Genomic DNA, 121,896 nt, shown 5'->3' with positions numbered 1-121,896 from the left:
AGGCTCCAAGTCTGGAGTTCCCAAAATGTTGTTTTCAAAGGGCCACTTAACAAGGCAGGGCATAAGGCTCAAAACCAAAGCCCAGGATGTGCAGGGCTGCAGTTCAACACCCTGAAAAGCAGGTTTTCACTAACTCCCTCTGAAACATTATCCTTCTGAGAGGCCCTTGCTGCAATGCAGCATTGGAGGTAGATGGGTAGAATGGCTGGTGTCCAGAGTATGTAGAATCATAGAACCAACTAGGTTAGAAAAGACCTTTAAGATCAAGTCAAACGGTTACCCCAGGCCTGACAAGTCCACTACACATAGCTGGAGTGTGCTTGCCACCGTGTAGACTACAGCTATTTGGTGCTGACTCTGGACTGATTAGTGGAGAGCAGAGACCCCCTTAATGCACAGACACAGAAGACCTAGAATAGGTTTAGTTGTTTATAGCTGCAGCATTTCATATCCTGGGAAGTATGCCATAGCTATAAAGCCCCACTTGGGACTCCATGATGAGAAATATGAGCAGTGTCTGCCTGTGGTTTGGAAAAACCTTCTTCTAGAATCTGAAGTCCAGCCCAGTAGAGAGCAACATAGGTGTCAACATTATAATGTATCCCTGCCCCTGGCAGGGTGGTTGGAACTAGATGATCCTTAGGGTCCCTTCCAACCCAAACCAATCTGTGATTCATTATATGATAAAACAGGGCCATAGCTGAGACCTTGTCCTCCTCACCTAGAAATGGGAAGCCAGCAGTTTCTATGAGGGGCTACTCAATCATTTGTATGGCTTTACTGAAGGGCTCTTCGGAGAAGTCACACTGTGAGGGATTGCCCAGATGAAGCAGAGTCTCAGCTGGCGTGTTCTTAGGCCAGATTGGATGGGCCTTGAGCAATCTGGTCTAGTGGAAGGTGTCCCTGCCCGTGGCAGGACGGTTGGAACTGGATGATATTCTACTAGACCAGGTTGCTCAAGGTCCCATTCAAGCTGTCTTATTACTCTATGATTCTAAGACCTGTTTCTGAGCAAAGAATGAAGCATCTGAAATAACAAATCCCAGATCACTTTAAAAAAAGTAATTTTTTAAACTGCACATAGCTTTTGTTTAGATGTGCAATCACAATTAAAGTTAAAACCCTCAATTCAGTTAAGTTCTGTTTGTTTTTTTAAAATGACTGCAAGAATTCAAACCAAGTCTCAGCTGACATGAACCATCAAGGAGCAGCCAGGGACATTCAAAGACCAAAAGGCTTTGAAAAATAGTCTGGGAAAGCCAAGTCAGACATATTGTCTAGAAATCCATAGTAGGCTGAAACCTACACCTACACCCCACACACTACAAACACACTTACACATCCCCACATGAAGTCATGGCTGCGTTAGTCAGAATCTGAGGACAACGAGAAACCACTAGTGAAACCACAATAACACTTGAAATAAAAAAAAACCAAACAAGTAACAGGTGACAGATATGTCACAGCAGAAAAGCCTTTGCACTCCTCAAAAATCAGGATCAGGACAGCAGGTACAAGAGCAGGCAAGAGAAGCTGGGAGCAGCAATGGGTGTTGGTTACAGCAGTGAGGCTGGTCAGGAACTGGGTCAAGCAGAAAAGGAAGAAGAACTCAAGCTGCCATTACTGCTTTGACTGTAAGAAATGGAAAGCATCACTGCTCTTCCTGTAGATCTTTCTCTGTAGCTCTTTCCCTGTAGATCGTCTACAGGGATCTGCTGCCATTATCAGTGCTGCACATCATTTGTGGCAGTGAGGGACACTGACAATTAGTCACCAGTAAGAGTGTGACCCGTCAACACTAACCCTGACTCAAGAGCAAGATGGTTTCTACGACAGGGATGCTCTCCATGAGAAGCCAGAGAGACCATCTCATCACACCAGGATTTCTTGGCACCAGAATAACCCTGTATCTAGGAGCATCTCTGGGGGGTTTTGCAGTGAAAAGGAAAACAATGCAAAATAAAATGCTCTAGGATAGTCAGTACAGCTTTGCTGAGAGACTGAGGCATTAATATGACACATGACAGAGACTTGGCTTAAAGAAACCACCAAAAGAAGGAACAAAAAAGCTCAGAAAAAGACTGTGTTGTTACAAAGACGAGAGAAAAGCCTGACTGCAGCTAGACAGCAGCAAGCTGAATGGTGACCAACAACAGAGGAAGTCACCAAATGTGAAAGGCAAAGCCAGGTACTATGGTATTTTCAGCCACAATCAGCCTCTCAGCATGCCTTAAGCCTGGGTCTAAGAAATGGAGAGCCTGCAGAAGAATCTCTCACCAGGACAAGTTCACATACTGCCTTAGGCTCAGCACAGGCACACAAGGGCTTCAGAAAGGAGTTAATTGTCTCTGCAGCTGCAGCCAGGAAAGGACTGCAGCCTGGGTAACAGCCCTCACTGGGACAACCAGCAGAGTTGAGAATCAGTAGTGGAGCTTCCAGCCACATGAGCTGTTCCCAGACGCCTCAAATTAAGTTGAATTCTGCATGGTGCAGTTCTCTGCTCCTGTGTGTCTAGAAGAAAAGCTTTAGTACACAGAACTCCTCCAGTTTTTTCAGCTGAGTTGATCTAATAAAAATCTCTCCTCCATCTCTAAACTTCATGTTGCCTGTTTACTTCGGCCACCACTGCTCAAGCACTGCCTTTACACATTGTATACCTTCATTAAAAGGTATTCCTTATGCACTAAATGCGCATTGCCAACCACCTCCAACACCATCTGCACATTCACTGCCTCAGTTGCCTTCTGCAGTGTAGGGGACACCTGGTCCCTGCTCTACCTTGGTTTCAGACCTCATGTTCCATCTGCAAACCAAGCCTGCAAATGCAGAAAATCATTAACGCTCTGCACAGAGGTCACATAGCACCATCCCTTCTTCAGCAGCACACAAGCTCTCTGGCTGTGAAGCCCTGGCGCTGCCTAACCTCCATTTTCAGGGCAAACTTCAACACAATCTCTTCATCTGTCACTGACCTTTCAAAAAACAATTCATAAACAGCAGTAAAATACATGTTGGGTCTCAGCACTAATGGGCCCTCCTCAGAGCTACTGACCTAAAACTCATCTGGTGCAGAACTACACTTCCTCCTGTGCAGCCAGACTGAACCTGAAGTCTTCTAAGGCTATTACCAGTGGATTCAAAGCACATGGTCCTGCTACACAGCCTCACCACTTAAAAGTACATGCTCAGAAACACAGGCAGATGATTTGAATGCCAGAAGCTCAGTAGCCCTCAAGTCCCTGGGCCTGATACATACTGCAGAGGGACACATTAATCCACCTTACTTCGAGGTTACTCAAGCACAGATCCTTGCTTTGGTCTGAAATTAGAATAATTTTCTTAGCACTCCATAAAGAAATGTTGCTGCTTCCTTCTGAATGGCTCAGACCTTACAAAGTTGGTACTGATGTAAACCACAGCCTGATCTCAGCCATGTGCCATCTGCAAGGGTGAACACAGGTCAGCTTACTGTTCCCAAGACACTTCCAAATTTAAAAGTACTCATTTAGATCAGTGTTACCTGGGGAGAAGCAGCAAGTACTATTATTACTGTATTTTAGTGACAGAGCTGCCCTATACAGAGAAAAACGGGGGGCTGTGATTCAACACCAAAACTGACAGCCCAACTGGCAGCATCCATGGATGTTTCCTGGACGCCAACCACCTGCTTCTACCAACACAACAGTAGATAGCTTAACATTCAACAATCTTGTCCTTCTTATTGCTGTGAGAGCTTGATTTACCCATTTCTCAGGGCTGTAAGACGCTGCTACAATTCAGCCACTAACAGAGGCAATGTCAAGTCTTCTAATCTTTCCACTCACAAAGACAAGGATTTGAGAGCCTTGTGCTCTTAAGAGAGGCATGCACCACAAAGGACCAAGCTGCTCCACTTTTCATCATTAGTGCATGACAGGATGTACCTCACTAGATTTCCTGAAGGGCTGTATGATGTGTATGGCTGGGACTGAGTCTGTGGGCAATAAATACATCAATGACTTTGTGGAGGTGTAAGTGACCTTTTTAATAAACAGGATTCAAGCAAAATAAACAATTCCCTCTGATCTGCCACTGTGAGAAGAGTTCAGGTAACTAGCACACAAGATGATGCTGTATGGGCATAATGGAGGAAGAAGGGAAGACAAGAACAAGCTGTCAGCAACTTGATGAGCTTCCTCAGTAAATCAGCAGACACCAGCTCAGCAAAACTCTCCAGATACAATATTGGTGGATCCATGAGAAACAGCTCAAATCAAAAGAGAAATCCCTACATTGGAAGGTGCTACATTAGAAAAACCATCAAAATATTGAGTGCCGCTAGAGCCACAGCAATGGCACAGAGACAGGTAAGATCTCCCAGCTGTTCCTGGGGTTGGGAATAGCCACACAGTGAGGGACTCACTCAACCAGTTCACAGGCAGTGTGTGTGTGTGCTAGAGGGGTGTTGGTGGCAGGGAGGTCAGGCTATTGAACGAGGTGGTGGTGTAGAGTGGCAGCAACGGAAGGTGAAGGGCAGCACTCAATGATGTCAACTCCATCTTGCTCAGCTGGCTAGTGCAAATAGTCGTCTACTCTGGCAAAGGAGCAGGAGCCCAAGCCCACGCGAGCCATAAGCCGCAAACATTCCGAGGCCTGGCCCAGGGCAAGCATCAGTGGGGGCTGCTTTGGCACGTTCTGAGATTCTGTGGGGCAAAAAAAAGAAATCTGTTTAGAAGAGGTGTCCGGCTGCCTGTGCTAGGTCCCACTCAGTCCCACCCGGTCATCAGGCCCAGCACCCCTGGCAGAAAGTGCTGGCTCTGGAAGGAAGCTATTCCTGAGCACCACTGGCTCTGCACCACTGCTCCTCTGCATACCCCACCACCCATGACATGTCCCACATGGAGCCACAGCTCACCACAGCCTTTGAGAAAGTGCTACTGTGGTGGCCAGGGAAAGAAAAAGGCAACGGAGCTCCTGCTGCAAAACCCCCAAAACATGAGAAATCAAAGTGTGGAAGAATAAGGAAAAGCAGGAGAAACTGGAACCAAATGAGAGGCAACCTCTCCATCTCTCCCACTTATGCAAGTCTACACAGCAGTCCAAGCACCAGACAAACTCACTCACTGGTCACTGCTTCTTTCCAACATCATGTTTGCTATGTATGCAAGAAGGAATCCTCAGCTGACCTAGACAAGGTGTTTTCCGAGGGCTAGATCATTACCACAGCCTCAATTCTGACACTGGACTACAGGCAGTCAGGCCCTCTGGGCTATAAGAAGCATAGCACATGATGGAAACACACAGAGGCAATGCCTGAAGGGAATACAAACTCTGCCCACGTTTAACTCTGCACGTTCTGCATGAGCTCAAAGGTAAGTGGAATTACAGCTCCCCTCTGCTTTATATCCAGCACTATGGAAACCTGCTTCACTTACGATACTGCAACACAGCAACTGCATTCCCTGCCAGAAAGTAGAATGATAGTAGGACAAGCCTCTGCCAACCCAAACAGCACGGAAAAGAGCTCTGGTAATGCCAGCAAAATGATTCAGGTGAGTTCAGAGCAAGAAGGAGAGGCAGGAAATGTATCAAAAAGATCTTGGCTTGTTTAATAAGCAGGGGAGGAAAATCCTAAGGAACATCCTTGGAAGTAGCATTGAGGAAGACCCAAGGAAGGGAGTGAAAAGAAGATTACATCAGAAGGATTCATTCTCTGTAGGCTTTCCTTTCTGCATCACGGCCCTGTCAGTCCTGAGCAACAGGAAGAGAGGCAGAAGTACAAGTATTTCTGAGCTTTTCCTGCCACTCACAGGCTTGCCTGACACAGGACAGCTCTTGAGAGGTATGTCCAGTGGGTGACACTCACATAGGAACCAGGCCTTACCCAATATAGCACTATTAAGAGCAGCACACACAGGTTCCCTCTGGATCGGGTCCAGCTGTTGACCAACAGGGCAGTTCCAAGGATCTGAGTAAGCTAACAAGCTAAATGCATCCTGTATGAGAGAACAGAAAGGTACAGTAAGGTCATGCACAGCTGCAAAGACACAGGAAAACCAGGTCCATCAGCTGGGGCACCTCCTGCCATCACCAAGGTGATAGGTGCCTACCTCCTGAAAAGAAAGGGCCCTTTTCTTCTTGGCAGCAAGGGACCACACTGGGCTGTCAAGATAGTGGATTAAAAAGGGTGCCCTCTCCATGTGGCAGGGGAGCCAGCACAGGAAGGCAGGTAGTCACCTGGAGAGAAGAGCATGCATGTAGTTGCTCCAGGAAGGCAGGCAGGAACTGTGTTTCTTCTGTCCCATGCTGAGAATTTGGTCTAGATGATCTGTGCTCACCAAGCTTCCACCTCTGATCCCCATGCAGGCCCCCTCTTCCTCACCAATAGCAGAAGTGGGGCATACCCACAGCTCTGCAAAGGAGCCCACAACCACAGTCCTGGCCCACAGAACTGCTGCGAGGCAGCATGAGGCCCAGGCTTACCTGAAGCATCTTTTTGTGCACTGTGTTCTTTCCATATTCCCTGCAAAGCTGCTCACTCAGAATCTGCAGCTCACGTCCAAACTGGATCATTCGTTCTGTGGCAGCATGGTTCCCTCCACACAGCTGCCTCTGGGGGCAGCTGTCTTCTAGAGAAAAGGCAGAGGAGAAGTAACAATTGTCCTTCATTCCCCACCATTGCCCACTCTGTGACATGACACCCATAAACTCTTTCCCCTTCTGGAGAAGGTAGCTGCTCTCCACTCTGAGTTTATCCCACTCGAAGCCTTCTGTGATTCCTTAACTGCAATAGCCAGTGGTATTTTTCATAGCACTTTTTAGGTACAGGGAAAACTTAAGCTCAGTTTGTTTAATGCCTGAGGATTAGCTACATATCAAGCCTTTTGATAAAATCATGGGAGCTTGCACCTCCAGCCACGTTTCCTCTTCACGTGCCTAGTATAGCACACACAACTGGTAACTTCTTGGTCTAACCAATCCCAGACTCCAAAAACTTTGTCAAAGATGCTAACACCACCAACTTCCCAGAACGGGTTGCCCACAAGACCCATTCTAACTGGAGGAATTCCCAGTTTCATTCTCTCCCTCCCACCCCAAAGTTCAAAGTTGAACTTCGTGATAGGGCATCAGCCACCTTTCCACAGCTCAGTTCAGTTCCTCAGCTGGCATAAGTGCCAGGACTGCTCTAAGCTGGTTTAATGACCAGTACTGAACAACCCTTTGACTCCTACTGCTTTCCCTGCTCCACATCACCAGCACTGGTGAGAGACTATGAAAAACCAGACCTAGTTTAGTTCCAGGACAGATTCATCTTCCCCGTGAAACAGGCATCTTGAGAACTTCATTCACTGAGGTGGGTATGTGTTTTTTTTTCCCCCAGTCCAATTACAATCGATCTCTCAATACCAACTCTTTCTATTTCCCTTTACCCTTCCTGCCTCTGACGCCCTACCCATGCTGGATTCATCAGTTTGCAGGATCTCTTCATGTTTGTAGGTGCCATTCATTATCCTGGTAGATGAATTTTCCAGGACTCCATTAGGGTAATGCTCAGCCTCCATTTCCATCTCACTGTCACTGAGGTGAAAGAAACAAAGAAAAGTCAGAGGTAGGTCCATGCACACCTCACAAAGTTCAACAAGGGCAAAGGCAAGTTCCTGCATTTGGGTCATAGCAATCCCAAACACAAATACAAACTGGATGGAGCAGCTCTGAGGAGAAGGAGGTGTTGGGTGACGAGAAGCTCCCTATGATCCAGCTTCAGTGTGCACTTGAGCCCAGATCCCCCCAAATGTGCTGGGCTGCAACACTAGAGCATCAGCAGCAGGTCAAGGGAAGGGATTCTCTCCCTCTACTGTGCTCTGGGGAGAACCCCCCTGCAGTCCTGTGTCCAGCTCTGAGGCAAAAACACAAAAGGGATGTGAAGCTGTTGGAGTGAGTTCAGAGGAGGCCACGGAGATGCTGCGAGGGCTGGAGCAGCTCTGCTCTGGAGACAGGCTGAGAGAGCTGGGCTTTTTCAGCCTGGAAAAGAGAAGTCTCCAGGGAGACCTTCCAGCAGCTCCCAGTGCCTGAAGGGGCTGCCAAGATATCTGGAGAGGGGCTTTTGACAAGGACCTGTAGGGACAGGACAAAGGGGAATAGCTTTAAACTGACAGAGGGAGACTGAGATGAGATTTTAGGCAGAAGTTCTTCCCTGTGAGGGTGCTGAGCCCCTGGCACAGGTTGCCCAGAGAAGCTGTGGCTGCCCCATCTCTGGCAGTGTTCAAGGCCAGGCTGGACGGGGCTTGGAGCAACCTGGTCTAATGGAAGGTGCCCATGCCTCTGGAAGGAGTAGGAACTGGATGAGCTTCTGGATTCTATGAGCCTCCAAGCCTAAGCCAGAGCAGGGGAACTGGAACAGGCTTGTTTCTGCTGGGAATAATAGTGATCTTGTAGATAATTCTGATGCTCAGAAGAGCAGGGCAGATGCCTTTCTGGCTCCTCCTGAAGCCTACACCTACACCCCACACATCACAAACACACTTACACACCCCCACAGAGTAGATTCAGAAGGAGCCCTCTCCCACCATCTCACCCTTCTCAGGCACCTACAAAGAAAAAAAAAAATACCTGGTTTCTTGATTACTCGTGCTACTGTGCTGCTGAGATTTGGTAGAATCTGTAGAATTGGACTCAGAGTAGTTCACAGATGAGGGGGAGGAGGAAGAGGAAGATGAAGATGATGAACTCAGTGTTGGGTATTTACTGTGACTCTGTTTGCTTTTCATGGATACAACTCCATTGCTACAGGTTGGACTGTCCGCTCCTGTAAGTCAAGAGGAAGGAAAAATGAGACCAGAATGGCAATATCACTATACTGTGAAGCCAGCAATTTATCAAGAGAGCAGACCCCAAAGGAAGAAAGCAAAATAAGACTTCAGAGCTTCAATTATGGTTCATTGTCCTTAAATTCAGTGGGACTTAGAGAAAACACAGATGTATACAGAAGGAATCCCATTGCTCACCAGCAATATTTGAGCTGAAGGAAAAAACCTGTCTAAAACCAGGTTGCAAATAAAAGATGAGCAGAAACAGCTCACACAGGTATAGAAATTATTTTTGAAATATGAAGCATGGATGGTTTGTAAAGAAGTTTACAAACCCTCTTCTCACAAAATCAAGTATTTCTCATAAACCCCCTATCCAGAAAAACTAAGCAAACACAGGTGAAAACTGGGCAACAAGGAGAACTCTTGGCAGTAACAACTTGCCAGGCTTTCCACAACCTATCTTACATTAGGGGTATATTCGTTTCACACAACACTCAGCATGTAAGAACAACCCTCTTAAAAGTCACGAGCTTCAGAACAGACATCACTGAAAGGAGAGTCAGGCTTGAAATTTCAACTGGTCCCCCCCCCCACCAACAGGTGTCTAACAAGCTGTGGAACTCACTGACACAAGACAAAACCCCTTAGTCATTACTGCAAGTTTTATATGGATTCAGATAGGACTGGCTAACCTTACAGGGGCTATTTAATACCAAGACAACTGTGAATAATAATTTGGAAAAACCTCATTATGGTTTTTCTGCCTTCATATATTCTTCCCTAGGCAAACCACTACTGACCACAGGATCTTGGCTAGATGATGGAACCTGGCATGGCTGTTCTTCCAGAAATGGTGATACATTCAAATTCATCAGCTGATCACACAGTTATAGTTAGGGAATTTATTTCTGTTTTTATCATGACAACACAGAGATTCAAACAAGGAGCAATTTTGTGCATTTTAATGACAAAGACGCAGCAGACTGTGCACTACAGTTCTGCTTAACCTTTGAAAATGTGCACTGATTAAATGATCACTATTTTCAAAGCACAAGGTCTGACAGAGAGAACTGTGAAGGTGATGTCCCATGGATGGAGACACATACATGTGAGTGCTGCCTTGTGCTGCAGATGCAGGCATTTTCTGGCTGAAAACAGGTATTACCAAGAGCTTTTATGGACTGATGGGATGATTCTGACTACCTAGTCAGAGAAACATACCCAGGGTTTCTCACAACACAATACAGGAAAACAAAGATACTGGCTTAGGAAGGTGAGTGACAGCTTGGAGGCATTCAAGTACCTGTCTTCCTTTCCCTTCAGTGTTTGCCTGTGCACAGCAGTGGGAATACCGAAACAAAATACACTTACATGGCTGTGAGCAGCTCAAGGCTCAGTGAAGCAGCTCTGAGTGTTTTCAGGGGCTCTGCAGGTCATACTCCCTGGTCCACTCCATCTTCAAAGCCTTAGTCAATAATTACCTAAGGAACATATCTCGGGTGTCCTGGTTTATCTTGTTCTTTCCACTTCAAATCATGAAGTTTACTTTCCCTAACTGCAAAGAGTTGATGCTCCAGAGATGGGCTTTGAAGGAACATAACTGTTCCCTTCTCACATGCTTAGAGCTTGCAAACCAAAGTCCATGGGGCAGGGAGATCCTCTCATGCAAGTCAACCCCCCTAACCTTTCACTCAGTTGGCCAAAACTGAGCAGCATCTTCTGCTCAGCTCTTACTGAAAAGCAGTTCTTTTGCAAACTCCAAGGTCGAGGAGCAGGGCTTGTTTTCAGACCTCCTCGTACAGCTCTGTCAGTGGAACACTGAGTCACTAGTGGCTGCATGAGAAGGCCACCTTCAAAATCTTCTTTATTGTGAAAAAAAAAAACAACCTGCTGTGCAGACAGTTGTCAGTGGAAAATAACTAATGAAAAATTAATTCTTCAACTGTGTAGAGACACCTATGATCACATATGTCCTCTCAGCTGGTTATCACAAAGGAAAGGAGCATTCATTGAATAATACACAGAAAACAGCAGGTAAGGTGAACACATAACCACGTCCACCTTTTACATTTGCTTTTCTCACTACAAGACAGAGAACACACTTACCGGTACTATGAATGTGTGAGTTGTTTGATCCATGTCTAGGACTTAAACTGGGGGACCCGGGGTAACTGTCCTGGGATCTGGGGCTGCGGGCACTGAAACAACGGACCTCACTGTCAGTCCCATTCACCATCTCCACAAACTGTCGACACCTGGTTTCACAGGAGGGAAGAAGGAGAAGAAGCTGCATGACAGCCAGGATGCTCTGCACCGAGGCTTCCTCAGCTACCAAGCGGAGAACTTCTGGAAACTGCATACAAGTTAAACTTCTTGGCTTTCAAAAACACATTTCAGACTCCTGGTACCCACGTATTGCAAGTGCTCTGATAATGCTATAGGAGGAAAGAGTTCAGAAACTTTGTCGTGGTTTAAACCCAGTCAGGTAATTCGTTCGCTCACTTCCCCCCCTTTCTTGCCCTCCCCCTGCTCTCGGAGGGACGGAGAGGAGAATCGAAAAGAATGCAACTCCCACGGGTTGAGATAAGAACAGTTTAGTAACTAAGGTATAACACAAATCACTACTGCTACCACCAATGATAATAATGATAAAGGAAATAACAAGGGAACAGAATACAACACCTCACCACCCGCTGACCGATAACTCGCCCCCCAAGCCCGACCAAGCTCCGACCGATACCTCCTCCAACCCTGCAGTCTCCCAGCCCTTCCGGCTCACTCCCAGTTACATCCTGGGCATGACGTGCTGTGGTATGGAACACCTTTTTGGTCAGTTTGGGTCAGGTGTCCTGTCTCTGCTTCCTCCCAGCTTCCCCTCCTCCCTGGCAGAGCATGAGGCTCACAAAGTCCTTGGCCAAACCAAAACATCTCTATCAGCTCTGTTCCCGAGCCGAAAGTCAAAACACTGCACTGCACCAGCTACCAAGGAGGAGAAACATGACTGCTACTGCTGAACCCAGGACAAACTTCAACTTTGAAGTTAATGAATGTTGAGACATTCCCAAAAAAGCAAGCTTATTTCCATTGTAGTAAGAATAAACTGCTCCTTTACAGCATGCTTTCATCTCCACCACCTCTGCAGGTACTCCAAAATTCTATTGTGGGTTGTATTTTTTTCAGATAAAAGATACTAAATCTTCCAAACATCATAGTTCCCCCACTATCCCATCAGCCTGGAAATACTGGCAGCCAACAGAAAACAGAGAAGTAAGGGTAAAAAAAGGCAATACTCCCAGAGATAGTGAGAACACTCCCAGAGATAGTGAGGACACTCCCAGAGATAGTGAGGACAACTCCTCATTTAGCTTTACTGGGAATTGTCCTCATATGTCTCAGAAGGCTGGGAAGAGCCACTCTGTACAGCTGGAAGAACTGGGACACATAAGCTCTTTTTCCCTCTAAACTCTTCCCCAGACAGCCCTTTCTATACTTCTGCCTTTCTAGGAACCTCCACAGTGACTGCCACATGCTCCAATGTTGGAAGATCTCTACAAGACAGGTAAACACTACCTGTGAAGGAGCAGAAACTCCTTCACAGAGCAAAAATTTCACCTACCTCTGCCTCACGAGGTAAAGCCATACCAGGTCTGAGCAGCAACAACAGGGCTAGGTCTACATTGCTACAAGCAATGTGCAAAGGGCTGAACCTCCATCCTCTCCCACGTGCTCCCAAAGGGATCTCGAACAATTTGAATTCAGATCAAGGTGTACAGCCAGACTGGATGACTGGATAGCCTCTTTCTTCTCTCCTTCATCTACACATTTCAGCATTAGGGAATATAAAGCTATTCATACTTACTTTAACATGAAGAGCAGGTTGGGGTTATGTTCTAGGAGGCCAGGATAGAGCTGCTGGGTGGCTTCTATAGCCTCTCCCACTCTGCCTGCTAACACTAGCTTCTGTATTCCTGAAAGCAAAAGGAGACCAACTGACACACAGGACTCATCAACAAGAATGGCCAGAGGAATTGTCTCACATATGCCACATGGCTCCCCACTACCACTTTGCATAAAGTCTAGGGAAAACTGGGGACCACATCTTGTTTATTGTGGATCAGGGTGAGAAAAAGCCTGTGAAAATGAGGAAGGCTCTGTTAGTAGCTCAGAAACACCAAGAGTAGAAAGATCTGAAGGAGAAGTAGGCATGTGCTGGGGTGGGTGCTCTGGGACTTTTGTCCTTTAGCCCCAGAGCTATGTAGCCATGGAAAAGAAAGCAAGACATGACAATTTCAGAGGTCATCACCAAGCACATAGAAAAGAAGGTCATCAGGAGTAGTCAGCATGGATTCACCAAGTGTAAGTCTTGCTTGACCAATCTGATAGCCTTCTATGATGACATGGCAGGATGGGTTGATGAAGGGAGAGCAGTGGATGTTATCTACATTGACTTCAGCAAGGCTTTTAACACTGTCTCACATAACATCCTGGTAGGAAATACAGGTTAGATGAATTGACAGTGAGGTGTATCAAAAACTGGCTGAATGGCAGAGCTCAGAGGAGTAGAATCCAGTTGGAGGCCTGTAGTCAGTGGTGTTCCCCAGGGATCAATACTGGGTCCAGTCTAATTCAACTTGTTTATCAATGACCTGGTTCAAGGGCTAGAGTGTTGCCTCAGCAAGTTTGCCGATGATACGAAGCTAGGGGCAGTGGCTGACAAACCTGAAGTCTGCGCTGCCATTCAGTGGGACCTTGATAGGCTGGAGAGAAACCTAATGAGGTTCAACAAGGGCAAGTGGAAGGTCCTGCACCTGGGTAGGAAGAACTCCAAGTACCAGCATAGGCTGGGGCCTGACCTACTAGAGAGCAGTTCAGCTGACAAAGGACCTGGGAGTGTTGGTAGACGATAAGTTAACTATGAGCTGGCAGTGTGCCCGTGAGTCAGAAGGGACAGGAGTACACTGGGGTGCACTGGGAGGAGTGTGGCTAGAAGTCAAGGGAGGTGATCTTCCCCTTCGACTCTGCTCTGGAGAGGCCACATGTGGAGAACTGTGTCCAGTCCTGGGCTCCTCAGTATAAGACAAGGAGCTACTGGAGAGGGTCCAAGGGAGGTTCACAAGGATCACCAGGGGTCTGGAGCATCTCTCTCATGAGGAGAGACTGCAGGAGCTGGGCCTGTTTACTCTAGAGAAGAGGAGACTGAGAGGGGATCATTAATTACATCATCACCATCCATGTAAATCAATACCTCAAAGGTGGATGCCAGGAGGATGGTGCCAGACTCTTTTCAGTGGTGCCCACTGAGAGGACAAGTAGAATAAACTAATATAGAAGTTTCACCTCAACATGAGGAAGAATGACTTCCTTTGAGGGTGGCAGAGCCCTGGAACAGGCTGCCCAGGGGGGTTGTGGAGTCTCCCTCTCTGGAGACATTCAAAACCCTCCTGGTTCCTGTGTGACCTGCTCTAGGTGGCACTGCCTTGGCAAAGGGTTGGACTGGATGATCTCCAGAGGTCCCTTTCAACCGTAATGATTCTGTGATTCTGTGAAGACCCCAGGTCACACCCATGTTACATCCTCTGGCTGGTTCACACTTGGAAGTGTTAGTATGGCTGAGCACCAGACCAGCAGAGTATTTTTAGAGGGCCTGTGGGCTTAAGCCACAGCCCAGTGCTGTTTCCCCCATATCCCTACCTCTAAGTAGAAGTAGTTATACCACCAAAACTGGGTTCCTGCAAGTCCCACTCCAAAGCACTGAAGTTAACACCTGAGCTTGGCTTGCAATAAGGATGTGGCATCCATAAGCCAGCTCCAAGAATCAGCTGCTCACTAGGCTAGAAACAGCTCAACAAGTTGCATGCTTCTAGGAGGTGCAAAGATACAAGGCAGAAGCCATCTGTGATCCTGGGTGTTCATGGCTCATATATATTCCTTCAGTGGGTCAGAAGACACAAGTGCAAAACTTAACTTGAGATCCCACCTCTGAACACTCAGCAAAGCTGCCGATCTACAGAGGTTCTCATTTTGTTTTAAGTGTCCTTAAACAACAAATTCACTGCACTTCCTTCTTTGTTTTTCCAGGACTCCTTACAAACAACAGAGAGAAGGTTTTGGATCACCTGTGAGGTGCTCTTAATTACAGCAAGCCATGACTATTCCATGGCACAAGCAGCTGAAAGCCCAGCCTGGAAATCTGTATTAGCAATCCTCAAGTAATAATGTGCAACGACTGGTCTTGGATTCCACGTCACAGTGTTTATCTGCTTGCCATCGTAGCTGAAAGCTAAAACCAAAGAGGTGGCTCTCACGCCAACGTTTGTTGCACTCCTTCACTTCACTCTCTGTTGTATGTCTCACTGCTTTCAACAGCTCTCTTCTCTGCCTTGTTTGGCAACTCTCACAGATGTCATTGCTTTTTTGTCTTCCCATCTCTGTATTCCTTACAACTTTAATTTGAGCCTCAGCTTCAGAACCTCTCCATCTGCCTCATCACTTGTCTTCAGACAAACAAGACTATAGAGTCTCGCATGCCTCCAGAAGGCTTTACCACCAACCTACACCAGCAGAACACTGAACTCAGAGTCACACAGTACCTGACCTGGAAAGCATAAAGCCCGTGAGCACTACCAGCCAGCAGCTACAAGTTATTGTGGGTACTAAGCAGATGAACCTAAATGCTGGCTAAGCGCATGTAATGTATGGAGAGTGAGCTGCAAAGGGACATGATGCTCCCCATGCGTAAGAGTCACATGAGGAACGGTTCACAAAGGGAAGGGAAAGAGTGGGATGTAGCCTGTAGCCAACAGCCAGGAGAATGCAGAAAACACATCAATGTTCTGCAACTCTGCAAGCTGAGCCTGGGAATAGAAAAGCCAAAAAAATGGAAAAAAAAAAAAAAAGTAAAACCAAACAGACGGCAGGAGAAAGCAAAAAGCCTTACTCTGCAGGAACCAAAAGCCCTTACAGCCTCCCCAGCTGAGATATAAGCCACTCTGGAGGAAACAGCAGTAACCAAACTAGACAGTGAATGCAAATCCTTCACCTAGTGCAAGCTAAACACACTGGCTACAAGTCTGCAAAATTTTCAATATGCAAAGAATTTACATGAAAACAAAATGTGAGAAGGGACTGGAAAGCGCATTACCTTTGGAAGCTGCAGTCAAAATAGATCAATGTGTCTGGATGCCTATAAGCAGGCTAAAGAAACTAATAACCCAAAAAGCTAATAATCCAAACCCTAAAGGATCTTTGCTGCACAGTCACCTCAGTTCAGGTAAAGTCCAAGGTAACTGTTCTATTCTCCACTGATTCGACACTACCTCCAAGAAAGCACCTTAGATACTACCTTTAGCCCGATGTGTGAAACTGCTGGACTCAAAGCTGAGAGTCACCTCATAACTTTCAGGATTCAGCTATTCACTTTCAGCAACACTGAGGAAAGTTAACCAAGTTGATCAGAAATTTTGCACATTCGACACTGCCAGGCATGCAAGTCAGTCCTCACAGCAGACAGGCAAAGGAAAGAATAGGGCAGTTCTTCAGGCAAAGAGGGCAGAGGGTGGAAAGGGCACAGTGATGATGGGAAAAGTGCTCCCAGCAATGGTCCCCAAGCTGTGCTGACCCACAGGCAGCAATGCTGAATGAGCAGTGTGCTCTGGACAGCTCTGTATTGTCATCGAGTAACTTTTCTGCTTCCACATCACTCCACTCCTCTGCAGGGACCTCAAGGTAACACATGGCCAGCACGCCACACTTTGGGAACAACTACCCAAGAGACTTACTTTGTCTATTCTTTATTGAGGTCTGCTCTTCCTGGATTGTGGTGTCTGTGATTCTGGCAAAGGCAGTTGCTGTTGAACAGTACCCATGATGAACCAAATACGATGAAACCATACTAGAAAATAGAAAAATACAAACAGATGAGAGACATTGCTAAAACACTGGAGTGGTTTTCCAGGGTAATCCACTGGAGAAAAAAAAAAATCAACACAACAGAAATTGCAATTGCAGTGATCAAACTCAGCTTGCTTAGGATATAATTAGGGTTCAGACAAGTATAAATTTACAAGACAGGCACCTGTTCCTTAGCAAACAGGAGGGAGGCTCTATATATGCCTTACAGTGGGGGGGGGGGGGGGGGGGGGGGGGAAGAATAATAAAAAATTAAGACTTCCAGTTCATACACGCTATTTATTTATTTCATGCCTGCTGTCCAGGGTCACTTAATAAGGGCTTAGTACTGCATCCAGTGACATACTATAGAGACATCACATCTGAATCTCAGAGAGGCTCATGGCTTTCAAGTACATCTCAAAAATAAAGGATTCTGTTCCTGAATTTCTTCCACCACTTATTTTGACAGCAATCATATCTCTGGTAGTTAAATCTCCTTATGAATTCTACACATTCACAGATACTTTATCTGCTGACTTACAACAAGCAGACCATCAGCACTGATTTTACAAATATTTTCACATTTTCAAGTTGTATTTAAAAAATTTGGGGGAGGGGGAATGGGGGGGGGGGGGGGGGGAAGGAGGAGGCAGCATCACTGTAGAAAACAAACACAACAAACCATCTTTCTGAACAGACTGTTTCTAAAGCACTTCTGCTTCCCAAGATCTGGTGGCTAAATGTTAATGCTCACCAGATTTTAACAAAACCTAAAAAGCCAGCACAGCCTTTCAAAGCTTCTAGTGGTAAATATCAAAATAGGTTTCTCATGATGAAGCTGTTATTGATCTAAGTCACAGCTCAAAACTCATATCCAACTTGGCTACTCTCAGTACAAGAAAGAAGTATTTTATGAGTCAGCAATCATGACAGGCATAACATTGTAAGCATGTGTTCTATTTTTAAAATTGACTTTAAAAGCAAGTGCTTCTGACCAGGGTTGGTCCAAGACATGCCCTCTGCCCTTGGCATAGGACAGACAGGCAGACCTAACTGCATCCCTCTTGCTGTCAAGCACAGCACTCAGGTCATCCTGGCTCAGCCAGGCTGAAACACTGAACACCATGATCCAGGCTGGCAAGAGCGGAGGGAAAAAGGCAACTCTTACTCCCGTGTAATTCAGTAGCCAGAGTCAGGGGCTGCAAAGATTTAAATGCTCTACAAAGCTGCAAAAAACCAGTCGTTTTTACCAGGAAAAGGAAAAAACACTCAAGTGCTGCAGGAACCTGTGCTACCAAACATCCTAAAACATCTAAAACTAAGCTTGACAGACCAGTGCTCTCACCCACTGCAGATCCTTTTGTGTTCAGAGATGCAGGACACGCTTTTTTTCTGAAGAAGTCACCTTTTGAGCATTAGGAACTATGAATCATTTTAATTTAAATATCAGTTAAACTCTTCCTTCTCTTTGGCTGCTTTCCAAAGCAGAACTTGTCCTTCCAAAGCCTGACAAGATATGTTGCAAAGAACAAAATGACCCTACTGTGTCAACAGTTCAGTACATCAGAATGAAAATGAAAGTTAAAATCAATGCCAGTTGTTACATCTCATCCATGCTGGGTCAGACCAAACACCCTGTGGCCCAACACCTGGACTTCCTAACTGGCAAAAGCAAATGCCTAGGAAAAAATAAAGACATACACGAAATATACTTTTCCCTTCCAGCTCCCAATGATTAGTCAGATAGCTCCTATCCTAGTGGTGGAATCTCACCCCACTGTAGCTCTGATAGATTTTTCTTCAGTTTTCTTCCAGAAAAGTGACTTCTTCAGTCACTTTTTGGATCCACGCTGTTTTCATGGTATGTTATGGCAGAGAGTTTGAAAAAAACCCTCCTTTACTCTTTCTCAATGTGCTGTCTGGTTATCTTCACTTAAAATCATAGAATCAACTAGGCTGGAAAAGACCTTTAAGATCGAGTCCAACCTTTACCCCAGCACTGACAAGGCCATCACTAAACCATGCCACTAAGGGCCTCCTATGCATGGTTTGTGAACACTTCTGGGGACGGTGACTCTACCACTGCCCTGGGCTGCCTGTTTCAATGACTCACCACCCTTTGGAGAAGAAACTGTTCCTATTATCCAGTCTAAACCTACCTTGGTGCAGCTTGGGGCAATTTCCTCTTGCCCTATCCCTTGTTCCTTGGGAGAAGAGACCAGCCACATGCTGGCTATATCATCCTGCCAGGTAGCTGTAGAAAGTGATAAGGTCCTCCCTGAGCCTTCTCTTCTCCAGACTAAACCCCCCAGGTCCCTCAACCATCCCCCATCACACTTGTGCTCCAGACTCTTCCCCAGCTCCACTGCCATTCCCTGGACCCACTCCAGAACCTCAATGTCTCTCCTGTAGTGAAGGGCCCAGAACTAAACACAGGATTCAAGGTGTGGCCTCACCAGTGCCCAGTACAGGGGGATGATGACTGCCTTGGCCCTGCTGGCCACACTGGTGCTGATAGAGGCCAGGGTGTTTTTGGGGTTCTTGGCTGCCTGGGCTCAAGTTGGTTCATGTTCAGCTCTGTCACTCAGCACTCTCAAGCCCTTCTCCACCAAGCGGTTTTCAGCCACTCTTTCCCGAACCTGGAGTGTTGCATGGGGTTGTTGTGGCCCAAGTGAAGGAACTGTCACTTTGTCTTGTTGAACCTCATACCACTGGCCACAGCCCATTGACCCAGCCTGTCCAGATTTCTCTGCAGAGCCTTCCTACCCTGCAGCAGATCAACACTCCCACCCAACCTGGTGTCATTTGCAAACTTACTGAGGGGGCACTTGATCCCTTTGTGCTTCCTCAGTAAGTTTGAAAATGACACCAGGTTAAAAAGATAAAAGACATTAAACAGAACTGGCCACAGTACTAAGCCCTAGGGAACACCACTTGTGACTTGTCATCAACAAACTTTGGGCTCAGCTGTCCACCCAGGTTTTTATCCAGTGAAGAGTACACCATCCAAGCCATGAGTAGCCAGTTTCTCCAGGAGAATGCTGCTGGAAAGAGTGTCAAAGGTTTTACTGAAGTCTAGGTAGACAACATCTACAGCCTTTCCCCCATCCACTAAGCAGGTCACCTTGCCATAGAAGGTCACATGATGACCTTTAATTCTTGCAGTACAATTGTTTCTTCATCACCTCCTAAAGGGTACTCAACACATTTATTTCATACTTCTGTCTTACCACTCACAACCATATCCTTTGATGCTGTATATTTGCTCCCTGCCTTATACCCACCCCATACCCACCCACCCCATGTGCAAAGGCAGATCCTACTTTGGGTATTTTTTTCATGCTCTTCTCACTTCTATTACATATTTTTGGAGAGAAAGAACCAAAACATCACATTAATGGTACACTACATATTCACACAGTGACAGAATTATCTTTTGGCCTCTGTATTTCCCATGACAAATCCTTGCATTACTCATTTTCCCCTGCTTTTTACCAAAAAAAAAAAAAAAAAAAAGAAAAAGAAAAAGGAAGGGAGCTGACATTTCTGTGTAATGAGTCATCCTATCCCCAAGATCTCATTCTTTCCTGAAGAGTCTCTTCTTCCCATCCATCTCTTAACATCCTCAACACCACAGACACTACCGGCATGCATTCAAGTCTCTTTACAGTCTCATTAACCCAAAGTAACAACCCCTTGCCCAATCATTCTCTCTTTTGCCTCTTAAACAACTCATAATCAACTCTGGACATTAGCCTCTGGCTGCATAGTCCCCCCTTAGTTTACAGCAAGGGAACTTCTCAAAAGCCTTTTGGACTTTCAAGATGAAGACAGCAGCCCAACAACCATATCAATGTGTCTGCAGGCTCCTCTTTGCAAAACCCACATCCTATTTCTCCATGTGCCCAACACATCTACACTTCAGTAGTGCTTTTACATGTTTGTCCAACCCAGACATCAAGGTTCTCTCAGCCATGAGAGACCCAAGGTTCTCTCAGCCATGAGAGACCCAAGGTTCTCTCAGCCAAGAAACACGGCAGCTCTTCTGAACTCTGAAACCCTTCATGGAACATGGCATCATACACACCATCCTCCCCTTCTCTTAACCCTACACAGTTTGGAGAGAAACTCTGCTCCACCGCTACAAGTACACCAGTTTTCTCCTTGAGTCTCTTTAGGACTCTAGGCAAGTATCTGATCCCACGGACTTTCTTTACTCACCTATTTCTTCCAGTGCTTCTTTGACAGACACTTCAATCCCAGACACAGGCTCTGCCAAGTTCCTCACAAACAAGCATTCCAGTATGACAACCTACCTGATTTCTGGACACACAGGCAAAGAATTCAACTGCATATGGTCTTATCCTCCACAAGGTCTCTTTTTATACCGCAGTCTTCCTACAGGCCCTACAAAATCTCTGGCAGGCCTTCTGCTCCTTATTTTCATAAAGAAAGGTATTATTGTTACTATTCTTATTTTCAATAGCTTTGGCTAGTTGTTTTTCAAAGGTTTTGCTGGCTGCCCCGAATTATCTGCAAGTAACTAAATACAACACTAACAGAAAACAAGAACGATCACATGGATGCAATCATCACTGCATCTAAGCCTCCTGGATCACAGAGACCAGTATCAGCTGTTTAGGGAAAGAATATAATAAGAAGGTGAAATATAGAGCTCTCTGTAATCAGAGACAGAACCAACAGCAACAGACCTGGGGGTTTAAAATACCACCATGGAATTGGTCTCCATGAATTACTGTGAATACTTAGATACTGTGTATCTGAAAATCTACTTATACCTATACTCCCACTACTTCTTGCACCAGCAAGTCCCAGAGTTTCAGTGAATATGAAAAAATGTTTTTAAGTGAGGAGATGTTTTTTCTCTAATTCCTGTGGTTTGAGAAATAGCGAATAATCACTTTCTAGTCATGCCCTTCATGGTGTGAATGACTGACAACAGACAACTACAGTCCACCTTCCTCAATTACCTGTTTCCAAGCTGTGGAGCTTTAGTCAGCTGGGTCTTTCTTCAGATAGAAGATATTCTTGACTTCTGACAACTCTTGTTAATTGTTCTCACCAAGTTCCACTCACTCCTTTTTGCCATTCAATATTCATACATTTACAAAGTGCCGTAACTGTGTCTTCAGTTAAGTTGGGTTTGGAAGCCTCTGGTTTAGGCTATTCCTTGCTCTTTCATTTCTCAATTCAGCTGACTTACATACTGGCTTTTCTGCTATGTTAAAGAGTTTTTATGGTGTCCTTTCCACCCCTTTCCCCCTGTGATCGCTTCAAAGTGTATCTTCTCCCATTCCTACAAGCTTTCATGCAGTCTTTTGCTGAAAACTTCTCCCATATCTTTTACATTAGAAACAGCAGCAATCTACATAGGAAAGACTATCAAACAACAAAACAAGAGGGTAAAATAACTTGAGCAAAATGCACTGCCTGGCAATTTTTGCCATAAGAAATAAATTAGCATTATAAGGTATTTACAGCCTAACAGAACGGAGGAAGCTGAACACCAAACAGTGACTTACTTCTGCAGCATGGCTTGCCACTCGCCTAGTCTGTCTCCTATGGGAAACCGCTTAATGGTGCTCTGAATCTTCGCTTGCCACTCCCTCATGTAGTCCTCAATGTCGAACACAAATGGCTGCTGCCCAAAGTTGGCATCGACTATCTCTCCTGGAGTCTGGAGACCCACTGTAGGGTAGAGATTTGACTGGGAAGGAAGAAAAAAAAACCCTCTATCAAACCCAGCCTTCTGTTCCAGTTACACAGTTTGATAAGACAGAAATGCTGCTCTTTACATTGAACAATATACTGGAGTGCGGAGGGGCAACAGCCCTTCAGGAACCTCTCAAGGAACCCCACAACTTACTGTGCAGTTATTGAAAACCATTGCATAAAATTATAGAGCCATGGGTTCAATCTCCCAGCAGTCAGTGATTGACACAACGGCTGCTGCCCATGGCCTGTCCACTTCCTGGCTTAGTTTCCTATGCAATTTCTACCAAAATTCATGAGCCAGCAGCTAATAATAATAGTAAGAAGAAGAAGACTAACAACAAGAATAATAAAAATGGAGGGTGCATTATGTCAATCAACAGATCTATGTGTTCTTCATTTTTTCTTTAATAGATTTCTCTTATTTCTTGGCAGCCGTTCTTGGAATATTTTACATCTCTGATGACAAGGGAATGGCTGGTAATGGAGCTCTGAGGTTAAGTCTTTGATGGCCCCAAGACAGCAAGTCATTCACACAAGAAATTCCATTGCTGATAGATGAATTTCATTTTAAGAACAAGCCTACGGATCCAAATGTAAGCTTTCACTCACCACCAGAATATGGAGAAAAAATTACCGCCGTGAATAGACCTCTAAAATTCAGCCAGTAATTCTGCTTCCAAAGATGATCTAGTTGAGAATAGGTAGTCAAAGTCTATCCAGAAGTTCCCTGAATTCAAGCTCTTTTAAGTTTCTGGATACAAATTGAATCCCTGAGCCACTTAAACATGGGGAAAAGAGAAATGGCATCAGAAGAGGTGTAGGGAGGGGCGCCTGGTTCTCATACTCTGGACCACATTTTCTAAGAACATGTTCCATTCACTGTCATGTTACTTTTCTGCAGCACAAATTACTTTTTTGTATGCAACATAAACTTGACCAATCCTCTGCTTCAGAGCATCTGCTATAGCTTGCAGGGTTCAGGGAAAAATTTCTCCCATGCCGCCCACTCACTTGGGTTTTCTCACTTTGCTCTGACACGCTGGATATCAACCAAGCCAGAAAACACACTGGGTAAGGCACATGGATGTCTGCAGTGGAATTAGAGTCTGGAAGGTGCCTGGCTGTTGCTCATGGTGAAACCCGTGTCAGACATTAGATCAGCAGAAGGGCAGACCTCTCCCTCTAGGTCAAATCAGCAAGATCTACTACTGCGGGATAAGCGGTCATCCTAAAGAAAGGCCAAGTTCTCTCCTCCTCTATAGTAAGGGGCGTGGGTTTCCCTGCAGTTATCTGGAACATTTATTCAACTTTTCACTATTGCAGAGACCTGAGACACTGGCAATGTCACTGACTGCCCCTTGAAACCTTGCTGTGGATTTTACTTTATACTAATGTATTAACGTAGCAGAACTCAGCAGAATCCTAATCCCATTGGCAAAAATGAAGCCAGCATGTTTTGGGAAGCAATACTTCTCTTTGCTTTCGCTGGCATGGCTACATCTGCAGTATCATACCTGGTTCTCCACCTCCATATCGACATCCCCAGGACAAGAAAAATGCACAAATGGGGCCCAGCAGGGTTCTGCTATGAGGGTAAAAGGGTTGGAGTGCACAGCACATAAGAAGAGGCTGAGGGAATGACTCTGGAGAAGACAAAGGGGAAAATCTAACTGCAAGTCTTCCATTCCAAAAGGGAAAACATAACTGCAAGTCTTCCACTCCAAAAGGGATGTGATAAAAATGATGGAAACATATTCTTCTCAAGGGTGTTCAGTGAAAGGACAATGGGCACAAGCTGCAGCCAGGGAAATTTTGGCAGGACATAAGAAATAAATTTTTCCTTGTAAGGATGATTAAGGACCAGAACAGGTTTCCAAAGAGACTGAAGTACTTCTGTCCTCTGAGATTTTCAAAACTCAACTGGATAAGGTCCTGGCCAAGCTCCTCTACCTTTGAAATGATTGAATCTCAAAAAAAAACAAAGGAAAAAACATGAATATACAAATAGAGGCTGGAAATGAAAATGACCATATCATTGCTGACTCAGCACACCTCCTCCTTTCCTATTCTTACACCAAGGAAGTTGCTGGGTTAGAGGTGTGTGAAGAAAACAACAGCATGGCACAGAAGAGCTAACAGAGGAAAATGCTGTGTTTAAAGTCAGCCTCTCCTCTTTCAAATCTTGCTGACAAGGAAATATCTGTAACGAGGGATCAGATCTTTTCCACAGTCCATAATATCAGCTTGTTTATTAACTTAGCTTTTTAGTATTATGAAACCAAGGACATCCAAAGTCGGGAATCAAACGCCCATAATACCCGGAAGTTGGAAATAAAAATCCTCAAGTTACAACACATCACATATTTTTCAGCCACTTTGGGGTGTGTTCATCTTTGAGGGGAAGCTGCCCACCTGAAAGTGCTCTCAAATCACCTCCAAGTTAAAATTCCATTTTTCACATGTGAGAAATGTCCTCTATGGTTAGCAGAAGTTGGAAACTACACATATCTTCACCACCCTGCCAGATGCAGGGAGACATCACTCCAGAGCCCACTGACCAGGCAGATGCTTCTCCTGCCAAGATCTTCAGACCTTCCCTGTAACATCTGGAGCACCTCTTGCCTCTGACGTTGGTTAGCTGCTCACAGCTTCCTAGTTCATTTTGACTTGGGTTTTTAACCTCCTTGTGCCTTTGCACCCCTGCAATCCCCCTGGGCTCTTCCACATCCTGCTTTTCCACATTTCAGCAAACAGCCAGGCAGGATGAACCTTATATGGGCTTGTGTAAATAAGACAGTTGGGCCCCAGGACTGACTTAAACTGGTATAAAAGGGGAAAAATTCCTGTGTGGGATATTCCCTTCTATTTGCAAGCAGTTATTTTTCCATTAATTTCAGCCTATGCCAATGCCACACAGTACTTTCATAGAAACGCAAAGACTCTTTAGAGGGAATTGAAAAAAGCTGAAGCAAATACATTTCACCGTGTGTGGCTTATCACAACAAAATGTGGCTTTCAGCTGAAAGTATCCATCCCAACTTCCTAATATTGTGAATACTGCAAAATATTGCCTTCATCATTTGCCTCAAAAAGAGGAATTTTGCAACAAGCACTTCAAGGAAACAATTTCTACACTGGTATAGTGTTTTGAAGGGTCAAATTAATTCTTTGTGTAATCTCACAGACACGTCAACCCTAAAAGTTATTTAAGCTTAAAAGGTGTAAAATTGATGGGGTCTACTAGCTAAGCTTCTCACTGATGTGTACTACCAGTCAGCTTCATCACATTGGCTTGAATATAAGAAAAAACCTTCCGCCTGCAGCTCCTTCCTGGGGGATTTCAGTAATTAGCTATGGAACAGAACCAGAGCCAAAACTGTATGTCAAGCTGCTCAAAGCAGAGAACCTCAAGGTCACCCAGGTGGGGCTGCTGCTTCCATTCCTGCTTCCAGTTCAACTTTTAGACTGTGGCTTTAGCAGGTGAAGAACACAGATTACGTTGCATAACTTTCATAAAATGGATGTTCCCTCTTCTTTACCTTACACATGTACATTGTGTTCGAGTCTGGGTGAAAAATACCGCTTGCAAGTTAGACCAGCTTCCAATTCCCTACTACCTCAAGACTTCTACAGTCTCTACAATAGTGATTATATTTAAACCAAAAGACTGTCTTGGTTTTGGTGTTTCCTTCTTCAGGAAAGGGCAGCAACCAGAACTGACTGGAAGAACAACAAGGAAGCCATGCAGCACCAAGGGAGCAAAAAGGGCCAGAAGAGGACATGGAATAGAGAGGTGCCTTAAAGGGTGAGGCAAGAAGGCAGGAGTTCAAGGGAATGATATTGGAAAAAGGTAACGGGACTGAAAGAAGTCACATGCAGCCAACATAGCAGCTGGGTCATTTTGCACATGAAGAGGAATGTCCAAAACCCACACTGGGGCAGAAGTCTGCTGCTCTTGCTCACACCCATAGTCAGGAGGTGAAATGACCCACTCAAGTGTCTCTAACCTTCTTTTTAAAGAGAAATTATCTCAGAGAGGATAATTCTCAATAACAGGAGGCCAATAGGGCCACTATTCTCTTTCCTGGCCAAGAGTAACAGTTATGGATGAGCTGCTGCTGTAAAAGCCAGAAGGAGATTTCCATATCAAATAGCTCAGCAAACAGGCTGGTAAAAGGCAGAGAGATACTCTTCAACCATTAGAGACCCTGTCACAAGGCATTTGAATAGCTGATCTCCAAAACGATCTGATGAGGTCTTCTTCCAGTTTACCACTAAACCAGCATCTCCTCTGCACAGGACACACAGAGAAGCACAAGACCCTGTAAGGATGATCTGGTGAGATCAAGAAACAGCAGTATGGGGGATGCCCTGGGCTCAGTGAGCCTGGGCACCAAGCTGTATTGACAGCTGATGTGAAAAGGCAAATTAAATAACTGGAACATCTTTCAGCACAGACACAGACTGGGATATGGGAGAGATCGGTAAAGTGGGAAATCCCATTGCAAAGGTGAACAGGGAATGCTAGGCATTATTTCTCATGACACAAAACTTAGAGGAACAAAACTGTTTTGGCAGGAGGTGCCAAGCGGAGAAGAACAAGCTTTCCTCCACACAGTGCAGAAGTCAGCCAAGCAAATAAGCACTTTTGAGGCCTAAGTTACGGAAACTAAGGAATTCCTCAGAGGAAATTCACTTAGGGTTATGAATTACAAAGACAGGAGTGCAACCTCAGAGACAGAAAGTTCTTTGTGTGAGGGAAATGGGTGCAGTGGATGCATTGGTGTATGCCTGACCTCATTTTATCTTGTCTTCCTAAACATCTGCTCTTTGTTCAGGAACACTTGAGCCCAAAAAAGAGCAGCCACGGTTTTGCTCATGACCCACTGCGAAAATCGTGCTTTTCTGCATTCTGACTAGATGCTATTGCCTGGTGTAATTCAGCTGCTGTCACTGCACCCAAGAGTAGCTTGATACTAGCTGGTGAGTCAGAGGAGTAACCATCAGCCCCACATGGATGCCAAATACATTCCTCCAGTGATTCCATGAGGTGGTTACTCATTGTGAGAGAAGGCTTGTCAAAAACCTGTGTGACGAGCACGCATGCTACAACCAACCTGCTGATGGGCCGTATGAGAGGCTACTCAATGGCTTTGCACATACACTCCCCATAGTTGAATCTGCATTGGGAAGATGTTGACGTGTAATGAAGTTGAATCCTAGCTTTAATTCCAGAAGGATTCCTCACCCTCTGAAGGTCATGAGGGATGAGAGAAGGCATGTGAATAGTCCACAAACCCAGGCACAGGATTACAAGGTCACAGAAAAAGAAGCATCCACATCGTTCAGTAATGCTTTACCATTTCATTAACAAGGTATCAAACACAATCACACACACACACACACACACACACACACACACACACACACACTCTTCCCCCTCCCTTCTGTTTGCATCTGTAGTTAAAATACTGAAAAGAGGTGTACTTACAGGGAGGTCTGTAAAGGCTATACCTGTAGGGGGAAAAATATTAAAATTAAAAAGACAAAGGATTTTCTCCCTGCTAGGCTACATCCTTAACATGGTACAAAACGTTGCTGTGTTTCAGTAACTCTCAGCTCTGACCCTGCTCTGCAAGGTTTTGTATCTGGAGAAAGGTTTAGGGAAAAGCCTAAATGTTTCCGACATCTGCCCCAAAAATTTGATTTTCTAAAAGGCAGCTCCTCTTTTTTTTGCTTGTCCCTCTTCACTCCCTTGTTACTACGAAGGAACTGTTTTCAAGACTCACTTTGGCTTTACAGAGTTTTACTGTAACACTGATTCGATTTAGGCTATAACTAGCTCTTACTAGCCAGAGGACAGAAATGAACATTCAAAACTTTGCATTACTGCTGGGGAACAGCCTTGCAACAGGACCCAAGAGCACCTGAGAAATAGTGTGTCGAGAACAGTTCTATTCTAAACTACACTGCTACAGTTCCAAATAGAAGAAATGGAAATGAAGTGTATAGTTTCCCTTTTCATTTACATTTAGCATGCCAGAAAAGAGATGCTGAGACAAAGGCAGGCACTGCCTAGGATGGCTGAGAGAGTTGTGGCCAAAGACAACGCCTAGCTAGTATCAGGCTATCCCCATGCACAGCTCCACAATGCTCTGCATCTGCAAGGCCAGGAGGTCAAGGGACGAGATTCTGACCCTCTACTGTGCTCTGGGGAAAGCCCCCCTGCAGTACTGCATCCAGCTCTGGGGCAACAACACAAAAGGGATGTGGAGCTGCTGGAGCACATTCAGAGGAGGATACAGAGATGTTGCCAGGGCTGGAGCAGTTCTGCTCTGGAGACAGGCTGAGAGAGCTGGGCTGGTTCAGCCTGGAGAAGAGAAGGCTCCATGGAGACCTCAAAGCAGCTCCAGTGCCTAAAGGGGCTACAAGAAATCTGGGGAGGGGTTTTGAGCAAAGGCCTGTAGGGACAGGACAATGGGGAATGGCTTTAACCTGACAGAGGGAGATTGAGATGAGATTTTAGGCAGAAGTTCTTCCCTGTGAGGGTTGTGGGGCCCTGGCATTGGTTGCCCAGAGAAGCTGTGGCTGCCCCATCTCTGGCAGTGTTCAAGGCCAGGCTGGATGAGGCTTGGAGCAACCTGGTCTAGTGGAAGATGCCCCTGCCCATGGCAGGGGGCTGGAACTGGATAAGCTTTAAGGTCCCTTCCAACCCAAACTACTCTGTGATTCCATGAAATATTTACTATTTTATACAGCACAGATTGAAAATGAAATTATCAGAAAAAAAAAACATGAATATTTTACTAAATAAATAGCCAACATGGTTTCATTATCATGATGGCAGCCTGGACCTTGTCCCAGTGAAACCTACTCTGTGATTCTATAAATAAAGTTATTACATTGCCTTTAAATTAAGGCATTTGTATGTTTTGCACTCTGTTACATAACTAAGTCAAATGAAAGTTTAAAGCCATTCTCATTTATCCTAGCACTACCTGTCCTTGTAAAAAGTGCCTCTCCAGCCTTCTTGTCAGCCCTCTCTAGGTACTGGTCTCCCTCCTCTAATCTATTTCTCTCTCTTTCCCTCCCAGTTCACACTCATCCCACTTCTAGCCACATCAGATCATGTTTTTTACTGCTAGGACTCTGTTCAGAACTTGTCGAAGGCATTTTATCAGCAGCCAGAAAACTTTCAGGGCATATTCCAGAACAGGGAATTAATGTATGATGTCGAACAGTTTTTGTGGGATGTCTCCAGACTTCAATACTTAGCTTCAACAAGAACATCCAGAATTTGGTAGAAAACAGTTCTTATACCATGCTCCTGATAGATCTGATTAAACAGAAAAATACGGAGACAATGGAACACCATGGTTAAGCAATGGAAGAAAGTGTAAGGAAAACAAAAGGGGGGGATATCTAATTAACATATGAAAACGAGAGGGTTGAAAAGGCAAGAGAGAAATGGTGAAGAGAGAATAACATCTTTAGGGAAAGACAAAGTTACTGCAATTCTGCTAAAAGTGGCAAATTCAAATGCCCAGAGGCAGGGCACTGGAAACCTGCTGTCAAGCTAACTGGCACCACAAAGAGGCTGACTGTCTTGTGATTATTTCTGATATCTGCAGCAGTATTACACAATGATCTCATTCCTTAAGAGGAGACATATACAGCTTCAGGGGCTTTATGCCAGGGAACATCGAGAAAAAAGCACATTCATCCCTTTCCAGGTAAACCTTGGGTTTACACAACCCAGAAATGAGATTCTCAGGTTAGCATTAGGTATTATGAAACATTCAAAATCTTCAAGGATATGCTTCCACCAGTGCAGAAAGCATTCAGACTTTCAAATAAATCATTGTTCCTGCCTCCATCTGCTCTTGGTTCGTCTGCTGACATCTGCCTCACCTCCTCTCTTAAGTCTATCTGTTCTGTGCTGGTAAGAAGCTGTGTAAGAGATTGATTTGTGGCCCATGGGACTCTTCTCCTCAGCATTCACTGAGAAGCACTATCTTGAATGCTGTGTTTCTTTATCAGTGGCACCACTGGCACTTAACAACAGTCTTCCTGGCTGAAGTTTTCTTTTTTTGTAAAAAGACAGTAAAATGTTGCAGCAGCTTTTGTTGGGTCTGCCCAGCAATGAGTCTGCTACTCCCTTGTACTTCCTTGTAATTCCATCACTCTGTCTCCTCTAACCACATCATCTCTCCTCTCTGAGTACAACCATTATGCCACTACAGCTCAAAGAGAAGCTGGTACATGAATGAGCCAGTTGTGAACTCTCAAGAGAGTCTCCTACCTGTAATCTTCTCATACATCTCAGGTCTTGTACCATACATCTGAGAGCCGAAGAGAAGGAAGACTCCTTGCGCTGTTCTCTAAGCATACTGTAACTTAAGCTCTCTAAGCATAGTGTAACTTAATTCCCTTCCTTTCCTGTTTCTTCCCACTGACATTGCTCACTGCTGGGGTAGGCTGCTCACCGAGGGATCATTCAATGGCACATTAGAAAACACAGCTTTTCACCCCAAAAACCCATCTTTAAAGAAAAAGTAGCACTAAAAATGAAGAAAGACGAGGTAACTTCACTTCTATAAAGATCTCCAAATGTTCATTATTTTGTCTGGGACAAAAACAAAAAATAAAAAAACATCCAGGTCCAGGACATCAGGCAAAGAATTCGAGTATGGTAATGACACTGAACCATGCTCTGTGCTTGGCTTCCTATGCCCAGAGACCCAGGTACAGGACAGCCTTAGGAACAGAACAGAGGATGGAGCAAGGGACAATTTCTAGAACACCCTTTCTACTATTCTACACACCCCTGGTCACTAAAAAGAAATTAAATTTCAAACAAATCTGTATTCATTAAATAGAAGACCTGGCCTCTTCCTGACTGTTATGCTTTCACTGCAGTCAAAAGCAACAGCACTGTCAGGTTGAAAAATGGTGAAGCTGGAAAACCACACCCTCCAACAAAGGAAAACAGCAAGCATGAGCCACTGCACTACTTTTGTGTAAACACACACTAAACATTAAGGACAGCAACTAAAAGGAGAGATTTTGTGAAACCTTTTTAACTATTTCAGTGTCTTAGCCTCTGTTGTATGGAGGAACTTTTCTCATTCCGAAGCAAGAGTTCCCACTCAACACCATCAGCAGTTGCTTTCACACCTCTGCTTGTCCTCCCAGCTCTTGACTGACAAGGGCAACATCCATAGATCATAAATTAAATTTAGAACAATCCAGGTAATATAAATCCGGGCTATTAACTAATACTTACAGACTAGAAATGACTCCTAGTGTCTTCACTAGTGACTGATCGCACCAGGTAGTAAACTACAAGTCTTCACCAGGATGTCCCCAGCATCACACATGGTCTGACTGATAAACAGTTATAATTTCAAAAAAGAAGTCAGATCAAACACTTAACTCTCAGAAACTCCGCACTGGGATCCTGATTGAGGCTCCATTTATAGAACTAAAATGTTAAAAACAAGTCCCAAAGGATGCTCAAAGAATGGAAACCTCCTAACCTCTTACAAAGCATCAGGACTAGTTGCTGAATGCAGGGTCACAAACTTGAGAATGCTTCTCAGAAGGCATGCGCCTCATTTCCAGCCAATCATCAAACAAATATGGGGTACAAAACTAGAGGAAAACAGAAAACAACTCTCCACAAAAAGTTCTTTCTGCAGAAGCAACAGACCTCCCTGCATCTGCCTCAAAGGAAGGATTCATCTTGAGATTTGAGGGTGCAAAGCCCACATCTCAGATCCGTATCTCTGATACACCTCTAGTATAGTGTGCTGCCTTCAAAGAATCACACACTGGCTGAGGTTGGAAGCATCATGATCTAGTCCAACTCCTCTGCCCAAGCAAGGCCATCCACAGCTGGTTGCCCAGAACCATGTCAGATGGCTTCTGAAAACCTTCAAGGAGACTTCATGACTCCACTGGGCAACGTATGCAAATGCTCAGTCACCCTCACAGTTAAAGTGTCTCCTGATGTTCAGAGGAAGCCTCCTGTGTTTCAGTTTTTGCCCATGGCATCTCATCCTGGCACTGGGCACCACTGAGTAGAGCCTGGCTCTGTCTGCTTTGCACCCTTCCTTCAGGTATCTGCACATATTGATGAGACCCCCCCAGACCTTCTCAGCTGAACAGCCACAGCTCTTTCAGCCTTTCCCCTCCTTGGACAGTTCATAGAATAACAGTGGTTTGAGTTGGAAGGGACCTTAAGGCTCATCCAGTTCCAACTCACTTCCACAGGCAGGGACACCTGCCACTAGACCAGGTTGCTCCAAGCCCTGTCCAAACTGGCCTTGAACACTGCCAGGGATGGGGCAGCCACAGCTTCCCTGCGCAACCTGTGCCAGGGCCTCACTACCCTCACAGAGAAGAACTTCTGCCTAAGATCTCATCTCAGTCTCCCCTCTGTCAGATTAAAGCCATTCCCCATTGTCCTGTCTCTACAGACCCTTGTCAAAAGCCCCTCTCTAGCTTTCTTGTAGCCCCTTTAGGCACTGGGAGCTGCTGAAAGGTCTCCTGGGAGCCTTCTCCTCTCCAGGCTGAACCAGCCCAGCTCTCTCAGCCTGTCTCCAGAGCAGAGCTGCTCCAGCCCTTGCAGCATTTCTGTGTCCTCCTATGGACACGCTTCAACAGCTCCATATCCCTCTTGTGTTGTTGACCCAGAGCGGGACATAGGACTGCAGGGGAGAGTCTCCCCAGAGCACAATAGAGGGGCAGAATCCCCTCCCAGTCCCAGATGCTTCAGTCCTTTCAGCATCTTGGCAGGCCTTTGCTGGACTCTCTCCAGCATGTCCATCTCTCTCCAATACCAGGATGCCCAGTACTTTTCCCAAGAGCTCACCAGAAATTACACACTCTCCACCAAACTCCAATCCCACTCCTTCCTTCAGCCCAGCCAGTAACTCAAAACAACTTTTGTTCTGTTGAATGCTTTAAGTGTGGTATTTTTCTACCAGTTACTTCATCTTGAATTCAATGAAGTAGAACTGACACAGCAACGAGAAGCAAAGGAGTGCTTGTCCCTGCCCAACCAAATGAATTCCAGCACAAAAAGCAATACGAACTTATCAAAATATACTGCATGTCTTATGTGACAAAAAAAAAAAAAAGACAAGAATTTGTCTGGAGTGGAGAATATGTCATCCAAGTGAAAGATATTTTAAGTGAAAATGGTCACCAGTTTTTATTTCAGGCAAATCAGATATGACAGATGCCTGGAAAACATCTGTAAGAGATTCCTTTGGGCAAAGTTCTGAAGTCCTTAACTTTAGGGGAAATACTGAAACAGCTGTGGAATGAACCAAGTTGTAGGTCAGTGCTTAAAGTAAGACTTCTTAAGCTAAATTAATGTCCAGCTTTGGGAACGCTGGGACCGATGTGTTAAGGCTCATTTTAAAAATGAAAAGACAGTGGTACAGTGGCTTTGTAGGTAGTTGAATAATACACTAACTAAACTTACCACTTCTTTATTTCTCTGTTGCCCAGCCATTTGTCATCTGATCCAACCTCCCCTAGATGTGCAGTAGCAGAGGAAAGGAGCAGAAGCTGGGGATGCAATTCTAACCTACTTCAACAGATGGAGCAGCACAAAACCCTTTCACATGCTGAAATTTCTGTCTTGCAGCCAATTTACAACTCCTGACTGTGGCCCAGAGCTGTTTTTCTCTCCTATTCTATAAATGGGGAACAAGTGTTACAACACATGCCAAATATTAGAGTAACCAGCAACAAGAGCAGGACAGAAGCATCCCTCTCCTGAGAACACCTTTCTTTATTTACCTAAGCTATGGCCATTTTTTGTGTAGAAGCAGGTGTTGTTGATAAGGTTGACACAGCAGCCAATCACATCTCCAGTGGTGAACGTAGGGCCATAGGGCTGTCCTGTCCCCGAAGAGCAGAAGGAGTGCCCATCGTCCCCATGGTACCCATAGGAATGTTTATCCCATCCTGCACAAGACAAGACAAAAGAGCCAGTCAGCAGTGAAGCCATCTCAGCTGAACAACACAGCAGTGATAACCTCAGGACACAATTTTCTGGGAGGAAATTCAAAATTTTTAATCCTACTCCTGATTCTTCCCAATATTAACTTTCACATACCAGTACTTGAAAAGTCATAAATCATAATACATCAATTAGGTTTCAACCTCATTTGTCCCTTATGACAAATAATTAAAGGGACACTGCAAAAAGTAATTCTGACACAGATTTTTTTTTGTTTTAAAAAGCTATTTCTGTTTTATCTTGTCTGCAGTGAAACAAGCTTCTCATTGTAAAACACTTGTGTTTCCCACTAACACCATCTTCCAGCAGAAGCATTTAACAAAATAATTCTCAGCCAAGTGCAGCATTGTCTGCTCACAGGAATAGCCCAATGGCCAGAGGCACCTTTTGCATTCTCACATTTACATTTCCCTTCCAACAGCTGATAAGGATTTCTGTGTTCCCCTTGGGTGGTGACATTTCCCATTCTGTGGACATTGTACAGCACAACCCTCAGCTGGCAATTTTAAAAGTGGTCAATTCTAACATAAATATATTTTATTCTTTCTGCCAGTAACACTGTACCACGGTTACAGCTGGGGTCAGTGTCGTGGTTTAAACCCAGTCAGGTAATTCGTTCGCTCACTTCCCCCCCCTTTCTTGCCCTCCCCCTGCTCTCGGAGGGACGGAGAGGAGAATCGAAAATAATGCAACTCCCACGGGTTGAGATAAGAACAGTTTAGTAACTAAGGTATAACACAAATCACTACTGATACCACCAATGATAATAATGATAAAGGAAATAACAAGGGAATACAACACCTCACCACCAGCCGACCGATAACTTGCCCCCCCCAGCTCCGACCAAGCACCGACCGATACCTCCTCCAACCCTGCAGTCTCCCAGCCCTTCCAGCTAACTCCCAGTTACATCCTGGGCATGACGTGCTGTGGTATGGAATACCTCTTTGGTCAGTTTGGGTCAGGTGTCCTGTTTCTGCTTCCTCCTGGCTTCCCCTCCCCCCTGGCAGAGCATGAGGCTCACAAAGTCCTTGGCCAAACCAAAACATCGCTATCAGCTCTGTTCCCAAGCTGAAAGTCAAAACACTGCACTGCACCAGCTACCAAGAAGGGGAAAAATGACTGCTACTGCTGAACCCAGGACAGTCAGGCATACCATTCTGCCCACACGCCCTTTTCCACACTTCACAATAATTCCACCATGCCAAGCTCCTGGTTTTGTTCTGATCTACCCCAGTTCTCTTGTAGATTCTTTCGTGAATTTCCTACATGTAGAAATGCCAGATATAACTGGTAACTACTGCAAAGAAGAGAGATTAATCCATCTTTTAAAAGTGGAAGTGTTCTTCAGGCAACACACTGGTCTTCTCTTTTCAGGACTCCCATCTCCCTCTAGCAGAGGAGAGTGCTCCCACAGCTGTGGCCAGAGTGATTCAGTGAATGCCAACTGAATTTACTAACCATGCCTGTGCCAACTTCAGGTGCCACTATTGCTCAAGATGGCTTATCCCTGACTCTCTTAGGAGACCATATAGGTAGAGACTCCTATGTAGCAGGAGACTATGGCAGGTGAGGAGTCATAAAAGCGTAGAATGGTTTGGGTTGGAAGGGACCTTGAAGCTCATCTAGTTCCACCCCCCTTGCCATGAGCATTGACACCATAGAGTTCCGAGGAACTGTCTTATCAGAGAGTTTAAAGAAAGCACAACACACTGCCATTAAAAGATTTCTGAAAAGAATCAGGACCCTTCCAGCCCTTTATAGTGTTCCTATGGACTACACAATCAAAACCACATGGCACAGAGACACGAGCTTCTATCAGAAAGCCTAAGATAGACGCAACATTAATAACAACCACCTGTGTTTTAAACAGATAGGTCTGGGTCCTTAGGCAGACTGTGCCAACTGAAGTGGAAGCAAAAGAAGGTGCTTTGAGAGTGCACTGACCGTGTACAACCTGAGGGTAGTGCAGAATCTGTTAATCTGGAGCAATGGTCTTGGCAAAAGGACTAGATAAAAAATGCAAAGACCAGGCAACGAGAGGGGTTAAAAAGTAGAAGGCAAAAAAAGACTGAGCACTGCAAAGCCCAGAGAGCAGCCTGGTGAAGGTGGGCTGGAACACTCCTGCAAGCCAGGACTTTCCTACAAAGACAACAACCACCTGAGGGCACTAGAAATTTAATCCTGTAAAATGGTGCTCAGTTACATGCACTCAGATGTCTTCATCAGCTGACTTACAGCCTCAGGGTTTCTCAGAAAAGCATGAAACGTTGGGTGCATAGTCAAGGCCCTCCATTTATTGCACCACACCACAGGAATGCCAATGGGAGACTCAGGGAATGGAGCAAGACTGAAACATGCCATGGCCCAAGATTTTGTGCCTCCGGTCAGAGTTTGGCAGTGGAAAGTGTGAAGGACTCCTAGCAAATCCTAGACTAGAAATGGTGAATAATCCCCTCTGTTAAGTCCCACAGATCCACAGGAACAGACTGAGATGTCCAAGAGTCAGCTCCATCTTCCCTTGGACCAGCTCCAAACAAGCTGTCAACAGTAGCACCTGTCCTGCCTAACACCTCCAGAAGGACCGGGACAGCAGAACAGACAGCACCCTCAGCAAGCTCAAAACTGATGCCAAATCGGCTTGCCAAAAACAAAGAAGGGAGTGATAGGGGCTCTAGAGTCTACTGTCAAACTTCGACTGCCAAGACTCCATTCAGTAAAAGTATCACTGAAATACCAAGGATTTAACACTGTGGCCCTTCTCCATTATCCATTTTATTTTCCCTGCTGCTGGCTTGTGGAAGGCTGCCATCGCTGATCTATTAGTTTAGTCTCCCCAGAACCAGACCTGTGACATGTGCATCAGTTCAGAACTTCTCTCATGAAGCTGCTGGCAACTTCAGATGATAACTCTAATCAATTTATCTACTAAGCTACTTAGTATAATACAATCTAAATGCAAACTTCTAGTGATTCTAAAAAAAAAAAAAAAAATAAAAAAATAAGCATTCCTGGCCTTAAAAAGCATTTGAAAAGAGCTTGTCATCAGATACAACTACGTAGTCAGATGCTTACACACCTTACACCCCAGGTAAGGCTACCAGAAGAAATGCAACAGTGTGCCCAACTGTGAGGACAACTTGCACAGACGCTATAGGTTCTGCAGTATAAGGGAAAAAAAAAGGTTTCATCACCTACAGATCTTGACAGATCCTACTTAAAAAAAAACAACTCCTCCTGCTCCTGTTAAGATTTGTGCTTCACAGTACTACTACTTGCTGTACTCCCAAAGGTGGTGATGAACACACTGATGAGATGAACTCCAGTCAGAAGCAACTGAAGAAAGGCTTCACAGAATCAGAGAGTGGTTTGTGTTGTAAAGGACCTTAAAGGTCATCCAGCTCCAACCCACTGCCACAGGCAAGGACAACTTCCACTAGACCAGGTTGCTCCAAGCCCTGTCCAAACTGGCCTTGAACACTGCCAGGGATGGGGCAGCCACAGCTTCTCTGGGCAACCAATGCCAGGGCCTCAGCACCCTTACAGGGAAGAACTTCTGCCTAAGATCTCATCTCAACCTCCCTCTGTCAGGTTAAAGCCATTCCCCTTTGTCCTGTCCCTATAGGCCCTTGTCAAAAGCCCCTCTCTAGCTTTCTTGTAGCCCCTTTAGGCACTGGGAGCTGCTGAAAGGTCTCCCTGGAGCCTTCTCTTCTCCAGGCTGAAAAAGCCCAGCTCTCTCAGCCTGTCTCCAGAGCAGAGGATGCCTCAGAGCATCTCCGTGGCCTCCTCTGGACTCACTCAAGCAGGCACTCTGAGGATAGTGCCAGCTTTGGTATGCATTGCAACAGTGCCTGGACAAAGTCTTATTTGAATTTTACTCTCCACAGAGAATCACTAACACCACCAATTCAGGAGACTTCGCTCACCCAGAACTTTGCTAATGACATACAGACTTAACTTTTTCAACTCAGAAGTTGCATAATGCTGAATTTGGACCTGACATAATACTAAGTGCTTTAAATCTAGACTGTCAGCCTTATCAAATCACCATGGTCACCTTAAAACACCAAACCATTTGTTGGCGAGAAGTTACCATACTCACCATAAACATAAGTTGAGCAGTATTAATTATATACCTAACCTTCAGTTACTTATTAATCAACTAATGTATCAGGATTTCTAAAATTCTGCCCAGAATAAACATGAGGGCAATGGCATCCAGGGCATTCCAGCACTGGCCAACTTCAGCCAGTCTCCTGGAATTTCCTAATAATCTGAATTAAAAATAACAATCAGCACTTCTAATACTTCTAGGTCAAAGTCATGTGGGCCTATTGATTCAAATAGTGTACCCTATCAAAAGTGTTTGGCATTATCTTGAATTACCAGAGGAGTGGGGAGTAACTCATCACACATATTTTGCAAATATGTCCTCCAACTTCTCTCCAAATAAAAAAAAAAACACTTGCTGAAACCTTGGGACTTTTCTGCCTTATTAACAATTTACTATCGCCACCTAGTAATAGGTTTATGATATTACAACCTTTGACTCCTATGGCACTGCTCATGCCTCCAGTTACTCAAAAGCTTCTTTCTTTACAAAACCTAACACTGCTTTAATAAGGGCTGCCTCAGACTTTTTTATGCCTTCCCCACACTTACACTGACAAACTGCCTGGACATTTTAACTTCTGCACCACTTGTACTCAAGTACTTCCAGAAGACACTGTTGAGACCTGGAAGACAAGTTCTTATAAAGGTCAGTCACACAGAAGATGGGGTCAACCCAGATAAGGGTCCTAATTCAAGAGTGAGACAGCAAAAGCATAGAACACATGTGTAAGATGCTCTCACTAAACACTGTGACCACTTTCAGCAGAGACACACTGAGCCAGGTGGAGATTCTGCTCCCTTAGTACTCAGAGGATTTTCTTTCCATTAAATTGTACAATCCTCCTTTAAGTAGATGGAAACATTCATACCATCCACTGTATACTGCAATAATTTTTACAGCATAACTTCAAGGAGCATGAGAACATGCCTCCTACTAGTTGTACCTGATACCCTGTAGTTCTTACATTCGAGAAGATGGCAAACTACATGTTCAGTCTCTCCAGAACATACATCATTACATAGACCTCTGCAAAATCCCCTATAATCATCCCTTTTCCAGACTGATGATTCCTAGCCTATTTAGCTACTTCCTGTATTTCTGACCATCATCAGCTGAACCTTTTCTGGATCTACAGTGCTCTGTTGAGAATGGAGATGAAGGTGCACCATGGAGGACAGCAGGCTGTAGTTGTTCTCTATACTGTTCCTAGCTCTCTTTGAATTAATCCCAGCATTTTCCCTTTATTGTCCTTTTTACCACTGATGTTTCCATGAAGCTATTGTCATCACTCCAAAATGCATCGTCACTCCTGTGACAATGCTCTCTCCACGCAGATTCCCACCTGCCATCTCACTGCTGCAGCTCCTTTCCAGGTCCTCTCACCTTCCCACCCGCAGTGGGCTGGTGCAGTCTATCCTGGGCAGCTGCTTCTAGAAAAACCCTGGAACCACCCACGAATGAACCGTTTCTGACCAGTAACTAAGCTCAACAAGGCTATGTGGTGTAAGTAACACCCCATTTCAGTCTCTGGGTGATAGCTGATGTCTAGAGCCATGGCTATGTCACACCTATGTGCAGCTGACCAAGTCTAAAAGTTCTCAATTGCAAGTGCAGATTCCCTGCAAAATGTCAGACATCTGGACGGGATGGGAGAATGCGCTTTTCTTTTTCTTATAAAAAGTAGATCACAGACCCCCAAAGAACGATACTTGATAGACTGTAGTGAGCTAGAGCGACTGGAGGGTCTAGTTAGCACAGATAGTTCATTCCTTCCTTTTCCTTCCCCATCCCTCTTCGAAAGCACAAAATCATATAAAGGGGAGAAAGGCAGAGAACAGAACAGACTTGGGCACCTGGCTCATGGCAATAGTCAAAGCCGAACCTAAACTTCCCAACTCCTAAGGTTTCTGTTTTCACTACAGCTCATTTTGAAGATAAGTGCACATGCAAATACACAGGCAGAACCACTCTGCCAGCAGGACCTCAGAAGCTAGTGAACAGAAAGAGGTTCAAATGATGTCCTTTGAATTGAACCCTTAAACCCCCAAACCCAAGATACATGTATTTGCAACCAGCCAGACATATTCAGAATAGCTCAGCCTGTGCAGTCAAAAAGAGAATGTGATGAAAGAAAACCAGAAACCATGAGGGGGCCTTGGGAAGATATTTTTGTATGTTCAGCACCAAACCAAAGTTCTGTTTGGCCTGCTAACAAGAACAAGCAGAAACACCGATCTTCTTGGCAGGCTATCTTGATCCTAACACACAGTGAAAAAAAAATGAACAGCAAGTTCCATTGCTGCTGCTTGCTGAACAGGGTGGATTTAACACAATACCAGAGCGCATGGCATGAAAGACTTCAGTTACTTCAGGACATGGTTGCAGGATCAGCTCATGCATGCTCCCTGTTAAGCACTGGAGACTGATGAAGTGTGCACTAGTACCCCCAACTATCTTCCACCCACTCCTGCTAAACCCTGCCTTGCCCATTCAGTGGCAACCCTGCTCTACTCTTGACATTTTGGACAGATCCTGTGATGGACATAACTTTTGTATCCAAGATCAGGTTCTGCCTTGCAAGGCTGCAACAGGGAAGTGGCACTACCGGGCTAAGACACCATTTACTGCTGTGCACTGTAGAAATAACATGGCATTTTAGCTTTCCATCTCAAGAGTGCCAGCAATGTATACAGAACTTCTGTCAGGCAGTGAATAAAACTGGCATCACGGCTACCTCACACATCTAGGAACACCAGGACAAAAATAAGATGCTCAGCCTTGGAAGTGTGTAGCATCAGCCCATGTACAGCACAGAGACAATGCAAGGTGCCCTGATGGAAATTATGAAGAGCAGTATTTTCATTATGTCTTTGCTAGCCTGCTGCTCCTTTGACAGAGTGCAGAGAAGAAAGTGAACTGACAACTTGCTGGAGCAAGTCCAGAGGAGGCCATGGAGATGCTCTGAGCATCCATAGCACCTCTGCTCTGAAGACAGGCTGAGAGAGCTGGGCTTGTTCAGCCTGGAGAAGAGAAGGCTCTGAGAGACCTTAGAGCAGTTCCCACTGGCTAAAGAGGCTACAAGAAAGCTGGAGAGGGGCTGTGGACAAGGGCCTGCAGGGACAGGACAAGGGGGAATGGCTTTAACCTGACAGAGGGGAGACTGAGATGAGACCTTAGGCAGAAGTTCTTCCCTGTGAGGGCGGTGAGGCACTGGCACAGGTTGCTCAGAGAAGCTGTGGCTGTCCCATCCCTGGCAGTGTTCAAGGCCAGGCTGGATGGGGCTTGGAGCAATATGGTCTAGTGGCGGGTGTCCCTGCCTGTGGAAGTGAGTTGGAACTGGATGAGCCTTAAGGTCCCTTCCCACACAAGCCAGTCTGGTTCTGCGCTTCTGTTGTTCTGACATCTCCCTGCGCATCAAGGTTCAAACATGCCAGACTTGCCAGTGGGCACAGGAGACTGTGGAAGGCAACATACACCAGTATCCGTGCTGAGCTCTTGTCTGATTACATGCCAAGGACAGATGTGTAAGGCCCGGTGATCACAGAAAAGATGGTTGTTCAAGTAAGTTACAGCCTGACACCACAGACCCTTCCTGCTCTGGCACCTGCCAGGCTTGAAAGGATGGCAGACAAATGGACATTACCACTGACACATGGACCATTCCCTACCCATGTGCATTCTAGGGGAGAAACATGTCCCACTGCTGCTCAGTCCATTTGTTCAAGGTCACTGGTACCTGGTGCAGAAGCTGCTGCCAAAGGCAGAGCTCTGTTCCCAGCAAGCACCATGGTGACCTGACCTGCAACCTGGAAAACCTGAAACAGATGAAGCAGGAAGCAATGGTGTGGAAGTATGCATCTGGCCACAGGAAAAGCACAGGAAAAGCAGGTGGAAGTTCCTCAGAAAGAATCAGATTTGCAAATAGGGTTTGTGGCTGTTGTATCCTGAGTAATGGGAGAGTTTGAAGGCTCCCCAGTGTCAGCTCTACACTTTATGCAGGGTCTGCATCTTTCCAGATCTTAACTGCACCTACTTTCTCTCTTCTGTCTTTTGACACACTTTTCATCTTCCTCCCGCCCTGTTCTTGTCCCGTATTTTGCCCATGGCATTTCTCTTCCCACCCCTCTGACCAGCAATCCTAGCTTTCCAAGGCTGCCCATGTCTGGGCAAGTAGCATGCAAACACTAGCTGCAGAGGGACAGGAACTTGTGTCAACACACTGAAATAAACCAAACAAAGTAATTTTAATGACATTTATTGAATCCAAAGTCCAGCAGAAACAGATGTACAAACTTTGCTTGTGCAGTACTTGGTGAATGGGATGTGGAGGGTGGAGCCAGGCGCAGGGCCCAGGGACGCTGCTGAAGCATGCTCCAGCTGGAGGCAGGGCCATATCTATGCACCATGCTGTGCAGGCTGCTGCTCCCAGCCAGCCATGGCCTTTGGCAGCTGCAAAGCATGGTGGCAGTGGAGAGGAAGGTACATTAAACAGAAGCTGAAAAGATGAATATGGTGCAGAGAGAAATAGGATGTTGCTGTTGAGAGTTGCTTCTACAGTGCCCTGGGCACAGCAGTCAAAGGCAGGGACAGGACAGAAATAAATACGGGGAAGAAGCCATTACCACATTAGAAGCAGAACCACTCTCTGACTGCTCTACCATCTTCCAGTACTCTTGGCTCTGTCATGGAGCCAAGCTCACACCAGTCAAAGCATGCCTTTGCCCCTAGCGAAGGGAAGGCCAAACAAGCGCATGTGCTCCTACAGCTTTAGAAGCTAATTGCCTGGTCAGGAAAAGTCTGTTGCCCCAAGAAGCATCTGGGGTGCTGCAGCCTCTCAGCTGTACTGTGCTGTTCTATAGAATTTATGCCAAACCACATGAAGTTGCATAAATATCAGGTGCTTGAGTGAGGGCGAAGAGGTAGCTTTGTTTTTTTTCATGTTTCAACCATGCTTCAGAATCAGATCAACTCTTAATGTTGCAACACATCTTCCTGTTTAAAAAACCAGCCTACAGAAATAGCTGCTCAGTGGCCACAGTAACCTATGCTACAGATTTGGGGTGGTGGGAATAGAGGAGGCATGGTCCTGACATGGAACAATTTTCCAGGCACCCTCACATCACCAGCTGCAGGACAGGAATAGGATGAGGGAACAGCATGCTCAGCATATTATAGCATCTTCCTGGCAGAACTCCAAGGGTCTGTACATCTGTCCAGAACATGCCAAAGAAAAGGAAGTGTCCCTAAAACCCACTTACCTAGGGACACCAGGAAATGAAGAAGAAGCCCTGGCTGGTAATACCCCAACATTTCTTTTCTCGTAACAGCTTCTACTTCTTCTGCAAGATGGCAAAATGACTTTAAATGCAACAGAAGCCTAAACAGTGCCCTATGGGACCAATGCATATGGAGAAAATAAAACTTTACCCCACGGAGGACAAACTTCCTCAAGCAGGGCTGGACATGCTCAGGTCCCACGGCCTTTGTATTATCACAGTGAACATGTCCAGGGTAATGGTGCAGTGCACCACACCACAGCACACATCCCAACCATGGACTTCCCTTTCATCCTGGCTTCCAGCAGATCAAGCTGTCTCATCCAAGACCAAAAAATGTGTCAACCATCCAAAAGAGAGAGGGGGAAGAAAAAAAGAAAAAAGGGAATCCCAGCATCACTTTCATATTAAGAGAGCAAGACCAAAAGGACACAGCAACCCAAAGATCAAAAAGACTCCCAGGACAGCTAAAAAGACCTGCAAGCATTTGGGAGACCCAGCAGAATGTGGGTGCTAAGGAAGATTTCTTGATCCACCATAGACTCCAAGCAGAAAATAACACTAAAATTTCCTGTTTAAAAATATTGATGTGGCATGATGGTCTTCAGACCAGGTCAGCAGCTCCTATCATTTGACAGCTACTGCACCCTAACTAGCCTTCAAAACATCACCAAACAACAGTCTACACCTAATTATATAAAATGACACCACCCATTGACTCATAAAGAGAAAATAACAAAACAGAAGGCTCTGGATGGCTGCAACACGGGCTATTGTTGACCCCTGGACAGGAATGGTCTGTTCTACCCGCCCCAAGATTTGTCAATTAATTAATTCCACTATAAACTAGCACACACCTCACCACAGAATACAGTCATCAAGATAAAAATCCTACTTCCTTGAATGAATAAAGATGACAAACCCTCCTAAAGTACAAACTTGATGGGTTATCTTCTCCTGGCATCAGAATATGATCTGGTCTTCCCTATACCAGAAAGATCAAGATGCACAGCAAACCATTTATAGCCCGTAAAGAACACAACGCAGTTAAAGCACAACTACAAAATAGGTTGGCCTTATCTACAAGGCAAGACTCAAAAAGCTGTCTAGCATGATCAGGTCACCACTGCACTACTATAACTATTATATTACCTGACACCCCAACTGGAGGGGGTTAGGAGAAAAGCAGGGGTGCAAAATAGTATAAGACTGGGATGAAAAAGAAGTCAGATAAGGAGTTTTGCCATTTATCTATTCTGGGCTACACTTGCAGCCCAGAAAGCCCTTGTGTCCTACACTGGATCCCCAGAGTGTAAGCAACAGGTTGAGGGAGTGGATTCTGCCTCTCTACTGCTCTCTGGGGAGATCTCCCCTGCAGTCCTGTGTCCAGCTCTGGAGCAACAACACAAGAGGGACATGGAGCTGTTGGAGTGAGTCCAGAGGAGGCTACAGAGATGCTTCTGAGGGCTGGAGCAGCTCTACTCTGGAGACAAGCTGAAAGACCTGGGCTTGTTCAGGCTGGAGAAGAGAAGGCTCATTAAGGGGAGACCTTAGAGCAGCTCCAGTGCCTAAAGGGGCTGCAGGAAACCTGGAGAGGGGCTTTTGACAAGGGTCTGTAGAGACTGGACAACAGGGAATGGCTTTAACCTGACAGAGGGGAGACTGAGATGAGATCTTGGGCAGAAGTTCTTCCCTGTGAGGGTGGTGAGGCCCTGGCACAGGTTGCCCCTGAGAGCTTGCCCACAGCCTTACTTGCTGAGCACTTAATAGTGGAAACACTTTCTTTGACTAACCTTCCAAGGCTATGGTTACTGCCTTGAAATATTGGCTGATGGCTTTGTTCAGCTTATACAGTGTGGCTAAGCACATTCCCAAATATTCCAGGGTGAAGTGTGATTATTGAAAGCTCAGTGTTTGTCTGCCTCCTCCATTCAATCCTGCAGTCTGCATGTCCAAAACCAGGTCTAACTGAAATGACCAACAGAAACAGGGAAAAAAAAATAGAAAACAACACTTCCCTAAAAACCTGCCCAAATGGCTGGCAGCAGTTTTGCTGGCTGTAGACAAGGCAGTCAATATGAGCAATGCGAGCAAACACATGAACTGAAGTGGATCTGAAGGGGAACAAGGCAGTCACTTTTACTTTATACAGTCCCAATTTTCACATAAATAGCCATAAATAAAACATGAGATCAAATTTACACTTAACTCAGAAGGTTGTTCATCCCTATTCTGTGGTTCAGGAGCTGGTTTTGATACTCTCCACCTCTGAACACATCTGAGAATGAGTCAGGCCTGACCTTGTTTGAGAACTTGATCATCACTGCTCTAGTGTCACTATTCAGCAAATATTGAGCAGTGAACTAAGGTATATGTCCAACTCCTTCTGCCATGCCAACTCACCCGGTATCAACTCTCAGCAGAAGGCTCATGTTTTAAAACGTGCCCCACCTAAACAACTTGTATCCAGCTAGTGCAAGATAATCTGATGAGGAGGCACACCTAACAAGCAGAGTATATAGGAGTGCTGGGTGCTTTGGCAGCCATGAGGGTCAAGAAAGAAACTGTACAAGAACAACTGCCAGTTCAGCAGTTCTTGTTTTGGTATTCTCAACTGCTTATAAAAACTGTGTGAGTCCATCTACTGTAAACCGCAACTCCTACACAGTACACTTCAGCACCATGACTCCAAAACCCAAGACCTATTGGGAAGAAAGAGGGAACAGTACAATAAACTAACATACAAATGTGTGCATTTCTTGCAATTCCTGCACAGCATGTTCATAGTCAAAGTTGGTTTCTTTGCAAGAAACCACTGTCCTTTGATTTGCACAATCCCAGAGTGCAGCCCAGGCTGGGATCTCCCCAGCTGGGAGCAGCACTGGGTAAAGGGACCTGGGAGTCTGGGGGACACAAGCTCTTTAAGAGTGAACAGTGGGCAGCTGTGGTAGAGAAAGGGAACAGGGTGATGGGGAACATCAACAAGGGCATCACCACCAGAGATAAAGATGTCATTGTCCCACTCTGCTCACCATTTGTCAGGCCACACTTGGGAGTGCTGTGCTCAATTCTGGTCCCCACTGTACAAAAAAGGTGTGGACAGGCTAAAGAGCTTCCAGAGAAGAGCCACAAAGATGATCCAAGGACTGGGCAGAAATGTAGGAGCAATCCCAGGTTGGGCAGAGAAGAGATTCAGAGTAGCCCCGTGGAGAAGGACTTGGGAGTGTTGGTTGATGGGAAACTGAACATGAGCTGGCTTCAGTGTGTGCTCGCAGCCCCGAAAGCCAACCATATCCTGGGCTGCATCAAAAGGAGTGTGACCAGCAGGTCGAAGGTGGTGATCCTGCCCCTCTACTCTCGTCTCGTGAGACTTCACTTGGAGTATTGTGTGCAGTTCTGGTGTCCTCAACATAAAAAGGACATGGAACTGTTGGAACAAGTCCAGAGGAGGGCCACGAGGATGATCAGGGGACTGGAGCACCTCCCATATGAAGACAGGCTGAGAAAGTTGGGGGCTGTTCAGCCTGGAGAAGAGAAGGCTGCGTGGAGACTTCATAGCAGCCTTCCAGTATCTAAAGGGGGGCTATAGGGATGCTGGGGAGGCACTCTTCATTAGGGACTTCAGTGACAGGACAAGGGGTAATGGGCTAAAACTTAAACAGGGGAAGTTTAGATTGGATATAAGGAAGCAATTCTTTACTGTAAGGGTGGTGAGGCACTGGAATGGGCTGCCCAGGGAAGTTGTGAATGCTCCATCCCTGGTGGTGTTCAAGGCCAGGGTGGGCAGAGCCTTTTGTGTCACAGTTTAGTGTGAGGTGTCCCTGCCCATGGCAGGGGGGTTGGAACTAGATGATCTTAAGGTCCTTTCTAATCCTGACTATTCTATGATTCTGTGTTGGACCAGATGATCCTTGAGGTGCTTTCTAACCATGGAATTCCACGATTCTATGATTTCAGGTAACTTATTCCACTACCACCAAGACAATTTCTGTAGATGCTCTCATCCCATCATACCCTACAGCATTAATAACTGTGGCATGCACATCACAGCCTCTTTAATTTATCACCAGCAAGAAAACAGACACAACTAGAAGGTATTTAGCTCAGAAATTTCCCAAAATAAGATTCTTCTCCATCACCCACATTTGAGTTTTCCTTGTGAAGCCCTTCCATAGCACAGGCATTGCCACTACCAGCACTCAGCCCCTCTAAAAACAGCTAATAGCCCTTCTCAGCTCCGTAGCTTCACAAACCTTCAGTCCCTTGATCATTTGGCCTATAATGTATCACATAGGTAACAGCAGAACAAACATATGCTGCCATTAACATCTGTTTTCAATGCTTCATTATGTGAATGAATGAAACAAAGTTCAGGTCAAAAAAAAAAAATCCAATCAAGTTCAAGTGTCATCTGACTAATCACCAAAATAAAAGGTATCCCGCCAGACGCAGCCAGCCCAGTACGCCCCAGCAAGATGCTCCTTTACGAGACGTCTCCATGAACAGCTGGATAACTATTAATCGGAGGGAACACTCAGTCTTTAATTAAGGTTTTCAGCACATATCATAGGTGAGAGTAAAACCTGTTTCTATCAAAAATAACCTCAGACCACTGCTACCCGTGCATTTCTGTAGAATAAAGTTTCACAGAGGAGTTGCTTCAACCTGCCCTACCTGTGTGATGAACTGGGCAACAAACAGATCCAAGTTAATAACAACCCTAAGACCAACCAGCGTCCCCCGCCCACCATTATTAACCCAATTACATGACCCACTTCACATGCAGCCACACACACTAGTTTGTTGGGATAAATTAGAGGGTACCAGAAGCGTAAGCAAGTTTGTGCATAGGAACTGGCACAGCCAGCTAAAGTACCGCACGTGTATCTACATCCTGGGGGCAATTCCAAAGCAGCTTTGGGGAAGTGCCCTTTTATTTATTATTTATTTTAAAAATCAGTATCAGCCCTATTTTAACTGAAATACAGAAACTAATGGCCATACTCTACAATTTACGCAGGTACTAAGTAAGTAATGTGTGTCTTTATGAAATTCCTTATGTGTACTAGTTATCTATATGCAAATCAGACACCAAACCAAAGATTTGGGGACTATTCAATTTGGGTTATACTTACTGCACAAATTAAATAATTTCCTGACAAGTTGTATCTCCTCCTGGCTAGTAAGGGGAAAGATTTAAATGTGGAGTTTGGTTATATACTACTTCTTCATTGAATAACTCCAGCAGGACAGTGCAGAGACAGTCTTGCCATTACCAGTCTAGCAGAAGTGATATTAACAGATCCAAACTGCCATAAAAAGTATTAAATCTTGAACCAAGTATACATTTTGGTATCACCTTAAGTTACTCAAGAACCACTTCTATCCCAAAACTCTATCATACAGTACTCAAAGGTCTCTGTGGTGCTTAGTCCTGCAGAGGACACAACAAAGTGCAAGTAGAAAACACAAAGAAAAGAAGCAAGCAAAGAGGACTAAGCAATGATCATGCAAAAGCAAGTACTCAAACCCCTCCTAAGAAATCACAAGACTTCCTTCAGCCATTCTTGAACAATTTAAGTGGTTTAACTAGAAACCTCAATGGCCTCAAGTTCACCAAGAAGAGCTACAAGCAACACTAAGAACAAAGCAGGGGCTTGAGGGGTAGGCAAATTGAATGCCTCCATGCTTCTTTTAGCATTAAACCCTCCTTATGGATAATAACGGAGGAGAGGAACAGAACTTGGGTTTCTCTGTGGTGCTCCAAGGTTCTCTACATACTCCACAGGCACCACATATGAATAACTTTACTTCAGTCTGATGTGCACAGAGCACAACAGGCAGCGTGCCCATAGCCTGAGGTCTACTTGCCCAGCCTTCACACATGAAGTCTACACTGTCAGCAGCTTGGACTGCCACTGTTTTCTGATCCTTTTTTTTTCATAAAATCATAGAATAGTTTGGGTTAGAAGGAACCCCCAAAGGTCATCTAGTTCAACGCCCCCTGCAATGAGCAGGGACATCTTCATCCAGATCAGGCTACTCAGAACCTCATCCAGCCTGGACTTGAATGTCTCCAGAGATGGGACATCCACCATCTCTCTGGGCATCCTAGGCCATAATTTTACCACCCTCATTATAAAGAATTTCTTCCTCACGTCCAGCCTGAATCTCCCCTCTTTTAGCTTAAAACCTTCTCCCTTCTTCCTGTTGCAACAGGATCTGCAAAAAAGTATTTCCCCATGTTTCTTACAGGCCTCTTTTAAGAACTGAAAGGACACAATAAAGTCTCCCCAGCTTCTTCTCTTGTTGTGGCTTAAGCCCAGCCAGTAACTCAGAACTCACGCCCCTCCTTCTCTCTCCTACTCCCAGCAGGATGGGAAGGAGAACTGGAAGAATGTAAATCCCACTGGCTGAGATAAGAACAGTCCAATAAGTAAAGTACAACATAACACTGCTACTACTACTACTAATAATAATAACGATAAGGGAAGCAACAAGGGGAGAGAATATAAAAACAAAAAGAGAAAAAAGACCACCAATAAACAATAAAAACAAATGATGCCCAATACAATTGCTCAGCACCTGCTGACAGACACCCAGCCCAATGCAAGCAGCAATCTGGGCCTTCCAGGTGACTCCCCTTAGTTTATCTCCCAAGCATGATGCTCTGTGGTATGGATTATCACTTTGGGGTCAGGTGTCCTGTCTCTGTTCCCTCCAGGCTTCCTGTGCCCCTCCCCACTGGCAGAGCATGAGAGACTGAAAAGTCCTTGATCAGGGTAAGAGCTGCTGAGCAACAATTAAAACATGGGTGTGTTATCAGCATTGTTCACAGACTAAAGCCAAAACACAGCATTGCACCAGCTACTAGAAAGGAGAAAAATTAACTGTTACAGCTGAACCCGGGACTTCTGCAGGCTGAACAACCCCAACTCTCTCAGCCTTTCCTCATAGCGGAGGTGCTCCATCCCTCTGATCACTTTTGTGTCTATCCTCTGGACCCTCTCCAACAGGTCCATGTCTTTCCTGTACTGAGGTATCCAGAGCTGGATGCAATACTCCGGGGGTGGGGGAGGGACGGGGAGAGTGTCTCAGGAAAGCAGAGTAGAGGGGCAGAATCACCCATCTGCTTTCCTAATTTGTTGACAAGTTGCAAGAAGGATAGACTACATCATTAAAATTACATCTAAACTAAAAGCAACACTTTGATTTGCTCTGTTTCCTGGATTTGCCTGAACTATAATGTTTTCTTTTACCACAGGGAGTAAGACATTGGTGCTTGTGATGGTTAGATTTCAAAAGAGGTCAACCCACATTGCCACAAATCAAGAAAACATTGCCAATAGGGATAGGGTGCATTAAGAGCCACGGCTATTTCATCAGAGAGAAGAGCAAAAAGAAGTGATAGAGGTCTCCATGTATATAAAGATGAAAGAAATTAATTATTCTTCACCTCCACATGATCCAAGAGTAAGACTACATAGGAGATTCAGTTTAGCCATCAGGAAAATTTTCCAGCACAACAGTGTTGAAAGAAGCTGCCAGAAAGATAATGGAAGACTGGTTTAGATGCACACCTCTCAGGCAGGACTGATGCATAACTGAATCAGCTTCAGATCAGAGTATTTGATGAGGTCTCATCTTCTATAATTATTATATTTACCATTGGGACTAAGTCCTTTAGCACAAGTCATTCATTTATCACTGGAGTAACAGAAAGTGACAACAGAAAGCATAAACTGATACAAAACTAGAAGGAAGGCTAGAAGGAACATCTGGAGGTCTCCTGCCAAATTTCCCACTCATCACAGTGTTAACTTAAGAATTAGATGAGGTTGCCTAGAGCCTTGTCCAATTGAGATTTTAAAATCTCTGACGATACACCCCCAGCCCTGATGAGGAATAGCATCTTATTTCCAATCAGAATTTTATTTGTTGCAACTGGTGTCCATTGCCTCTCTTCCCTGTACTGTGCACGTCTGAGAAGAGTCAGGGTCCATGCTCTCTACAAGCTCTTTTAGATAATAGAAGGCTGTTACTAGATCCCTTTTCCGTCTCTTCTCCTCCAGGGTGAACAAGTCCAGTTCCTTTAGTTTCTCACTGGTTCCTACAATATAACATCTATCCAGCCTCCCTTCTCTGGTCATCACTGGAAAGGAGCACACCTGCCTGAAAAGCCCTCATGAATACTCCTACTGGAGAAACCAGTGGCTTTTTCCTCTGAAAGGAAGGAACAGGAAGACAGAGTCCTCAACAGGCTTGCTTCCCTCCTGCACCTCCTCTGATAACATACAAGATAAGCTGAGAAGAAATAAAGTCCTATTTACAAATGTCAAAAGAAATCTATCAGCAAGAGGAGAATGCAAAGGAAGGGATCTGCAAGCAAAGCTAAAAGGGAAAGCCCATTCATCATGCTGGTGACTTCCAGAAAAGGATGGATGGCTTTCAGAGTAGAGGGGAGTATGGGGAAATCTTAATTCCCAGTGCTCATTTTTATTTTATCTACATGTCTACAGGAACAGATCACTCACAAGGACCCTTTGCTGAACAGAGACACAGGACAACTGGACAAACTGTTTCAAGGCATCACAGTCCCTGAAGCCAAACCCCAACACAGAACAGGTCTCTGTACAACGATTTTTGCTGGTTATTTTGCACTCAAATTCAAGTCCATAAAGATTCATTGATTTTGAAAGCTTGCTCTTTTGATACAGAGTTTGAAGCAGGCAGAGAGTAACTAAGCCAAGCAGTACCCTTTCACTTGAAAAGTAAGGTGAAAAAGTAATCAAAGTTTTATAAAACAAAAGGATGGAGAGTGGAAGCTGACACTCCCCTTAACATGTATAATGTTGCACAGTAGGGTAAGTCATTTATTAACCAGTGGGTGTTTAAAGTCTGTAAAAGAGATTGGTCAGATCCTATCTATGCTATTTCTTAAACCGAAGCAGGGTATGCCTAAGGATATGGTTTCACAACATTACAGGCTGAACTAAGACCTTGATGCTAGGGGAGCATCATGCCTCTCCTCTCTGCTTGGCTGTATGTTCCTCTCAGTTAAACTCAAAGACCTGTAACAAAAGAAATGCTCTCACCCAACATCAGGAAGAACTTGAACCGATGAAAGGGAGAACTGCCTCCAGTGTGTGCTTCTCATCCATAGTAAAGACAGGAACACATCTGTTCCATTTTATGAAAGTTTAGTGAAACCTGTGGCAAACCACCATGCTCAGCTGAGCTCAGAAAAACTTAGTGGATTGAGGGCTAAATAATCATCACCATCATCATCATCACCATCATCGTCATAAAAGGATGTTTCAGACATTATATTCAGGATGCAAAGGTAACAATGTCACTCCGTAAGTTCTGAAGAAACCAGCCTGCCAAAACCCCAACACAGCAGAACAGCAGAAAAACAGCAAAGGCCTGGCAAAGGAGCTGACAAGTGCCAGAGCCTGGAGCTTGCACAAGGGAAGAAGAGGGACTTTGCAGCTATAGGTGGCAGGGAGGAATGGTCAGGTTTTGATGACAGTAAGTGATATATCAGGTTCAGCTGTAACATGTAATTTCATCCTCCGATACAAAAAAAACCCAACCTGCTGGGCACACATGAAAAATCAGTTGTATCTGTAGCAAGAAGTCAGCAGACATTTTAGTAAAAGCCATAAGCTTGAGGCAAACTGTTTATTGGTAAATGGCATAGATGTCTTTTAAAAATGTGAACGGATGTCAAGACATGTAAGGGTCACAAAAGTTGGCACTTCAATAAAACCCCACAATAATTTCAGACCAATTGACTTTCAAAGCACAGCCCACCAAAACCTTGACTGGAAGAGGGACAGGGCATTCTAGTTTCAAAAGCACTCCCGCTCACAGCACAGTTGCTCCAGTCACACTTCCACTCCTCAGAGAAACCTCAGCACTATCCCCACTGGCACTGAGCTGGGCTGAAGCCAAAATAAACTTGGCATAAAGTACAAATGCCCTGACCTGGAACTGGATATGGACAAAGCATTTGTTCTCAGGGACAGGGGTAGAGGAGCTAGAGATAGAACCCAGCAGAAAGATCATTCTTTGAATTAGGGCTGATAGGGTGCAGAGGATCCCCGCTGAAAGTGAGAACAAGAAAGGGACCAGCTTTGGCTCCCATACCAGGCTTTGGGCTCCTAAACCACTGCTTGTGGTGGGTTACATACTGCTCTGTCAGAACACCGAGCCAAAGTTGGTCTGTTAGAGCAGAAATTACTTAGAAAGGATATAAGGAGACAACCCTGGCAGGGTTTCAGCTCACAAAAAGTTAAAATTACACTTTGACACGAAGCCAAGTCAAGACTCCAAAGTCTGTCGCTTCTTTATGAGCTCTTCCTCTGTACTGTGAAGGACTCGGTAACAGTTAAGGCTAACTCTTACTTTAGTTACTTGAGCAATATAACAAAATAAATCAAACTAATTCTCCAAAAGCCAGGAATATAATTACTGAGCTGTAATACAGAGTTATACAGTTCATTTTACACAGATGATGAGAGATCGCCCTAACTATGCCCACTAAATCACTCTTGGCAGTGTAATCCACATGCAATCAAGCAAACAGCAGGTTCATAGGATCAAATTTGTACAGTTCATTGCTAAACAAGCACTAAGTCTCAAGTTCACTTTATGTTTTACTTAACACAGAGTTCCACATTTGCCACCTACACTCTAGAAATTATACATGCACTTTGATTCAAACTGGCCACAAAATACTGCTCATGTAGCTCTAGAGTTTTAAAGCCATTTATCAGAAGTGGTTTGGCTCATTTTTAGTCGATAGATAAGGAAAAAAAAAATGTTGGCTGTTCAATTTCAGGACAGCACACTGATGAGATTCAGTACATACACCATCTCAGGTTAATATCCAGTGGTGTTTTATATATATACATATGTGTATGTTATAATCCCAGGAGAATCCTAGGTTAACCATAATCCAACCAGCAGTCTACTGGCCAAGTTTACAAGACAAACCCACCCATCTTTCCACTGCACAAGCCAGAAAGACATTTCTTGAACAGATCATGCTATGTTAATGGCCAAGTAACTCCTCTACCATACAGCCAAGCACTACAACCCTGGGAAGAGACTCGTCCTTCATCTCCTAAATGCACAACCTGTTTGGGTCAGGAGGTCTGGCAGGAGAGGAGTGCAGAGAAAAAAAGTCTGAAAACTGAGACTTCTATACCTTCTGTACACCAGATTATCCTGATCTAGACATTCCCTACCTTTCTGCAACCAAGTAGTACTTGAGAAAACTGGCAGTGTCCTGCCTTCCTCCTTTCTTCTTTCTAGTTCCAAGCGCATACAGACCCCTGACCTGAATTCTCCCTCCAATGTGCATATGCTGCAGTTTTCATAACAATTATTAACAAATATAGTCTACAGTAAGATGGACATTCTTTAAAACATGGGTGTCACTGAAAGCATTCTCCCCAAAATCTGAGCTATCACATAAGTGTAGAATAATTAAAGAGGGAAGGGACATCCGTAAGTCACTTAGTCCAACCCCTACTAAAAGGTCTAATCGGATCAGGTTAGTCAAGGCCACATGCATCTGAGTCCTAAATACCTCCAAAGAGAGGTTCCACAAGCTCCGAAATTGCTGGAGAAAAACAGATGCAAGGAAGATGCAACAGGACTGAGGACTTGCCTCTGACAGAGGCCAGAAGACAACTCTCGAGGTCAATCAAATGTAACCAAAGCAGTACCAGGGAAAGAAAAGTCTGCCTGCAACTGGTAACTATGGCTGCAATTTATCAATGGCCCCCATACTGCACTGACACTTAACAATGCTTCTTGCTTCACTGGTGAAATCCTAGTTGAATTAACTAATCCAGTTGAGCTACAATTCCAAATTTCTTCTCTATCAATACAAAAGGTCCCAAATGCTCCCTTATTAATTCCAAGATCCCCATGCTTCTCTTCAGTGATGAGACAAGGCAGCTGCTCCAACGCAAAGTTCAGCAGTAGATTTACAATTAAAAGAATGGGCACCAGCAATTTGGCTATTTTCTGAAATCCCCAAGGACCCTGGCTAGCTTAGTCTCCTTTTCATCTTCTTGCTGACACTCCACCTGCAGTCTTAGCAGAACTTCAGGGACATAGCTATAGAAATACACGTTCAGAAATTTATCATAGAGCTACAGAATCATGTATTTTGCCAAGAGAATAGTCAGTGATTTTGCTCCAATGCTGCAACACTTTCAATTATAAGGAAAAAAAAAAAAAAGCACATTCCACTCCCTCAATATGCAAGTTATAAGCAAAGATGAAAGCAAAATCCTCACTGAGACGTAAATTCACAAGCGTCTTAGTGCAAACCCTATGGAAGCTCTTCCTTTTGCTAGGACTTTCACAAAACATTCTCCTTTGGAGATACCAAGATGCGTAACAAGGCATTTCAGCTGTAAAACAACTCCATCAGCAGTAAATCACACCAAAAATAAAAAAAAATGACCACTGGGACCAGCTGTCATTCATCCTGGTACTAGAAGAACATTTACCTTCTACCAAACACAGACCACTTCTGGTTTCCAGCCCAGCTGAAAGAATTCCTGCGGCAGAAGTCACTATCTTGATCCCAATCTAAAAATTGTAAGTTTACTTAATAAATTGGATACTGTTAGAGAAAGACTACCAATTCTTTCTTTTCAAAAAGAAGCTACTTAACCAACTTAGTGGATAACCTATAAACATTTCAAACAAGGGAAGCAACAATATTAACTGGAAATAGGCCTCTGTCACATTCTTCTGTTTTTTTTCAGTGGGAAGAGGGAAAGGGAAGAGGAAAGGCAATGACAGGCCAATTTTCCTGTCATTTTCAGGTTCCTTCATGTAAATTTGTCAAGTAGGATGCACTCATGAAACATCAAATTATTTTGATAGGACACAAAGAAAAGCTTGCTTGTCTGCAAGCTCATTACCTTACCCATTACTCATTAGTTTAATATTAATTTCCATTATCTGCTAAAATCATCATGGCTACATTAACGATACTAGTAACTCAGTTTAGGGTAGCACTCCAGACCCAAGACACTCATAGTGATGATATTTTTATTAACAGAAACACATGTGCTAATACACATATATATAAATTAAAACCTTTATTTTCAAATGAACACTGAGCACAGACTGTAAACCAAAACAAACCTTAACAGTGACTTACCAGGAAGCCTGTTCAAGTTGACCCCTTGAGCAGACAGTCCTATTCCCATGTACCTTCAAAAAAACAAAGTATCAGTCAAGCACAGAATTGCCCAGCCACCTGATCTCCCGCAGCAGAAACAAGAGTAGTAAGAAAATCCCAACACACAATCATTTAAGGTAAGAATCACTTTTCCATTACTTTTTTACTCTTTTATTGAATCCAAGATAAAATGTCAGTCTGCTTCAGAGACTGACAGCTTTCCAGTATATAATTACAGCTATTCTTTAGCTCTTCATGTGCAGGAAGAAGACTGGAAAGCAATCGGCAACTAAACTTCTGGAGGTTTTGGGGTTTGTTGTTGAGGTGGGTTTTTTTCATATATCATTAAAAAAAAATTATAGAGGTGGTTAACAGTAAAAAATACATAAGGTCAGCTAGAGTATATGGGGACAAATGTCTATCAAGCCTAAGGTATGGCCTAAGGAACGGCTGGCAAGGGATGCACAGGACAGAGCAAACAGTTGTACTTTCCAAGAACATTCTTTCATTGTGCAACACGTATTTTATGCATTTCTAAGGTGTCCTTTCTGTATTTCACGCCCCAATAGATTTCCTCCATTAATGTGATCGCTTTCTAAACCTTTGCAAGCTTTTTCAGAGGACAACATCCTGCAGCTCCACCACTTAATTACGGTCCGAGCTGATTCTGCTTCACACTTGTATTTTAAGAATTAGAAGAGAGGGGAAGAACGTTTCTCTGTTAACTTTACTCAAGGATTTGACAGTCCTCATTCATAACCCACTCCCCAGCGCTCTCAAGTTCAACTACTCACAGTCTACTCCGTTGTTCCTCTTACGGAAGCTCCTCTATACATCTTAATACTCTTGCTACACTTCCAGTTTTGTATTCTCTTTGAGAAGCCAGGGGAAACCAGAACAGCGAGCCACCAGAACAGCAAGCCACAAAGGCTCATCTTCCTCACTGCAATATTTATGCACATACACATTTTGTTTGTTCTATTTCTGTTAATTCTTATGGTCTGTAAATCTTTTAACCCCTGGAACCACAGAAAGAGCTTCCCTGCTCACTCGTTTTTTTTTAACAAGCTTCCGTATTTTTAGGTTGCTGTTGGGCTCTTGCTCATGTAAATGTATAAATTCAACAGGTGCAGCCAGCATCCCCCTGTTTTTTCACAGTAATTTTCTTCTTGTGGCTTCCTCAACCACCTGCTCCACAAAACATTATTCATGACAAAAAACTTACTTCAGTAGTTGACCCAAAGTTAAATTTCTTCAAGCTATGTGGGTTAAGTCTTCTGCAGCAACTACTCCCTGCCCTTCAATTCTCCAACTCAATGTCAACACCCCAATCAAATAGCATGGAAATGGTAATAACTGATTTTTTTTGTTTTTTACACAGAAATGTTAATTGTTAGAGATCTAAAAGCTTATCAGATCTTTATTTACAATCTCTTTAATAAATGGAACTACATCGTCACAAACACGGCCAATTTAGTCTTTCTTGTGTACTTCAGGTCCTGGTAGAATGAAGTTCCATATTTTAATCATGCAAACCCCAGCTTTTCAGGGCTTTAAATTAAGTCAGTCCCTTATTTAGAAAACATGCCCTATTTCAGAAGAGGCCCAGTTTCCAGAAGATCCTCCCCACACCAATTCTTCAGTAAAAATACTCGAAAGTGCTCCTCCTCACCTCTCTGGTACTGAGCTAATATCAGTACTGTGTAAAGCTGGAGAAAAGCATTTTGGAAACTGCTACAGCAGATACTCTGGTTTTCAACTTCCTATGTAATAATCAAAGTTTTACATACAGAACCACAGAAAGTGTTGTTGCCCCATTCCTGGCAGTGTTCAAGGCCAGGCTGGACGGGGCTTGAAGCAACCTGGTCTAGTGAAAAGTGTCCCTGCCCATGGCAGGGGGTAGGAACTGTATGAGGTTTAAGGTCCCTTCCAACCCAAACCATTCTAGGATTCTCTGATAACCTTTGCTGCTCTTCTCTATGCCTTCAGCTCCAAAGGCATCACAACTATCACTTCACACTCAGCAGCAGGCACAATACTTGGATACCTCAGGAGAGCTGCGTGCTTATGTCTACCAGCCCACTTAGGATGTCATTTTTTGTCCCTGGATTCAGAAACACAGTTATCCATATATCTGATAACTGAACTGTCAGCCATCGTATGGTCCACCATTTCCTTTTAGCTGGCCCTTGGCCTCTCCGGGCTGTCTTCAAGAGTGACATGATACATGATCATAGAATCATAGAATAGTTAGGGTTGGAAAGGACCTTAAAATCATCTAGTTCCAACCCACCCTGCCATGGGCAGGGACACCTCACACTAAACCATGACACACAAGGCTCTGCCCAACCTGGCCTTGAACACTGCCAGGGATGGAGCATTCACAACTTCCCTGGGCAACCCATTCTAGCGCCTCACCACCCTTACAGTAAAGAATTTCTTCCTCATATCCAATCTAAACTTCCCCTGTTTAAGTTTTAGCCCATTACCCCTTGTCCTGTCACTAAAGTCCCTATTGAAGAGTGCCTCCCCAGCATCCCTACAGCCCCCTTTAGATACTGGAAGGCTGCTATGAGGTCCCCACGCAGCCTTCTCTTCTCCAGGCTGAAGAGCCCCAACTTTCGCAGCCTGTCTTCATACAGGAGGCGCTCCAGTCCCCTGGTCATCCTCATGGCCCTCCTCTGGACTTGTTCCAACAGTTCCATGTCCTTTTTATGTTGAGGACACCAGAACTGCACACAATACTCCAAGTGAGGTCTCACGAGACGAGAGCAGAGGGGCAGGATCACCTCAACCTGTTGGTCACACTCCTTTTGATACAGCCCAGGATATGGTTGGCTTTCTGGGCTGCGAGCATACACTGAAGCCAGCTCATGTTCATTTTCTCATCAACCAACACCTCCAACTCCTTCTCCACAGGGCTACTCTGAATCTCATCTCTGCCCAACCTGTAACTGTGATCATGATATGGAGAATGTATTCCTGGACCCGTAACTTCACACAGCTCAGCATTTTCCTGCCACAAGATGAGGGCTTTGAGAGTTCAAAGTTTCTTGGAATGAACACTGACAAACAGGGCTATGCCAATGTAATGGCCAGCTACACGCAAGAAAGGTCAGCTGAGGTCCTTCAGCACTCACCATGCAGAAAACAGGTAACTACACAAGCAGGATAAATTTTTTTAGCAACTCTTCATTCAATTTTCAGCCGCTCATTTGGAAGTGAGGTTTGTTAATCACCAGCACAAACCAAACAGAACTTACACCTATTCTGTTGGGTGTCACCAGAATAAATAATCAAAGAATTCATGTCAGTAATGCTTTATGCTGTTCCCAGGCTGAATACACCATTTGCCTCTGACACAGCTTATATGACCTTTGTTGAATATTAGCTGACTTAGAGAACAAAGTCAGCTGCTATGAGCAAAAGATCTGAAGTTTGAAAACTAAACTGGTGGTACACCTCAGTTTAAGGTATAGCTGGTTTCAACCACAGTATTTTGCAGGCTTTGGTGTCATATCAGATGTAATAGTGCTTTGGGTGGCAGGTGGAGCACTTGGTTATTTTTCTAGATCCCAGTGGTAATTTCAGCCTGGTGAGGCTTGTATTATGCCTTTTCTTTCTTAAATGGTGCTCAAGTCAAGTCTTCATCTCTGATTTGTATCTTTTTTCAGTATTCCTACATATATTGCTAATCTACATCATCAGTGTTTTTCCCTTCCTGAAGGTAACTCAGAAAAGGATGATCTGACCCTTCCTACAGCTAACAGATACCAGTTGAACATGATCCTAAAAGTGGAAGGGAGCTGGGAATCTAATACCTTGGTCCAGCAAAAATAGTTTTTTATTCTTCCTCTGTAGTTTTGCCAGTATGTACTCATAAACAGACTGAGAAGTGTTATGTTAACACATTGCTGCCTGCTGCCTCCTCATTTTGTTCCCTTCACTCACCTTCTCTTCCACGTTCTTTGGCTTTTAGAGCTTCTCTGCCTTTCTAAGGGCAGCTGAGCAGCATCTCCTCCATTCCTCAGGATACTTGTAGTTGTTTTAAATGCGTTTTTAAGAATTTGATTTTCTTGCCTTTATTTCCTTCTTTTCACCCTTGCATTATTTCTTTACTGACCTCTGCTTGATGTACTGGGATTCTTTCTGTCAGTGCTATTTCTGAAGCACCATTACAGAACAGCACAACATCCACTAGTAAAAACAGAACTGCTTCCACTTCAGACATCCATTATACTCCATTATGTAGTTCCAAAACATTTATTGTTAGGAGTCAGAGATAGTTGGAATCCAGTATTTTATGCACCACAGGTGTATATATATATATATTTTTTTTTTTTTAAAACAGATGCAACTTGTTTTTTCACTCCCTTAAAAGAACATGCCCCTTCCCCCACCATAACTGCAACAATGTGGTTTCAGGTGGTGAATTGATAAGGGTTATCTTCTCTCAACACTCTTTAAACCTGGCATGAAGTCAGGGCCCACCTCAGACAAGAATGATAGTTCAGAGCTTTGCACAAGAGACTGTGGAAGTGTCTGAAATGCCACCAGTGTTATGGGGTGTATTATTAGTCTCTAACTCCAGAATTCAGTATGATTATTTTAGACTTAGCTGTGGGTGTTGAAGGAGTGGGATGCATGATACCTGGGAGGACAGGATTCCTACCAGATAGGTGTGGTTATTAGAAAAAAATGCAGGATGCAGTAAGCCTTTGAATCACAGGCCTACTTCTGGAGGAAAGGAACATCCCCCTGGTTAACTCATGGCTCAGCAGGGCTGCTTGGTCTTGGCTGAGCTGCGTAATAAAATTCTAACCCCGGGAATTTCTACCACGTGTTAGTGATGTTCCTACTTCACTCACTGAGTAGGGCATGACTGCTTTGTTGGAAGTCATGACCTACTAACTTATTTAACATCTATGTTTTTAAGTTGGGGCCTTAGGTTATCTTGGCATACACAGTTGTCTTTCTTTACAGCATGTTTTACCCTGGCACGGTGTTACTGGAGCAGCAAAGAAGAGTTCTAGGATTGTGACTATTAGGCAACCAAAGTGTATTTTTCCACCTTCATCTCTCCACCTTTCAGATGGTGTGAATTTTGTCTGCCTTCCACGTAAAGGCACTTGGAAAACGAACGGCATAAATTGTTTCACCATTCTGACCTGGTACCTTTCAGCAGGTTATGAAATAAAGGGGAATCGTAATATCTTTGTTTTCATGGCAGAGCCTTTTTAAATCTGCTCTGCTACTTGTCAGAACTAGCATTTGAGATAAGCACTCTTTTTATGTTTCTTGGAGAAAGTCTTGTAGGTTTTTGGGTAAAGAAATACCTCCTTTGTTTAAAGGATAGTGTTTTGGTCCAGCTAAGACCATGGACTAATTGCTTCCTCCCTCCTTCTACACCACATTTATTCTGCATATAGCAATGCTTCCCAAGGGCTGAATTTTCCAGGTGTTTCAGGGGAAATGCTTGTTGCTTCTGGGACTCTTAAAACTGGAGAATAAAAAGTACAGGTATACCTGGAGTTCTGTTGCCGAGTTCTCTATTCTACCCAACAGGTTCTTCACTCCTGCATTTGAAAAGGCAAATAGATGAAGCACTGGAATTCCAACATTAGCTACTTGCTGTCAAAGGTTTGTTCTGAAGATTTTCTGCTGGATTCATGAGGATTTTTGTGGGTTGCTCACAAAAGTAGCTTTAGACTAGCCAAAAAACTTTTCTTGCACTGACTTTTTGGCAGGCTTTCTGGGTATCAAGATTGTTCTGAAGAAACAACTTTGGACTTGAAGAACTGCTTCTCACCTGGGTGGATTTCCCTTTGGGGATAAACTAAATGCAGAGGTCGGTATTCCTCTCCTTGTATGACTGCTCGTAACAGCCTCTTTGAGACATCCCTGTGTGTCAATTTAGGTAAGTCAAATATTACCACTCCTGTGAAATAATTTTCCTTCTACCTTTTTGGGTAATTTCTGCCCAGTGACAATATATAATGCTTCCTGGCTGAGTCAGTGTATCTGAGACCTTTTATATCTGTAAGAGTTAATTAAATTAAGAGTTAATTAAAATTTCAAAGTACAGTCACCACTTTGGCTCTTTCCATCTCTTTTCCAAGGAAAACCTTATATTGGCAGAATCAAAAAAAAAAAAATACTTCTTTTTTCCAAAGATGCAACTTAAATTTGTGTATTTTATATCTCTGCAATGCAGAATCCACCTCACAAGTTCTTTTAGGAGTCAGAGGTGATGTTGTCCTGTTTAAAGGTCACTGGGCTGGAGCATCATGCATGCTGATGTTTACTGCTGAAGAACTTGGAACTGGGGGAGAGAACTAAAAAGCTCTATCTCTTTGAACTTAATCTTCATAGAATCCTAGAATGGTTTGGGTGGAAGAGACATTAAAGCTCATCCAGTTCCAAATCCCTGCCATGGGCAGGAACACTTTCCAGATGACCAGGTTGCTCCAAGCCCCGTCCAACCTGGCCTTGAACACTGCCCAGGGATGGGGCAGCCACAGCTTGTATGGACAACCTGTGCAAGGGCCTCACCACCCTCATAGGGGAGAGCTTCTTCCCAAGATCTCATCTAAATATCCCTTCTGTCAGGTTAAAGCCATTCCCCATTATCCTGTCCCTATAGGCCCTTGTCAAAAGCCCCTCTCTAGCTTTCTTGTAGCCCCCTTTAGGCACTGGGAGCTGCTGAAAGGTCTCCTGGGAGCCTTCTCTTCTCCAGGCTGAACCAGCCCAGCTCTCTCAGCCTGTCTCCAAAGCAGACCTGCTCCAGCCCTCACAGCATCTCTGTGGCCTCCTCTGCACTCCCTCCAACAGCTCCACATCCCTCCTGCGTTGGGGGCCCCACTTACAATGCAGATAGCGCACAGCTAACACAATTCAGCTTTACAGCACCAGTGGCAGAGCTGAAGAGAGTTAAGCTTCACAATAGATCACAATCATTTAGGTTGGAAAAAACCTTTAAGATTATAAATTCTTTAGCAATTCATCATTCCAGACTTCCATAATTGAAGGAAAAAAGTTTCCCTTCTAAAATAGCTATGCCACTTGCACAATTTCATTATTAAACAGAGAATTTCTTAGATCCATAAGGCTAGAATATTTAAATAATTAGTTCCATTATTTTATGATTTATTAACTGTAACCATATTCTGAAGAACTGAATCATAATGTTTTTACACATATTCTAAAGATGCTCAATTGATCTTGATATAGTTGACTTCTGCCATTTTCCCACCCTTTTTATAACAGATATTCAGAAAAAGCAAGAGGAGAGGCCAGAAAACAAAATTAAAAAAAAAAACACATATTCCTGAAATTTTTCTTCTTTACTCTGCAAATCTCACAACTCTAACTGAAAAAAAAAAAACACAAAACAAAACCAACCCAAAACATTAAGAAAAAAAAAAAGCCCACAGAAAAAAAATGGAAAAATTAACAGAAAGAAAGAGGTTATTATCACAGCCTGAAAACTAGATTTCATTAGACATACCTAATGCACACATCACAAGTGAGGAAGTCACACATCGCTATCACTACTTCCATTTTGTTTCCTAATTTCATAAATTCTTTTATTGAGAAGTTGGTATTCTACCATTACAATGCATGGGCCCATGATACTGCTACAAAGCCCTGAGTTTCACTTCCCAGTTCATTGATTAAAAAAATAAGGTGATAAAAAAAAGTTATCAACTTCAAATCAGATATTCCAATCTCACAACCAGCTTTACATTGAAAAAGCTGCTCTCACTGTTACTCCCTTTTGCAGGAGTTTTGCAGAACAGAAACAGAAAATAACTTCTCACGTCATCAACTGACATGAAAACTCCACAGAAAATGCGTGTCTCTCCACCTCAGAGCACCACAGCTCATCAATCAGTAGCTGAGCAAGCAGGACTTGCTTGGGCAAGATTGTTTGCAAATTGGAACAAGGTGAAAACTGTTTATTGAATCTCCTTGTGGGATTTATGTGTTGGTCTAAATGAATGTCTATGGAACAACATAAATTCAAGTAAGCAGACATCTCCAAACAGAGCAACCCCCTCTCTGCACTGGTTCTGGACTCAGGAAACCAGGATGGAAAAAAAATAAAAAAGGGAAGGAAATCAATTATTTACAGGCTTGCCAGATACCAATTAGGTATCACACAGCATGTGCAAGCACTGGAAATCCTCAGTTCCCACAGAATATCCCTTAGCCTTCCCCTTCAGCTACATCCAGACACACCTGACGTTACAGGATGGCCACAGCACAGACAAGGGCATGCAGACAACCATGCCATTAAAGCAGAGCCTTCTATCAGTATCTGGAAACCATCAAAGCACATGAGTGAAAGGCTTTTCAAAGAGCAATCACGCTCACCATATGCTGAAGAGAAGCGAAAAGTTGGCAAGGAGAAACAAGCAAGAGAAAGAGGGGCAGATTAATTGTTACTGATGTAAAGACTGCTAAACAACCAATACCTCTGACCTTTATTTTTCTCTTCAGAGAGAAACAAAGCTATTTTTAAGTTTGGGATACAGTGCACTTCTGTATTAAACCTAAAGGAAGATTTAAAACAAACTATGGTATGGACAAAGCCAGATTAGCTCTCTGGCCACTCATCTCAAGAGTACTCTTTCCTCCCTCTCCTACAAAAATGCCCATCACCTAAGGGAGCACTGACCAGTATCTGTGGGCAACAGGCTGCACATCCCAGAGCAACTGTGAAACAGTGCTGAAGAAGGATACCAACTCACTTTGTTGCCCATGTCTTCCCAACCTCCCTCTTCTGCCCTTCTGGGTCTCCTCTTCCCCACAGAAAGCATTACTAGAAACAGGAACCTGTATACACTCACGGTTGGCCAGCGGGATGATCCCCTCAGTCACACCCCATCACACCACACAAACCACTGCATGGCTGGGGGAGGTAAAAGAGGTCAAGAAACCAAAACGGTTGCCAGGAACAAGCACTGCCACTCATGAGACAATTCATGTTGTCTCAGCATGAAGAGGACAATAAAGACAAATTCTACTCCTGAGTCACAACAGCTTGTAAGTTGTAGGTTTACTGCCCCTACCCTGATGAGTCTTACACTGCTTCTGTTTACCAAGCAGAGATCATCTCAAGCGAAAACAGAAACTGAGAGATGTGCTGACAAATCAAGTGACCACAAACACATATTTGAGAGAGGATGAGTCCAGTGCTTAAAATATAGTTAAGGTTGAACTTATAAATACCATGATTTACACAAGCAGGAGTTATTTGCGGCAACTTATGAACAAGAGAATCATGTACATTTCTGCAAGTGCTCACCCAAGGAATGCTGGAAGCAAGCCACCCACAGAACCAGGGAGAGGTCTGGACCAGACCTCCAGGCCCAGAGAGGTCTGGACCTAGAGACTTTCCAACCTTCAACGTCATGAAGTTGAAGGGGCTAAGAGCAGGGTTCTGCACCTGGGTCGGTATCAATACAGGCTGAAGGATGAAGGGATTGAGAGTAGCCCTGAGGAGAAGGACCTGGGGTACTGGTGGAAGAAGGATTGGACATGAGTGGGCAACGTGTGACTGCAGCCCAGAAGGCCAATCGTATCTTGGGCTGCATCCAGAGGGGCACAGCCAGCAGGTCAAGGGAAGTGATTCTTCCCCTCTACTTTGCTCTAGTGAGACCCCACCTGGAGTACTGTGCCCAGTTCTGGAGTCCTCAGGACAAGAAAGACATGGACCTGTTGGAGAGGGTCCAAAGAAGGGCCACAAAATGATCACATGGATGGAGCACCTCTACTACGAGGAACGGCTGAGTTGGGGTTGCTCAGCTTGTGAAAGAGAAGACTCTGAGGAAATCTTATTGTGGCCTTTCAGTTCTTAAAAGGGGCCTATAAAAGAGATGGAGAGAGATTTTTTTAACATGGCCTGTTGTGATAAGGGGTGATGATTTTGAACTAAAAGAGGGGGGATTCAGGCTGGATGTGATGAAGAAATTTTTTACAACGAGGGTGGCAAAATCCTGGCCCAGGATGCCCAGAGAGATGGTGGATGCCCCATCCCTGGAGATATTTAAGACTAGGATGGGCAGGGCTCTAAGCAAACTAATCTAGTTGAAGATGTCCCTCCTCATTGCAGGGAGCTTTGAAGGTCCTTTCCAACCCAAACTGTTCCACAATTCTATGCTTCCTTCTTCATCCTTCTGACCAAAGCATAAGTAACTACGAAAGTTATGTCAGCCAGTCTGGGGCTTTGCCCAAGCACATTTGAAGATGGAGATGCCACAGCTTCTCTAGGCATCCTGTTTTGGTGCTTAACCATTTTCACAAGGAAAATTCCCCATTCAGCGTTAAGACCACTGTTGTTTAATGTCTTCACTGATGATCTGGATGAGGGAATTGAGTGCACCCTCAGTAATTTAGTGGACACCACCAAGTTGGGTGGGAGTATTGATCTGCTGGAGGATAGGAAGGCTCTGCAGAGGGATTTGGGCAAGCTGGATCAATAGGCTGTGGCCAAGGGTATGAGTTTCAAAAAGGCAATGTGCCAGGTCCTGCATTTTGAGCCACAAGCACCTCATGCAATGCTCCAAGCTTGGGGAAGAGTGGCTGGAAAGCTGCTCATGGAAAATGATCTGAGGGGTGCTGAATGACATGAGCCAACTTTTGCCCAGGCAGCCAAGAAAGCCAACAGCATCCTGGCCTGTATCAGCACCAGTGTGACCAGCAGGGTCAGGGTTAGGGACATGATGATCTTAAAGGTCCTTTCCAACCTAAGTGATTCTAGGTTCTATGATTCTAACATCTCTTCTCAGCCTGCAAAAAAAACATCATGCCAGCTTCAGGATTCCCACATCTCCAGTAAATGCCACTGGGAGTTTCTATCCCATCTCTTACCTGCAGCCTTAGTTTCAGTTGTTTATTAACAGAATAAACTGTCAGCATCCAAACAGAGCACAGAGTGCTCCACTAACAATTATTAGCATAGAAAGTGGACAGCTTTGAGCAAATTCAACCAGAACTCCTCAAAGCACACTTCCTGAAACCCACTGCACCTATGACTTTTTTGAGATCCTTGTTTCAAATCCCAATTGCTCACATTTTAAACCTAAATGTGAAAAGCTGTCACAAACTCCAGCAAGAGGAACACAGTGAATAACACCTCACTACTCTGTACAGCAGAAACAAAATAACAAGCTATAGAACAGAGACTTCACATCTGAAGTACCCCTTTTGGAAAAGAGCTCAGAAAGACTCTTCTTCCTCTCCCCTTACTAGCAGGCTTCCTTCCAGTTGAGTTCCCAGGGGCATGCTTTGCCCCCGGGCCACTTTAAAACTTCATTTCCTCCAATCCCAGCTTTAGATTTCTGGACTTTTGTTCCTTTAAGCTGAAGCCACCATGGCACAATAAACACTGAAGGGCTTCTTAAGAAGAGATATAATAGTGAACTGCAGCAGAGACAACACACAAAGCCTCCAACAAGCACACTTTTAAAGATGAGACATGCAAGAGCAGCTTTTTGAGTGGCAGACAGAAAGCAGCTACAACATCAATCAACAATTCCAAATACCGGTGCCACAGTGGGATTAGAAATTGGAGCACACTCTACCAGCAAGAGAAACAAAGTACAGGAAGGGCTAAGACATCAGCCAAGCTCTCGAAGGCTCCCCGCTGCCTGCCTTCAGATCACAGTTCACGTTCATATTGCTATAGTGTACACACAGCTCCCCATCTTTGAAAGTATTCTGGGAAAGTAATTGTAACTACAGAATACAGCAAAAACAACAATGGACTAATAATATAGTCAACTCGGATATTGGGAAACAAGTGGAAAATTCCATTATCCCTCTGTAAGACTGATCTAGAATGATTCTAGGTCAGTGACCTGTCATAATGAGGTTTCTTTGTAAAACTGTTCCTGTAAATTATTTCAATTTCAGCAATCACATAAACTTCCTGCTCTTCCCCCACCACTTCCCCCTGTATTGGGATGGGGAGAAGAATCAAAAGAATGTAAACCTCATGGGTTGAGATAAGAACAGCCCAGTAACTAAAGAACAATACAAAACTACTACCACTACTAAAAATAATGATAAGGGAAATACCAAGGGGAGAGAACATAAAAGTAAAAAGGGAAGAGGGAAAAAAACCAAAACCACAATAAGCAGCAGTGATGCACAATACAATTGCTCATCACCCACCAACAGATACCCAGGCCGATCCAAGCAGCAATCAGTCCCTTTCGCATGACTCCCCCAATCCCTCCTCACTGGCAGAGTGTGAGAGACTGAAAAGTCCTTGATCACAGTAAACATTTCTCAGCAACAACTAAAACATTCATTTCTTATCAGCGTTGTTCCCAGACTAAAGCTAAAACAGAGCACCGCACCAGCTACTAGGAAGGAGAAAAGTAACCGTTGCAGATGAACCCAGGACAGATCCCTAAAACAGCTGGAGTTCAAATGTTATTCTTGAGGGACTGGATTAATTAACTGCACTTCATATCTTCTCCTGTGGGGCTCTCCCTTTCCAGGATAGTTAGCTCTGCAATGTTCATCCTTTAGCAACAAAAAATGCCAAACACATACACATCAGGCTGATACCTTTATAATGATTAAAGATTCGACCTGCAGTAACGGTAGAAACTCTGCCCTTGTTAGAAACACCCCTTTATTGCTTCCCAACTTCCTTAATGTTGCTTTAAAGGAACTCTATATATATCCTCATTCTGTTACATATTGGATCAAAATACTGCCCAACAGAATGACCACAAGACATGATCGAAACCCCACTGCCAGCTCAGCTCCCTGAGGTGCCACTTTGCAAGTGATGGCTGCTTCTAATGTTACTGAGAGGATCTGCTGCTGTGGCAGTTCTTCCACTTAATCCTGGTCAAGTAGTAGACACTGACAGGGCAAACACAGCCTCAACAACAGCCTACAATATTAAATAGTACCACAAAAAGCAGGACTGGGGCAGGAAAAATGTTCTCAGATTTAGCATTTTGGTTTCAACACAGTCCTCTAAGCTTCCACATTGTCATCTGTCATGCAGCCCTGTGGTGCAATCTATTCTGAGCTAAGGCCCTTTGACTTGAGGTCATATTCAGGTCTCAGATCAGAGATGACATAATTAGCACAGATTCCAGCTTATATTTACAATCATCCCACTTCGCTTCTTTGAATATCTTCCTTGATCATGCATATAGGGTTTATAAGAAGCAGTCCTGGAAGTTTTCCTTCCAGAGCTCAAGTACTGTGACGAGTACTCTTCACCCCACCAAAATCTCTCTAACAGTCCAAAATTAAGGTCAAAGTTCCTCCCTATTTCATTCAACTTCTGAAGCATAATTCCAGAAATCCACGTGACCAGATCTAGCTAGCAAAAGGAAAAACAGTATCAATTCAAACTGCACCAGAGACCCAAGGTTTCCTAAATTTTTAAAACTGCCCATATCAAACAGCACAGAAAAGCAGCTGTGTAAGTGCCTCTGCCTCCAGCACATTCTGCCATCTTTACATCTATTAACCAGAAGAATCCAACCTCCCTGTGATATACCTGCCTGTTCCACCCTACAACCACAGGACCTCTAGCCCTTCCAGAAAGGAGGTCAGAGTACAGCAGAACTGTTAAATCTATATCACCAACCACTGAACTGGAATGAAGCACTTACCCATCTCTACCTTTACTGACGATCTTCACTTCAAAATAATAAATGCCACAGGCTGCAGGTATAGGGTGTGTAGCCCTGACTGAGGCAGCATCTTTGTGATTCTTGCCATGACCTAGGAAAGAACAGAAATATAAGTCCCAATGGGAGCTGAACCCTGCCACATTTTGGTCTGAAACACCACTACCAGAACACAGCAGGAACCTGTTTCTACATATCTACATACATCCAACAATTTGAAGCCCTCTTTTCAGACAACTGAAATATACAACCTTGTGCTGCCACCATGAACCGTCCCCTCATATAAGCACTGTATATTTTCTTTCATTTACACTGTGAAGTAACTGAGAAAGACTCACAGTAGCACCTGTCTCCCCACATACAGAATTTGAAGACGAATGTATACCAACATAAGACAAAAAAGATTGACATTAGTGTTTACTAACCAAGCAGGAAAAGGAATAATCAGCTCTCTGCTGGGTGGGTAGGGAGAACAGCTTCCACTGGCGAGCAAGGAAAACACCAGTGTGATTCCCCTAGTCCTACAAGTCCGCAGCCATCTCTTTTGTGTAAACTCACGGAGCCAAAGCCCCAGCTCCGCATCGACGCCATGCGGCTCTTTGCCCAGGTTTTAGGCAGGATGACGGAGTAAACACACGACTTGGATACACTGAGGCGCTCGGGCCCGGGCTAGTGAAATTCTAGAAGGCAGCACACTTCCCCAGGGTAAGAGCCCTTGGCTCCCGAACGCTTCCACTGCCCGAGCCCATAGAAACAGATGGCACGCCGGGCCAGCAGCCCGCCCCGAGGCCGGAGCTTGGCATACCCCGTTCCTCACACTACTTCCCAGCCGAGTCGCCCCTTCCCCTGGGCTACCAGACCCGCTGCGGTCCCAGCGCAGACCTGGGTGCCGGCCGGGCAAGGGCCGCGCGGGGCCGCCCTGCTCCAGGCACAGGCCGAAGCCGAAACCGGCGCCGCCGCCCCAGCCCAGCACCTTTGTAGTGGACGCGGAGGTTGCTCTGCGAGAGGCCGATGTAGTTGTACTTGTCCTTAGGGCTCCAGGACCGCGGCAGCGGCGTCTCCTCCTGGTTGACAGCGGGGTAAAGCCTGCGGAGGCGCCGAATCAGGTCCTGTTCTTCGGGCGGACACGGCAGAACCGCATCCCCTCCGTGCGAGATGCCCGCCACCACCTCAGCCATCTTGAATTTGCTTTGTGTCACCGGGCGGGGAGCGAGGCCCAGCTTCGGCCGCAGACCAATGAGCTGTGAGAGCAGCCACAATGGCGCCGCGCTGCCCGATGGGAAACGGAGTCTGCTCCGCCCCCGCCTGCGCATCTCCTTTACTCTCTGGGACTACAGCTCCCGAAAGGCTAGGCGCGTGAAACCCCCGCCCTCATCTGCGCGATTCACGGTGGAAAACGGCCCTGAGAGCGCCTCTGGGTCCGGGACTTCTGCTCCCATCGTGCTCCGAGGGAGTGCGGTGCTGAGGGGCCTCTTCGCGCCTGCCTCTGTCTTCCCGACGCCTGCGCGCAAAGGCCAGGGTGGGCTGCACCTGCAGAGGAGCCGGCGGCTCCGTGCCGGCGGCCTTGCGCCGGGGCCGACCGTTCTGCAGAGCCCGCCTCCTGGCAGGGTGGTGCTGGGCCATGCTCGGTCTGCTGCCGCTGGCGAGCGGCAGCAGCGCGTCAGGCGTTGCCCTGGCAGCTATGACGGTGCGAAGGGGTCCTGGCAGAGGAATCGTCTCCATGGGGACGCGTGTAAACAGCAGATGCACAGCCAAGGCGGCGGGCCGCTTTCCGCCGGGCAGGTTCGGGCTGGGCCTGAAGGAGAGAGGAAGAGAAGGAGGGAGAGAGGGAGATGAAAGGAAGGAGGAAAGAAGAAAGGGAGGAACGAAGGAAGAGAAGGATGGGATCTGGGCGCCATAGGGAGAGCCGGGTGGAGCCGTTCTGTTCCTTCCTACGGTGGTGCAGCTCCGGCCCTGCGCCCCGGTAACTTCTTCCAGTTGCTGCTGCTTTTCTGTGCTCCCTGTAGCCAAGCGCACAGCACAAGCTTCCACGGCTCCTCATGCCGGTGTAACTTTGCCGTGAAAGCTGTGCCGGGTACAATCTTCTCTGTGTCGTTGTGCTGACCACTAAGCAAGTTTCAGCGATTACACTGGGTTAGCTTTCTGCTGAGGTGATGACTGAAAGCAGCTTATAAAGAGGTCTGATAAGCCGTGGCAGCAGTACAAGGTAAACAGCGGGAGGATATGGCTGGGAGGAGGAGGTGCTCTGGCTTTTCAAGAGCGCTGAACTGCTAGATCAGCTCACAGTGTCTGAGGGAATCTCACCCAAAGGTGGGATTCCTTGGGCAAGCTGAACCAGTGCTTGGGATTTCTGCCTCCATCCTCACTGCTGCCAGCTGCAGAATTGCACAAGGGATCTTGTGTCTTAGTTTTTTAGGCAGCCTAAACTGGGGACCTTCAGGTCTTCCCTTTTATTAGCAAACTGAAACATCTCAGAGAGTTGTCCAGCATACAGTAGAGCTTACACTATGTAGGCACCAGGAGCCCATTGTAGTGGAGGAAAAACAGGACCTTCCCACCCAGCAGTGGCTGCACTGTTACCGCATTTCAGAGAGCTGCAGCTTGAGACTGCAATTTTGTACATGAGGGTGGGAGATCCAGGAGCCCACCAGATGCAGTCTCTCAGCCCAGTGCTGTGCTGGCCCTTGGTGGGCTCCCAGAAGTGAGGGCATTTTGCCCTGTGCCTTCCTCCCTGGAAAGTGGGTTGGAGGGTGAGAACTGCTAAAGGTACAACAGCTGCTTCCCCCTGAGGGTGAAGCCAGGCTGACAGCTGAAGCCAGGGCTCAGAGATCAAGCTGAGCCTGTGGTCATCTTGTTCAGTGCAGCACCTGAAAATTCACTGGAATCTCAGGGCTGCTTTTCTGTACCACAGCCACACTCATTTTCCCTACAATACGCATGCAAGTGTATGTTTACTTCTCAAAGCTTTTCACCTATACATGCCAGTTTCTAGTCTAGGAAAGAGTTCTTGGTTGTATCTGTCCTGTAGTTCCTACTGGCTGTCAGGCCATCTGTGCCATGGCCTGAGTGCCACCCCAGGAAACTGGCTTTGCAAGCACTTCTGGGACCCCACATCCTGCTTCTTGGCTTATGGGTGACAGGTTCTCTAGTGCTGTTTTGCATCTCTCCTCTTCAGAAGAGATGCAATTCATGGATGTTCTCACTGGGACAGCTGGGACAGTGAGGACAGTACCAATTGGTGTGCCGGTCACCAGATGGCAAATCCTGAGCAGATTCTAATCACTTAAATCTTTCATGTGTATATATATATATGGGGGGGGTTGGAATGTATCAAAGCTGTCAGAGACCATGAGAAGGAGAAACTACAGCTGGCAATTAATAGTGACCTGTCCCTGACTGGTACTTGGAAGATGTTGGAACTGGCAAGGAACAAGGACATCGGAACTGAAAAGAGGATGTCGATAAGAAAATCAGATAGACCTTTCACCTGATGTAACCGCAAGGCAAACACAGATGTGCTTTGCTAATTGCTTGGAAGCATATAAATATCGTGTAATCTTTTCAATAAAGAGTCCAGCTTGCACTCTACCTCTGGGTCCATGCCTCCATCCTCACACCCTTGTACAACAGCCCACATCGAGGGAACATCTCTTACCTCAACATCTTCAGTTCTGCTGCAGACACCCATGTGTCGTAGTTTAAGCTAAACCCAGGACACCATGTCAGCTGAAAGGATAAACACTCCACTAGAGCATCCACCACGAAAGCTGCTGGGGCTTCCCAGGAGAGGCTTAGCTAGGAAACCACAGCAGAAGTGTTGCTTCTTTGGTTTGCCCTGTGTGGAAGTAGCAGAGCTTGTAATTTACCCACAGCCACAGTCAGCAATGCTCCCTTGCAGGAGGTGCCTGCCCCACAGGAGTCACCAACCTTCTATCATAGAATGGTAGAACGGTTTGGGTTGGAAGGGACCTTAAGGCTCATGCAGTTCCAACCCCTGCCATGGGCAGCGACACCTTTCACTAGATGTGTTCCTGCAAGCCCCATCCAACCTGGTTTGAACACTGCCAAGGATGGGGCAGCCACAGCTTCTCTGGGCAACCTGTGCCAGCGGCTCACCACCCTCACAGGGAAGAACTTCATCTTAACATCTAATGAAAATCTCCCCTCTTTCAGTTTACAGCCATCAGTTTAGGGCATCCATTCGGGTGTAAAAAAAATATTGTTTTTGCAGTTGGCCACAAGATGGCGGTTTAGGTGGGAAAACGTCGGCAGGCGCTGGGTTAGCGGTTACAATGTGCAGGAACCGTACCACCAAAGGAGGTTGGCCGGCGGGGCAGTGAGCTCTCAAGTGTTGAGTAATGCTATCTGTAATCAGGGCGGACTTCGCGCTGGTAACTGAGGCGCTTCGGATAGGCTGTAAACCTTGGAGTACCTCGCTATAGGGAAACAAGGGAGGGACTTTTAGGTCGGAGGTAGGTAATGAAAGGGAGAAACCTTGTAACCAGCATGTGCCTGCTTACCAGGACACCCGTTTTTGCTGAAACATTAAATAAATAGCTGCTTCATTGTTGAGTCTAACATTACACTTTACAAGAAAAAAAAAAAAAGTTTATAACACAGGGAATCCTACTGCCATGAGAAGGATAAGAGCACTCAGAGGTGAGGGGCTTGTAGGAGATTGGGAGCTGATGCCTTCTGAAGGTCCCAGCAGGGTGGTGGGGACTGTGTCCCTGTCACTTCTTATCCTGCTGCCTTGAAAAGGGCTCTGGCTCCATCCCCTCCCTGCCCTCTGTGGGGTGCTGGGGGCAGCTCAGAGAGAAGGTGGCCCGGCTGGCTCTGGTTGAGGCTGCCCAGCCCCAAGCCTCCTGGCCTCACCTCACAGAGCCCATGTCCATCCCCTGCCAAGCTTACTGCCCCGTGCTAGACTTGCTTCAGTGCCTTGCTGCAATTCTGGCACTGGGGAGCCCAGAATGGACCTAGTCCCCCAGAATGGTCTTCCTAGTGTCACAGTGAGGGGAAGATTCCCTCCTTTCATCCCACTGATTGCCTTCTTGCCTGTACAGCCCAGTGCAGGCTGGTAGTGCTAGGAGAGGATGGGAAAAGTCATCACCACTCCCTGGTGGAAAGCCCTGCAGCCAACAGAACAGTTTCTTTCCTTCCAGCTCTCTGCTCACGCTTGGGTTTCCAGGCCATGGTGATAGTGCAGGAGGTTGGAGGGGGACTGTCCCTGAAGCCATCACTACCTTTATGGCCACTGGGACTTCTCTGCCGAAATGGCTGCAACACTATGAGGTGAGAGGGGACATGGGGGATGTGTGGTAGTTGAAGGCTCTGACTTAACTATTCCCTGGCTTCTCTGGGTGCTGCAGCAGGACATCTCACCTGATGACACCTCTGCCCTCCTGCAGTCACTTTGTCACGAAACACCAATCTGCTGCTCAAGCTGGACTAACACCACTGCTCCCTGCTCCTTTGCGCAGGTGCTGGCAGCACTCTCCTGGGCACTATAAAGCCTCTGCCATAAACTCCAGCATCTCTCCAGTGCCTTTGCCCAAGTGCCCAAGGGCCCTCCTTAGCTTTGGTTTGGGAACTGGCGCAGCCCTGTGGCTCCTGCCTGTGCAAGAACCAACAATGTACCCCAAGGTGCAGGGTACTCATGACTTCCTCACCTCAAGGCATGGTCTCATTCCTACAGCTTCCCCTTTGTCATGGTCCATTTGGATCTCTCAAATATATAGGACAATATACTCTGGGATTTAAACTTTTATTTCATGATCTTATAATCTGTAACTCTTAGTGTCTGGCACCTGTGAGAAAAATGAAATCAATTACCTAGCTGGCAATGAGAGTGCTTCTCCTCTCTCTTCCATCACAGTGGAGGCAATCTCACTGTCTGGCTCCCTGGTAGTCTCGGATGCTCCATGGGAGATCCTGCTGTTCAACATGGATTTCCTGACTGATGCCTGCAGCTCATACCTTGTGTCCATGTCGATCAGATGATTTGAGGGGCAGTAGGTCTCTCTTATGGCTCCCTGGGAATAAGAGCAAAGCAAGTGAAGACATACCAGTAGCTGGAGAACATCTTTAAGGGAGACAGTGTCTGCCTGCCAAGTGCTGTCATGAACCACCTGATAGCAGAGGCATCCAGAGACATGCAAACAGCTCAGGTGACCTTGCTCTCTTTCAAGGCCACCAAAGCAAGCTGTCTCGGTCCCTGTCTTTTGCAAAATACAGAGTGGCACAGAGATGTTCTTTGATTGTTCATTCAGACCCAGCAGAGGTCCTAAAAGAGAGGCTCTTTCTGACTAAGCACTACAGGGAGTTTCAAGTGGGGATGAGCTGTGCAGAGAAGGTGACTTGGGGATCTTTCTGGCTGAGCAGAGCTGTGTTCAAGCTCAAGGTTTATTTATTCTGCCTTGAGGAAAAGCTATGTGATCTCACCAGCCCCATGGAGCGGCCTCAGTAGGGTCTTGAGTCTGGGACAGGTTTTTCCTGGCATCTCCCTGGAGAGGGGGGAAAGGCACTGGGAAAAGCCTCCCTCATCTGGCCACAGAGCTGCTGCCCACCCAAGCATACAGCACAGCTACACTGAGGGGTCTTGCAGAGGAGATGGGGTCATTCAGCCGGTCTGAGTGCCTCAGCCTGTTTCTCTGGAATGTTTATCCTGTGATGCTTTTGCAGGGTGTGACAGATGATGTGAAGATGGCTGCTAGTAATGCCCTAGTGGCTCTGACACGCTTCCACTTCCACTTTGTCATGTCCAAGCTCCAGAGCCACCTGCAGGCCATGAAGAACGTGCCTGATGAGATTGTGCTCCTGACTTTGGGCAAAACGGCCCGCAGCTATGGTACAGCACACTCAGTCTCCTGTTTTGAGCAGGGACCTGTGCTACCACAAGGAAGTAATCCTCCCCTTCGTAACTGCTGTGTGTAAAACCAGGTGGGCTATGGAGTTGCTGAGCCTCTGTGCTCCATGCCAGGGACAACTGGAAGCTCTGTCTTATCCAGCCCATTCCCAGTTCCCAAAGGGTAGGAACCTGATGGAGACAAACCCATGGAGTCTTTGCCCCCACTGTCTTTCCCATTTCTTCAGGAGGTTTCCCTGTGTCATGCTTGGGGAAGCAACTCTCCCCATGCCCTCTGGCATGTCCTGCATGGCGCAGCAGTCCCCGCCCTGATAGGGGTGGATGGAGGCCAGACTCTTGTGTCTCTCACTGACCCTCTCTGTTCGTCTCCCCCTGCCTACTCTGCAGCCCTGCAGTGCATCCCCTTTGTGAGGATGCCAATGTTCGCTCTGTGCACCATGCTGAGCCAGGCAGGGAGTATATCCTGCGCTCTGTCTGCAGGGGTGATTCTGAACTCCTTGGCCAGGGTCCCTGGGGCAGAGGCTGCGGTGGCCTTCTGTGCCTCCATGTGTTCTCAGAGGGAACATGGTGGGTGTCAACCCATAGCAAGGTCAGACCTTGGTGGTCCCAAGCTGCTGTGAGTGTGTGGAAGGAGCAGGGGAAGTGTGGCAAGTTTCTGTGGGCAGCATATGTTGGTACCTCACAGAAGAACTCCTGGGTCCCTTTCCATGGCTTCTGTTCCCCTGCCTTCCTCTGGGATTAAAATCTCTGCTATGAAGGTAGGGGGAAAGGGGGAAAAGAAGTGGCCATTGACGAAGAGAAGGTGTGATGGGGAGGAGGAGAGAAACAGTGGAGTGTTTGAATCCAAGCACCTCAAGAGAAGAGATTGCCCTCATATCCAGATCTGGTCCTAGGATGTGGCCTACTGAGTTTGGGATTGTCCTTAAAGAAGGCTTGGTTGAGAGTTAAAAGTTCCTTCCCTGCTGCAGATTCTTATATGCTCCCTTTTCCTTTCTCATGGCACAGTTCTGGAGGAATGATCAAGAGGAGTCAGTATGTACTTCTGCAACCAGTAGCAATACCCCTTCCTTTGCAAGGGAGTAGCAGAGTTCCGTGAAGGAACTTGGCTGGGCTTCAAGGAGGAAGAGGTGAGAAGTGCTACTTCCTACTCCTGGGGTCACAGCAGAGATGTCCACCTCTGTGAATCTGTCTATGCCCAGTGGGGTGTGAGCAGAAAGGTGAGGGGAGGGAGGATCCCTGACTAGAAGCAGCCGAGTCCTGAGTCCTCTCTGCAGGGAGGGCTAAGGTACCAGCATGGGGAAAAGTTCTCTCTCTCCTCTGGAGTGAGCCTTTCTCCTGCAGGGCAGAAAGGAAAGAGAAAACCTTCCCAGTAGGAACAGCAGACTGGTGTCTCAGCGGGTGCTGAGTGCTAAGCAGACCTTCAACTTTCCAAGCAGAGCCTCTCCCTTCCCTCTTCAGGACAAGTAGGCTGTTCTCAGGGTGGTAGCTGCTATGACGGAGGTCCACCTGCATGAGAAGCAGTACCTAGAGTGTTCCTTGGAGCTGGTCTTCTGGCTCCTGCACCAGTACCAGGTAGTCCTAGAGACCTCCAAGGTCACCAAGGTGGAGGTTTTGCTCAGGGCCCAGCACGGCTGCTGGAGTGTGTCCGTGTGAGTGCCATGAGGTGCTGAGGAGCTGCGGGGTGCCAGATGGAGCAGAGATCTTAGAGAAAGAACAGGGAGAGCAGAGGAGGCCTGAGGCTCTTTGGGAAAAAAAAAGACCAACACGGGGGGGTCCAAGAAGGAGGCAGTCACCCGCTCAGGAAGGGAGGCATTGCCACCTCCCTGGAGCTCTGTGTGTGGGAAGAGCTTTGCTCTAATGCCCGGAGCCATATCCAGTCTTGTTCAGTGAGGGGCAAAGTCTGATGAGTGGGAAGTGGTGGGAAACTGAGTTGTCAACCACAGGCTTTGTTCAGAGGAAAGAGGCCCTCCCAATGCTACTCTGAGAGCTTTTGTTGAGATATTGCTGCTTGGGAGGTCTAGCTTTTTGTGGGAAGATCTGTGGAAAATGGTTCCCTGGAGTGGGGTGGCCATGGGAGCACCTGGCTGGGACCAGGTCCCAGCAGTGCTGCTTGTGTTATTCCAGATCCCTCAGGACTGCAGGACAGTGGGGACCGCCTATTGAGGCAGGCACTAGAGGAGTCCCTCCGTGAGACCTGGCTCCAGCCAGCATCAAGGTGTTAATAAAAGTTCATCACAAGATGCCTAAAGGGGACTGTATCTTGTTTTTCTGCTGGCCATGCTGCAAGCCCATGTGAGCCTTGGTCCCCTGTCCTGGCAGGCCCCACTGTGTGTGATCCAAACTGAGCACTGTAAAGTTTGCTCAGAAAAAACACATGCTTGCACAGTCATGCTCTTTGATAAAGGTGAGGATGTTAGAGGGAATTGAGCCCCTTTCTGGGTTCAACACCAAGCTGAGGGGGTTTTTGCTGTTGAGGGAACACCATCAGGGGCTGAAGGGCTGGGTGTTTCCTTGGGCACTGGCAGTGCTGAGGGCTCTGGCAATCCTGTGAGCTGAGGCACTGGGCAAGAACCGAGCTGGACATTCTCCAGTGGCAGGCATTTGCATGAGGAGGTTTGGCAGGATCCCATCTTGTCCTGCCTCTGCAGGGGGTTGGCGCCAGGCATGTGTGAGCCCAGGATCCCTGCGTAGCAGGCTTTGCACTGCGCTCAAATGCACTGAGCCTCCTTGAACCCCACAGAGCTTCTCAGCCCTGCTGGTAACTATTATTTCCCCCTGAGTTTCTACTCACACAGACCAAATGTGTTGGTTCAGCTGCATCCCATGAAAGAAAACAAAGGACCAAGAAGCCAGAGACACAGGGAGAGAGGTTCCTGTAGAGGATAGTTCCTGGTGATGATAAATGTCTTTGGTGAAGGTTTCTCGTGTCAGACTAGGCTGGGAAAACAGATAGAACTATGGAGTGGGAAGGCTACAGTAGGCAACAGCTCAAGTGGGCTAGTCTGTTTTATTAGCTCTCCTGACTGCAGCAGTGGAATAGGATAGGGTAGGACAGGATGGGATGGGATGGAATGGGCTCAGGTTTAGTTTTCAAAGTTTCCTTTTCAGATTCCCCTGCTTAATTTTTAGGATCCAAGCAGCCAGAGTGTCCAAACCCTCACCTGCAGTGTCCAAACCCCTCTTGTAGGGGTCAAAGCCCCGGGTTGTAGGTCCCAAAGCCTCATTGTTAGGGTCCAAAAGTCTGATTCTGTGGTTGAAAGACTCCTTTTTAGGCTCCAAACCTTCATTTTAGTGTACAAACTGCTCATTTCGGGATCTGTCCTGGGTTCAGCTGGGATAGGTAGTGGAAGCCTGATTTCCTTTATATCACCACATTAATGAAGAACAAACAGATATAACTGGACAAGTGCAGCGGTGATGGAATCAGAACTGTCCTCAGCATGCAATAATTCTACACCACACACCATCCATCTTTCCTGCCCTGAGGGGCAGTTATGACAGATGGAACCCCAAGTCACAGATTGAATGAAGTCAGTGAACTTTTCTAGGGATGGGAAAGCATTTAAGGGAATGCTACCTGTGTGTGTGTATAAATAGATATATATCCATCAAAAGAGGGGAAAGGTGATGGTGGGAAGTGTGAGACCTGGCCTGACCCGAATGATATGGAATAAGGGGTGGATACTGTCCTGATTTTGGCTGGAACAGAGTTAATTCTCTTCCTAGTAGCTGGCACAGTGCTGTGTTTGGGCTTTAGTCTGGGAACTAAACTTCAGTCTGGTAACACACTCATGTTTTAGTTGTTGCTCAGCAGCACTTACCCTGATCAAGGACTTTTCAGTCTCTCATGCTCTGCCAGTGAGGAGGGGCATAGGAAGCCAAAAGGGAGCAGAGACAGGACACCTGGCCCAAACTAGCCGAAGGGGTATTCCATATTACAGCACATCATGCTTGGGGTAGAAACGGGGGGGAGTTACTTGGAAGGGACCAGTCGCTGCTTGGGTTGGGCTGGGTATCAGTCAGCGAGTGGTGAGCAATTGTACTGTGCATCACTTATGTTTTCTGGATACTAATTTCTCCTTTTTTTTGTTGTTCCCCCTTATTAATATTGTTACAATTTGTATTATTTCTATTATAATTTTGTTTTACTTTATTTCAATTACTAAACTGTTCTTATCTCCACCTGCGGGTTTCCATCCTTCCATTTCTTCTCCCCATCTTGCCCAGGAGTGAGCAAGTGGCTGCCTGGTGCTGAGTTGTCTGCTGGGTTTAAACCATGACAGAGGAGCACTCAGGTTTGCCCTCATCTGCTCTTGTCTGAGGCACATGGTGTGTAGGAAGGGGATCTCCTTTACACAGACACCCTAGGTGCCCATGCTCCCTCGGTCCCTCTGTCCATCATGTTGGTTTAGCCAGAGAGGATCCAGGCATCTGGGCACTGACAGAGGAAGGGAGCACAGGCACAGGCACAGGCACAGGCACAGACACACAGACACACAGACACACAGAGCTCAGCTTTGCTGAAGGTGTTTATTGATCATGAGAGGGAAATGGCCCAGGGCTCCCAGGGGATCAGGTGGGGCCCTCCATGGATGATCATCTCATGCTGCTGGAGGGGAACACAAGGGTGTCACTACCAGTTCCAGTCCTGAAAGAGCCCAAAATGAGACCCCCGTCAGTGTCCACTGGGACATGAGAGGGTCCTTGTTCACTCTGTCTCTCTTTACAGAGACCTGGGGAAAGAGAAGGGATTCAGAGGCTGCAGTATACCCAAGAAAGCCCTTGGGTCTCCTGAGATCCATGTGGCACACAAGAGCCCCTTACCCCAGGATGCCTTGAGACCTCTCAAAGCCCTTCCCAACCCTCTGGTCCTGGGGGTCTATATGGCACCACAGTCCCTGCCTGGCCTGCACAGTGACCCTCTGGATCTGTAGATCCCCACTGACTGCAAGGAAAGGCATAGAGACAGCTCTGTCCAGCTTGCCCTGGGTCATGGATCATGGACAGTCCCTCCATTTCACTGTCCTATACTCAAGCCTGCCCATCCCAGAAGGTTCAGGGATTCCCTGGGTCCCAGAATCCCTTGTAGGGCTGGAAATGCAATGATGCTGCTCACCTAGACGTGAAGAGCTGCAGCCTGATGTTTCAGTTAGACAAGCTTCCGCACCTGGGAAGGAAGCTGGAGAGAAAGGAAAGGTAGAGACACGCTTGGGTGCACTGGGAGGCAGGGGAAAGCAGTGGGCAAGGGGGTCCACAGGGAAGGTGTTTTCAGGGAGAAATGGGGTACCTATGTGTGCATGGTGGTACACAAAAAGCAGCGGAGGTCCTAGGAAAGGGGCCCACCTGCATAGGTAACTTTGTACTGGGGCATCCTGGGGCACTCTGGATTGTAATAGGATGGATGGGAATGCAAGGTTTCCCCTGGGAAAAGGAGCTTCCCTGGGAAAACACTGTGGGCAGGGGGCTGCTCCCTGGGTTTGCAGTGTGTTGCATTGAGGTATAGTGGGCACACTAGGATGTCCTGAAGTGTTGTGGCCATGAGAGAGGAGCATGTAGGGACAGTAGAGCTCATGATACCTACCTCAGGCCTCTTCCCCCACTTGATTTGGGGTCCCTCCTGTAGAGAGATCATGAGACCTCACTGATCACTGGGATGTCCCCAGTACCAGCAAGGGATGGGAGGAACAAACTGCCCTCCAGTTCCCCACACTGAATGCCCTCCAAAGCCCATCCCAGTACTTGCCTCCTGGCTAAAACCTCCACTTCCTTCCAAGGGTGCCTAGGGAAGGAGAGCAAAGAGGTTGTATGGATTGGACTTGGTGGGGCTGTGGTTGTGGCCATGAGAGGGGACTGTCTGGGGACAGTAAAACATGATACCTACCTCAGGCCTCTTCCCCTGCTTGATTTTGACTCCCACCTGTAGAGAGACCAAGAGACCTCACTGCTCACTAGGATGGCCCAAATACAAGCAAGGAATGGAAGGAACAAACTGCCCTCCAGGTCCTCAGACTGGATGTTCCAGACTGGATGTTGGTAGGGCTGTGGTTGTGGCCATGAGAGGGAAGCGTCTGGGGACAGTAGAACTGATGATACCTACCTCAGGCCTCTTCCCTTGCTTGATTTTGACTCCCCCCTGTAGAGAGACCATGAATCGCCGCTGATACCAGCAAGGGACAGGGGGATCAAACTGCCCTCCCATTCCCCAAGCTGGATGTCCCAGACTGGACCTTTGTGGGGCTGTGGTTGTGATCATGAGAGGGGAGTGTCTGGGGACAGTAGAACTCATGATACCTACCTCAGGCCTCTTCTCCCGCTTGATTTGGGGTCCCTCCTGTAGAGAGATCATGAGACCTCACTGATCACTGGGATGTCCCCAGTACCAGCAAGGGATGGGAGGAACAAACTGCCCTTCAGTTCCCCACACTGGATGCTCTCCAAAGCGACCCCAGTACTTGCCTCCTGGCTAAAACCTCCACTTCCTTCCAAGGGTGCCTAGAGAAGGAGAGCAAAGAGGTTGTATGGATTGGACTTGTTGGAATGCGGTTGTGGCCATGAGAGGAGAGTGTCTGGAGACAGTAGAACTCATGTTACCTCAGGCCTCTTCCCCCACTTGATTTGGGGTCCCTCCTGTAGAGAGATCATGAGACCTCACTGATCACTGGGATGTCCCCAATACCAGGAAGGGATGGGAGGAACAAACTGCCCTCCAGTTCCCCACACTGGATGCTCTCCAAGCCTACCCCAACACTTGCCTCCTGGCTAAAATCTCCATGTCCTTCCAAGGGTGCCTAGGGGAGAAGAGCAAAGAGGTTGTATGGATTGGACTTGTTGGAATGTGGTTGTGGCCGCAAGAGAGGAGCGTCTGGGGACAGTAGAACACATGATACCTACCTCAGGCCTCTTCCCTTGCTTGATTTTGAGTCCCACCTGTAGAGAGACCATGAGACCTCACTGGTCACTGGGATATCCCCAGTACCAGCAAGGGATGGGAGAAACAAACTGACCTCCAGCTCCCCAGAACTGGTAGTTCTCCAGACTGGGGACTACCCCAGTACATGTCTCCAGACAAGACTCTCCACTTCTTTCTAAAACTGCCTTGGGAAGGAGAGCAAAGAGGTTGTCTGGACTGAACTTTGGTGGAGCTGTGTGCGGGGCACAGATGTCTTCAGAATCTCCAGGCCCATGGCTTTCTCCCAGTCTGAGCAGGAATATCACGTCTGCTCCCACAGCCCCATTCCTCCAGATTTCACCTGGGATACCTTGTTCATGCATCCTCACCTCCTCCAGGGTGAGGATGGAGATAAGGATAGCCTGGGGAATTTGAGGCTGGACCCAAAGACAGAGCACCAAGGGAGTGGGCTGGCAGCACTGAAGGGAAAGGACAGTGTGGGGTGTCAGCTAGCGGAATAGGAATTCAAATGGAGGGGACACGGGGACTTCAGGCACAGTGGTTGGTAGGGGGAAAAGGAAGAGGACTGCAGAGGACCAAACTGAGGGGATTGGGAGAGTGTTTGGGAGTTGGGGTTCAAGGAAGGGGATCTGGGGACACTACCACAGTAGACAGGATGAAAGTCAAAGGACTGAGGAGGGGAGATAGGAAGAAAGTTGTTGGAAGTGGTCAAAGGGAGGGCATTTGAGGACCCTGGATAGGACACAGAGGAGATCCTGGAGAGGAGATGTCTGAAGGGGCTGCAAAGATGGGATGAAGAGGCACGAAGAAGAGAAACCAGTGGGGACTCTCCTAGGGAGGAGATAGGTCCAACCATCCAGTGAAGAAGCTGGGGTCTGGGCATCAGGAGCTATCCGGAAGGGAAGTGTGGGAATAGACAGAACTGTGCAAGGAAGAACTGCATTGCCTGGGGCTGGAGAAGCCCCTTGCTTGGGAAAGGGAGAAGCCAGCTCAAGGGGTTTTGTGCTCACCACTACGATTTCATTCTGCAGGATAGCTGATGTTTTGCGGCCACGATCTGTTCCCAGCCTTGGGCCCTGCCACGAGGCGTTATGGACTCACCTTAGCATCTGCTGGAGTGCACAGCAGGGTAGTGAAGAGCAGGGCCATGCTGACCACTGCGACCTTCATGTTTCTCTGTGGTGTGGTGAGTCCTGGGTGAAGCTAGAGAAGGTGAGGGGCAGATTTATCCCTCCCAGGACTCCTCCTTGCCCTCCCCAAGAGGCCCCATGGCAAAGCCAGACTTGGCAGAGACACCAGCCCTGGCAACAAGCCCAGCCTCGACACAGAGTCACCTCTGTCTTCAGCATGGCTCCAGCCACCTTCCCTGGCATCAGTCCAGCTTCCTGCGCAGGGCAGCTGGACATGGAAAGACCCAGACATCTGGAGGTGGTGAAGGGGGACAGATGGAGGAGGCCTGACAGCTGGACATCCTATGGTGACCACCTACTGCTCCAACACACAGTGACATCTCCCCCATCTCCCACAGCCCCTCACCTCCCAACACTGCCATCTCCCAGTGCCGCCTGCTTGAGGCCATCCTGCCCACCCAGGTAACCTAAGTCCCACTCTGCAGTTGCCCCCAGATGATGGGTCTCAGTGATTCTGTCCCAAAAAAAGCTCTGGCTACAACCCCATCCCTGGCTGTGACTTGGACACTGTCTCCCAGGGCCCCTGTCCCCAGGGAGTGTCCCTTCCTTGGCCCAAGCCAGCACTGTCCCTGAGCAGGCTGTGGCTGTCCAGAGGGACACAATGAACAGGGCGCTTGTCCTCAGGCAGCCACTTGGAGCTAACTGCAGGGACTGCAGTGATCCCACGGCAACAGGAGGGATGTTTGTTCTCACTGTCATCCCTCCTCTGTGTGTGTGTGTCTGATAAGCTGTATTTGCCTAGGACCAGTGGCGCAAGGAACCTGTTCAGCAAGGTTGGTGCTTCCAACATGTTCCACAAGCTTGGTGCTTCATGAGATTGCCTAATGCAGGATGGGGAGGAGCCTGGCAGAGCCTGCAAAGGAGGACAGTCCTGGAGGCACCAGGGAAGAACAGGTCCAGGGCACCCCACACACCTACAAGGGCTCCCTTGCTCCCCTGAGACAGGCTGGAGCCCAGAGGTGGGGACAGTCCCAGGGGAGCAGCTTCACAGCCAGGGTGTCCCTCTCTTTCATTGCAGCCTGGTGACAGGGGTTTCCCACAGGAATGGAGCTTAGAGCAGCCTGCAGCCTGGGTGATGGAGAAGCCTCCCTGGGGCCACTTTGTCCCCTTCCATCTACCCCGCTGCCTGCTCTGCAGCTATCCCTACCTTACCAGGACATTTTCCTTCACAGCACCCCTGACCTAAACATCACCATCCTGGGGATACTGGGCAGCATCATTTGCCCAGTGAGGGATTGTATGCTTCAGCTCTCCACTCTGGTAAGAGCCACTGGGTGAAGCTGCTGTCTTGGTTTGCACAAATGGACTACTTGGTTTGCACTACCTGGACTTGTACAAAGCATTTGACACTGTACCACACGACATCCATGTCTCTAAATTGGAGAGACATCAGTTTGATAGGTGGACCACTCGGTGAGCAAAGGACTGGCTGGATGGCCACATGCAAAGAGTTGTGGTCAATGGCTCAGTGTCCAGTTGGAGACCAGTAATGAGTGGTGTCCCTCAGGGATCGGTGCTGGGACAGGTCTTGTTCAACATCTTTGTCAGTGACATGGACAGTGGGATTGAGTGCGCCCTCAGCAAGTTTGCCGATGACACCAAGCTGTGTGGTTCGGTTGATACGCTGGAGGGAAGGAATGCCATCCAGAGGGATCTTGACACACTTGTGAGGTGGGCTGATGCCAACCTTACAAAGTTTAACCATGCCAAGTGCAAGGTCCTACACCTGGGTCGGAGCAACCCCAGGCACAGCTACAGGTTGGGCAGAGAAGAGATTCAGAGCAGCCCTGAGGAGAAGGACTTGGGGGTGTTGGTCAATGAGAAAGCGAACATGAGCCGGCTTCAGTGTGCGCTCGCAGCCCAGAAAGCCAACTGCATCCTGGCCTCCATCAAAAGGAGCATGACCAGCAGGTCGAGGGAGGTGATCCTGCCCCTCTACTCTGCTCTCGTGAGACCTCACTTGGAGTATTGTGTGCAGTTCTGGTGTCCTCAACATAAAAAGGACATGGAACTGTTGGAACAAGTCCAGAGGAGGGCCACAAAGATGATCAGGGGACTAGAGGACCTCCCATATGAAGACCGGTGGAGAAAGTTGGGGCTGTTCAGCTTGGAGAAGAAAAGGCTGTGTGGAGACCTCATAGCAGCCTTCCAGTATCTGAAAGGGGCCTACAAGGATGCTGGGGATGGACTGTTCATTAGGGACTGTAGTGATAGGACAAGGGGTAACGGGTTAAAACTTAAACAGGGGAAGTTTAGATTGGATATAAGGAGGAAATTCTTTACTGTTAGGGTGGTGAGGCACTGGAATGAGTTGCCCAGGGAGGTTGTGAATGCTCCATCCCTGGCAGTGTTCAAGACCAGGTTGGACGAGGCCTTGGGTGATATGATGTAGCGTAAGGTGTCCCTGCTCACAGCAGGGGGGTTGGAACTAGATGATCTTAAGGTCCTTTCCAACCCTAATTATTCTATGATTCTAAGTAAGACCTTACCCAGCAGTCCAGGACTAATGCACCCACTCTGCCCAGTTGTAACACTCACGTAATCTGCTGTCATTACTCTCTTCAAGGATGTAAGAGCCCCAGACAGCAGAGGCAATAGCTGGTTCCTCTGCTAGCAGGAACATATTCAGAATGAAGACGAGCATATTTTGATCAACAGGCTCAGTCATGTCTGTTTTGCCTCTCTGTAGATGTATACAACTATCAGAAGAGGTAGATAACAGAACAGATACTAAATTATTTCTGCATCACAAGAAGACCAGTACTTCTACTGGTGGTGTGAGTTAACACTGAGGGGAGATAGCACCAGTAAAGTTTATTACACCGGGAGATGCAGCTTGTATTTACTCATCTCTTTAGGTAGCTGATGGTCAGAAGTAACCACCTCTACTAATGACCAGCAAATCTACTAGCTGCACTGAGCAATAGGAGCCTTGAATGCATTGGACTCTGCCTGTACTTAGTTCATGTGATATCAGTGTTATGGCAGCAGATCCATAAGGCTGGCACATTCCTCTGTAAACACATCCTCTGTTTGTTATGTACCACAGTAATTCAAGCGACCACGCTGTGCTTCCCAGTCACCATTCACTTCCAAACCCTCACAGCAGCCCCTGACACATATTTGAAAGTAAAATAGCACTCTATTTTAGTCCTCTGTCTATGAGGGTGTGAGGATAATTTATGAAACACAAACTGGGGATCAAAGGCTGGTGGTAAAAACCTAGTTTAGGTTTTGAAGTTAGTGGGGGTCTGCCTGAGTTTCAGTGAATTCAACGGTGTCACTGTTTCTGTTCCCATGCTGATACAGACTCCTGTCACAGCTTCAAAAAAAACCTGTCTCGTTTTATGCGCATGAAAAGAGATAAAAATACTGGTAAGTGGTTCTTGAGAAACATAAATGGCTCTAATTCTTAATTGACATTATACGTCATTTTTTAAGGGTTATGGATAAGGTCATGTCTTTACGGGACACTGATAAAAAATAAGAGTTCTTTTGTGGATCCATTGTGGAAAGAGTCAAGGATACTGACTTGAATATTTGCTTTGAAATTGCCCAAAGAGCAGGCAGTCACCTGGAAGATTTTCATTTTGACTGCTTCAATTTTGTGCGTCATTTATTAGATAGCAAAGCTATACAGTGTTGAAGAATTTATCATATTTAAATATGCTGTGACATTATTTGTATTCTGAAGTTGTTTTGAAAAGTATCGGTGAATTTTATGCACTGTCCTAATTGCGGTATATTGACTTAGTGGAGGCCAAGGCTGCCTTTGAGATAAATGCAAGTTAAGTGAATGGCATTTGATAGCCACGTAACATTTAAGGTGCTATTCAGGAGGATCCCATCTGCTGATTTGATTGTGTCTAAAAAGACATGTTCATATTTTTGTAACAGTAGTGTATTGAAAAAGTAAAATGTCACATGTTTGTGAGTGTGACAAAGAGATGGGCAAGAGACTTTACCAGGATGGTCTAAAGTGTAGCTGATTCTACTTGTGCTGTCTCCCTCCTCCTCCTCCGAGCAGGGCTGAGAGCACTTCTGGAAGTTTCCCTAGTTTTCTTGTAGTTTCAAAGGTTCATGACTTTGAACAACAACAAGTTGGGTGGGAGTGTTGATCTGACGAAGGGTAGAGAAGCTCTGCAGAGGGATCTGGACATGCTGTATCGATGGGCTGTGGCCAGTGGTGTGAGGTTCAACAAAGCGAAGTGCCGGGTCCTGCGCTTGGGCCACAACAACACTATGCAATGCTCCAGGCTTGGGGAAGAGTGGCTGGAAAGCTGCTCACGGAAAAGAACCTAGGGGTGCTGATTGACAGAACTGAACATGAGCCAGCTTGTGCCCAGGTAGCCAAGAAGGCCAACAGCATCCTGGCCTGTATCAGCACCAGTGTGGCCAGCAGGGCCAGTGATTGTTCCCCTGTACTGGGCACTGGTGAGGCTGCACCTCAAATCCTGTGTTCAGTTCTGGGCACCTCACTACAAGAAAGACATTGAGGTGCTGGAGCAAGTCCAGAGAAGGGCAACGGAGCTGGTGAAGGGCCTGGAGCACAGGTGTGATAAGGAACAGCTGAGGAACTGGGGTGGGTTTAGTCTGGAGAAGAGAAGGCTCAGGGGGACCTTACTGCTCTCTACAGCTACCTGAAAGGAGGCTGTAGCTGGAGGTGGGTGGTCTCTGCGCCCAAGAAACAAGTGATAGGACAAGAGGAAACAAGACTCAAGCCATGACCTGGTATCAGAACAGGCTGCCCAGGGCAGTGGTGGAGTCACCATCCCTGGAAGCATTCAAAAACCATGTAGAGGAGGCCCTTAGTGACATGGTTTAGTGGTGGGCTTTAGTGCAGGGGTAAAGGTCAGACTTGATGATCTATAGGTCTTTCCCAACCCAGTTGATTCTATTATTCTGTTCTGTGATTCCAAGATGAACCATGTGTTTTCATCAAAGAAGTAATTCAAGCACTTTTATCTTTCTCCTCATTCCCTCTGTGTAAAAATGTGATTCCTTACTGCAGGTCAATGCCTGAGGACACCACCACTACTTAAACCTTATTTGGAAAATAAATCTGGTAAAAATCCACTGACTCACAGAAGAAACTACAGGAAAACCAGGGAAACTTCCAGAATTGCTCTCAGCCCTGCATGGAAAAGGAGGAGGGAGACGGCACAGAAAGAATTAACTTAGAATTAGTAGGGCCTACTTTAACCCTAACCATAAACGATTTACCTAACCCTAAACTGCCACCTGACCCTAACCCCTTCTTAACCTTAATGCTACCCATAAGCTGTCACCTAACCTCTGTCCTGGCGACGTGGTCTAGGCTGTGGATAGGGCCGAGGCAGGACAGCGGCCAGGGCTCAGGGTGGGGTTAATGAAGGAGAGGGCAGGTGATGGGGCGTGGCTTGGGTAGAGGAGGGTTCTCAGGAGTGGGCGAGGTCGGAGCAGGTAGCAGTGCGACCATGGTGGGGGCAGGCCTAGAGGGGGCGTGATCGGGGCTGTGAGTGGAGCGCGGTTAAAAGAGGTCTGAGGGTACGTTAAGGTTGGGGCGTGGCCCCACGGGGCGGGGCCATGCTTAGAGGCATCACCCAGGCAAGGGTTGTGGGCGGGGCTAGGGTGGGAGTGTGGCCACACATAGGGGGCGGCGGGGCAGGGCTCTCAAAGCGGAGGCAGGTGTGGGCAGGGTGGGGTCACTTGTGGGGTTGGAGTCTGTGTTGCGGTGGGGCTGTTGTGGGCTGGGGGCGGAGCGGGTCAAGGCCGGGAGTGGGTGGAGCCTCACGCTAGCTGAGGCACGGTGCCGCGCAGGGGGCGGGGCCTGTGCTGTGGGCGGAGTTAATGAAGGAAGGGGTGCGTGGACTCGGGACTTTTCTCCTCTCTTCAGTCCCGCTGCCAGACCCAGTGTTTTTTTGCATCTCCAGCCTGCTTACTGTCTTTGTTTTTTTGTTTTGTTGTCCTGTTTCTACTCCCTATTTCTGCTGCTTCTTTCTCCATCTCTGTCAGGCTCCCTGTCCCTTTCTCTCACCCCTCCCTTATCTACATCTTGCTTTCTGACTACAGCCCCCGTCTGCTGGCTGTCACTTTTCTCCTCTGTTCTGCCACCCACTCCTCAGTTTTGGCGACCTCCACCGCTGCCCACCAGCCCCTTCCTCCAGGAGCTGGCCAACTGACTGTCCGTTCCCTGCCAGAGCAACCAGAGCGGCTTTGGTTAATGCTGAGGTGTCCCAGGGACAAGCCTGGAGCTCCAGAGCAGGCTTGATTGTGCAACTTACTACGTGCATGACTAAATAAATACTATTTGTCTCCTTCGCCCTCCGGGCTTGTTTGCACTTTTTTCGCACCGGGTGAGGGGCTCTGCCAGGGCCTGGGGGAGGATGTGATGCACAGTGGAGGTCGGACGATGGCACCCTGCTCTTGCTGGGCTGCAGCTGCATGCACCCCACGGCTGGAGGAACCCCAGGTGCCAGCAATAAAGCTGCTGATGACATAACATTCCCTGGGGGCAGTGGAGGGGCTGGTGTGCGTCAGGGAAGGAGTAGAGTAGCAGCTAAGTGTTGCCAGTCTGCACTTGCACTGACAGAGAAGGTGAGCTGGAGCCGTATCATCTGATCCCGGAGGGAAGCCCTGACTAGCACAATGGTTTACGACAGGGAAGTAGGGCCATTAGTGTCACTGAAAGTCGGGAGAATAAAACTCCTTAATACCGATGGAGCATTAATAAACAGGCATTATTTATTAAGGTGCCTGATGCACCTTAGTAGGGGCTAGCTCTGCCTAATGTGTGCTGATTCTTACAGGTTTCTTCCTTATGAGCATTTATCTCATGCATATATATTACAATTCCAAATATCTTACACATATTCTAGGTTACTACCCACTACAGCACAGTTTATTTTGAGTGAAGGTCTCAAGGGTCTTTGGAACCCCTGGTGGTCTTATCTTTGTTGACCTTTGGTTGAATTTCTCTCATTATCTTCCGTTTATGGGCTTAGGCTGGTTTCTCTTCTGACTTTGTGAGGAATAGTTCCCGGTTCAATGAGCTGGAGAGGCACTTTGTGATGAATGGTTCCTAGTTCAGTGAGGTGGATAGGTAAAGAAAGCACGTTCTTTACCCTTTGTCTTGTTCCTTCTTTCCATATGTATGGTTTTGTTTAGCTATAACTTGGTTTGTTTCAGCTAGTAAAATGAGTCCACTTCTATCACTGGGGTTCCTGTCAGAGGCATGGAGCGCTGGGTCGTGCACGGGGCTGTCTGGAGCTGTACTGGAGCCAAAGGCAGGTGATACCGGAAAGAGAGCCGGGTGGGATCGAGGGAACTGCCTGTAGCCATACTGGGGATTGCTAGCTGTGCTCAGCACAGCTTGCGGGTGCAGCGGCAGGGATGTGGAGGAGGAAGAGGGACAACCATGGTGTCCCCGCAGTGTCAGAGAGCCGGGAACACTGCCCATAGCAGCGTGCAGGGAGCCGTGGTCCCTGGACACTTTGCTTTACATCACCCATATTGTTTTTGTGGGGCATGTGGGGAGTCATAGCCACTTGACACTCAGCTTCTGGTCAGCCAAGTTGTTTTTCTCGTGCTCACTGCTACAATCTCGCAAATGAATTGCAGTACTGCAGATTAGTGCCATGCATCTTGAGGAGCCACCGCTGAGCTCCACTCTGCTTTCTGCCAGTAAGGGTGATGTGACGCTGCCATGCCTGCTTGGAGAGGAAAATGCTAGTGTTCGGCTACCTCAAGATAATCCCCAGAGGTGAGTACCCTAATGCATGGTCACAGTGCAAAGCCAGCAGTCCTGACAGTCCTACTGCTCCACCAGGCCCGAGAAGAGGCTGGAGAATGTTTGGTATTACTACTTGCCCTCTCTGGATGCTATCTTACCTCCTGAAGGGCGGCATGGAAAGGATAATTTAACATCATGTCAGGGCTTGCACTGAAAGAAGTACTGAACCAGAAGCCACATCATTTTGACACAGTCCCTCTGTCCTGATATGCAGCACATGTCCTACAGACAACTTTCCACACCCCTTGGGTCATGCTTAGCCCAAATGTCAGCCCCATGCAAAGCTTCTTAGCTGCCACGAGCACACTGGGCTGCACTAGGGGAGCATGGTCACCCTCACAAGGGTAGGAATTTTCTTCTCTCTGGACTCAGCACTGGTGTGACCCCATCTAGAGAAGCGTGTTTCAGTGTGGAATCCTTGTTCTGGAGGAATCTTCCCAGATAGGGTTAGGGGTCATGGGTGGAGATGCTGAGAGTCCAGGGCTTAGTAGCTCAAGATAGATGGAAAATTTCACTCTGAGATGATTGAACTTTTTTTTTTTTTTTGGCAGTAAGAAACAACATGAGAAAGGAAAATCACCAGAAATTGCAGCTTTGGAGGTCCAGAGTAGAGCTGAAGTTAAAGAAACGTCACTTCCAGCTTTGGTGCTAAATATTCACTCATGGAGTGTCAGGATCAACTCATGGCTTTGTGTTTTCAAGGAGCACCAGTAGAGGTAGAGACATCCTGGGATGAGAAAAAGGTGAAGAAGAGCATTGGGTGTGTGCAGCCTGCAGGGAATCTGACACAGACATGGGACAGTGCAGCATGGCCTGTGGTGCAGATGGCCAAGGGCACTGGCAAGGTGCTTGGTCCCTGATAGAACCAAGGTCTTTGTCCCCTTGGCTGTGGCTGATGTCCCTGCCACAAAGGTCTAAGAGAAGACAAATCGTCATCATGACCTTGGGGCATCATTGCCTTCTTGCAGCCCCCTGGGAAGACCAGAAGGTGTCATACCATTGTCCTTCACTTCGCGTCACATTCCCAGATCCCCCGGAAGAGCCTGAACCACGGGCTGAGGGTCAGGGCTTGGCCATCCACCTTCATCAAGAAAACCAATTTTTTTTTTTCTCAGCATCAGAGTTGCTGCGCTTTGCCTTTGCCAGCCTCCAGTTATCTGCTCTAATGAGTTCCTGGGAAGGCTTTGTCAATAATGGCCCTCAGTGGGGCCCCATTAATGCTTCAGGGTACTTTGAAATTGCTTCTGAGTTTGACTGCTTGAGAGGGTGTCCTGGGTTCAGCAGTAGCAGTCATTTTTCTCCTTCTTGGTAGCTAGTGCAGTGCAGTGTTTTGACTTTCAGCTCGGGAACAGAGCTGATAGCGATGTTTTGGTTTGGCCAAGGACTTTGTGAGCCTCATGCTCTGCCAGGGAGGAGGGGAAGCCAGGAGGAAGCAGAGACAGGACACCTGACCCAAACTGACCAAAGAGCTATTCCATACCACAGCACGTCATGCCCAGGATGTAACTGGGAGTTAGCTGAAGGGCTGGGGGACTGCAGGGTTGGAGGAGGTATCGGTTGGAGCTTGGTCGGGCTTGGGGGGCGAGTTACCGGTCAGCTGGTGCTGAGGTGTTGTATTCTCTTCCCTTGTTATTTCCTTTATCATTATTATCATTGGTGGTAGCAGTAGTGATCTGTGTTATACCTTAGTTACTAAACTGTTCTTATCTCAACCCGTGGGAGTTGCATTCTTTTCGATTCTCCTCTCTGTCCCTCCGGGAGTAGGGGGAGGGAAAGAAGGGGGGAAGTGAGTGAACGAATTACCTGACTGGGTTTAAACCATGACAGAGGGTTCTTCAGTCTCCTCTCAGTAGCTGAGGTACATGGACTCAACACCAAAAAGGCTGTGGGGTTCATTAAAATACTGAAGGCCCTAACAAGCCATGTGTCTTCCTGGAATTTTCTTTAAGTCCTCACAGCTTGCACAACTCCACTGAGATCTGCAGCTGGATGTTGCAACTCCTTTACACCAGCTCCCTCCTACTTTTCTTAGAGAACTGGGCTGCACACAGGGACTGAAAACCTCCCTTCACTACTGACAAACAAAAGTTAAATGCTATGTAACTCCTCAGCTGCATGCCAAGTCTAAGCAGCATCTAGCACGATCCCCCTTTCACAAGTGATTTGTGTAGAACAGTTTTAAATAGAGAGATAAGAAAGGATAGATATAAACACAATTAAGGTTGTGTGGACTTCAGAAAGATGAAGCAAGTTTCTAGCTTCCTGCAGCTCAAAGCAGAGAGCAGATATTTGAGGGGATCTGGAAGACCAAAGAGCAAGTGGAGGAGGAATCCTGAGAGCAATGGGAAGGGTATATGTCCAGATTGTCTACTAAAAAGTTTTTAGATGTGGCCACTTGATACGGAGAGTCAGAGACACCTGAATGATGAGGGTGATGAAGTTACAGATAGGGTAGGTAATACAATTACAGGGGAAGATCAGTATTTCTTTTCCTACCATTAATACACTTCCTGGAATTTCTCATTTTGTCATTTTGGGAAAACATTGCCAGGTCTTAAATGTACTCAAGTGACTGAGCTGTTGAAAAAGTGCTTCTATATTTTGTGCATACTTTCATTTTCATAGACAGTAACTGATGCCTGACAGGCTTGCAGGTGTTAAAACAAGATCATTTGTGTCCTTCACAGAGCTGCATGCCCCAAAACCTTCCCTGCCCAGGACTCCACAGTCTGCACAGAGCAAGTAACACTGAGGTGTCAGCTTCTCTTTGCTGGTAGCAGATGTTAGTTGTGATGCTCACCTACAGCATTGGAGGATTCATGCCTCATCAATATCTGCTGTGCTTCAGTTAGCAGTAGAGCCTTAAGAAAACTGAGGTTGGAAGGTTACCTCAGGAGTTCTACAGTCCAACCTGCCAGAAACAGGGTCAGAGAAAGTTGTTCAAGGCTTGATACAGTCTGAGTTAGAAAACACGAAGGACAGAGACTGCACAGCCTCTCTGGGTCACCTGTTCCAGCACTTAGCTATGCTCATGGGGAAAACATTTTTCTCTATGTCCTGACTGAATCTCTCCTCTTTCACCTTCTCCCTTTGCCTTTTGTCATCCCACCATGCACAATAGCAAGGAATCTGATTCTGTATTCTCCATGACCTCCTCATCAGTACCAGCAGGCTGTGATGAAGTCTTCATCAGCCTTCTCTTCCTGGGCTGGACAATCCAACTCCCTCAGCCTCTCCAGACAGGCAACATGCTCTAGCCCTGAGGGCCCTTTCCAATATCTTGCCTGAACTGGGGATCTGAAGCCTGCATGGAGTATTCCAGAGCATCCCTTCTCTTGGTCTCCTGACCATGGTCCTTGGTCAGGATGCTGGTGGCCTCCCTGGCAGTCATATGGCTGCCTCCTGTCCAGCTCCAGCAGACCAAGACCTTACCTATTGGGCTGCTCCCAGACAGACAGACCCAGGCAGCGTCATTGCCAAGGTGAGTCTCGTGCAGGGGCAGAAACTGGAATTTGTCCTTCTGGGATTTCCTGAGGTTCCTGTAAATATGTTCTCTCCTCTTTCTGGAACCTCTTCATTGAGCACAGAGCTCACAGACCTTTCCTGTAAAAGCCAAGTAGGCATTGAGTCCCTCAGACCCATGGATGTCTGCTGCTCCATCCAGCTGTAGCCCTGCATTTTCTTTCTCAAGTCCTGAAGCTCTTCGTTTTGCTCTTGACTTTCCTTACAGGCACCAATTCCAGAGGAGCTTTGCCTTTCCCAAAGTCATACCTGCAGAGCAAAGGAAATGTACATAAACTGCTTGTCTGTACCTGTCCTTGCTGTCACTCCTTGACAGCTGCTTCATGGCCCTTGTTAGTGCTCTGTCCTGTGACATCGCAGCCCCACAGTGCAGGCACAGCACAGGACAGGTTACATTCAGGGTGAGGAATGGTCCTCTGACATGATGCCCTCAGCATTCCTTAGTGTTTTGTCACTCCATGACCTTCCTGTTGGGCAGCCTCTCCAAGCTCCTGGAGATACCATGTCACCTGCGGGGCTTCACAGACATCTCTGCTCCAGAGTCTGCCAGGCTCTGGCCAGGAGGGAAGCTGGGCAGGCTTGGGCATTCCCATGATACAGACACTGGGATCAGCAGGAGGATGGAGATGGCCTTACAGTAAAACTCACCCTTAAACCTGGGTTGAACAGCCAGGGCTGGAAATGGCCAGAGAAAGATGGCCAATGGCTGGGTGGTGACAATGGACCTGGGGTACATTCTGGGTCTGCTCAAGCCACCTCTGTCCTGCACTTGGATGGCTTCCACAAGCCCTGCCTCTACACCACAACCTCCTGGTGTGAGTTCTCACCCTGCATGGCCATGCAGTACAAAATAGACACAGAGCAGCCATCAGAGAGCTGGTGCAGCCAGAAAGCTGTTTTCATTTCCCATTTATTCCTGCAATGTGGAGGATGGATCTCAGATTAAAAAGGAGCTGCAGAAGTTCACAGAAGAACTGGTCCACAGAATTGCCTTGACAGAGTGGCAGTGAAAATGTATTAACAGTGTGCAGCACAGCATAGAGAAACCCACTGCTGCCGTGTGGGCACAAGCTCTGCCAACCAGGAGGGTCCCATAGTGCAGCGGTTTGCAGATGCCAATGTAGCGGTCATAGGACATGATGGTGAGAAGGTAATACTCTGCTGAAATGAAAAAGACGAACAGAAATACCTGGGCAGCACATCCTGAAAAAGAAAATTTCCTTGTGTGCCAGAAGGAATTTGCCATGGATCTGGGGACAGTTGTGGAGATGAAGCCCAGGTCAAGAATGGAGAAGTTGAGGAGGAGGTACATGGGGGTGTGGAGGCAGTGGTCACAGGCTGCGGTGGTGATGATGAGGCCATTATCCAGGAGGGGAACCAGGTAGATACCCAGGAAGAGCTAGAAGTGCAAGAGCTGCAGGTCCTGCGTGTCTGCGAACGCCAGGAGGAGGAACTGGGTGATGGAGCTGCCATTGGACATCTGCTGCCTCTTGGCATGGGGACTTACTGAAAAAAGAAAAGGATAGGGAAAGATTACGCCAGACTCTTCTGAGCAAAGACACCCCATTTTTCATAGAAATCTCTCCAGCTGAAATGCATTTCTTTTCTCTTGTTTGTGCTGGCTGAGTGCAGTATGAGGAGCAGGACCTCTGCCGATGTGCTACCAGGGAGTCAGCTGTGCTCTGAAGCAGTGGTTTGTACAGCTTTGGAAGATAACATGAAATCCAATTTTATCGTAAAAGTTCAATAGTTGCACTCATGGCTCGGATGGGTATGACTTTCAGAAGCAACTCTTAGCTTGTCTTAGAATGGTTCTGTGTTTTTTATTGACTAGCATAACACCTGCTGAGTCTTTTTTATAGGGGTATAAATCATTCTTTGTATGACCGAAAATTGGAAGTGGATTGAAACAGGCAAAGGTCTCAGCTCTTTGTAGCTTAGTGCAGTGCCAGTAGAGCTGCTGTGTCCAAAAGTTCTTTGACATTTTAGCTGTGCTTAGACTTACACTGCCTTTAAGATGCATTCACACAGAAATGAATCTTAAGAACACCCACAAATATATGCCCTGTGATGAGATCAGGAGAGCACTGTTTCAAAGGGTAGGTCACGGAGATCTCGTGGGGGAAAACGAAGAGCACTGTCCAGCAGACCATGCCCAGCAGACACCCGCAGTGACAGACAAGTGAGTTTCCAGAATGCACCCTCCCCCAGACTGGTTTGCAGTTTCCCCCCACTCCCTGGCCATGGCTTTGCTGCTTGGAGATGTCCTTGCCAGGAGCTGCTTTTCTGTGCCTAGGTCTCTTCCCTGTCAGTGCTCCTAGAGCCCATCCGATGGGCTCTGTGCTCAGCTCTGTCCTGCAGACACCTTCCAGCATCAGGGCACTGCCCAGGGGCATCTCTTGGTATGCAGGAGGTAAGAAACTACTGAAACAGTGCTGATGAGAACTGGGGTCTCAGTTCCTTCTCCAAAGCAGAAAAATAAATTCCCAGCTCCCACTGTCCACCCAGCCAACCTACAGTGAAAAAAAATCAAAGAATTCATTATTCTAAGGCAAGTGCTGCCTCAATATCTTTCAGAAGGACCTCTGCAAATACCAAGTGATGAGGAGATCTGAGCAGCCCTGTACCACACAGCACACTCTAAAGAGCAGAAGACTTCCCTTCCAGGGTTTTTGCCTTCCACTCCCAGCTTCCCCCCTCCCAGCACTATGGGGACCTTCTGGGCAGGCTGAGTGCTGACCCTGGCAGGCAGCAGAGTCCCTGCCCCAGCACATAGCCCTTGGGCTGCAGGGCCTTCTAGGAAGGACAGCAGTAGGGACCTCTGGCTGCACACCCAGATTCACACCCTGCAGCCATCCCTGGGACAGAAGAGCTGTATTACCCTGTCCCTCGGATGGTGCAGCAGGCAAGCCCTGCTCTGGAGCACATCCTCTTCCTTATCTACAGTAGAGAAACCAAGAGAAATCTCCTGACAGATCCCATAAACTTTCAGAGGCATCAGCTTTAGCAGATAGGAACTGTAGCTGCAGTGCCCTGCACCCAGACCCTTACCACACAGAGGGCTGTGAAGATTTCTCCTGCAGTGAGCTCTCAGCATTCTCCCACTCCCAACTGCCTTTAAGCTCTCTCAGCCTTGCAGGTCTCCTCTGTGTTCCTGCTGGCAGTGCCCGCAGCCCTCTAGAGAACAAGCAGTGGTGGACAGGTGTTAATCCAGGGTTCATTTAGGGTTCTTTTCTTGAAACATAAAGCTTTGGGCCAATCTGGACTCCCTCCTGATGGCCTATTGCTCCACAGTACTTCTTGGTGTTGATAAATTAGCTTTAATTTTATTCCTGTCATTCAGTCTTACTTGACAAGGTAGCTATAACTGCATTATGTGAACCCCTGACATGAAGTTTTTGGACCAGTGTTTTTTTTTCTCTTTGCTGACTGTCAACATAATTTAATAGAATCATAGAATAGTTAGGGTTGGAAAGGACCTTAAGATCATCTAGTCCCAAGCCCCTGTCAATGGCAGGGATACCTCACACTAAACCATGTCACCCAAGCCTCTGTGCAACCTGGCCTTGAACACCACCAGGGATGGAGCATTCACAGCTTCCCTGGGCAACCCATTCCAGTGTCTCACCACCCTTACAGTGAAGAACTTCTTCCTTATATCCAATTTAAACTTCCCCTGTTTTAAGTTCGAACCTGTTACCCCCTGTCCTATCACTACAGTCCCTAATGAAGAGTCCCTCCCCAGCATCCTTATAGATCCCTTCAGATACTGGAAGGCTGCTATGAGGTCTCCACGCAGTTTTCTCTTTTCCAGGCTGACCAGCCCCAATGTTCTCAGCCTGTCTTCATACAGGAGCTGCTCCAGTCCCCTGATCATCTTCATGGCCCTCCTCTGGACTTGCTCCAAGAGTTCCATGTCCTTTTTATATTGAGGACACCAGAACTGCAATACTCCAAGTGAGGTCTCAGGAGAGCAGAGGGGCAGGACCACCTCCTTTGACCTGCTGGTCATGCTCCTTTTGATGCAGCCCAGGATATGGTTGGCTTTCTGGGCTGCGAGCGCACACTGAAGCCGGCTCATGTTCATTTTCTCATCTACCAACACCCCCAAGTCCTTCTCCTCAGGGCTGCTCTGAATCTCTTCTCTGCCCAACCTGTAGCTGTGCCCGGGGTTGCTCCGACCCAGGTGTAGGACCTTGCACTTGGCATGGTTAAACTTCGTAAGGTTGGCATCAGCCCACCTCACAAGCATGTTAAGGTCCCTCTGGATGGCATTCCTTCCCTCCAGCGTATCAACCGCTTGGTGTCATCAGCAAACTTGCTGAGGGCGCACTCAATCCCACTGTCCATGTCACCAGCAAAGATGTTGAACAAGACCGGTCCCAACACCGATCCCTGAGGGACACCACTCGTAACTGGTCTCCAACTGGACATTGAGCTGTTTACCACAACGCTGTGTGGGGCCATCCAGCCAGTTCTTTATCCACCGAGTGGTCCATCCACCAAATTGATGTCTCTCCAATTTAGAGACAAGGATGGCGTGTGGGACAGTGTCAAACACTCTGCACAAGTCCAGGTAGATGACGTCAACTGCTCTACCCCTGTCCATCAGTTCTGTAGCCCCATCATAGAAGGCCACCAAATTGGTCAGGCAGGATTTCCCCTCAGTGAAGCCATGCTGGCTGTCACCAAGCACCTTGTTGATTTTCATGTGCCTTAGCATGCCTTCCAGGAGAATCTGCTCCAAGATTTTGCCAGGCACAGAGGTAAGACTGGCTGGTCTGTAGTTCCCTGCATTATCCATTTTCCCCTTCTTGAAAATGGGGGTTATACTTCCCTTTTTCCAGTCATCCAGAACTTCACCCAGCTGCCATGATTTTTCAAATATAATGGACAGTGGCTGAGCAACTTCATTTGCCAGCTCCTTCAGGACCTGTGGATGGATTTCATCAGGTCCCATGATTTATGCACGTTCAGGTTCTTAAGATGGTCTCGAACCAGATCCTCTCCCACAGTGGGCCTAAGGTCTTCATTCTCACAGTCCCTTCATCTGCTTTCCAAGACTTGGGTGATGTGGTCAGAGCATTTGCCAGTGAAGACTGAGGCAAAGAAATCATTAAGAACCTCAGCCATCTTCAAACCCAGGGTAGCCAGTTCTGCTGATAGCTTCCAGAGAGGGCCTACTTTGTCCCTAGTCTGTCTTTGATTTGCAATGCAATTATAGAATCCCTTCTTGTTATCTTTCACATCTCTAGCCAAGTTTAATTCTAACTGGGCCTTATCTTTCCTGACATGGTCCCCAGCTTCCCAGACAACATCCCTGTATTCTTCCCCGGCCTCCTGTTCCTGCTTCCACCTTTTATAAGCCTCTTTTTTCCTTCAAACTTTCCTCAGCAGCTCCTTATCCACCCAAGGAGGTCTCCTGGCCCTCCTGCTGCGCTTCCTTCTAGTTGGGACACAACACTCCTGCGCTTGTAGCAGGTGATCCTTGAATATCAACCAGCATCCTTGGGCCCCCCTGTCCTCTAGGGCTATACCCCATGGAACCTGAAGGGGTTCCTGAAGAGGCCAAAGTCTGCTCTCTTGAAGTCCAGGGCAGTGAGCTTGCTGCACGCTCTTCTCACTGTCCAGAGGATCTTGAAGGCGACCATCTCATGATCACTACAATCAAGGTTGCCCTGGAGCGTCACATTTCCTATCAGCCCTTTCCAATCAGCCTGCACAAATCTTCAATCTGTCTCTGTATTTAGCATATGACTTTGACTGCCTCTGCCACCACAAATGTCACCAGACATTTGCATCTGGACACCTCACCCCTGGCCTCCCTCACTGCTAATTACCATGGGAGCTGAGACAAGATGCTCACATACAGGTGGGCAAGAGGAATCCCAGTTCCTGTGGGTATTCCAGTTCCTGTGGGTTTGTGATAGTCATGACAGTGAGCTGAGTCTGCCTCTAGCCCCAGGTCTACAACCCCAGGATGAGATGTCCCAACTGATAAGGCTGAATCCCTTCCTTCAGCAAGGGTAAAGGATATCCCTGCCTGTCCTGGTTTGGCTATCCTGTCTAATGATGGGACAAGAAACAGGCTGCCAAGACAAGGGCTGTGTCACTATCCCTGTAGTCATTCAAAGACATGATATTTAAGGGACATGGTTGACATGTGGACTCGATGTTTGTAAGGGTCTTTTCCAAATTAAATGATCCTGCAATTCTAAGAAAAGTTGATATTAAAAAAAAATTATTTAAAAAAAAGTTAAAAAGTTGACTGAAGAAGATTTAAAATTAGACTTTAGACTCTCAGCAGACAGACTGCAGGAAGGCAGCGTCTCTCCCAGCTCTGAGAGGGAACATAAGGGCTTGTTCAGGCTGTTTTACAGGATATTTCCCTGGAGTCCCAGGGACCCCTAGAGGGAGGCCAGAGAAGCACTGCTGCATCACCTAGGGGAGAGGCGAAGTCAGAGTTTAAAGGCAGTCTGGAATGGATGGACAGAGCTGAACCTGTTCTCAGAGAAATCTTCACAACTGTTGACACAGTAAGTCTGTGGCAGGAGGAAAATCAAGATGAGTATCCTGGACGGATAACACTATAGTGTTATCATATAACACTATAGTGTTAGATCTGCAGATTTTCCTGTTGGGGAGCAGGGCTTGCCTGCCGCACCATGCAAGGGACAGAGCAACACAGGTCCCTTGTCTCGGGGATGGCTGCAGAGTGTGAATGTAGGTGTGCAGCCAGGGGTGCCCTGAGCTGTCCTTCCAAGCAGGGTCCTGCACCCCAGGGCCTGTGTGCCAGGTCAGGGAGCTCCCCACTGTGTGGCAGAAACTGAGGGAGGTGAGGGGGAGGGATTGACCCCTTGCAGGGTGGTGTGCTGCTTCTGTTGAGAGGGTGCAGTATGTGTCAGGATTAATCACAGCTCCACATCACCCCAGGAGATTTCTGAGGGGACTTTTCGAGGGGAAGCTCAAGAAAGGGATTACTATAAAGACAAGGAGCTTTTATGAGCTTCTGTGCTCAGTTTCATATTTAGATGGGATTTGGGTGTAGTAATTAAAAGGATTCCTCATGCTTAAGTCATTGAGACTCTTGAGGTCTAACTTTAACTAATCAGTAGGTCTTACAGCTGCCTCCTAAAGTTTCTTTAGCCACTCCTCTGCCTACGGACTGCACCAGCCTCATCCATCAGGCTTGGTCTGATCTGCACCTCACCTTCAAATAGGAACATATGCCAAGGCAGTGCTTTTAAAACTGACAGGGTTCTGAGGGGCCATGGTGGGTGCAGAGAGGTTCACATGAGGTATGTGAGCAGTCACAGGGAAAAGATATGGGACAGGGAATACCTCTCAAGAAGAAAATCTACAGGTAGCAGGTATATGATCTAGGAATGAGAGAAAAGTGAAAACAGAAAATCTGATTTGCAGACCTCTTCCTCTGAGCGAGCAAACTCCCTTGCCTCCTCTCCCATGCAGCCCAGCTTCTGCCCTAAGGGCCATGAGTCCAAGGCATAAACCACCAAGGCTGTCAGAGCTCCAGCAGAGCCAGGGTGCTGTATGCCCAGTTCCCTTTGCAAAGCACAGGTGCTGGCAGCACCCTCTTCCTAAACCTTTGCCCAATCCCCAACCCTGAAAGGCAAACTCTAATCCCTAAACCCTAACCTGGACATCTAACTGGTCTCTCTCCCACTGTCTACCACTCTCATATTCATCACCTTTCCTCAACCCTTCCTTATGCTCTTTTTCCCCTTGGGGCCAGGGCAAGGGTCATGAGGCTCCAGAGCAGTCCCATGGCACTGGAACAGGAATGGCCTTTATCTGATGAGCTCACAGGCCACAAGATGGAGATGGGTAGTGTCCCATAAGATCCAGAGGCACCACTGTCTTCACGCACCTGGTGCATCAGGATCTCATGGGACAGTAGGAGACACATGGTTATGAAGTTGTCTGTGAGGTCACCTCTATGTTTAGATTGCTAGGTCGGCAGCTGGAACATGGTGGCTGCTAGGAGACTTGGGGCTCCCTGATCTGGACAAATGAGGAGGAACTGAAGAGGCTCTAGAAGATATCTGCCAAGAAGAGGGTTTGGAGCATGTTTAGAGAAGTTGAAAGGTTGGGCTTCTTTAGGCTGTTGAAGTGGTAGCTTAGGGCACTACAACAGGAGTATGCACCTACTTGAAGGGTGGTTTCAGAGATAATGGAACTTTTTTGATAGTGGGAAAAGAAGAAAACCTCCACAAGAAAAATCTTAGAAGGTTCAGACTGGAGGTGAGAAAAAAAGTGTCTCTCAGAGCATACCCTTGTGCTACAATAGCTCACTCTGAGGGAGTATGAATCAGTCCATGGCTTTGTGCTTCAAGGGAACAGCCAGTGAGAGTAAAGAGACATCAGTGAGGGCATAGAAATATCACAGTGATAGCTAGGTGGGAAAGGAAGAAGGATGTCACCAGCCTGAAGGGACAGAGAACATGGAGGCATGGAGCAGTGTAGGAGAGTTGTAGTAGAGATGGCCAAGGGCTCTGTCAAGACGGAGGTCTTTGTCCTCTCGGCTATAGCGTTACATCTGCTACCAAGGCTGGTGAGGTAAAACTTTATTTTCAGGGTCTCAGGGCCTGCATTCCCAGGACCTGAGGTGGGAGGACTTGGCCTTTCTCCTTCACAAAACAAACCAAAGGGATTTTGCAGCATTACAGTGACCTGCCCAGTGCCTTTGCCTACTTGCAATCACAGCCTCCAATTATCTTCTTTAACAAGTCCCTGGGACACTTTGTCAGTAATGGGCTCAGGGGGGCCCATTAATGCTTCAAGGTGCTTTGAGCTTTGCTTCTGACTTTGACTTCTTGAGTGGTTTATTCAGTCTTCTCTCAGTATCTGAAGTTGACGTAGTGAGCCCCAGATGCCCTTACAAGCTATTTATCGTTTTGCAATTTTCTTCCAAACTTCAAGATTTGTACAGGTAATTGGAGCTGTTCCACAGTGTAGTTTAGGAGGAAGAATTGAAAGTGCACCTAATAAATTTTTTTTTCATTTTCAAGGAAGTACTTTAGTGCTTTTTAGTTTAGAGAAAAGGCAATAGCAGCATTGTCCAAGTGATAATGATGCAGTGTCTCCTCAGAAGGTCTGGACCAGTAGAAAAGCAGTTCCTTGAGGTCTGACACTGTATGGACCACCTTTTTCCTTACCTCCCCAACCCCGCCATTTTTCTCATTGTCCACCTTGCACTTTCATGACTTTTCCTTACATCAGACTTCTTCACTGCAGTCTGCGGGTGGATGTTACAGCTCCATTGCATCATCTCCCAACTGCTCTCCTTAGAGAGCTGCCTGCACTCAGGCCCAGAAGGATTGTTCCAATTTGTAAGAAAAAAAACTTAAAGCATGATAAAGTTTCATAAACAATGAAAGTTTCAAACTCACTCTGTAACCATATGCTCAGTGCAAGCTGCCTCTAAAGAAGTTGCCTTTATACAAGAAAGGTAGGTAGATACAAAAAGGTGGATATAGACATAATTAAAGAGCTGTCTAGAAGAGATAATTAGACTACTGAAAGACAGGCAAGCTTTTACACCCTAAAACTGAAAGAAGCAACTGAAAAGGTGAGAATAATCTGAATGAATAAACAGTAAGGGAAGGAGAAAATTGGAAAATAAAGGAAAGAGTCTTTGCCTAGGCATGCTGCATCTGAAAAGGGGACATTAGAAATGGTCATTGTATCAGGAATGGTGCAAATACATAAAAATTAGAGAAGTTAAATACATCATACAACTGGCAGAGTAGTGGTAATGAAGTTATAGGGGAAGATCAATATTTCTTTGGAATATCCCTTTTGAAAAGTGACTGGATTGGCAGAGGTCTCCTGGGAGAGAGAACAAGCAAATACTGCACCCACCTTTGAAAGAGTCCAAAAGTGCAACTAGCTGTACAAGGTCACTTTGATGAGGAGTGTGCCACCAGTTAGTCTTCTTGAGTGATCTCTAGTCATCTAAAAAGGAAGATCATGGATTACCAAGGGTAAATCGTGCCTGACCAACCTGATAGCTTGCAGTTGTGTATGAGGAAATTAAAAGCAGATGCCATATGTCATTTCCCTCAGTGTCAGCAAAACTCCTGGCATGGTCTCCCTTAATATTCTTCTACCTAAAGCAGCCAAGAAAGCCAAGAGCATGCTGGCCTGTACCAGTAATAGTGTGGCCAGCAGGACCAGGAAAGTGATTGTCCCACTGTACTGGGCATACCTCAATTTAGTGTTTTGCTTTAGGGGGACTTCACCATTTAAGGGTATTTCATCTTGTGTGTCTCAATTAACTCCCACCCCATAAAATGTGGTGAGTCCCCATCCTCTCCTGACCCCTCCAAATTAATTTCCAGAAAGTCCACTGTATGCCATAAGTCCTGCCATATGTGAAACAACCATCTCCATTGTTAGTGGACACCGAGAGCCTTTAAAACCAGAATATTTGGTGCAAAGCAACCCTATAGAACAGTAAGCTTAGCTCAAAACATGGGGAGAATACAAGGAAAAAAGACTCTTTAAAAGACCAACTCCTTGGACATTTTATTGGCATCACCCTTGGAGGGAAGGCCTAGCCTCTGGGCACCGCACCTGCGCATATGAACTTTTACTGAAAAGCTGCTATTGGACAGGCAACATTTGACCCAGTGTTGCATAAGGGTCAGACGCAATAGGACCAAGCCTCAAGAGAAATAGTATAAGATGAGAAAATTATATATAAGCAGGATTATCACAAGAGAAAAAAAGACTCTTGCCCTAAGATAAACTCTGGGAAATCTGCAAAGAATGCAAAGTAGGTTATTGCTATGCGAGGTCTCTTCTGTGAAGCAAAGCATTTGCACACACAGGGTCATGGACGCTGGTACCAGGTTTTCATATGCCAGGCTTGCCTGGTTCCACAGCTGGGGTGCTTCAGTCCAAATGTGCAGGAATCCCATCAGCCAGGATGAGCTGGAGCTATCACTGTTGGAGACAGAGCTGTGAAGGTGATGGAATCGATTGCCAAGGCAGAGCTGGTATTCAAGGACAGAATCCTCCAAGCACAGCGTCTAGATCAAAGTTCAGTCTAAACCTGTATGGCTGCCCTCAAGCTTCCCATTCCCCATCAGCACCTCCCTGTTAATGAGAACAAGGTCCAGCATAGCACCTCTTCTCATTACTTTATCACCACTTGGAGAAGAAAGTTATCATTAACACAATGATGCAAGCTCACAATGAACAGGGTCACCTTCACATGGGGCTGCATTAGGAGGAGTGTGGCTAACCCAGACATCTTGAGTTTTCATCTGCCTCCATTCAAACATTGGTGTGGTCACATCTGGACCAGGAGGTCCCTCTGTGGGAATTTCTGCTCTGGAAAGGTGGTGAGGAACTGGAAGGTGCCCAGGGGATGTCTGCACATGCCATATGCTTTAGGCCCCAAACCCCATCTTTGCTGACCTCTTCTTCCCCCCATGCAACCCCAGGAACATTCTGTCCCTGCAATACCACCATGGTCTCCAGGCAGCTCCAGATTCCAGGTGCCTGCTCCTGGCCTGTCACCTAAGCAGCTTCCCATAACACCACAAGGACCAGTGTAAGCCAGGGCCCTTCTGCCCTTATAGCTGCACAGCCAACAGTGACATCATTAGTCTGGAAGCTCCAACAACAGCTCAGCATTGTGGAATATCTAGTGGGTTTCCACTGGTGTTGCCAGAGCCTGCCAGGACCTTTGCTGCCTTCTGGAATTATCAGTGGCTTCCTGAGGCTCAGCAGAACCCACCATGGGTCCTGCCTCTTCCTGGCATGCATGGCAGGCTTCTGCAGGCTTTACCAGAGACTGCCAGGGTCTCTGCCACCTTCTGGCACACCTGTCTGGCTTCTACAGGTATTGCTGGAGATCACCAGGTGGTTGCTACTTCTGGAATGCCTAGTGGGCTTTGTGGGGGCTTCCAAGGGCCATCAAGGACCTTGCTGCCTTCCAGAATTCCTGATAGTCTTCCACCAGCATTGCTGGGCTTTCGTGGGGGTTCTTAGAACCCACACATTCACCTGCAGCCTTCTAGAATGCCCAGGGTTTTTTCTGGTCACCATGGATCCTGTTCTGCTGACAGGCAGGGTATGCACAAAATGACCACATGCTATCTGTATAATATGCACAGTTTATTAAACAGGCACACTAAAGCAAACAAGCACACTAAAGTGAATCAGGTATATATCTATACATATATAGTCAATAAGTACAGTAAAGGAAATCATATATATATATATATACACACATATATATAAGTAAAGTATAGAGGAAAATTAGTAATGCATCAAATCATTACTGCATAGACAGAACAGAGATCAAGAAGAAATACATGACCAGTTACCCCTGAATCATCATCCAGGCCAACACTTGAAACTGGGAAGCCCCATTGCAGCCAATGCTGGGAATCTCAGGTAATTGGAAAAATTCCTACATGGTGGAAAAATTCCTACCCATGGGTGATGCTTCAGATTCAGCCACAAGAGGGTCCTACTTTTATACCCTTAGAAAAACAACGGGCTTTATGACAGATCTGTCATTGTTTACTTGTGGCGCCATGCAGCTTCTCATGATCTCTCCGTTGTCCACACTGAGAGCGTTAGCCAGGCGTGCTGGTGCAGCCAAGCATGAAGGTCATAGAACAGCTGCACACCTATGTTTTCCTCCTCCTTCTGACTGTCACAATGAACATAAACATATACTCTACCAAATACACTATGTTGTATGTTACAAAAACATACTTTTTTATGTCTCTCAGTCATGAGAGGGAATCAACTCTCAGCTATGTTCCCATCTATTGCAGAACCCTGTGTGCTTTTTCAGCAAAGTAGCCAACAGGATGCTGGGTTACATCAACAGGGCCATCGCCAGCGGAGATAAAGTTATTATTCCACTCTGCTCGGTGCTTGTCAGTCCATACTTGAAATATTCTGGTGTGTTTTGGTCCCAGCTACAAAGAAATGATGTGGACATCCTGGAGACAGCTCAGAGAGGAGCCTCAAAGGTGATCCAAGAACTGGGAAGCTGTATGAGGAAAGGCTGAGAGAGCTGGTCTGTTTCAGCCTTGAGAAAAGAAGGCTTAGCAGAAACCTTACCACCATTTTCCAGTATAAAAAGGGTGGCTGCAAATCATAGAATCAACCAGACTGGAAAAGACCTTTAAGATCATCACCTCCAACCTTTACTCCAGCACTGCCAAGGCCAACACTGAACCATGTCACCAAGGGCCTCATCTACACTTTTTTTGAACACTCCACCGCTGCCCTGGGCAGCCTGTTCCAATGCCTGAACACCCTTTTGGTGAAGAAATTGTTTCTAATCTCCAATCTAAACCTCCCCTGGTGCAGCTTGAGGCTGTTACCTCTTGTCTTATCACTTGTTCCTTGGGAGCAGAGACCAGCCACCTCCTGGCTCCATCCTCCTGCCAGGTAGCTGTAGAGAGTGAGAAGGTCCCCCTTGAGCCTTCTCTTCTCCAGACTAAACCCTTCCAGGTCCCTCAACCGTTTCACGTGAGACTTGTGCTCCCAACAAGCAAGGGTGGATATCTATATTGGTGTCACTGTTCCTGAGGTCACCCTGTGTCGGTGATGCCCAGCATCAGCTTTCTGTCCAGGCACCTTAGACGAGGGAGCAGGGGCTGGACATTTGCACTTTGGGAGCTGTGCTGCAGGACACCTGAGAGACCTGCCCAAAGAAGCAGTACACAGATGGAGTTTTAGGTGGGTAAGCAATGGTGGCTTGCCATGTTGATAACACTGTTCTGGAGCTAACCATGTGTAGGTGATGCCCAGCACCAGGTTTCTGCCTGGGCACATTAGCTGTGGGATCAGGGCCTGGACACTTGCACTTTGGGAGCTGGTTTCAGGGGCACCTGAGATCATTGCCCAGAGAGGCAATGTGCAGATGGAGCTTTAGTTGGGTAAGTAAGGGTGGATATCCATGTTGTTGGTACAGTTCCAGAGGTCACAATTGTCATGCCAGCTTTCTGCTGGGCATCTGAAATGTGGGAGCAGGGACTGGAGATTTGCAATTTGTGAGCTGGTTTCCAGGAGGACTGAGAGTGCTGCCCAGAGAGGCAGTACACAGGCAGAGTTTTAGGATTTTAGTTTTAGGCTAAGCAATGGTGGATTGCTGTGTTGGTGGCACTGTGCTAGATCTAACCATTAGCAGGTGATGCCCAGCACCAGCTTTCTCTTCAGGCACCTTAGATTAGGAGAGCAGGCTGAATTTTTGCATTTTGGGATCTGCTTTCTGAGAGTGCTCCCCAGAGGAGAAGTACACAGATGCTGGTTTTGTTGGCTAAGCAAGGGTGGATTGCCATGTTCATAAGACTGTTCCAGAGCAAGCCATGTGTAAGTGGTGCCCAGCACCAGCTTTTTATCTGGACATGTTAGGCTTAGGAGCAGCAGCTGGACGTTTGCCCATTGGGAGCTGGTTTCTGGGGTGTCTGAGAGCACTCCCCAGAGTGGCTGTATGCAGATAGTGTTTAAGCTTGCAAAGCATGGTGGATTACCATGATGGTGACACTGTTATGGAGCTCACCATTTGTAGGTGATGCCCAGCACCAGGTTTCTGTCTGGCACCTTATGTGTGGGAGCAAGGGGCTGGGCACATGCACTTCGGGAGGTGGTTTCAAGGACACCAGGAGCACTGCACAGAGACAGGACACAGATGGAGTTTTATGTGGCAAAGTGTCAGGGTCCAATTGAAGAAAACCCAGTGTCAAACCTATTTTGTTTATGATTCCTAAAATGAAATTAAGACACAAGCAAGGTCAAATACCATAATCAATCTGTTTGTTTATTATAAAAAGGCAATTATTATTAAAAAAAAGAAAGATAGTGATAGGGCAGATTGGAAAAAATATAGAAATGAAACAAGCATTCAGAGTGCAAAGAGAGAGAGTCACCACCGTGGATCCAGCGGTGTCCCGGGGGTCTGTATATGTATATGTCCTATGTCAGGCTGTAAAAGTCCCTTGTTCCTGTCTGTTTCAGTTTCAGAAACTTAACATTCTTCCCATCCATGCGATTGTGCTTAAGCAGGATACAATTCAAACACAACGATAAAGCAAGCTTTTGCTGAAGCAGACTACTTGTGTTGTTAATCACAGGAGATTAGTTTAGAGAACCACAGAATCACAGAATCCTCAGGGTTGGAAGGAAAACTCTTCTGTGCTGGCTAACCTTTGTTCTGTGCCTGCAGGTATTGCCACAGAGAAGATATGTGTTGCACAGAACACTCAGAAATTTCTTCAGCCAGCTGCATGGCTAAGCTTTCAGACTGTACCACAGTTACCACTCTGTTCTACCAATTTCCTAACAAAGAAGCAACCTTTTTGCTGACAGCAGCACTGCATTCTGCAAAAAGCTCCCAGTCCCAAACCAGCCCACCATGTCTGTGTGACCCTTGTGTAAAACCTTTGGGAAGTCTTCCCCAAGCTTTTGCAAAGCCAAGAGTATGTCACCTACCACCTTACAGAGTTCTGCTTGTTCATCCATCCCAAATGCTCAAGTAAGATCTCCCTTTATACCACCTGGCCCTTGGAAACATTGACAAACTCCGTGTGAGTCTGCAGGCCCCCGTCGAGGTCTTTCTCCTTCGAGACCAGGCCATATGCAAAGTCAGCGACCTGACAGCGAGCGCATGATTTGTCAGCGAGGAGGAACAAGTCCTGCTGCCCAGAGCTGAACCAGTGGAGCCCGGGAGCCTCCATGACCGACTTGTCTGTCCAGGAAGGTCAGAGGCACCGTACAGCCTTGAGACACTGTCCCTGCTCAGCTCCACACGGGCACCACCTCCTCCCCGGGCCTCCCAGCCAGGGGCCATGCCCGTTCCCAGACTCCATAGCCAGCTCCGACACGGGGCTGCCCCTGCCACAGCCAGGTCCCTGCACCGGGACCTCCCACCGCCACCAGACCGACCCCGCATCAGGCCCTGGCGGTGCCGGCCTGTCACTCATGGTCCTCTGCGCTACCCCAGGACCTTGTTGTGATCCCGAAGCGCTGCCCCCGCACGTTCACTACGGCCACATGAACGAGGAGGATCCTCTTCGTGGGGACGAAGCGAGCCGCAACAACGACCTCTGCTCCCACGCGGGCGTGAGCACTCGGGGTCAGGGGTCGGCTGCCTCCTCACTGACCAGGGGCAATCCACATTGCCTCCCCATTGGCGGTCCCTCCCGTTCCCCGCCTCCCCGTCGCTCCCACGAAATCCATCCGGAGAGACATGGGTGCGCTTCATTGGAGCGGCTGTAGCGGGTGGGCTGGGGAGAGGGAGGTGGGTGATCGTGAGAGGGCCGGGGCACTGCCCATGAGGAAACAAGTAGGCACTTCACTCCACCAGAGATACTATTGCCTGTCCTCTGTGCACCCCTTTAGTGCAACCCCGATCATGAGCAAGCTTCCTTTTTCAAATAAAACCCAAGAAAGACATTTTCCTCATAGGGGAATTTTATATTTACAGCTGAGAAGCCATAGAACAAAAGTAAGACAACTAGTAATCCCACTTCAATATCTAGTGAGGATTTAATATCTAAAATACAATCTAAGCTTTTTAAAATCTGAATCTAAGGAGACAAAAAACTATTGAAGAAATACTAGTAAGTGCACTCTGCAAGTTTTACATTGATGCTGCCACAGTGTAAATATAATGGTATTTTAAAAACTACATAGCTACCTATGGAATGAGCTAAGTATTTACTAAATGATTTACAATCTAATTTCAGTATGATACATAAAAAAAGATCATCTTTTCTGATCCCTATTAATTGTGAAAACCTCACCTATGAGAACAAGCTTTTTTTGTTCCATGTTTATAATCACTGACTACAGTGAAATCAAACTCAAACTTAATTCTAGTTTTCAACTTTCTTCTGTTGTATACTACTACATACTGCTGAGCAACAAGTATAAATTGGTAGTCCTTTCAGGCAAAGTTTTCAGTTGAGCTTCTTTTAGTTTCCTATAAAATTAATTGCCTTCTGTTTACTTCATTCTTACTCATACAGCAGTAAAACCTAGCACTGTCATTCTGTAACCAAAAAAAAACATGGGCAAGTTCCCAAGTCTGCTGTTGTGCTTTTACCTAGAAGGGCCAACTTGTCACGAACAGCTCACCACCTTTACCTCAAATGGCGATAATCTTACATGCCCTTCCCAAGTTCCTAGCAGAACTAAGAATCTATTTTCCGCTTTCTTTTTTTAGAAAAAAAAAAAAAAAAAGCAGCCCCAACCACAGGTAAACCGCAATATAAGCTCTTTTTCATCGACATCTTCATTTCATTTGTGGACAGGCAGTTTCCTAAGACAAAGTAATCAGTTTTCTGATAAGTCCAGGCTTAAACTTTTCTTTAACACCCAAAGAAAAATTCTACCTGGACATTCCTTTTTGTTCACTCTTACTCATGTTTGGTGCACAAGAAAAGATACTAACTTTCCTGGAAGCAGTTCTATGTGCTCTACAAACGCATATAGATAGGTAAGTTACCGTCTAAGAATGGTAACTTCTTAGGAAGTTCTCAGCTTTTCTCCTTGATACACATTTCTGTGGACTTGTGGGATGCTCAGCTTAGTTATCTGACTGTCACTCTGCATTATTCAACTTTTAATAGCAAACTCTCATTCTTCCTTCCCTCTATGACACAGCAGTCACACCACTAAAGTCTTAAAAAAATGATTGTCAGGATCCTTTCCCTTGACCTTTGAAGAGAGTAAAATAGAGTGCAGTATTTTATCAGGATATGAATTAACTCATCTCTGTTCCTTCAGCTCATGTTCACTGGTGTGCAAGCACTCTTCAATGTTGAAGAGACAGTATGAAGCAAAAGACTATAAACCCATTATGCTAATGAAGTCATAAACAGTGGCCTTAAGCCTCTGTTACTCATTGCTGCCTACTAAAAAGAAGCTGAGAAGCAACAGAGCATTGAGAAACCAGTTCTCTCCTATGTCTTGAGAGAGACAAGAGTTCATTGTCATTCTTTGCTTGTCTGTTTTTCTTTGTTTTGGAAAAGTGGTGCCAAGCAATAGCACACTTTTTATTACAGCTTTTACTTCCTTCTGCTTTTGTCCTTGTGTCCTCTGAGCACTTAAGTGTTCAAACTCAAGCTTGCTACTGCATTCTAATATATGTATGTTACAAAGGAATCAAAATTAAAGAGCAATTAACCTGAATAATACACACAAATTCACATAACTTCACAATAAAAGAAAAACCCAAGCACCTACCCAGAAAATAATCATACCCTTCCACCTCCCAAATAATCATCTGTTGGAATTTATTTGAGACAATTTACAGTAAGTTAAGGAGACTAGGTTTATTAGAGATGCATCAAAAGGAAAATAAAAAGGAATATTCAGACAAGCAATTAATTTAGCTCTTCTTTCTGCCTTTCTTCTGTTTATTTTAAATTCTTCATGTTTTTGAAAAATACAATTCAAGAAATATTGGAGAAATTTGTGTTTAAAACCAAAGCTTATTTGGGAAAAACAAGTGCTCAAAATGTTCTTTTATTAAGTTCTGAATAGGTTGGAATGAAGGAAAACAAAAATCCTGACAGTCTATTTTCTCTTGATCTTTGAAGAAAACTGGAAATGAGGTTTTACTTTTCATGCCTTAACTAGGAGAAGAAAATAAAAGGAAGAAAACAGAAATTAAAAAAAATATCTGAACAAATTATTATTACTAATTATTAGTAGAAAGTTTTGAAAGGTTGTTATAATCGTAGCATCATAAAATAGTTAGGGTTGGAAAGGACCTTAAGATCATCTAGTTCCAATCCCCCTGCCATGGGCAGAGACGCCTTAAGCTAGACCCTGTCACCCAAGGCGCTGTCCAACCTGGCCTTGAACACTGCTTGGGATGGAGCATTTGCTGCTTCATTGGGCAGTCTGTGGCAGTGCCTCACCACCCTCACAATAAAGAGCATGTGGGAGAAGTAAATTAAACCGCACCATAAGATCCTGACAGCTGTTCTTCAGCTGAACATTTCGCAACAGTAATCATTGTCTTCTTCCATTATCAGTGTTATTGTTCTCTCTTTAGATATACTTTTTGCTAATCCCTTGATTTTTTCTCTCACTTGGTTTCCCTATTCCCCTTTTAAAAATTGAAATAAATAAATAAATACCCTGTCAATCAAGTCTTTAAAATCAGCCTTTCATTTCATGTATTTGTGCAGAAATTTAGATCATCCAGTACTGAAACTTATATCAGTAAGGTTCCATGCTAGTTGCCTTGTGTATCAGATTGAGCTGCTACAATGCATTAGTCAAACATCCTGGAATGATTTTCCTTGTCATGTCTGAACAGGCGAGACAACAGGCTACTTGAATAATTATGAATTTTCTCACTAGAGGGAGCCAAAATCTGTCAGTATATAGGATAAAGTACCAATATTTCCGAAGTTTTGAGTCCAGTCTTATTTTAGCATTTTAAGTGTAACAAGAAGAATCCTCAAATGTGCCTTTATGCTGAATAACTGACATCCTCCATCATTTTGATTGTGTGAAAAAAAGTCAATTTTTTTTTCTTATGGATCTATGATGATTCCAGTGATGTTGCAATACTGAATCGGACTTCTGTTTGGCAAAACAAATTCATACAGCAACTGAAGGAACTGGATCTGAGGACTTGGGAGTTTAGGGGTTTTGCAGTTATTTATTTTTCTTTTTTTTTTTGCTGGTTTGGTTTTGGTTTGTTTTTTTTTTTTCCTTGGGTGACAAGGTTTGGTGTGAGGTGTCCCTGATCATGGTAGGGGGTTGGAACTATATGTCCTTGCTAACCTTAACTATTCTATGAGTCTATGAAAAACAAAAATTAAAGATAGGACCTGGTTATTCTTGAGAGCAACATGTCCTTCTTGGCTTCCAATCAAGGTCACTGCCATGCTGTGTTTCAGGGAAAATGTTAATTCCCTATGTCAAAATACCTTTTAGATGCTCCTTACTAGACTGTTCTCCTTTTTTTTTAGTGAATTAAAATTCTTTTTACCTAAATGAGGTTTTCCTTTCATCCAATCTTCTTGTTTATAAGGGAAAAAAAAATTACTCTTTATAAGGAGAAACTAACTCTCATTGACTTGCTATTGTAGCAAATGGATAGCATAGCCATAACTAATATAATCTAAGTTAGAGTTCCTCAAAAGTGGAGAGCCGACTTTGATGTCTAAATTACAGTGTCTTTGTGTTTTGAACTTACAATCATATCTTTGCAATCTTGATAAGATTTTAAGGTGGTTTCAGAAAATGATGTAAATAATTTAGATATAAAAAATGTAAATTTCCTAAAGATAATAGCAGTTAAGGACAAGTAACATTTGTTTAAAGTATTTTAAAATGTCACCCAATTCTAATCATAGCAGAAACAAAAACAAAAGGTAAATATGTAATATTTGCTTTAGTATCTAGAATACCTTCAATTTTCAGACCTGAACAATGTTGGATTGTGAATCCATAATCAGTGTCTGCATCTAAGTAATGATTAGTGCCAGGTTCAGCTCCTCTACCCTAACAATTTGTGACAGTCATTCTAGCTCTTCCACTGTGTTACTGAAGTTAAGAGCACTTTGTAACTGTTCCTGTTGTTTATAAAATTTCCTTGTCTAGAATACTTCTAAAAGACACAACTGCATTGTCTCTATCACTCACCTTTGCACTGTGTAAGTCTCAGTGTAAACACAATGCAGCTGGGGATAATTTCAAAGCAAGCTATCTCAGTGAAGTGTACAGAAACTGAAACTTACTTTGCATAACAGAACTGTAATTGAAAGCACTTTAGAGATCTAATAAAACTCTGCGTCTACAGAAAATAGAAGTAGCAACTAAGCAGTAATGATGTTAAGACTGTCTAATAATTTGCATCATAATAATAGAATTATGAATTAGAGTCTGAAAACATTGCTTAAGGGTCAGTGTATACTTGTACTTGTTCTGGCTGGGACAGAATTAAATTTCTTCATAGCAGCCTGTATGGTGCTGTGCTCCGCATTTGTGATCACAACGTTGACCAGTGTTTTGGCTATTGCTGAACAATGCTTGCAGAGAGTCAAGGCCCCCTCTGCTTCTTACTCCCCCAGGGAGTAGGCCAGGGGTGGGCAAGAGCCTGGGAAGAGACAGCCAGGACAGATGACCCAAACCAACCAAATGGAAAGTCCATATCATATAATGACATACTAAGCATTAAACACTGAGTGTGCAGCCTTTCCAAAGTAGCCAATGCTCAGAGACAAGCTGGGTATTGATGTGCTGGTTGGAGATAGTGAGTAACTGCCTTTGCATCACTTGGTTTTCATCTCTTCACTTATTAAGTTGTTATCTCAACCAGTAATTATCTCCTTTTGCTTTTGTGTTCCCAACTGTTTACCCTATCCCACTGGAGGGAGGGGAGAGGTAGACAGGGGAATGAGTGGCTGGCTGGGTGCTTAGTTGCTGGCTGGTGTCAACACACTTTTATATGAAGTGTATATATAGTTATTATCTACCTGTGTGTAACTTCTTACGTGTTCTATGAGGGATGACAAATTAATCTAAACAGCAAGGAACACCTACTTAACCATCTTGCTATTCAGTCCATGGATCACCTTGAAGAGATTGTATTTCTGAGTGGTTTTGAGGCACTAAATACTCTAAAATCAGCAATATCAGGAGTAATTACTAGATCTGTGTTCATCTCAAGATAAGAACAAATGTTCAGCACTGAATATCAGCAACAGGAAAGCTGTTCTTTAAAATAGTATGCATTCACATTCCTGCTAAAACAGGAATCAGCACATCATTTTTTAACTTTTGCTGTGCTGTCATTATGAAATCATCTGGTAGACATTAAACTAAGTCTTCTAATAAAAAAAACCAGCATCTACTGTTCCAGCAAACATAGCCCAGTATGTTTCTCCTAAACCTTTTCTAAGCCTTGGTTTAAAACTGCTTTGAGTAAAGTTGTATGGAGGTTAGCAGTCAGCCTTCTGTATTTCTAAAGTGTCCAGTTATACAAAGAAAAAGTGTCACTAATCATAGAGTATTCATTATTAACAAACCATTCTGTAATTTTTGCAATCCTTCCGATTATTTTTCTGTACATAACTACAAACCTAAGAAAACCAAAACAGGAATTCCCTTATGACTACAACTACTATTTTGATACGATCAAATGGGTTAGAATACGTGGGAGTGACATGAGGTTACCACAGCATCTGAAAAAAAAAATGTTCTTCTGGTTGTAGATATTATTACTGTTATGAATCAGGCCAATTTGACTGATGAAATAATAATAAATTAAAAATCTTAATAGTGAATTATAAACACTCACACCAGTATGTTTTTTCCCCTCCAAATTAATGTCAGAGCATTTGTTAATAAATCATAAAAAACAATTCATATTTGTAGTACCACAAATTGCATTTCTAACTGTGGTATCAGACTCCAGTGCTTCCTGCTCCACCCAAACACCACTATACAGCAGAAAACAATCACAAGAATTAACAATGTGATCTTCAAAACGGAGGACAGCAATCAGCTCATCATGACCTAAAAGCAAGGGAAGGTCAATTATATATAGCCACTGGAGGAATTACTGTTTTGAACAGTAATCAAGCAGCAAAAGAAAGAGCAAAGGAAAAAAAACATAAAATTTCCAGTTAGTGAAGCAAGTCAAACTTTGGCACCCATAAATAATAAGTCATGCAGAAACTTGTCTACCCTGGAGATGCCAAAATACTGAAAAACAGATACTTAAGAGGAATAATTTTGAGAATCGAGTCTGAAATTTTATGCCATACAGACCAAAACTCTGTAACCAGCAGTTTCTGAATAAAGTTAGTCATGTGTCTCAACCTAGGACATTTGCAAGTAAGGCACAAATATAGGCACTTCTACACCAGGAATCTTGTATGATCCCTTTATGCTATGTTTCAATTACTGCCCTATTTCTAGTCTGAATGTCTAATTTCAACCCTCCCAAAATAGATTTCAAAATGCTTCTTTAACTCCAAGTGAATCTAAAGCTGGCTATTTTCAGAAATCTTTTCTTTATAATCATAGAATTCTATAGAGTAGTTAGGGTTGGAAAGGACCTTAAGATCATCTAGTCCCAACCCCCCTGTCAATGGCAGGGATACCTCACACTAAACTATGTCACCAAAGGCTCTGTCCAACCTGGCCTTGAACACCACCAGAGATGGAGCATTCACAACCTCCCTGGGCACCCCATTCCAGTGTCTCACCATCCTTACAGTGAAGAACTTCTTCCTTATATCCAATCTAAACTTCCCCTGTTTAAGTTTGAACCTGTTACCCCTTGTCCTATCACTACAGTCCCTAATGAACAGTCCCTCACCATCATCCTTGTAGGCCCCTTTCAGATACTGAAAGGTTGCTATGAGGTCCCCACTCAGCCTTTTCTTCTTCAGACTGAACAGCCCCAACTTCCTCAGCCTGTCTTCATACAGGAGGTGTTCCAGTCCCCTGATCATCCTCGTGGGCCTCCTCTGGACCTGCTCCAACGCTTCCATGTCCTTTTTATGTTGAGGACACCAGAACTGCACACAATACTCCAAATGAGGTCTCACGAGAGCAGAGTAGAGGGGCAGGATCACCTCCTTCGACCTGCTGGTCACGTTCCTTTTGATGCAGCCCAGGATACGGTTGGCTTTCTGGGCTGTGAGCGCACACTGAAGCCGGCTCATGTTTGTTTTCTCATTGACCAACACCCCCAAGTCCTTCTCCTCAGGGCTGCTCTGAATCTCTTCTCTGCCCAACCTGTAGCTGTGCCTGGGATGCCTCTGACCCAGGTGTAGGACCTTGCCCTTTGCGCTGTTGAACTTCATGAGGCTGGCATTGGGCCACCACACAAGTGTGTCAAGGTCCCTCTGGATGGCATTCCTTCCCTCCAGCGTATCAACCAAACCACACAGCTTGGTGTCATCAGGAAACTTGCTGAGGGCACACTCAATCCCACTGTCCATGTCACTGACAAAGATGTTGAACAAGACCTGTCCCAACACCGATCCCTGAGGGACACCACTCATTACTGGTCTCCAGCCGGACATTGAGCCATTGACCACAACTCTTTGCGTGGGGCCATCCAGCCAGTTCTTTATCCACCGAGTGGTCCATCCATCAGATTGATGTCTCTCCAATTTAGAGACAAGGATGTCATGCGGGAGAGCGTTGAACGCTTTGCACAAGTCCAGGTAGGTGACGTCAACTGCTCTATCCCTGTCCATCAGTTCCGTAACCCCACCATAGAAGGCCACCAAATTGGTCAGGCAGGATTTGCCTTTAGTGAAGCCATGCTGGCTGTCACCAAGCACCTTGTTGATTTTCATGTGCCTTGGCATGCCTTCCAGGAGAATCTGCTCCAAGATTTTGCCAGGCACAGAGGTGAGACTGACTGGTCTGTAATTCCCGGGGTCATCCATTTTCCTCTTCTTGAAAACGGGGGTTATATTTCCCTTTTTCTAGTCGTCGGGAACTTCACCTGACTGCCACGATTTTTCAAATGTGATGGACAGTGGCTTAGCAACTTAATTTGCCAGCTCCTTCAGGACCAACAGATGGATTTCATCAGGTCCTTGCATATATATAGATAATAATTATAATAACATTATAATAATAAAGTTAAAATTATAAATTATTAAATGTTATAATAATTATAATAATAACTATGTTGCTTCTTAACACTTTCTTTAAAAAACCTATTAAGGTGGCTATTCCTAAGTATTCATTTCAAACCCAGCTACCAAACTTCCAGTCACTTCTAACTTCATTTGGAATCCTTGCATTGTATCATTCTCTTGCTAGGACACAAGCAAAAACCACAAAAAAGACTCATGGATGACAGGTGAAGAGGGTGCTGTTGTTCTGTCTCCCAAAAACCATTCTGGCTGTTGCAGAGGAC

The 121,896-nt window shown here is 46.1% G+C and overlaps 1 protein-coding gene, 1 long non-coding RNA gene and 1 pseudogene across 6 annotated transcripts; all 3 read right to left on the bottom strand.

Annotated features, from left to right (window-relative positions):
• Positions 1–981: 981 nt before the first annotated feature.
• Positions 982–72,013, bottom strand: RANBP10 (RAN binding protein 10). 5 transcript variants are annotated; one of them, XM_057430479.1, is made up of 14 exons: positions 71,702–72,012; positions 70,711–70,822; positions 57,038–57,090; positions 34,230–34,397; positions 27,907–27,929; positions 22,223–22,407; positions 16,568–16,680; positions 12,649–12,757; positions 10,896–11,044; positions 8,590–8,785; positions 7,433–7,557; positions 6,463–6,605; positions 5,864–5,975; positions 982–4,682 (listed from the first exon to the last, which is right to left on the bottom strand). In XM_057430479.1, exons 1-14 carry the CDS (start codon positions 71,904–71,906, stop codon positions 4,552–4,554), a joined length of 1,824 nt encoding a protein of 607 aa, XP_057286462.1. In that variant the 5' UTR covers positions 71,907–72,012; the 3' UTR covers positions 982–4,551. The 5 variants fall into 5 exon arrangements, 4 of the variants coding, with proteins under 4 accessions (XP_057286462.1, XP_057286461.1, XP_057286463.1 ...); XM_057430478.1 differs by having other exon boundaries at positions 6,463–6,608; positions 71,702–72,009; XR_008975060.1 differs by lacking the exon at positions 982–4,682 and adding an exon at positions 6,090–6,216 and having other exon boundaries at positions 6,463–6,608; positions 71,702–72,013.
• A 10,915-nt stretch (positions 72,014–82,928) lies between these two features.
• Positions 82,929–84,707, bottom strand: LOC130610511 (uncharacterized). Its single transcript, XR_008975061.1, has 3 exons — positions 84,485–84,707; positions 83,821–84,085; positions 82,929–83,408 (listed from the first exon to the last, which is right to left on the bottom strand). It is a non-coding gene; the product is annotated as an uncharacterized LOC130610511 (long non-coding RNA).
• Positions 84,708–96,864: 12,157 nt separating this feature from the next.
• LOC130610510 (olfactory receptor 14A16-like) lies at positions 96,865–98,466 on the bottom strand (annotated as a pseudogene).
• Positions 98,467–121,896: the final 23,430 nt, after the last annotated feature.

This window comes from Pezoporus wallicus, unplaced genomic scaffold (genome assembly GCF_028554395.1).
Source record: "Pezoporus wallicus isolate ANWC-B61680 ecotype Strahan unplaced genomic scaffold, APGP_CSIRO_Pwel_v1 contig_3573, whole genome shotgun sequence".
Classification (NCBI taxonomy): Eukaryota; Metazoa; Chordata; class Aves; order Psittaciformes; family Psittacidae; genus Pezoporus; species Pezoporus wallicus.
Note: the sequence above shows the minus strand (reverse complement) of the source record. Positions and strands in the feature narration are given on the sequence as shown.

Bases quoted from the DNA above. Each gene is read 5' to 3' on its own strand.
- RANBP10 (XM_057430478.1), bottom strand. From the start codon at position 71,906: ATGGCTGAGGTGGTGGCGGGCATCTCGCACGGAGGGGATGCGGTTCTG. The intron at 57,091-70,710 runs GTAAGTGCTTCA...GTTTTTTTGAAG, and splicing joins GTCAGTAAAGGTAGAGATGG to GTACATGGGAATAGGACTGT. The intron at 34,398-57,037 runs GTAAGTCACTGT...TGTCTTGTGCAG, and splicing joins CAACTTGAACAGGCTTCCTG to GATGGGATAAACATTCCTAT.